General features: G+C 37.9%; 1 pseudogene across 1 annotated transcript; it reads right to left on the bottom strand.

Moving 5' to 3' along the window:
- Positions 1-22,689: 22,689 nt before the first annotated feature.
- On the bottom strand, positions 22,690-142,410 carry LOC149561947 (type I inositol polyphosphate 5-phosphatase 2-like; annotated as a pseudogene). The gene is made up of 12 exons (XR_016363880.1): positions 142,260-142,410; positions 141,475-141,505; positions 141,239-141,344; positions 141,016-141,075; positions 140,331-140,418; positions 140,122-140,226; positions 65,353-66,139; positions 64,946-65,127; positions 23,651-23,759; positions 23,316-23,474; positions 23,006-23,210; positions 22,690-22,866 (listed from the first exon to the last, which is right to left on the bottom strand). The product of XR_016363880.1 is annotated as a type I inositol polyphosphate 5-phosphatase 2-like (transcript).
- Positions 142,411-144,179: the final 1,769 nt, after the last annotated feature.

Here is a 144,179-nt window from a genome sequence, read left to right as displayed (position 1 = left end):
AACTCTTTAAGGAATATTTTTTGGAAGATTTGGATGTGTTGGTTGCTACTATGGACAAACCCCTGAAAATTCCATACCTGCATAGCTACTCCTAAAATGGCAAAGGTATTTAAAAATTGCCAATACTCACAATCTAGAATTATTAATCCTTTCATACTAAGAAGTGTGGACTTTCTATAGAAGTATCATGGTTTGGAAGTGTGGTATGGGAAAGATTGGTGAGATAACTAGAAAAGAGAGTAAATAGAAAGCAAAGAAGATGAAGGTGAATACAGAGGTGAAGGGGATCTTAGAACATTGATTCATGAAGAGGTTGAACAATGCAACAACATCAACGAATCCCAAGCTAAGAGATGGTTTTCAAGCTAATGGTGGTGGTAGTTTGTGGTTTTTTTGCATTCACTATACTACTATTCAGTTATATGGAATAGGCTTGCTAAAACATTAGTGAAAGGCAAAATTTTCCTTATTTCTGTTTGCCAAATTTGATGTCATTTGAAACCAATTTTGAAGCGATGTAATCATCTTTGTAAATCCTCATTTTTTATTAATATAACTACCAAGCTAAGCATTGAAGAATTATTCTTATGTATATTTATTCTTGATGAATTTATCTAATCATTATGATAAGTATGTCTTTTCCATTGAAACTATTAATATTAAGGTTTCATAACTAACATTTTAGGGTTTCATTACTAACATTACAGTTTCAAATACACTACATATTAGTGTCTCGCTACTAACTATAGGGTTTTAAATTCAATGCTAATATTGGGGTTTAAAGTTAACTATTAGAACAATTTGATCACCAAATTCAAATGAGCATGGCTTTGAAGAACAAAAGCTTATAAATCTTAATATTAACATAAGCAAATTTGAAAGTATAATGTTAGTAGAAAACCCTAATATTAATTAAGGAGATACTAATATGAATAGTGATTTTGAAACCCCAGATATTAGCATTAAGTTTTAAACCCTAATATTAGAGGGTATGAAGAGTGAAATTGAAAAACATAAAAAGAAATGGAAGAAGGTATGCAGAGTGAAATTGAACATAAAAAGAAATGGAAGAGCTTGAAATGTATCTTTTAATAAAGATTAAAAGGACCCCTATGAAAAACATTATTTATAGGACCATGAAAATACCAAAAAAGCTTGAATGGAAGATTAGTGCATTTCCCTTTTAGAGAGGTGTGTTTATCAACACAAATTGTAATATTTATAGACACATATTCGCTAAAAACTTGAGAGAAAAAGCACCCACAAAAACAAATTTGACAGAAAAAGCACATACGAAAACAAATTTGACTATAAAGTACAGCACAAGAACCCATAAATGTAGAGCGCATTAGAGTTAAAGATGAAGGGAAAATATTTTTTTATTGTTAAAAAGAATCAGAAATACTTGATAAGATAAGATAATTTATTAATGTCCAACAAGGGGCTACAAACGAGTCTAATGGACTAAGAATACAAACAGGAGCCAGAGGGCAATCAGACCACCAAACAGTGTCAGAGTACAAAAAAAAAATGCAAACAAGCAGACCAATAAGTAAAGAAAGAGGAATAACAAAAAAAGGGGGTTACAAAATTGCAAAACTAGTGGTTCCTAACCATGGAAAAGTAGCTCAAAATAGAAGGATAGCTAGTTGTGTGCAAAGAAAACTGAGCCCAATGCTAGGTAGAGGAGGTATGCTGCTGGTGGTGGTGCAAGTGATCTTTACGTGGTCTCCTTGATCTGGTGAGAGTATCCGTGGATGGGCACTGAGGCCGCTTGGTTCCCCTAGGAGAGGTAACTAGAGTGAAAAAGGAAGTGATAAGCGGATGAAGAGATGGAGACCTAGGGGTGAATAGTTCTCGAAGGGTGAAATCTCGAAGACAAAAAGCCTCTTGTAGGAAAAGAGCAAGGCACCACTGGTCATCATACCTGAAAAATGAGGACAAGGACCTACACTCTTTGACTAAGCAATAGAACCTCCCTCTAATCTCATAGTATATGGGACAATAGAATATAAAGTGTATCTCATTCTCAACTACATCCATGTCACAGCACTAACAAATCCTCTCAACTCTTGTTGGTTTGTTGATCTATCTAAATATGGAGTCGGTGAGAACCTACTCTGAAAGAGCCCACGTAGATATGTAGGACATGTGGCCATCATTGAGAAGAGTAGTAGCGATGAACAATGGTAACATCCTAAATTTCAATAAAGTTCTCCGCATAGAAGGCCATATGAAGACAAAGACCCCCCGGCGAGTCAACCCAAGTCACTTGAATATACCTCCTGTAGATGTCCATCCTGGTAATCTCGTTCAACTCTGACCAAGAGGGAAGGAGATGAGCGGGAGTGTCCAACGAATACTAAAAAGGGGGAAGATGATCAATATCAATACCAACAGTGTTGAGGAGCCTAGAAACTTAAGTATACCAGCAACAAGCACAACCAGTAGGATCCGAGGTAGCAATCAAAGCTAAGAAATAGTAGGCTAGGTAAGAATAACGGTATCTGCCATCAACAGAGTTTACAAAACCCCTGAGTCTGTGAAGTAACCAAACTAGATCAAATATTGTGCAGTCTGAAGGGATGGGCACCGAACTCAACCAAAATAGTACTAGTAGGGGTAGTCAGCTGACAATGGATGAGGTGTCACAGAAGGAGAGTATGAACTCTCTCCACTGAGGCCTAGTCAATGGTCAAGAGGGAGGACCCCCAGACGGTCGAACCATAAAGGATAGTGTAATAAACCCAACCAGTTATAACTTCATGAAACAACAAGTCCTTCTCAAATTCAATTATTTGATAGCTCATCAAAAACTTTGCAAGCAAGCTCTGATACCAATGTAATATCGCTTGCCCAAACTGACTAATTTTAGCTCAAGGAATATTGTCAAACACTTATGTTGGCTTTCTCTATTATGATTTTTTTGTGTTTTAGTTTGTTTGATATAGTTTGAATGATGCTAAGAAATTTAGAATATTCACAAATGATATTACAATACCTCTTACAATGAACTAATATGCAAGTGCAGTTCTTTTTTATATTTTCAATGCATATACATGGAAACTAGATATGGAATGCATACCTATAGCCAACTAACATTTTGACAAACAATTGGTATACAACTATTATGTTGATCATATATGCTATTAGATGGACATTTCATCAAACAAATGGTATGCAACATATATCTCCTTATTTGAATTCATTCTCATGTACAATGTTGCTATGAATTTTCCAAGACAAATGGGCTTACGATAATGACTACAAAAATACCAAATTTGATACTGAGTTATCACTTACAACAGAAAAATTATATACCTAAGATTACAATGCAAACTACTAATAGTTCCAAGAGGAAACTGATAATAGTGATGCCCACGGATGGATATGAAAGTTGCAATCGGAATCAAGAATAATACTGTAGCATGGCACTGTAGTAGCCAGCAATAAATGTATTCTCCAATTTAAACACAAATAGAATTAAAAAATGAAGCTCTCCTGAATGTCAAATTCAGTGGATATTTCACCACCTCAAATGGTTGCAACGTTGAAGAATTGACGCTCTACAATGGCTAACTGAAATCAGAAACCCTTAGTTTCTTCTCCCAAGTTTATATCAAATGAAATTGACAATAATCGGATGCCTAGCAATGAAGCTTTTGCCTCTATTTATTCTTTTCCCTCACCCTTCTAGAAGGAAATAGATTATTATTATATTGCACTCTCTAGAAGCTTCCCCCTTTCTAAGGTAATAATTAATTGCACTTCTAAAAAATGGACTCTCTAGAAGCTTCCTCATTTTCAAAACAATAATTAGTTGTGCTTCTAGAAAATTAAATTAATTAAATATAAAGTCACCTTTTAATTTTAATTTATTTAATGACTTTATAAGAAATTAATTTAATCAATTTCTCCTTATTTCTCCACTTAGCTTTCGAAGAATATAAAGGCTAAGAACTCCATTGAGATGCTAAAAAGATCGGAACATTACAGTCTGCCCCTCTTGAAATTGCTTGTCCCCAAGAAATCACAACTCTAGATGTTGCAAAAAAATTTCACTCTCCCAAGTGGCATCCTCTAGTGGCAGGTCCTTCCACTTCACCAAGTACTCCTGAGAGTATGTCTCCTCAAATTCCTCTCCTTGAGCTCAATGATAGCCTCTGGTACTAAAACCAATTTCCCCTCATCGTCCAAGAGTGAAAGCACTGTAGAAGGAACAATCTAGTGTCCTAATGCCTTTTTGAGGTGTAACACATGAAAAATATTAAGGACTCTGCTCTCTGTCAGCAAATCCAACTTGTAAGACACCTCTCCAACTCTCCTGATCACCCTAAAAGGCCCACAATAGTGTGGCTTAAGTTTTTTGGCACCACTCTTCTTGAGAGTGGACTGACAATAAGGTTGCAGCATCAAATACACCATATCACCTACCTCAAAAGTTTGCTCAGTCCTCTTCTTATTAGTATACTACTTTTTTTGATTTTGTGCCTTAGTGATATTATCCTTAAGATCCTTCACAATGTCTTGCATCTCCTGTAATAAGCCTCTAGCACTGGGCACTCTACTATCTAATAGGAACAAATCCATAAAATTGGGTGCCTCATATCCATATAATGTCATGAATGGTGACATCTAGATAAACATGTGATAAGTGGAATTATAACAATATTTACATAGATATATCCACTTAACCCAAGCCTTATGTTTCCCTGCAATGTAATTCCTGAGGTATCCCTCCACCCATTTATTCACTATCTCTGTTAGACCATCTGTCTGGGGGTGGTAGCTAGTACTTGGAGTGAGCTCTATTTTGCACAATTTGAACAACTCCTGCCTGAAGTGACTCATAAATGTGTCATCCCTATCACTGATAATGCTCTGAGGTAAACCATGCAACATAAATACCTCTCTAAAGAATAAATTGGCCACCTGTGTAGCAGTGTATGCAGTGTTGATTGGGAAGAAGTGGGAAAACTTTGTAAGTCAGCCAACAACATATATGCAGTCTCTACCCTGGGCTCTCAATAGTCTTGTGATGAAGTCCATGGATAAACACTCTCACTTCCTATCAGGAATCTAAAGTGGCTTAAGTAAGCTGGGTGGATAAGAGTGCTCTTGTTTATTCTATTGGCAAGTAGGACACTCTCTAACATATTGCAACACCTCATCTTTGAGCCCTTTCCAAGAAAAGCACTCACGAATCTGGCGGTAGGTTTTGTAAAAACTTGCATGTCTTGCCATAGGTGAGTCATGATAAACTCTCAACACCATCCTCTTCATCTTTGACCCTGGTACCAAATAAATGCACCCTTTGTAAATGATGATCTCATTCACAAGGGTGAAATCACTATTTTGGATCAATCTATCTATGAATCTCGATGCCCATGTATCCTTTGCATACTCTACAAGGATCAAATGTCTCCAATCCTTTGATATATCGGTCATCAAGCTCAAGTGGGGTCTTCGTGACAAGGCATCTGCTACTACATTATGTGTCCCCTTGAAATAGGCAATATCAAAATCCTATGCATGTGATTTACTTACCCATTTCTATTACCTATCATTAAGATCTCACTGCCCCAGGAAATGTTTTAGGCTATTGTGGTCAATTTTTATGTTGAATTTGATACCCACTAAATATTGACTGAATTTGGTCAAAGCATGCATTATGGCCAACATTTCCTTATCATAAATGTTGAAGCTCCTCTCAAGCCCCTTGAGCTTCCTACTCTCATAAGGAATCGAGTGCTTGTCCTACATAAGCACCACTCCAACACCTTCGCTAGATGCATCATAGTGCAACTCAAAAGGTTTTTTTAAACCTGGTAATGCTAGAACTGGACAAGAAGTCATCAACTCCTTGAATATATCAAAACACTCCTGTGCCTCAAGAGTCCATAAGAAAGCCCCCTTTATCATCAAGTCCGTCAAGGGTGTTGCATGCCTGCAATATCCACTGGCAAACCTTCTGTAGAACCCACACAACCCCAAAAATCCTCTCAACTGTGTCAGGTTCACTGCAGTAGGTCACTCAATAATAGCACGAATCTTTTTAGAATCTATGTGTACTATCTGAGCACTAATAATGTGACCCATATATAATAACTCTGATAATCCCAAATCACATTTGGACTCCTTTGCATACAAGGACTCCCTGCTCAGAATGCTCAAGACAGTGTCTAAGTGTCGCACATGCTCATCCCATGTCCTACTATACACCAGGATGTCATCAAAGAAGACTAACACAAATTTCCTCAAATGATGTTGAAAACCCTATTCATTGTGGATTGAAAAGTAGCTGGAGTATTAGTTAGCCCAAATGGCATAACTACAAACTCAAAATGGCCATAATGACATCTAAATTTTGTCTTCTCTATATCCTACACTCTAACTCGAATTTGATGATAGCCTTATCTCAAATCAATTTTGGACCCTATTTTTTATAGTCTTCTTGCCCATGACCCTATAATCTATGCACATACTAGGAGTTCCATCTTTCTTCACCAAAACCATAGAAGAAGCGAAAGGCGACTTACTTGGTCAAATTTACCCCATAGCAAGTAGTTCTTTGATGGTTTTCTTGATCTCATCCTTCAACCTCTTTGGATGCCTGTAGGGTATGATCATGATGGATTTAGCACCCTCCTCTAACTCAATAATATGTTGATCAATACCTCTATCTGGAGGTCTACGTGGTGGTATTTCACTAAAAACCTTGTAGTGCTTTGATTCTCAATTCCAGTAAGTCTAGATGATACTCTGATTTTTACTGCCCTTGTGATGGCATTAAAGTGCAACAAGCTGCCCACTCACCCTGGTCATGTCTCAACAAGCTCTCCATGCGTCTGTAAGACATCATCCAAAACCCATTGTCACGAATGGCCTTAAGTATATGGGTCTTTCCCTCTGACTAAAACTTCATCTCCATATCTCTCTAATTGAAAGTGAAGTCCCCTATGTCATGTAACCAAGTCATACCGAAGACCAAATCTATATCACCCATGTTAACAACATAAAAATCTGCTTTGAAATCAAAATTGTTGATCTTTAGGGGCAGACCTGTAATCTTCTTGTCAAATTTGAAGATGTAGCCATCAGTTATCCTCACTTTCAGACCCTCAAATTGCTCTATCTATATCCCACGCCTCTCAATCAATCTAGAATCAATAAAATTGTGAGTAGCACCTGTATCAAGCAAAGTAATAACTTGTTGCCCAGCGAATACCCCTCTCGTCCTGAATAATCCCTGTTGTTGTACACTAGTGAGATGGGCCTCCTTAAGTCTACCCTTAGTCTTCTCATAACCTATATCATATGTCCCTTCCTTTTCTTCAATTGATTCCTCATTTTCAGATTGTTGGTCTAAATTTTCAAAATCAGAATCCTCATAATAAGCCCAAATAACCCTGTTTTCTTTCCCCTTTGGCCTCAAATGACAGTCATAGTTCGTGTCATAAGGTCTTTTACAATAAAAACAGAGAATTTTCTTCCTTAAATCATTCAATGTCTCTCTATCCAAAGAAGCAAATGATTTATTTTTATTTTCAACTTTTGTTTCATTCCTCTTAGGTTTCTTGAAGAATGGTTTGTCTTTACTAGATGATGCACCCTTTGACTGAAATTTATTTACTGGGGTCGCTTGTCCATACTTCTAGCCTTCTTAATCACTTCTTGCAAATTGAATGGATCAAAGGCTTTTACCTAACCCTTCAGTGGTTCAGATAATACCTCCGTGAACAAAACAACCAATCTCCTATCTGATATATCTAGCACCATAACGGATAGCCTTTGAAAGTCACTAATGAAATACTCCAATCCACCTATCTATTTCAACTATGCCAACTCCCTGAAGTAGACTTCTGCATCCTTCTTATCAAACCTCTCTACCAACCTGTCCATGAAGTCTTGATATGAAGTCACTTGGTTATTGTTGTGGTTTCACAATGCACGCCCCATTTTGCCTACAAATGGGGACCCCCTACTTTATTTTTTAGTTTTTCGGATCCCTAGTCTAGGGTCTGAGTCTTTTTAGGGTTTTTTCCTAGTGTTTTTACCAAGTCGAGGTCTCTACCCAGAAACCCAAATTCTCAAAAACCATTCTTTGAAGGAGAATCTGAAGGAGAAAAGTCATTTTTGCATGTAAAGATGCGTACTAGCACACCTAACTAGGTGAGCTAGTGTGCTAAATCACAAAGGGAAGAGCACACCCCTTGGAAATGCGTAGTTGTGCACCTGCACAGTTGCACATCTCCAAGAGGTGCACTAAGTACCGAGCCTATAAAGCCCTGGACCCTGCCCCCTTTCCTTGTTTTTTTCAAATTTCACTTTGGTCTTCCACATCGCCCCCCACCTCCTAAGGTGCGGTACTCCACTGTGCCCAACCCTACACACACCACACAAAGTGTTAAAATTACCTAAGGAAAAGGTGTGCACCTTGCGCATCTCCTGAGGTGCGCAAGGTGTGCACCTTTATTCCATTAAAGTTAAAATTAAAAGAACGTCAAAGAAACCTAAAATAACACCCCCTTCACCTAGTGAAAGGTACGCAAATGCACACCTTTGATAGGTGCGTAGCTACACACCTTTACTAGGGCTAAGCTTTCCTCTAAGTGAAGAAAGGGTGTGCACATAGTGCACCCACAAGGTGCGCTAAGTGTGCACCCCTTCTAACACTTTGCCTTCCCTTTGCATTTTATAAGGGTGCACTAGATGCGTACCCTTAATAATTTTTTGCATAGGAGATTGTGCACCTAACAAACCTCTGAGGTGCACAACGTGCACAATTTTGTTTTTCAAAGGGTTTTTTATGAGTTTCAGGTGTTTTTTAACAATTTTGTGAAAATTAGGGTTATTGTGTTGTTTTTTTGGTCATTAGGGTTTCTGTTAGTTTTTTCCACCTCCAGACTAATGGATCTTAATTTTCTGTAGATTCAATGGCTTCTTCAATGGCTTTTTTCCACTGCAAAGATGGTCCCAAAACAAATAGTTTTCAAGTTTCAAGGTGTTCTGACAAAATCACGCTTCCAAGATGAGTATTCGGAGATCCAAGACACTGAATTCAGGCATATCGATTGGAATGTGTTCCTAGTTATATGCAACAAACCTACTGAGAGATCCCCAATGATATATGCTCTTATCAAATCAGGGCTAGTCAATGCAACATCACACCCGATATCGATACAGTCTTCGAAATTGATTATGGCACTGGCAGAAAACTGTCTCAGAAGAAAGGGTCGTGAAAAGAATAATTGGAGAGATCATGCTAGATTTGAGACCTAAGAACATAGAGAAGGTATTTCATCTTCCAAGAGCAGATCATTATATCAGATTGACATATCATCAAGCGAAAAGGTGGTACAGAGAACATGGAGAGGAAGCATCTAAAATCATTCAATCCTCATATATTATCGAGAAGACTCCTCCTGGATGAAAAGTAGGCAAAGTGGACATGACAAAGAGCTACATGAAAGATGATATTGAATATTCTATAATACTTTTGAGTAGAGTCATGGCGTTACTGTCATCAGGGCACTTGAACATATAGATGGTACACATCATTGAGACCATTAATACAGCGAAGATGCCAATTGATTGGGCTTTGATTCTCAATGAGAATTTGGATGAGCAACTAGTGGTAGTTAAGAACAACCATAAGTTCTATATGACATTCTATTTGGTGTATCTATTAATTGCAACAGTGACAGACTATCTGGGACTGTTCAAAATGGGCAGCATGCAAGATGCAAATGCATGGCCTTATATAGTATACCCCCAGTTAGTGAAGAAAAGGCTTGCAGAGCATAGTAAAGATTACTGAATAGTGAATGATGCCTTCATTTTCGCAATCATCCAGTTCATTGAAGGGGATTATGCAAAAAGGATGTCAGATGAGACAGCAACAAAGATTACAGAAATCAGCGCCTACTCCATCCAATTTAAGACATTCACTTATTTGAGGGTAGCAGGAATGACTGTCAATCCCAAGAAGCTCCCTAGATATCCAATAGGCTTATATTGCTGGAGATTGCACGACAACTTTTTTCTGCATATGAGAGAGTGAGGAAGCAACACAAGAAAACCTGGGTATGGCCCATTACTATAGGACCATTTAGTGTTGTTTGGAAGCAAGATATTCCAACTTTTGAGTCTGAGTGGGAATACTATCCCTTAGAGAAATATAACTCTCCTCGTCCCTATTTTCATAACATTGGAAGAGTGCAATACTTAGCAAGGAAACAATTCCAACATGAAGATGCAATGGAGGATCATTGGATGAATGTAGTAGACGACTACAAAATCCATATAAGGGATTATTGTAGGATGACTCACTATCTAGTAGGCAGTGCCTTGAAGATAAAGGTTCCTTTAAAAAAAGTACAGCAAGATACCGAAGAGGTCCTGGATCCATTGTACAATAGAGATAAGATTTTTGATCGACCTATTATGAATGTGGAGATTGATAAGGAAGAAAATTCATATATTAATCATAGGGCTAGGCATGTTATCCAATTAACCAAGGATTGGATCAAAAGACCATTCAAACTAGATCCAATTCCTCAAGTGGTAGTTTTCCAAGCTACAGCCTACCCAGCAAAAGGTAGAGGAGCCAAGGTGACAGTGCCTGCTTTCACAGCTCAGTCCCCAGTGAGACCAGAAACAGTACACCAACTCAACAGAGAAGTTGGATACTATAGGGCTCAGAAGGGTAAAGGCAAGGGGAAAAGAACTTCTCCCCAACAAGTTGAGCCCGAAGAATGAACGACTCAAGCACCACCACAACAAGGGGCAAAGAATCTACGAGGAGCAGAGAATGTAGAAGTTACTCAGACTCAAGATAATCCTCAAGTGCCACCAACAGAACAAGGGCAAGGAGGAGCTAAAGCAAAAATACAATAAGTATCTCCACCTGAACAAGAGGTACAAGCCTCCCCATTAGCTCCTAAGAGAAGAAAGATCAAAACTCCAATCAAGAGGAGACAAAAGGTGATTAGAAAGGTTATCCCTTTTCCATCATTTTCGAAGGTCATTCCAGAAGAGGAAGAAGAGGATGATGAAGATGAAGAAGATAACCTCCCTTTGAATCAGAGAACTCATCTTGCTAGGGCCACAAAGTTAGAGCGGAGAAGAAGCTCCACCATTACACCACCATCCATCCCCACACAGCCTATTCAGTCTACGACTTCAGAGGATAAGTTATAATAATTGATTGATGAGCAGGAGGATGAAGGGGTTGATGTATTTCAGATGTCAAATTTTGATTTTATGTCAGTTGGCACCGAGTTGGTGGGAGATAAGGTAAGGGATACTCTAACTAATCAACCTCAACAAGAGGATTGGAGTCAATCACCACCTTAGCCGCAAGGACCCGAAATAGCTCCACCATCACCAAATCTAGAGTCATTTTGTGTGGATAAAGGTTCAACTGCTCTCCCTTCGGGTAATGAAGAATAGGTCCAAGAAGAATAGGAAGAAGAGCCACAACAAATACATGTTGATGAAGTATCAGAGGAAGGGAAAATATATGAGGAGCCTCAAAAAACTTCCCAAGACACAAAGGCAAGGACAATGGACTCGATAGATACAAAGATGCCCAATGTGGATCTATCACAAAAGGAGAAGACTCTGGAGAGGAGTGATAAGGGAAAAAGTATAGCAGTACAAGCTCCATCTTCATCCAAGGATAAATCTCCGATGGAACATACTCCGAGATGGTTGGGGAAAGAAGTGATGATTAGAAACAAAAGACAGCACTACTCTACTAAGGAAGAGGGAATGAGAGAATTAATCGATGCTCTCAAGAAGCATGAGTCACCTATAGAAGATGCACAAACACTGGCCTTTGTAATGAGTGATCAAAATTAGGACTTGTTTGCACATGTTGCTATCCCTCCTCCACATGCAGATATTGAGGACTTGACCCCAAAGGATTATCAAATCAAAGAGGTCATGCTTGGAAAACCCACTGTGGACACTGTCAAATTAATGGTGACAACGGGAATCAAAGAAGTGTTTAGGCACTTAGAGCAGGATGAGACTATACTAATAACTCTTCAAAAGCAGAATCAAATCCTAAAGGGGTATCTGAACAAAGTAGTTTGTCCATTGGATCTTGAAAATCCTGAGGAGAATTTAAATGCAACCCTTGAGAAAAGGGATAAAGAGAATGTGCAGCTTGATCCATTTTTGAAGGCTTGTCAACAATGACGAGAAAATTTTGAAGAGAAAGGTGTGCAGATTATACAAGGAAATCTTAAACTGGTACACCATATGCAAAATAATGCAAATAAGTTGGTTGCTATTTTGAACCAGGATTTTGGGTTAATGGACAAAGTACATACCTAGGGTAAGGACCTACAAGCATTACAGTCCATAAAGGGTCAAAGGTATCGGATGTTAATGGATATATATAAAGCGAATGAGTTAGATAAAATTGATGATTGGATAAAGAAGATTGTGGATGGCAATAAAGTAATGGAAACATTACATGCGGATATTCATAAGCTCAAGGATCAAACCCAAGAGTAGATTTTGGAGGCAAAGAGACATTATAATGATGCATGCTTAGAGATTTTTGAAGATGATTCAAGGGATAAACTAATGACTATAGAAGTAGTTATTGAATAGTTTTGAAAGACTTTTGAAGAAGCTTCCACTAATGATTATATTAGACAAGCATTTAGGATCGAAGAGGCATTACTAGATTTGGATGTGAAGCTGGGAGATTTTTGCAGAGACTGGCATTGAAGTAGGCAACTATAGGCAAAAAGTGAAGGACAAATATGAAGCTTTAGATTTGCCAGATGCAACCCAAGTCACTAAGATTATAGATTAATTCAAGAGAAAATACCCAGACATAGCTCTAGTATAAAGGGGAACAAAACCCAAAAGGTAAAATTTTAGTTTTGACACTTGGTAAAATTTTGCATGTTTTGGACCTACTTCCAAGTTGTGCTAGCTTTTGAGGTGCACAAGTGCACCAGGTGTGCTAGGTGTGTTGCTTCTGAGGTGCGCCAAAAGTTTTTGAAGAAGTCAGAGGTGCGCCGAGAGTTAAATGTCAATTCTAAATTTAGAGCTTTTCATGCACCGAAAATGCATTCTGACGACAGTTTAACTCCTACAAACATGCAGTGAAGGTTGAGCTTCTATTTTTGGCACTTCCAAACACTCCTACATCATCCAATGGCTTTATTCTTCTTATTTTCTCATGCTTTCTTTATTTTAAGACGTGTAAAGGCTCATGCATCCATTTAATAATATAAATAAGGATAGAGTCCTACTCAACACCTGTTAAAAAGTCGGTTTGTACATAAATAGATTTATTTTATTAGTTTATAAGCATATGTTTGCATAAAAAGATTTCTCAGTCTCAACACAAATTGAGGAGATGATCTCTTATAAATTTAGGAATGTAATATGTATTCCAGGCCATTATTTTGATGCAATAATATATGTTATTGGTGCTGGCATTTGGAGTGTAGTGATTCTTGTCTGAGTGTGTTATATTTTATAAATGTATGTTCATGGAATGTAATAGAGCCAATAATTTTATTGTGTTATTTTGATTGAGCGATCTTTTAATTCTAGTGTTTACTACAATTTTACAAATTCCATTGACATAGTTCAAGAAGAGATCATCCCTTTTGTTACTGCATAGCTTTTTGTCTCGCATGAGCGCACTTTTTGTGGCCTTGTGATTTGATGAAAAGTGATACATCTTATGGTTACTGAATTTCCATCGACGATTGCATTAATGGAATTAAGAAAGCACTACTCCTATTTTCATTGATTACCTACCAATCTTTTCAAAGGCTTAACTTGCAAACATATTGTTTCTATAGCTTATGTTCGTTAGGAATATACTTTTCAAGTTATTTGTTTAAACTACTTCTTACGCTACCTTCGTTATTTGCTTTTACAAACACTTGTTTAATTTAGGGATTTATATAGTTGCATTGTTAGATTGCATTCATTAAAAAACCATAAAAATACAAAAATATATTTATTTTTGTGTGGTTATTATTTTGAGATAGCAAGTAGATTCAAAATCTTATTCGAAATCAATCAGAACCAACAAAGGCCTCCTCATGAACAAACACATTTATCTTCTATTGAGCAGATTCTAGTAGGTCGCAAGATCGCCTGGAACCTTGGAGTTGATCCCAGATTAGCTTTTCAAAAGAGCAATTTGAAAGGATTATTGTCGTTAAGCATCGTGCAAAACGACAGCTCAACAGTTATGTTGAAGGGTAACCATCCCATGGTACCACCAATCATGTGCAGCTCCCTCGTAGCGTGGCATATTTTATTTCCTCCACTTCTGTCATAGGTCTCAGTGCTAAGAAGGTATCAAGCTTGTGAATCCAAACTTGGACTTTCATTCTGCTACTCCCATCAAATGTAGTCAAGAAAAGCTTCTTTGTAACCCAATTTAATTCATTATCCTCACCAAGAGGTCTCCTATTCTTTCTGGCTGCACAGTAGTGTTCTCTTCTTTGGTTCACAAACCTCTCAAAAGTCTCTCTCCCATACCTACAGTGCCAATAATTCTCATTCATCATTAGCAACCATAAATATATCTACAAATGTCTCATCCTTAGCTTCCTCTGTTGACTCTTGTATTGGTTCCTCTCTAACAAAGGTAGGACGTGTGGGCATGTATGTTGTTCTAAAAAGAGTTCTATGAGCTCTAGGTGATCCCACTACACTCTTGTTATCCCCTTGTTCCTAATTATGTCTGTCTTGTGGGTTCATGCACTCAACCATGGTGGTGAGTGCCTGCAAATTCTGAGCCATCCACTCTTGTCCTATAATCGTTGCTCTGAAAAATTCTCTTGTTCCCTGATCCTCATTCCTATTATCTCTTAGTGGGCTACGCTCTTGCCTGTCACCCATGGTGTCTGGCTGCCTATCAAAATCTTGTCCCTGTCAAACAAAGCTCACCTACAAGTGTAAAATCTATGAGAGCCAACCCCAGGTGGCTGCATGTGATTGCTAAACCCTCTGGATGGTAAGATTTAGCTCTGATACCAATGTAATAACCCAAACCGATTATAACTTCATGAAACACCAAATCCTCCTCAAATTCAATTGTTTGACATTTTGTCAAACACTTTGTGAGCAAGCGTTGATATCACTGTAATAACCCCAACCAATTATAACTTCGTGAAACACCAAATCCTTCTCAAATTGAATTGTTTGACATTTTGTCAAACACTTTGCAAGCAAACTCTGATACCAATGTGATATCCCTTGCCTAAATTGATTGATTTTAGCTCATAGAATATTGTCAAACACTTATATGTTGCCTTTCTCTTTTTTGATTTTTTTGTGTTTTAGATTGTTTGATATAGTTTGAATAATGTTAAGAAATTTAGAATGTTCGCAAATGATATTACAATACCTCTTACAATGAACTAATATGCAAGTGTAGTCCTTTTTGGCATTTTCAATGCATATATATGGAAACTAGATATGAAATGCATACCTAAAACCAACATTTTGACAAACAATTGGCATAAAACTATTATGTTGATCATATATGCTATTAGATGGACACTTTGTCAAACAAATGGTATGCAACATATATCTCCTTATTTGAATTCATTCTCATGTACAATGTTGCTATGAATTTGCCAAAACAAATGGGCTTACAATAATGACTACAGCAATGTTAAATATGATACTGAGTCATCACTTACAACAGCAAAATTATATGCCTAAGATTACAATACAAACTACTAATAGTTGCAAGAGGAACTTGATAATATTGATGCCCACAGACGGAGATTGAAGTTGCAATTGGAATCAAGCATAAATATTGTAGTGCAGCACTGTAGTAGCCAGCAATAAATGTATTCTCTGGTTTAAGCACAAATATAACTCCAAAATGAAGCTCTCCTGAATGCCAAATTCAGTGAATATTTCACCACCTCAAATGATTGCAATATTGAAGAATTGACGCTCTCCAATGGCTAACTGAAATCAGAAACTCTTAGTTTCTTCTCCCAAGTTTACATCAAATGAAATTGACAATAATCAGATACCTAGCAATGAAGCTTTCACCTCTATTTATTATTTTCCCTCACCCTTCTAGAAGAAAATAAAATATTATTTAATTGCACTCTCTATAGGCTCCCCCCTTTCCAAGGTAATAATTAGTTGTACTTCTAGAAAATGCACTCTCTAGAAACTTCCCCCTTTCCAATACAATAATTAGTTGTGCTTCTAAAAAAATAAATTAATTAAATATTAAGTCACCTTTTAATTTTAATTTATTTAATGACTTTATAAAAAATTAATTTAATCAATTTCTCCTTATTTCTCCACTTAGCCTTCGAAGAATGTGAAGGCTAAGAACTCCACTGAGATGCTAAAAAGATGGGGACATTATAAACAATAGGTCTAACCATGGAGTCTAAAATGGACATCTTAGACATTATACCTTGGAAATTGTGTTTGAAGCATTGTCACTCAAGCAAGGCTAGTGAACCCAGCCCCTTGTTTACCAACAGCGTCATGGTTGGTCTCAAATTGAACCATGGTCCTAAAAACAAAATACCCAAATAGGTGTAGTTGGAGGTCCTCTCAACCTCAATCCCACTAAAAAGTAATCGACGATTAGAGGTTTTCGAGCTATTGAAAACCATAGCTTGGGTCTTACCTAAGTTGACCACCAACTACCAAGAAACACAAAAGGAGGCCAAACCATCCAAAAGACAATGTAACCCATGAAGAGAGGAGGATAGCCACGTCATCCACAAAGAGAAGGGTGGACACTCGAACTTCGTGAAGATAACACCCGTCCTCAAGGATGCGAGGCACCTCTCAGGAAAATCTCAAACTCATCAATGCAAATGTTGAAAAGCGTAGGGGAAAGAAGGCAGCCCTACTTAACACCAATAGAACTCTGACGAGTCCTAAGACGTCCAACAACACTCTCGTAAAGTCTCATGATGGCATTGAGAAGAATCTCAAAAACCCCAATATCTCTAAGTCGTTGAAATAACGTCACTCGGGGACTGAATCAAAAGCTTTGCGTAAGTCCCACAAAACAACAGTAGACTTTCACAGAGTGGTACCGATTCTCCTCAATAATGGACCTAAGGGTGAGAATATGGTCGGTAGTCTGAAAATCTGCTCTAAAACCAGCCTGACCTCTTGCCTTGCAACCCAAACTGTCCAACTATCTCGTGAGAGCGATATGCAACACTGTGGCATAGAGTTTCGCAAAGGTATGCCCTATCATAATAGTCATGCAGTTATTCGGATCAGACGTCAAAGCAGCCTTATGGATCGAGTGGATAATATAGTAAGACCAAGAAGGTAGAAAAATAGTGCAAACCACTCCGTTGAAAATAACATAGAGATGACCCAAGGACCGAGATCCCCATCTTGAAGAGCTCCGCCTAGAATCCTTCCTCATCAGTAGCCTTACTACAACTCATTGTTCCAACAGCCTCGAAAATGGTAGAGATGGTAAAGATGTGACAGTGGAGGGGGGAGTGACGCAGAGGGGGTTAGGGATGTCATAAAGGGTGGTGATGTGGAAAAGGAGGTAGCCAAAGTCAAGGTTCGCGAGAAGAGCAAGGGGGCAAGTAAAGAGTGCGCCAAAAGTGTTTCAGGGAGACCTGAAGGGAGGAGTTGAGAGACCTGCATTGCTCAAGGTAGAAGAGACACTTCTTCTAGCAAAGAAAGCTACAGTAAGAGAGCCTAACCAGGGGAAAGGAGGGATCCATAACAGTGTGCATGGAACGGAACAAGAGGTGGAAAGACTTGCAATCATCATTAAACCATCGATTCTAAGGACATGAACTAGGGTGAGAGAGACAAGCAGCAAGAGTAACAGAGGAGTGAGGGAGAGAGAGGGTGGCCGACTCATGGATCGTTGTGGAGATAAGGTCAAACATGTTAGAGGCACAAGGCATGTCAGCGAGGGAAGTAGTCGGAAGGAGGCATCGAAGGTGTGTGAGGAAGAGGTCAGGATCAACATCGATAAATGAGAAGGTGGTGTGAGTGGGTGAGGGCAGAGTCAAAGGGCAGAGGAGGTGGGGGTATGGGTGTACAATGGGAGAGGAAAGCGGATTGAGCTAAGGGACACGAAGGGTGAGACAAAGGAGGGAGTGGTCTGCCAATGGAAGGTGGGAAACAGAGAATCGACTAATGAGGGGGATGAAGGTACAAACAAGGACGTAGTCAACAACACTAGCCCCACCACAATGAGGCTAGCAGGTGAACTAACCTGAGTCGAAGAAGCAAGAGAGCCAGTTAAGAATCACAAGAGAGGAAGATTCGTAGCACTGGAGGAGGTGTCGGCCATACCATGTCAGTGGGCCCTCAATGTCCTCGGATAATGTTGTAGATTAAGATCATCCCTATCAAACTCGAAAGTGCAAATAGAGTTTGCCTGCCAATCATGAAAAGGGGCCTGAAGATCCCTAGTGCGAGCGTTGAAGTTCCCTAAAATTATTTAAGTTCCCTAGGGCATAAAAACTGTCAATCCAGCCACAGAGATCTCTAACCAACATGCCTCTAATACAGACCCACATGAACCTAGCAAGGTTGTTGGAATGCATAACGGTCATTCCGCTAACAAGGCGATCACAAACATGGCAAACAACCCCACCAGATCCCCTAACACCTCCAAAAACCCTAACCTCATTACAATAAGTAGATAGCCTGTGAAATCCAAGAATCCCAGGAGGGTGAATAGGACTCTCATGAGTCTCAATAACAAGAATAATATCTGCATTACCAACAACATCCATAAAAAGACCAAGAAGAGACCAAAGAGTACCATTATCATTCCAACAATGAACAATCAAGGAGTCCCTGCACTCCTTCCTTTCTTGCCCCTGCCATCGTCATTTACTCTTGGGGGCTAACCCAAAAACCCAACCAAGAGGACTGTTTGTAATAACTCCCTTAAGGTTATGGATAACTGCCCATTTACCCTCCAAGCAAGCTGCTGCAACTAGTGTTTGAGCATGTTTGAGTTCAGTAACCTGTGCTTTAGTGAGATCTTCATCAAGGTAGATTTCTTTAGGCAACAGGAAGAACTTTCTACAGGCTCTTAGGACCTGTAACCTATCTGATGTGTTGTGGAATCTGACGAAGAGTGTGAAATCACACCCTATCCAAGCCCTATCAATGAGAATCTCAGGCAGCTCTAGTTGATTGCGAAAAAAGGTATAGGCTTTATCCATTGGGTTTGCAGTAGAAGGTTGGAGGCCGCAAACCTTAAGTTCTCTAGCCCGCCAAGCCCATTCATCTAAGATCTTGGACTGAACAAGCTCCTCAACTCCCTTTAATGAAGGTTGAAGTTGTTGTTGTTGTAGTCATTCAGTGTTGCTTTTCAACATGTTATGGCAGCTTAGGAGTTCATCTTGCATGTCCATAATGTTTTTTATCTGGGTAGCCTGGATGGGCATCTCCTCAAGGTGTTGCTTCTATTGTAATTCAAAGATAGAGGTATCGTACTGAAGGATTTTAGTTTGGAGCTCTAAGTTCTCTATCTGAAAAGCATTCATTCTTTGTTTGAGGATTTTATTGTCATCTTACACTTTCTCTAAACTGCTGGCCTTAGATTCAAGCGCAAGCACCCGCTCGATTATAATGTGAGAGAGGTGGGAGAGAGAGTTGATAATATCTGTCAGAGCTTTATTTTCAATTTCTACAACTTCTAACTGGTCAACTATCTGTTGGAGACCACCAAAATCAAACAAAGGATTCATTCTATCAAATAGTTAGCATGATACGCCTCAACTCACTGTGAATTTCCCACTATAAATTTCCCCCTGATAACCACTGCAAGCCCTTGGTATAACCGCTCAAATACCACAGGCCATATTCTATCAAACAGTGCACCATCCTAAGCAATGGATCAATTTCTTCGACAGAGGTATTATGTCAAATAGTTGAAGAGTAATAGCAGACCGTTGGTGAAGTCATTGGACTTCCAAGGGACCACTGCCTACTTCAGCATTATGTCAGTCAATTCACATGTCCTGTCAAAGTTTTTGAGTTCTACAAATGCCGAGGTCTTAGCTCATTGGTCAACGATAGGTAATGTTATTAATATGTAATGCTTGTTCTCAGGGGAAATAGGTATGCCAAAAGTCTTGAGGATGATTGCAAGTGAGCACGGAGAGGGCAACAGCAAAAGAAAGAAGGGTGAATGGCCCTACACGGATGACCTTGTTCACAGCTCACTCAAGACTGCCCCAGCCCGCGGTAACTGTTTATAGACAGGGCTCCAACTCTCCTCACAGCACACGGCTCCAAATCCAGCACCTTCTCACGGCTCCAATTCTACAAAAGTTTTCGAGTTCCGAGTCCAGCACCTGCTCACTGCCCACAGCTCAACCAAATGGATATGGACTATCTATATGCTTGCTCACAAGTTGATCAAAATACCATTCTGCAACTGCTCTTGTTCTTGCTTGAAGACTATATATATATATATATATATATATATATATATATATAAAGCCTTCATGATAAATAATCATTGTCTAGGTTGCAATCAATGGGCACCCACACATGCGGACAACATTGTAGTTATAGGTAACTTAAAATGAAGGTATAACAAGAAAATAAATAAAAATGCACAATACAACCATCCCCAAAGCAGAAAATGGAAGGCCTTAGTGAGGATTAATCCCCACCCGGGTCAAAGATTTGGCATCTAAATGCACAATAGTTCTCTATGCCATGACCTTCAAACCCTCCTCCACAATCCTGCAAGATGAAATGTGAGAATCAATGGAGCAATGCCAACAATTTTGAACCAAACCATGCAAACAAAAACTAATGGATGGGGACTCAAATCATATACCTCAAAAGAAAGATGTAAGAATGGCATGAAGAGAGAATCATCGATAAGTGGGACTATTGGCATCGTGAATGCCCATTGAGAGGGCTAAGTGTAGTGTCCATGCTCCAGTTTACCAGCAATTAAGTTCTGGTTTTGCAGCAAACACATTTTGATATCGAAGGTGTTGAAGATTGGAGAAGGCACAAGACAAACGAATGAAAGTAAACTCGAATTGTGAAAAGTCAAGAGCATTGAATGAGTTTGTGCTTGAAATTTGTGAGACTTGAGGTGTAAGTAAGGTGAAGGGACATGCAATTGATGCCACGGCAAGAAAGAATGTTGGGTGGCAACAGATCGAAAATGTGCTCAAGTTTGTTTAAATAGTAGCAATGTGATTGAATGCCATGCAGCTGCCATCGTGATTTCACAAGGTATGCTTGGCAGCTTGATGGGGGTGCACCACTACACATTTTGGTCAATCAACCAAAATGGCCAAAATTGGACACCTTGGATGCCAGCGTGTGGCACACATTGCAAATTTATTGGAAAATGCAGATTTTTAATGTTTTCATAATGTCCACTCAGCGATCTACGTGGACGAGGCAAAAAAATTATTTTTGAATCTTGGTGGTACTCCACATGGACCAACAAAGTTAGGGTGTTCACATATCGACATCCCCTAGTTGGAAAACTTAGATGTGGAAGATACTGTGCCACAACATCAGATGAAGCAGAACAAGCAGAAAAATACAAGTTTTCGCATTGAACCTATAGGCACATTCACCATACCAACCATTTCATTCAATAGTCCATGCAATAGAAAAAAAGTGAAACTAACATTTTTATATAAGAAAGTTGTTCGAGCACAAAATCAAATACAAAATCTGTATCTCACTGCGGATATACCACAGATGCAATTAACTGTGCACCATGCCTATAAAATTATTTTGATTTAATTCACAAACTAATTGGAGAGAAGCAATATCCCAGATCAGTCTAATACTGGCAAATCCCAGCATACTGCAATTAACTGCACTCCATGCCCATAAAAATCTTTAAGAGTAATCCACAAATTAATTAGAGAGAAGCAATGTCGCAAATCAGTCTAATACTGACAGATCCAAGGATGCTGGCAAGATGAAATTCCTAGTTGTAGTTAGCTACTAAAGTGAAATAACTCACCATCTTCTATTTAACTTGTTTCTGTAGATCAGATGAATAGAGATGCACCTGAATTACTGTGGCTGATAAAAAAACATTGTGATGTATAAAATTTGGAGTATAACAAATCCCACGCCCTACATCTCCCACAATAGGTAGCTTCTGGAGTCAAGAACTCGCTTTAGTTTTTCTCAATTGCCGATTACATGCGTGCCTAGCTTCTAAAGTTGACATCCATCATTATTTAACCACCGTTTTGTTAGGCAATGTGCATTTTTTTGCTGAAAGAAGTAAGCGAGTATGTACTTCATAATATCATCTAAAGATCAATTACAGCTTCTAAAAGCAAAGTCATCTGGTATCAGCACCTGTCACGTGAAATTTTGAATTATCTTATTGATACAAAGTGTGTCATTACAAAATTACAGGTATGCATAGACTGGAAAGGGAAGTGTTGTTATTAAGGTAAGGTATTATATAGGTCACTTCAAGCAAGGCACCAAGTTGGAGTATGACATCCCCATTATGAATCACTTGCTTTTTATATAAATAAGGTGTACAGCTTTCAAACCTTTGGATTTGAACCTGTGACCTCCACTTGTCGTACACATGCCCTGCGTCTCTGCTATACCTTCCCACTGTTTTTCTTGCATATACTGGATGTTTCCCCTTGAAAGACATGGCAAATAGTGACTGAAGAATCTCAGAGGTGATTTGCTATTATTTTTTCTTTGCAAGTATTGCTGGTCCTTCGTTAGCAAGAAACATTAACTTTTCAAATACCATTTGCAGATACTGCACTGTGCCATTCAGCTTAAGTTGTGTACAATGCTATTAAATTTTTTAATTTTCCTGAAAAGAGAAATCTGGTAGAGAGTTAACTTTCTGATCTGCGACAAGGAAATAATCACTCTCTTTAGTAGACCACTTTAAATGTAACATAGTCGAAACCTACTTATAAGACATCCAAAGTACTATAAAAACATAAACAAGAACTTGATGTCTCCAAAGTGCACCCTACATTCTTACATTAGTTTTTGTCTCAGGCATGAGATCTTCAGCTTCTAGCTCTGCATCTGTAAAATTCAAAGCCTTCTGGAGCTTTCTGTGGCTAAATATTTCTACCTCTGCCAGGAACACTGAATTCACAGGCCGATGATCTGAGAGCATTAGTTCTACTCGATTATATGAAAGTTGTTTCATGCCCATCCCAAGCCAAATAATTCGGTCGCACCTGTCAATGAAACAAAATAAGAAGAATTTCTCTAGTGTAATAGTTGTACAACTTCAGGGACCTCTTATACATCTGGAATAGAGAAAATATAATGTGGTGATATACCATGCAGGACTCCGTTTTTTGTCCCCGGGCTTTGAATTTTCACCAAAGTATTTGTCTGAATTAAATTCAAATTTGTAAGTTGGGCCAAAGCCTATGGACCCTTCATGACCCTTCATGCCATCCACTGAAAATGCACCCTTTATGCAGCTCTCTCCTTAACTAAAATGCAAAGGATTCAACAACCAGCACGTTATCGGACTATCAATATGATGGTAAACGGATGTAACGGAGTTTAAAAGCACACTGCTTGTTTATAGAAATGACTCTCTGCGGCATAGCATAAAAAATGATAGCATACAAAAACAAAACTTAAATGGTTGAATCTTCCATAATACCTGATCTCTGCAAAGTAGTGCTTCCCATTTTCCTTCTGCAACATGCTTTCGAATCTCATCATCTGCCATATCAAGGCGGTAATTCAAGTCTCCAAACCAAATTACTTGACTGTAGAATCGAGAAACAATAACTTTAGATATTTACATCAGATAATACCATAGAAAAAAATTAAAATTGAGTGGTTGCATCAGATTTCCATCAAACTCAAATGCAAATGCTAAACCTCTGAAATTGAATATCAAGCACAATGGTTTCTTAAGTTCATGAATGAGAGGGATAGAACTTCAGATAATAGCTACATCCTTTCATGAGAAGTTTTTATTTTTGTATTTGGAGTTCTAAGGATGCGATTATTTTTAATGCATTGTCACTTACAGGTTGAAGTTAGTACCAGCAGCTAATATTAAGTCACTTATATTTCTAGAAAAACGAAGTTACCAATCCCTGATTTATAAATGATTCAATTGATGAAGTTTTCAAGAATTTATTGGGTTTCATGCATGTTATATGTTTTTTCCAGTACAACTGTGTATTGCACATAATGTTCTAAATGTTTAAACTAATATATACTTATACATTTTCAGAAGCCACCTTACCTGAGAGACATTAAGCACAGTTCATATGAACCTCATTGCAATAGAATCTGTATCAACACTTGAATGACTCGTTTAAAAAAATACAAAATTCTTCGATCAGACAGACAGACCACTCAAACATAAATGCCTGGATAGTAGGATACGATATCCTCCTGCATTTCCATGACAGAACCTTTGCAAATCTGAAAATTCAAATTGGAGGGAAAAAATCAAGCAATTAACAGGAAATTGCTACTACATGAAAAGGATTCTCTTGAAGTTTACCAGTCATTTGTCCAAGATAAGTCCCGTTTTATTGATTCTTTTCTAAAATATTGCCACCAGGAGTTTGAGTATTGCTTGCAAAAGGATACCAAACCAAAGACTCTGAATTCGAATGGACAATAATTCTTGGAAATGTCTTATCATGAAAACCTGAGAAAACTATAATGTCATTCCTAACAAAAACCTAAGACATTGGCAATCGACAATAATATAAGACTACTGTTTATCTCAATTGGACTGTCAATTTGCATTATTGTCAACATGATAAGAAAAAATTATCATCTTGCAATTTCTACATCTCGATTATGAATTCGTATTGAAATATTATCAAGGATACCAATGTGAGCTTCCTTGTCTAGGAGGGAGATGCGGATGCCACTAGGAGCGGATCCGGAGGTGGATGCCTCGTGGGTGCCATCTGGAAGCACCTCCCAGGCATCTAGCTGCACGGGGATGCCTCCCAGAGTCATCCTCGCGCATCCAAATGCTTGGGAGGCACTTCCGAAATCCTGATGGCATCCATAGGCATCTAGATGCTTCCGAAAGAATCCATGGGCCCAAGACCAAAAAAAAATAATGGCTTTTTGCCACTTACATTTTAATTTTAGCACATGCATATAAGAGTTTTTAATCTCTAGGCTATTCGACCATTCTTCATCTCATTTTGTTTACAGCTAGACATACAACTGGAGTTGGAGATGATGTGGATTTTTTCGCGAATCCATATAATTCTAATTCAGATTCATGAACATAGAATCATGAACTATATTTTGATTTGATAATTGTGATGATTTTTTGATTTGCACTGGAATCATGAACATAGACGTCTATGATATGGTCTAAAATCTTATTGAATATTTGAATTTCAATTTGAATGTGTTGGTGAAGTTACAAGTGTCATACTATCAATTTTTTTAATTTTTTATATTTCTTTCATTTCTTTGCATATACATTATATCTATATAAACGCATCCACATCACCGAAAAAAAAATGTGTACATCCACGCACCCATTTCTCGGATTTGCATCTGACAATTTGTACAAACTTCGTTGCGAAATAGGATTACCAGCTAGTGTGTGAGACAGAGTCTCTCTCTATCTTGAAGGCAAGCCTCCCCCTTCTCACCATTCCTTGGATCAACTCAAGGTAAGAAAGTAGTTTAAAGGTACTTTTAAAGGGTGTCACTAATATTCTTAACTCTTGTTTCAAGAAAGAATCCACTTACTTGCGGAGTGGGTAATGGGCAAGATGAACCTCTTAACTACACTTTTACCTTAAAATTGTAAACAATGATGCTAATAAACTGATCTAACTCGGTATGCTTTCTAACCTGGTATGAAAAATGTTGAATCGATCTCAAAGATTGTCAATGAAAGCCTTGCATTTTGTAATGCAATCATGAAGCATTGAAGGATCTAGAATTACCATCTTTTGTGCAATTCCATTAACCTTGATTGCAGTGGTGTGACACTTGTTGATGATATGATGGTTCTTTGCAATAAACTCCCATAGGTGTTTTGTTGAAAACTTCTAGGTTGAGAATATGTTCATTGCTGTACTCCAAATTCATCTACTTCCAATTCAGCATTGACCCTATTGGTGAATTATGAAGTCGTGTCTTCCTCTGTCACCTAATCATCGTCCTTAGTGAGCACCTTGCACCCCATTTGCTTTAGATCATTCATGATATCAATTTCCATAGAATTGTAGCTTCCAAGGGCTTCTTGTACCTATGTTATCAGCCTTTCAATCACTCGCACCTTATGATCCATGAGCCCTTGGTATGCATAGAACATCTCTGTAGATGGGATGATATCATATGTGACCAAGACATCAAGGTCAATTTCTACAATTTTGTCCCCATATGCTTAGATCTTCGTCCAAGGCTTTTAGTTCTTGGTTGAAGGAAGAATGCATATCATTGAGCCTTTCTTCAGTAGCCTTGAGACATTCAAGAACTTTAAGCGTTTCTTCTATGGACTAAACTCCCTCTATGATGATTTGTTCAAACCAAGCCTTTACTGCTTCAGCTCTTCAATTCACTTGTTCTGAATGTGGTGCGGTGACAATAGATTGTGAAGATTGTTGGTAAATGATTTCATGATAGTGGTTCTTCTCCCAGAGTTCATCGTTTCATTTGGACAAGGTAGAAACTACATCGTGTGCATCCTACTAGCATCCCACCCACGACTATCTTCCAAGTTCAATTTTTCTGAACGAAGCTCTTTAGGTGGCTTGTCCACTAAAGGTTCTGCAATTTCAGCATACTTAAATTTCACAAAATCCACTAAGATTCGCAAGACAATCTTTGCCTTACGTACTAGAAGTTTGGATCTGTTCTTCTTTGGAAAAAGATCATCTAGTGGTAACTCGACTTTCCTCTTCTTCAGAATAATATTGCCCAACCATGCTTGTAAGTTGAAATCTTCTTCAATTGAGACTGGGATGGTGCCTATGGCAAACATTGATCCTGATTGAATCTCTGATGTCATAGTACATGCCTCTGTTTGCACGGCTGAAATTGATTCTGACATAAACATTTCAAAACCTTGCAGTCGAGGTATCAAGTTGGGAAACTTGTCCCTTTGTGAGAGCCGGAAAAGTAGAGAAAGCTTCAAGCACATTCTCCAAACTTTCACATTGTTCCATTGTGAGAATAGGAGCCAGAAGAGATAGGCAATGTTGTAATGTTCACTTCAGAAATAGAAATGGTGGGTGTGAACACTGTAGAGAAAGAATCCACATCAATATCTAGTGCAGCCAAGAATGGTTCACTTGGGATGGATGGTTCTTGGTTGCTTGGCCATTGTGGGGAACAAAGGATCACTACTACTTCTTCCTCGTCTTGTTCCTGCACTTTGACAAAAGCTGGAGAAGAATGTGATGTTGGAATGACGAATTTTCCTTCCTTGAGCATCAGTATGAAACCTTTTTCTAGCTCTGAGGTAAACGAATTGTCTTTCTTTTTACCCTTAACCTAAGATTTCCTGCCCATAGGACTGAAATGGTTGCCATCTATACAGGGTTTCAATTTAATCCTCTTTAGACACCTTCCTTTCAACCATCTATTTGTGTTCATCAAGATGGCTTGAAATCGGTCAAATATTGAAGTTGATTCCTTATGCTGCCTTAGAATGGGAGTAATAAGAAGCTTCTCAATCTGACTATTGTGATATTCTTGGTCTAAGATCATGTGGTTATCCTCAACCTCTTCAGGAATAGAGACTAAGTTTCACCTAGGATGGATGGTTCTTGGTTGCCTGGCAGTTGTGGAGGAGAAAGGATCACTACTTCTTCCTCATCTAGTTCCTGCACTTTGAGAGAAGCTAAAGAAGAATATGATGTTGAAATGATGACTTTTCGTCCCTTGATCTTCAGTTTGAAACCTTTTTCTGGCTTTGAGATGGATGAACTGTCTTTCTTCTTACCCTCAACCTAAGATTTCCTACCCATAGGACCGAAATGATTGCAATCTACATAGTCTTTCAATTTAATCCTCTTTAGACCCCTTCCTCCCAACCATGTATTTTTGTTCATCAAGATGGCTTGAAATCGGTCAAATAATGAAGTCGATTTCTTTTGTTGCCAAAAAATGGGGGTAGGAAGAAGCTTCTCAATCCGACTGTTGTGGTATTCTTGGTCTAAGATCATGCCGTCATCCTCAACCCCTTCAGGAATAGGGACTAAGTTTCACCTAGGATGGATGGCTCTTGGTTGCTTGGTCATTGTGGAGGAGAAAGGATCGCTAATTCTTCCTCGTTTGGTTCTTGCACTTTGAGAGGAACTAGAGAAGAATCTAATGTTGGAATGACAACTTTTCCTCCCTTGAGCTTTAGTTTGAAGCCTTTTTTTGGCTCTGAGTTGGATGAACCATCTTTCTTCTTACCATCAACCTGATATTTCCTTCCCATTGGACCAAAATGGTTGCAATCTACACTGGCTTTCAATTTAATCCTCTTTAGATCCCTTCGTCTCAACCATGTATTTTTTATGCAATACAAATCCGGATGTACCCCAAAATGAGGTGATCCAAAAACCAGCAAACCAACACAGCGGAAAATGAACAAGAGGAGCGAGATTCAAATCCAAAGAGAGAATATTTCTATTATTCAAATGAATAAGTTCAGATTCATATTAGCAACAACAGCGTCATGTAAATCCACATCAATAACATCTCTAAAACCCTCAAGCACATTACCAACAACTAATTCCATCTTCTTATCACGAGCAACATCTAGATCAACATCATTCATAACAAAAGGAACATATAACTCAAGATCAGCAACATCAGCAACAGATAAGTCCTCCATCACATCCATTTCAACATTAGTATCATCTTGAACAATAACATCCAAATCCTTACCAACATAAGTGAAACTCTCTTCTTCAGCAATCTCATTGCGCACAGCAAGATGCCCTGCAATTTCCATGTCAAATCTATCCATCTGCTCATGAAAGCCAAAAGATATTTCCTCCATTTCAGCAAAATCATCATGTACTTCCACGATCTGTCTTCTTCTCTGCATAATCTCTTTAACCGGCCAACAAACCTTTTTTCTAATCCTTAGATGCCAACTCAAATCAGGCTTTTCCAAATCATCAATTCTTTCATGTAAATCATCCCAAAAAGAATCATATTCATCACTCTCAACCTCATGAAGATGTTTTCCACGATTTGGCGCTAACTCAATAGCTTCTACTCTAGCTGCAAGTTTCCTCACCATGTCTAATAACTCTGGATTGACATTTCTCCTTCCTCGAACCATCTCTACAAACAACAATCGAACGGTGAGTCTTCTGCAAGTGCAAGCCAAATCCACAGATCTGCCACCCTACACCAAATTGCCAACTAGCTAGGACTTCCAAAATAAAAACCCTTCTCTGATAAACTTTGCCCAACCAAGGTCCTTGTACAAACTGCCTCACACTCGGTGATCTGTTTGCACACTCGGGAACAACTGAGCTCTGATACCATCTGATGCAGTACGAATCTGAATGTACCCCAAAATGAGGTGATCCAAAAACCAACAAACCAACACACAGCAGAAAATGAACAAGAGGAGCAAGATTCAGATCCAGACAAAGAATATTTCTATTATTCAAATCAATAAGTTTACATCCAACATGCCCGGCTGTACGGCCTTTCGGGTTATGGCCATTACAAAGAAGAATACATCTTTCAAAGAAGAACAGATCTTCAAACTCAAATACGAACTTCTACCTCCAAGCTACTCCACCTAAGACTCCTCTACCCACAAATTATCTCATCTCCCTTCCAAAATCTGCCTAAGACTCTACCCAAGATCCCCTTAAATACTTGCCAAAACGGCCTACAAAAGATTCTAGAACATAGAAAAGCCACAAGTCGGCCTGATTCAAATACCAACTAATAAACCCTTACATTAAATACATAACCAAGCCACAAGTCGGCTCTTAACAAATATTAAATACCCATAACTAAAATAAATGCATGAGAGGTCGGCCCAAACTGGAACCACAGAACTCGGCAAATGAAGGCTCCATGAAATACTGGCACTTAACACCCAAAGGATCACTCGGCATCAATAGGAACTCGGCACCCAAAGGATCACTCGGCATCAACAGGAACTCGGCAACCAAAGGATTACTCGGCATCAATAGGAACTTGGCACCCATTGGATAACTTGACATACGAAGGAACACTCAGTAGTAATTGGAACTCGGTAGTAACTGGAACTCGGTAGCAACTGGCAGAAAAGAGTAGAAATTTAAGGAACCAAGGATGCCCCTGCATTAGACTACCGGGGTAGATAGAAAATAATTCAGATGCTCCTGCATCAATTTTTGTTCATCAAGATGGCTTGAAAATGGTCAAATATTGAAGTTGATCCGTTATGCTACCATAGAATGGGGGTAGGAAGAAGCTTCTCACTTTGAGTACTATGATATTCTTGGTCTTAGATCATCTCGTCGTCCTCAACCCTTTCAAGAATAGGGACTAAGTTGAGATCGACAATTTGTTGTAATGTGAGCCAACAATAGTCCATTTTGGTCACATCTATCACTCTGAAGATCTATCCACACATCCTCCATGCGGTTAACATGGGTGAATGCCCTCTTCATTTTGGAGTTCATGCCCCTATAATCAAAATCCACCCTGAATTTGAACTTCTTTAATGTGATTGGCTGAAGTTCAAATGGCATTGCCTTGGCCTTGTGCACTATGGTCAATGAATACTTGCCTATCTAAAGAGGATTTGTGGATGAGATACCAAATCCTAGCCAATGTTGACTGATTTTACACGCTTGCACCATTATGAGTTGTCTTGCCAATTCTGTGAGGATAATTCTATCAGTAGGATACTTTGGTAAAGTGTAGGGTTCTCTTTCAAAGCAACCAACTCTCAAGTAGGTGAAAGTTGGAGAGTGTAGAAATGGACACCCATATTGACTCATCTTTTCCCATGCTTCCTCAAACACTGTTTTTGTTGCCAAATATTTATCAAAGCGACACTTGAAATGCCCATAGAAGGCATCTTGTACCCTTTTGTAGTAGTACTTACTCAATGTAAGAGTGAGTTGCTCGTAATAGCTCCAAATAGGAACTTGGAGCATCTCCCTTGGTAGAGAGTCCTAAGAATGTTCCCATAGTTGTAGTACTGTAAACCAGATAAGAATTCATATGGAATGAGCAAGAGCTCTTCACACGAACCAATTATTCACATATTATTGTACTTATGGTATCTCCCCAACAAATGTGTTCTCTCCTTTCAAGAATCTGGTAGATCTACTTACACATCCATGGATTAAAGTGATTGGATTCTTTGAGGCTACAAACTCTACTCAAAAGAGTGATCAAGTCATTGACTTCTTGAGAGAAATCAGTCTTGTGCATTACTTTAGGCCATCTAGAGAAATTTTCTCTCTTGTTGATCAACCACTTGTCATTAGCATACCTGAGGTAATCATTCTTGTTCTCATTCCACAGCTGCAAGGAATTTTCTTTTGTTAGATCTATGCACTGGAAAGTTTCAAGACCCTTGAAATCTTTTCAATTACATCCGGATGCAAGATGAAAACTACCTTCCCATCTGCATCTTTAACCGTTCTTAATTCGGCATCAAAAGGTTTTGCACATTCCCATATGAACTCCGGTTGGAGGGCTGCCACACGAAAGTTAGACACCAAATGAATGTGACTTCTATTGATCCGCAGCATCTCTTGGTTGGAAGACGTCTCAATCCTCTACAAAAAATTAGCCATGTCAACATGACCAATCTCTGTGACCGCGATCTCATCAAAGGAAGATGAAACTTGAGATAGAGTTGTCTGTGGTAGTTCCTTGTCGTATTGATATTTTGTTTTTCCTTTCCCTTTTGAAGACATGGATTTCTCGGACATTTCTTGAGCTGCAACATGAAAGTTCCAAAGGGTGACAAACATCATTTGATGGGATTGGATCTGATGGAACCCAAAAATTCAAAATTTTAGGCATCCATTTGAGCATATTTTATGAGTATCAGTGTCCATGATTAAAAGTATGAAGATATATATTCTTGTTCCCTACTGATGTTAAAAACTTAAGAGAGAAGTCAAAATATTGCGAGCCGAGAATGAGCATGTGAATGCAGTCCATTTCAGAAATGCATTTGAAGATCATGATGATTATGTTTACATGTTGATGGAGTTATGAAAAGATGGAGAGCTCCTTGGTCAAATACTTAAGTCAAAAGAATAGTCGCTAAAAGGCATCAGATTAATGTTATAGGATTATATGACCACGTGAGAAACAATAATTGTATCACTGCTGAAGCCATATTGATATCAGACATCATTACATTTATAATAAGGATCAGATCGAGAATGTGTTCATAAAGATAGAACTAACAGTCTAGAATACCTATTCTCTTCATCAAAATATAATGTAAAATGGATGCATAAGAAAGTTGTGTTGATGGATGACTTATTGTGTAGAAGAAGACAAATTGCTGTATAAATTAGTATTTTGGAAATCATCTAACAATATTGGCTAATCTGTCCTGCATGTTTTGATTATTCTAAAGGAGACGTTGGCTTGGAAGTTTTTACCACAATGATATCATCAGCTGTATATGAAGAATGCTAGATACAGCAGCATCAATGATATGATTAAGTCATCCACTTGTAGAAAAATATGATGGATGATTCAGAGGATACATGCAGACATCAGCACCCTCGAAGACATGTCTATGAGGAAAAGGTGAATCCTGGAGGTTGTTTTATTAGCATTGACAAGATGCCCCTGTTCGACTTATATGATCCAATTCGCAACCGGTTATTATGAGAAGTTTATATTTTAAATATTTCATAGGAGTTAGTGATTAGTTATAAGTTTTGAAAGGATGTGTCATTAAAATACGATTTTTCATAAAGACACATGTATTCAGATCGTGGCTCTTCACATATTATAAGTAGATGTAAAATCAAATTCATATTCATATTTTAAAATCTTATACATTATGATGCAATTATGATGTACTATATTCTCCGAATTGGCAAAGAAATGAATTCTTGAACAAAGCCCGTTGATTGAATTATTTGGTGAATTGTGTGCGATCCCAATAAATTTGCAATAGATTGATCATCTGTAAGGAGTGTCTTTATTGTGATTTTATTTATGGGATAATTATTTATTTTAAATTTTGGAATTTTAAATTATTATTAAGTTGTGTCCTTTATTTTTTATTTATTTTCTATAAATATTTTAATGTTCGAATAAGTGGATTGGGTCATTATCGCATTTTAAATTTGATAAACATAGATATTGTGAAATATTTAATTGTTTCTGTATTTATGTCTAGTTTGTCTCCATGTCACAGGAGTTAAAAGCGCATTCTAGACTAGTTTAAAATTGCATTCATATAACTGATCTGTCGCATCTAAATTGTTAAAATTGTTTATAATTTAAATATATTGAATTTTATAAAGTTGTACGTTTCAACTTATAATATTGACTCTGATTGCCCATTTAATTAAGCACTGGTCTTTATATTGCCCTTGATTCATAATTCATATGCTGGCAATTGTTTCATTTCTTTCCTTTGAGGAATTAATATATTCATTTGTTGCATTAATTTATACTTCATACAATCATTTACTGTTATTCTCAATTCACAATCTGTAAGTTTGAAGTTTTCTATAATCCTTGTCGTTTGGGAAACTTTCAATACATTCATGTTCTAATCAATTTGCTATAAGCATCTTGGATTTAAGTGGATCAGGTACACCCCCCTTGGTTTTGCAGAGCCACAAGCGCAAGGGATTTGGATTGCATCGATCACTTCCATCAAGTTGGCCTTAACCGGTTGGATATCCCAACATCAAGCAGACAAGGCTCGTAGGATTCCAATCTGCGGTTTTGGGAACCAATAGGATCCATGAAAGCTTTGGGATTTGAATCTCAGTGATAGATCTATAAAGGATAAGTGTTCAAAATATATTTTAGATCCTTACTGAACGCTTTGGAAGGCCGGAAATAATAGGAACAGCTTGTATTTTGGGCAATAATGGCCAAAATTGGGTTTCACAAGGTGGATTGCATGTAGGTAAAATAAGGCTTCACTTTGAATGGACAAGAATGCAAGTTGGGAGAATATGGATGAGAGTTTTGAGTTAAAAATATGAGATTTTCTCCCAGAATTGGATTTTAGGAATGCAAATACATGTGGTTAACTCGTTATTTTTACCTTGTGTGAATTCGCAGTCGGGTTTTAGAAGTCCATTACATATTTGGGAATGTGAAATTTGGTGAGTTTTGAAGATGGATTGAATATGGAAAATGGAAATATGAAGGAAACTTGCATTCTTTTGATGAAAATTCCAACTTTTCTTCTAAAACAAACTAAAAACAAACAATAACAAGCAACCAAAGTATATTCAAAAACCAAAAACCAAAATGAAGAACATACCTCTTGCTTTGACTCGATTTGATAAGCTTGAACACTTCAATCTTGCAAGCAAATTTGTTTTTGATTTGAAGAACCTTTTGCATTTGCAAGGAATGGGAGTTTTGAACTTATTAAATAAAATGGAACAAAAATCTATGGCTGCATTGAAACAAATGGAAGAGAAAGAAAAACAGAATGCAACAAATAAGCAACATGATCAAGAAATGCAATCAAAACCGAAATCTTACACTTACTTGGAGAGCAAAGAGTAAAACTTGGAGCAAGAAGAAGTTGGAATGCAACTCTCTTCTCCAAAATCGGGTTTTAGAGACATATTTGCATGCGTAGATCAAATGCTTCAAAAAATTCAGACTCCACTTCTAAATCATGGTTTCCAAGTGCAAATGCATGTGTTGAATGATGCAAATGTGCCTGCAAATGCCCTCCTAAGTGCAGATCATACTTCCCCAAGTGATTTGCATGTTTGAAAATGTCTCTTCAAGAGCAAATCGTGGTTTGGAGATGCAGTTACATGTGCTTGAAAATGCAGAAAATGTATTTGTAAATGCCTCTTCTTCAAATGCCCAAGGAAAACGCACTTTGGAAAGTGCTTTACATGCCACGTTTTAGCCTTAAAACACCCAAACTGGGGTTCTTGGAAGCCAAAACATATTTAAAATATGCAAGCAAGAAACATTAAAACTCACGTCCAAGCAAAATTGGTGTTTACAAGACTCATTGCATGTTAAAAATGTGATGTATATTGCAAACACGTGCATTTATAAACTTGGACGCCCAAATGGAGAAGAAAGATTATGTTAAAATGCAAACTTGTGATGAAAATTGGGGTTTGGAAACCCATTTACATATTTAAATAACCTTTTTCTATGCAAATCAGGATTTGGAAAATTCATTGCATCTCCAAGGCAAATTGTACTTTGAATGTTGATTAACATGTTTAAAAAACAAGAGCAAAGACATATCGTGGTTTGAAAATGCATTTACATATTACATATATACCTTCATAAGAAAATTGTGGTTTTGAGAGGCTTTGACATGTTTCAAAAACACATGTATTTGGCAAATCATGGTTCTCAAAACCATTTACATGTTTTATGTTGCATGCAAAGGAGTAAATCGGTGTTTGGAGAATGAAATGCATGTTTTAAAATGCATATGAAACCAACCCAACTAGTTGTTTTGATGAGAAGCAAGTGGTTTCACAAGTCAAAACGTGGTTCATTGCACATCAAAACACGTAACATGCAACATGTAACTGGCCCTCTAAATCACAATTTGCTTCTTTTTGTGAGAAAATACAAGCAAAAAAGGGGGGTTCGTGATTGCAATCACATGTGCATGAAACTTGCATGACTTAAAGTTGCAATTTAGCACATGTTTAATTGATTCACTTAAGTGAATCTCACTTAAACGGTCCATTACATATTTATACTAACAGTTTTACATGTTATGTGTAAATAGGTTGAAAAAAGGTGAAAATTCACTTACGTGATTCAATTAAAACATTAAAGTGGAACTCAACATCAAAATAGACTATAAAGTGCACTTCAATAACTTAAATCACTCAAGTTATAAATTTACAGTCACAAAGTGAGCCATATAACTTAAAATTTAAAAACATAACATAAAATGAGTTCATGTCGCATATTTCATAAAGCGCAAAAAACATCAAATTATAAGGTCCAATATTTAAAATATGCACTGGGGGTTCTAAACTCCCTTACATATGCACTTAAACCTCAATAACTTTTAAATGACAACTCTAATTAAGTCCCTAAGTTACTTCAAAACGAGGACGTGACCGAAAGCAAGAGTTAGAAGGAAACAAAAAGATTAAAACAATCCAAACAAACACTAAAAAAAAGCAGAAAGGAGTTTGAAGGCCTAAAAAATCAGGTATAGGCTAACAAACTGAGAAAACAAAAAGGACTTGATGAGAGCCTTCAGCAAAAAGACACATTATATGAATAGGGAATGATTGATCAATCTTTGCCAATCAAATAGTGAGTTACCTTAGAGAAATATGAAACTTAATTGGAAAAGTTTTGTAGCATTGCCTCCACATTTTGTGATGACAAAATGAAGGACATACCATTAATAAGTTGTCACTTCCTACATATGATGGTAGTGGAAAGACGAGTGTGACATCTTGGATGCCTTCTTGGCTCTCAAGCCTCTGAAGGAATCAGAAGCAATCATGTTTGCTACTATGCACTTAGATGGAGCAGCCTATGAATGGTGGCATCATGGGATAGTGAATCGTGATCGTGGATTGATTAATTCATGCAAGTAATTCAGTAATAAATTGATTGCCCATTTTGATAGAAAGGATATAGAAGTATAGTACAGGGCGTTGGCACGGTTCAAATAGGGTGGGTCCTTGGATTCTTTTATTAATGAGTTTCAGGAAATTTCAGTGATGCTTTCAGATATGCAGAAAAAATGAAGGTCAAAGGATTGAATGATAAGATCAAAGGATTTATGAGGGTTCTTAAACCCAGCTCCCTAGAAGATGTTATTAAGATGGCACTAGACTTAGATACTTCCTCCAATTCATTTCAGCCAGCTGAAGAGAGTCTCGAAAATTCAAAATCAGATCTGAAACCTCATAATCAGACCAAGAACATGCTGTCCAGCATGAGCTTTGAGTAAATAAACTAAGTAGAAAGAAATTATGCTCTACATGTAAAGAGCCCTAGACACCTGAGCATGCGTGCCTTGGAAAGTCGGAATACATTACATAAAGGTCCCTTCAGATAATGAGGAAGAGCAGATTGATGATAGCAGATCTAAGGACAGCAATACTGATCAGAGAGTCGTGAACAGCCCATAGTGGAAAAGAATTAACGACAGGGAAGCTAATAAGCCTAAGGTCGCCATCGTACATTGTAGTGGTACCTTGGTACCATCCCTTCCAATCAAAGAGAGCACTTAAAGGGGCAGCCAGTGGTCTGTTTGGTTGATACTAATGCTACATACAACTTCATTAGTGAGTCGTTAGTTGCAAAACATGGATATAGGTTGAGAAATATTTGTGTTTTAGAGTGATAATAGCTATTGGTGGAAACTCGAGTTACACTACAAGAGTTCACCGGCTTAGTATTCAATTGGAGATCTATACATCAACTGATAACTTCTATGTGATCAAGTTAAACCAACTTGATGTGGTTCTAGGCATGGAGTGGCTACAATCTGTTGGTAGGTACACATTAGATCACCATAAGATGCAGTTGGAGATCATAGAGGATGGGAAGGAGGTAGTGTTTAAGGCAGTGTTACAAGCCTTGGACTCGGTTCGGACTCAATCAGGCTCAAACTTGAACTCGGCATCCAGAATTAGCAAGGACTTGGCAATTAAAAACCTATGAAACTCAAAGATATTTAAGGATTTAAAGTTTTTTTCATTCATCATTTAGCCAATTACCATCAAATACACAATAATTGAAATAAATAGAAGGTACTTTACACACATACACAATTTTGCATATAGAGCACATAAATACAAATGCGAATTTTTGAAGGAAATTATTTAAAAGTTGAACTAAATAACATAATAGAAATATAGTGTCACTATCAAATGTCCAATATCCATGGAATATGCAAACCATGGAATCAAAAGTACAAAACATATATCAAAATAAAGGCTCATAGTAGCCTATGTTCACCTACGAATATGCTTAGGATAGGTCATGGAAGACTCTAGAGCCATCCTCTCTCCCTATGTCTGAGGTTGAACCTCAATGACATGCTAATCAAGATCATCCTCCTCATCGTCATACTCATCCTCGTAATCCTCTAACAGTGGAAATGCAACTCAAGCTTGTAGAAGCCTCCTCCAAAAGGTTCTTTTAACTCCTCTCAATGCTTCAATGCAAGCTACAAAGTGGCACAAACAATCAGCAACCAATATATGAGTCAACCAATTTGCCAATCTATCTCGTAAGACCCCAATACTCTTCTCTCGAGCCTTTTTTCTCTATTGTTTGTGTTTGCAAGTGATAGAATGACCTTTTTAGGTCTTAGACATGCAATATGTGTGCCAAAACAAGAAAGGAAAAATCATTAAAAAATAAATCAAAATCACTTTTTACATGTTGGCTGACGCAGAGTCGAACTAGTAGGACTTCATGAGTCTAGAGAGTCCCAAGACTCGGCGAGTCCATGGAGACTCGCCTAGGACTCAGCTCAGTCCGAAGCATGAGGACCTCAACCTCGGGGAAGCAGCCTTGCCTTCTGACTCGCAAAGTCTTGTAACACTAGTTTAAAGCTTCCTTAGATGAGGGGCCTAGGGTAATGTCAGTGACACCAGATGGAAGTTTAAGTCTACAGGTGTATTTTTATGCCAAGATGCATACATTTCTGCCCAGTTGATTGAAAAATCAGAAAATGAAGTTGCACCTTCATTGGTTGATAAAAAAAGGTGAGTGCACAAGTTCTTGGTGGGTGACTTGGAGGTTGTGATTGATAAGTCATGGGTAGAGTTGAGTCATTTTGATGCTTCCATGAATGATTATATGAATATCAGTCTCTTTGGAAGGCTTGAAACAATGATGAATTTTTTGATGACGCTCATAGTGGAACAGCCACTCATGAGTTATCTTTAGTTAGCACAAAAGGCACCTAGATTACATCTGTAGATTTGCCATCCTTCCTAGTGACATGGCAGCCTTGGTACTTGGTGATAGCAGCAATAAAATATCTTCATGTATGACACTTCATGCCTAGCAATGGGACTTAATGATGGTATACGCCCAGAAAATTCATTAGCAGTAAAAGAATTACATCCTTATTTGATGACTTCAGCGGATACCTCACTTGAACCATCCCTTGATGTAGCTAATATGTTTGTTGACATTGTTGTTCTAAATTCATTTGATTACATGTGTATTCACGTGGAATCATACATGACCATTGCTCTTCGTGGGGAAGGGTTTATACAAGCTGCTAATGACTTTTAGCTAAAGAAGTGATGCATGGGATGATGGTTAATTTTTATGGAGACCCGTCGTTTGGTCCAATTTGGGTTACATAGATCTTTATTCCTTTTTGGGCGGTGATATCTTCTAGACTCAAAGCAAGTAGGCTTTAACATATGGAGTAATGTAATTCACTAGTTATACATTGTTCCAATTTATAACAGTGACGCTCGGTAGCGTATTTTGATTGTGTTGTCCTACATTTTGTGGTGACAATATGTAGGTAACAGTACAAAACTTTTCCAAACTAGTTTCGCATTTCTCTAAGTTGAATTTGATATTCAATTGGTTAATGTTGATCAATCAATCAAATCCAATTCACGTAACAAATTTTTTACTGAAGGTTTTCATCAAGTCTTTTTCGTTTTTCTATTTGTTGAGCCTATGCTTGCTTTTTGACGCCTTCAACATCATTTTGTTTGTTTTTCGAGTGTGTTTGTTAGCTTTTGGTCTTTTGGTTTTGTTCAAAACATTGCTTTCGATTTTCCCTTTGATTTGGTCTATCTTAGACCTTAATAGGAATTGGCAATCAAAAGATATGACCATTTTAGTGCCCAAAAGGTGGACTCCCAAGGTGCAACTACAAGATTTAAAAAATCATGTTATATTTTGAAGTTGCCATTCACTTCTGATAAAATATAACTTAAATACACTATATGTTATGTTTTTAAGTTACCTTATCATTTAATTTTTCACTTAAAGTAACTATAGAGCACTTTATGTTATGTTTTTAAGTTACCTTATCATTTAATTTTTCACTTAAAGTAACTATATAGCACTTTATGTTATGTTTTTAAGTTGAGTTACTTTTTGATTTTTCATTTAAGTTACTGTATAAACTATATAGTTTAATTTAATTTTTGAGTTTTAAATTGAAATAACCTAGTAATATTACTTTTTAAATAATATTTGCATACTATATGATAAAACATATAGTGTAAATATTATTTATGGCCTAATAAGTAATATTTCATCAAAAATTAAATAAACATGTGCTTATTTAAATCACTTAAGTTGTGCAATTTTAACTTTAGACTCATTTGCATATTCTAAATATGCAAATTCATCTAAAGAGTGAGCTTTTGAATTAACAGCATGTAAATGTCTTTTGATTTAAAACATGCAATGACCTTCCAACAATGAGTCAAGCACATTGCATATTTTCAAAACATGCATATGCACTCTAAGAGTGTGTTCAACAAAGGTCAACACATTTACATGTTTTAAGAAGTGCTCTTGCATCCCAAGACCACGTTTTTACCAATATGCATATTTTTAAAACATGCATATGCACCTCAGGAGGGTATTTGAACTTGCTCTAAGAGTGTGTTCAACAAAGGTCAACACATTTACATGTTTTAAGAAGTGCTCTTGCATCCCAAGACCACGTTTTTACCAATATGCATATTTTTAAAACATGCATATGCACATCAAGAGTGCATTTGAACTTGTCAATACATGTTTCTGATATAAAAGTAGCCAAAACTAGGGGGCTGGCCCATTACAATAGTGGAGGTAAAACCAGCAAAAAGCTAGCCAACAACCACACACAACACCCTTAACGATTTACATCAAAAACAAAAGTAGCAGAATAACGATAACTAAAAGTACTACCAATCCAACCCTTAGGACCATCAGAGTTTAACAGTTTAACAAAAAGCATATAGGTGGTCATCGCATCGTACCACCTATAGCCCAGAACCAAGCTTAACCAAAAAAACAAAACCATTAGCAAAGGATGGAGAGTGAAAATCAGCAGAGTACCAAACATGGCAAAAAACAAAAGGCTACTAAGTGGCATCTTTTTTCTTTCCTTTACCAACGAGGAGCACCTTGGCCCAATCTTCAACAAGGAAGCCATAAAGAAGCTTTGAGTCCTCCTTCCCCAAGCTGTCCTCCTCCGACACATCAGCCAGCAGTTGCAAAGTAGTGGTAGCCGCATGAGTCACCTTAAGGGTGAACTTTGAGAACAGGGAAAAACCCTCCTCCACAACATTGCACCTATCTTTGAGCTCCTGGAGATCCTTCCGAATAACCTCCCCTTTCTCCTTCATTACCAACTTAAACACCTTGTTGTTCACTATTAGAGTAAAGCGTTAATTTAATTTCATTTATTAAATTCACTTTATCCCCTTCTTAAGATTTTACTTTATGCACCTTTTGCATCTCTATTTAATAATTAATTAGTAATTATTAAATAGCTTTTCCCTTTTAGGTTACCCTTTTTAACTTTAAGGTTACCCTTTTGGGTTTCGATCTCCTTTTATAAGCATTGATCTTTTGTAATTGCTTTTTATCTCTTTCATTTCTGAGAATACATTTGCATAATTTTCAACGCAAAACCCTTGCCTCCTCTCGTCTTTTTCTTTTGTGACAGGTTTTTTACATGCAAGTGTTCGAAGGCTTTGTGGATTTGTATTGATCAAATCCTTCATGGTATCAAAGCCAAATCTGTTGTAGCTTGTTTGTTATTCGGAGAAAAAGGAGAACAAGGGTTTGACAGAACAAATCTCAAGTTTTTCGAGTATTTTTTGTGAAAAGAGGGGGGCCGCTGATTTTCGGAACTAGTTGAGGCCAAACGAACATCATAGATGGATCGAGAAGGCGTCAAAACACTTGTTTCCATATAAAGTTTGTCCATTTTGGATAACGTTGATCCGAGAGGCAAAAAAATTTGCCCAGAAGGCCATACGGCCTCCTGCATGCGTCTCAAGGTGTTTTTTTACTTATTTAAAAAAAAGAAAATTGGCCTACAAAGCCATTTTCCGGCACGCCAAATCGAATTCCATGCCGCAACCTCGGTTCCTTCATTTGTTGACATCGGTGTTTAGATTGCCAGTGCCGTTAAAAATTTCCAGCGCTTTCTTTTGCGGCCGCCGAAACTCCGACCACCACCAGCCCGCCCTCCGCTCAGATCCACCACCTCTACCAACGGCTCAACCAGAGCTCCACTCCGCCCAGCGGTGGTGTATTTTATTTTTATTTTTATTTTTTAAATAAATTTATTGTTCAAGCATTTATGGGGGCCCTGGCACTTTTTTCGCAATAACTCGAGCATACGGAGAAATTTTTTCAATCCAAAAGAAGCGTCAGAAAGCTGGTTCTGAGACGGAGAAGATGGAGAAGGAATTTTTGGGATTTCTTTTCCAGATTGATACCTATTTTGGCGCTTGAAGTTTGTTGATGACTTCTATGATCCATCTTCCGAGGGCATAACTTCTTCATTATAGCTTTGTTTTCTGTTCCGAAAAAAGCGTGGGAAAGCTCTTCTCGAGCACTTTCTAGATTTTCTATCATTTCATCAGTATTTGGTACTAGGTATTTTTTATTCATATCTGAAACTTTTTTTGCTCCTCTCATTTACGCAATCTATTTGTAAGCTGGGGTTCAGTTTATTGCACTGTGGGGGGCATTTTTATATTATTTTCTATTATTATATCATTATATCACAAAATGTAAAAAACCCTTTCTAAAACAATGGCCGAGACCACTTCTTTTCTAGAACTTCTGACCCCTCACAATTATCACACCTGAAAGACCTTGATGACTCGGCTTCTCCAGTCAAAAGGGTTGTGGTCATGTTTAGATGTCGTGCAGCCTGTTTTTCAGAGGCCTCATGAGATCATCCAGCATTGAAACAAAATGGACGAAGCAATTGGATTGATTGCATTACAGGTACCAGATAGTCTACAGTTTCATTTGGACGGGTGCAATACTCCTCTAGAAATGTGGACCAAGCTTCATGGCTTGTTTGGTACTGTGAATGAGTTCAAGGCACTTCAAATAGAGACAGAGCTTACATCACTTTTGTTGGATTCCTTTCCAACTATTGATGACTTCTTGATGAAGTTTACTCAACAGAGATCCTTGTTGCAGGGTTGTGGAAAGACAAAGATTGATGTTGAGTGCATCTATTTGATTCTCTCTAAGCTTCGAGGGAATTTTCAAATAATTTCTTCCACGTTCTATTCCACCAAAATGCTTTGGGGAATAGATTTGTTATGCCTACTTTTTAGGTCTTTTGTAATCGCTTGACTAGAGAGCAATCAAGGCTTACACAGTTGGATATTATGACTTGTTCTAAGACAAAGACATTGGTAGCTCAAACATCTATAGGAAAGCCGAAGCAGAAACCGAAGCATAAGACAGATTCAGCAGGCAGTGAGAGTTCCTCCAAGCCTCCTCCCAAATCAGATGCTCAAAAGCCCTCTCAAAAGGGTAATACTTCTAAGTCTGGTGAGTCTTCCTCCAAGACTAAGAAGTACATAGGTGAACCTTGCAGTTTTGGTGGCAAGGAAGGACATCCAGTTTCCAAGTGTTGGAAATGTCTTGAGGCATTAGAGGAGGCCATGCAACGTTCCAATATTGCTTCTCCAAAGCCGCCACCTCCACCTACAAGGAAAGGACATGCTCTTTCTGCACGAACATTGTCTTCTACAGCTTCTTGGACTCTTGATTTTGAAGCTTCCCATCATATGACACACTCACCTAATTTGGTTACCTCACTTGCTCAGAGCGCTACTACACAAATTGCAGTTGGTGATTCTTCTCAACATTCAGTCACAGGTTCAGGAACTATCTCTTTAGAAGGTGGCTCACTACAGGATGTTCTCTTGGTTTTGGCCATTTCTACGAACCTCCTGTCTGTCTTTCAGATTTGTCATTCGGGCTCTGGAAAGACAGTTGAGTTCTCACCACATGATGTGGTTATTCGAGACCTCCATGATCTGACTTGGTTATTGCTACAGTGAGTGTTTATCTTCAGTCTCACTTATATCAGTTTGATGGCTTTGAGAGCTCTGATTCTACAGGTATTTCTCTCATTGCTCATGCAGACACAGTGAGCAAGCTTTGGCATGAGCATTTTGGCCATGTCAACTACAGATATCTACAGCAGATGAGTACACAAGAGCTAGTGATTGGGTTACCTCAGATCTCTTATACTGATGGTGTGTGTCAAGATTGTGCACTTGGCAAACATCACTGAGATCCTTTTCCAGCAGGTAGATCCACATGTGCTAAGGCACCATTGGAGTCGATACACAGTGATCTTATATCATTTCCCAATCCATCTTTTTCAGGTGCTCAATATGTCCTCACCTTCATTGATGGCTTCTCTAGACGCACATGGGTGTACTTTTTGAAGAACAAGTCTGATGTCTTTGATTCATTTTGAATCTTTAAGACTTTTGTGGAGAAACAATATGGTCTTTCAGTCAGGCGTATACGCATTGACAATGGGGGGAATATGTGAATCAGTCTTTCAGAGATTTTTGCACTAAGCATGGTTTATAACATCAATTCTATGTTCCCCATACACCTCAGCAGAATGGTGTTGCAAAGAGAAAGAACAAGACATTACGGGAGATGGCCAATTGTATGATACAGTCTCGTGCTATGAGTTCTTCATTTTGGGCTAAGGCTATCAATTGTGCCAACTATATTCAAAATCGGATGCCTCACAAGGCATTGCAACACTCGACTCCTGAGGAGGCTTAGACTCATGTCAAGCCTGATGTTTCTACTTTCCACATTTTTGGTAGTGAGGATTGGGCATTTATTCCAGATGCTCAATGGAAAGCCATCAAGAAGAAGAGTCGACCACTCATTTTTGCTGGCTACTGTGAGGATGTGAAGGCATACAGGTTGTTTGATCCTGATCGCAGAGATGTCTTGTTTCGGCGAGATGTTCAATTTGATGAGCATTATCCTCTGATGGATCCTCCATCTTCAGCTTTTTCTTCACTACCCAGTACTTCCTCTACTCCTCTACAAGATTATGCATCCTCTGAGGAAGATCTTGATATTGATCCCCCTTCACCACCTCCACTAGATGTTCCGCGAGTGCCCAAGTGGGCTCGCGATACTGTTGATGTAGCTGGACCTTTGGCAGGTGATCCTACAGATGCTTGTCGAACTCATTCTCAGACTGCAGTTAGTGGCCTTTTGAGCCATGCCATTTCAGATAATCCTCAGAGTTTTTCACAGGTGACAGGACACTCAAAGTGGGATAGGGCTATGATTGAGTACTCTTCTTTGATGAAGAACCACACATGGGATCTTTGTCCTCTTTCGAAAGAAAGAAAGTTGGTTCGGTGTCATTGGATGTACCGTACCAAGTATGTTGCAGATGGTAATATTGATAGGTACAAGGCAAGTCTTGTTGCAAAGGGTTTTTCACAGGTTGAGTGTATTGATTACACCGAGACCTTTGCCCCTATTGCCAAGATGAATTCTATTCACCTTGTACTCTCTCTAGCAGCTTCACAAGGATGGACAATTTTTCAAATGGCTCGTGAAGAATGTTTTTCTGCATAGAAACCTTCATGAGGAGATCCATATGGAGCAACCTCATGGTTTTGTTCAGGACTCTTCATTGGTATGCTGGCTTCGAAGGTCCTTATATGGTCTCAAACAAGCCCCTTGGGCTTGGTATGAGAAGATGGATTCCTTCTTGCTTGCTTCACAGTTCACTCAGTTTCATTTCAACCCTACAATTTACATTTACCATCATGGGGCTGACTTATTGATACTTAAGCTTTATGTTGATGACCTCATCATCATAGGAAGCTCAGTCTCCATGATATAGGGTGTTCAGCAAGCATTGAGAGAGCAGTTTGAGATGACAGCTCTTGGACTTCTGCACTATTTTTTGAGCCTGTAGGTTGTTCATTCTTCAAATGGGATAGCCATACTCCAGCAGAAGTATGCTCTTGATATGCTTCAGAGATTCAGCATGCTTGATTGCAAGCCTGCCCCCACACCTTTTCAATCAAGTGTTGTTTTATCTACCGCTTGGTCTACTCCTACAGTGGATTCCACTCTATACAAATAGCTTGTGGGTAGTTTGTTGTACTTAACACACACACACACACATCCTGATATTTCCTTTACGGTTGGACTTGTCTCTCGATTCTCCCATGATCCTCATGAGAGTCATTGGCAAGCATCTAAATGTATCTTGAGGTATATTAGAGGTACAACATGTTATGGCATTCACTACACATCAGGAGATCCTCATATTGTTGATCTCATAGATTTAGATTGGGCTGGTGATATTGATGATCGCAAGTCTACTTCCAATTTTGTATTTTGTCTTGGTTCTACTCCTATCACATGGTCTTGCAAGAAGCAGCATGCTCACGCATTATCATCTACAGAGGCAGAATACAAGGCAGCTATATTGGCTAGTCAGAAGGTTTTGCGGCTTCAACAGTTGATGACAAAGTTTGGATCCTCTCCTGATAGTCCCACCTTTCTGTGGTGTGATAGTTAGAGTGCTATACACATTTCACGCAACCCAATTGAGCATCAGTGGACCAAGCACATCGAGCTTCACATGCACTTCATCAGGCATCTCATTCAAGATGGTGCCTTGAGCTTGGAGTACATTCCTACTGCTGAGCAGGTTGCAGACATCTTCACTAAACCTTTTGCATCCCCGCAGTATCTCCAGCTGCGTTCTATGCTTGGGGTGAAGGAAGTTGACCTTGAGGGGTCTCAGTGATGAGTCCTTCCTTCCTTCTTTTTACTGCTATCTCTTTTTGGAGTAGAGTTTTTCCCACTAGGTTTTCTCTATTTCTCCGTTTCATAGAGATTTAGTTGCAATTGGGTACCTCATCAGGCCTTGTTGCCGAGACCCAAGTTTGCTTTCAGCATTGCATTGTAGTTTCCTTACTCTTTCGTCATTGTTTGTAGCTGCATTGTTGCTCGTCTTAAGGGGGAGTGTCAAAGTAAAGCATTAATTTAATTTCATTTATTAAATTCACTTTATTCCCATTCTTAAGATTTTATTTTATGCACCTTTTGCATCTCTATTTAATAATTAATTAGTAATTATTAAATAGCTTTTCCCTTTTAGGTTTCCCTTTGTAACTTGTAGGTTACCCTTTTGGGTTTTGATCTCCTTTTATAAGGATTGATCTTTTGTAATTGTTTTTTATCTCTTTCATTTTTGAGAATACATTTGCATACCCTTGCCTCCTCTCATCTTTTTCTTCTCTGATAGGTTTTTAACATGCAGGTGTTCAAAGGCTTTGTGGATTTGTATTGATCAAATCCTTCATTCACCAGAGTTTTGTTGTTATCCTGCACCACAAGATTGTTAGTGGGGGCCTTTAGGTTGACCATCTTTTTTGACCAGGGAGGATGTGGTGTCAAGGAAGTCGATCATGGTTTTGGGATTCTCCTGATTGTCAGTTGGAGGCTGGTTGATGGTGGCAGAGACATGGGTGGGGTCAAGGGAGGGGTCCTTGATGGGATTGTCTACCTCAAAATCCCAAGTACCATCTAGGATATCATCCCATTTCTCCACCTCTTTCTCTGTTTCATCTTTCCCCTTCTCTTGGCCATCCCCCGAGTTCTTGTTACTCTCCTCGGAGTTAGTGTCATCCTCTTCATCCTCCTAGGAGTGACAAGCCAGTTGCTTAAATATTCCACAAGTCTTAGCAATTCTTCCCTACCTTTTACCCCCACCAACTTCCAAATCCGAATCCCCAATTTCCACCTCCACCCTCTTTTCCATTTTAATTCTCTTATAAGCAATCTGTTCCAAGGCCATCTTGTTCTTCCTACCCTTAACAAGGGTTTGGCTAGGTTAAGGCTGAGGGGTGGGGGCGGGCATAACTGCCGCCCGCAAATTCCAAGCACAGGGGAGCCCGAGAGGGGATGACATTGTCAAATGCAATCACACGAGGCAGACAAAGGGCAAAGGGCAAATTGAAATTGGAAGAGGCGAAACATGAGCCCTTGGTGAAGGATAGTTAAGTTAGCCCCTTTCTTCCTTTTTTCTCTAACATCCATCATAATCTCTTCAAGCGCGTGCATTAAAAAGAAAGGAATGCAAAGAAGCTCCCTGTTACGAAAATGGTTAAGAAGTGGGAAGTGATAAAAGTAATCTACACCGTGTCTTCCTTCCAATGTCGAAGTATTTCATGATCATCAAACAAACATCATCCAAGGGTTTCAACAATTTATCCCTCCTAAAACCACCGTGGTAACGGTCTGGGGCCTCATTTCCTCTGAAGAAACTAGTCATACTTGCCTCCTCCCCCACCTTCATAACCTTCTGCCATTTCCTCCTAGTAATGTCCAATCCAGTTGCCCTGGCAATAGACTCCTCATTCACCTAAAACGTAATGCCATTAACAGCCACAGGCCTATCCTTCCAGCTAGCAACAAATTGTTGCGAACAGTTCTCATTGTAGCCCGTCATAGCCTACATGTAGGGTACAAACCCTCCCTCCTTCAACAGAATCCAAGTGGCCTATCTTTTGGAGAAGTACTCCATTTTAGTGGGCTCCAATCTATTCAAGTCCCCACCCATGTGAACAACTTCCTCAGCGATATCCCCTTCCCCAATCTTAGTAATTCTCATTTGCACCCAGAAAATCGCAAAGGCGAGGCTAGAAATGCAATAACCAGCGGCAAAAAAACTCTCTTTCTTATGCTTCAGGAGACTGCAAATTTCAGAATGTACTAACCAGTTTAAAGTATCATTACAGGGAGTGTAAGAAATCCACACATAATACCTTAAAGATCTAGCATTAGTCATAATGTGATTTCTTTCTATAATCCTAACATAACGTCGAAAAATGATGGCGCAAATTTTGAAGCCAGTATTATTAATTGCATCCCCTTCTTCGTGCCCATTCATTAATTGAGCCACATAATTAAACCTTGCGAAACGTCTTGTCAAACTCAAGACGATCTTAACTATCATAATGATAGAAATTTCGCCAAATTGGCCCCTTCTCCAAAATTGGAAGGTCATCTAACCTGATTTAGAGGAGTCTTTTCCCTATTAATTAGGGAATTTATAGAGTTAGGCAGCGATTCAGCACTTTTCCAGCTGTTTATGTTCTCCAAATCAAACCCCAAACCAGCCAAAGCGTCTACCACCATATTGCCTTCCCTGTAGGTGTGTTGTAAGTCATAGTGATCCAAGGTTGTGTGGTACTGCCATATGTCGCCCAACATGTGACGCAGGGCCCACCCAAGTTGAGTACCCCCTTGAACAAAGTCAATAATGAGTTTAATGTCCCCCTCTATGCTTAGTCTTTCACCTTTAATTCCACAGCAAATTTTAGCCCCCAAAGTAAGGCAATAGCCTCCGCCACATTATTGGTTCCTTGACCCAACTGTCCCAAGTAGGCAACTAGCACATCACCCTTTTCATTCTTCAGTACACCTCCAGCTACCACATGCCCTCCCCACGCAACACCATCAAAATTTAGTTTGACCATGGACCCAGTGGGGGGAAACCAACGGGTATTTTTTCTAGCAACCAATTTAGAATTGTCAAAATTCTAGAAGTCGGGGAGAACATTCCACTTCCCAACAATATCCACCTCCTCCTTGCTCAAGGGTCCCTGTGGCACTTTAAATTTTGCCACCATAACATTCTCCGAGATGAGCTTACTCAATATCTCTTCCACCACTTCCTCACCCCTTTCCTCCTCCCAAAAAACCCTATTGTTTCTCTCCTTCCAAATACCCCAACAAACATGTGGAGGGAGGAGATTCCAAAGGACTCTGAGCCGTGGGTGGATGAAGGGGCAGTCCCAATTCTCCACAAAATGTTCCAAGCCTCTATTGGTGACCCAAGTCATCAAGAATTCATTCCAAATGTAGGACCAAACTTTTAAAGAATAGGGGCACTCCAAAAAGAGGTGAACAATACTTTCCTCTTCCTCCTTGCAGAGGTAGCATTGGTTGGTTATCCGAATACCTCTCCTTCGGAGGTTGTCAGTACTGAGGATCTTACCATGCATGATAGTCCACCAGAAAAAATTGATTTTTGGAAATAACTGTCTATTCCAGACCTTGCTCCAGCTAATTGAGGTCTAAGTATTCTCAAAAATATGCTAGTAAGCAAACCCAACCGAGAACCAACCATTAGTCCTCCTATCCCAAATCACCTCAATCCCATTGGGCATGTATAGGGAGAGTGTGGTGGCACATCATTTCCTCCAATTCTTTAACAAGGGGATCCTCTCTATTAGGGATATCCAAGGTAGATAACCGCTTCCATTTCCTTTGATTATCAATATAATCTTCCACCTTTGTTCCCACATTACTTTTTAAGGGTTCCTGTAGCCCACTGAACTTGTTGTAGATAAGTGGTTTCCCCCCATCCAATTGTCCCCCCAGAATCTTATTCTTTTACCGTTCCCAACCTGCCATTTCACAGCATTCCGTAGGAAGGGCCTGCATTTGAGGATGTTGGTCCAGATCTTCAAGCCATTAGGGAGGTCATTATTAAAGAGGTTATATCTAAAGTGAGTGTTGGCTAGGGATTTAGCCCTCATGATCCTTCCCCAACCAGTCTTATTTTCAACCATTCTCCACCCGACCTTGGTCAATAGAGCCTTATTCATATCAGTAATTCTTCTAATTCCCAGCCCCCAATTATCTTTAGGTTTGCACACAGTCTCCCACTTGAAGAGGCTCCATTTGTTTCTTTCCTTTGTGCTAGCCCAAAGGAAGTTCCTTTGCAATTTTTCAAGTTTATCCACCATATTTTGGTTATCTTGAAAATTGAGAGGATGTATATTGGTATTCCTTGAAGAGCCACCACCAAGAGTTGAAGTTTACTCGCATTACTTAATAGTTTTCCTTTCCACCCAGACAACTTTTTTTGCATTCTCTCTAGAATAGAGTTTCAAAAGGTGGTAGAGACTTCCTTGATAGTCAGAGGAAGGCCAAGGTAAGTATCCAGGAGGTTGTCTGACTAGCATCCGAATATATTTTTAACTTTCACCTACAAAAGCTTCAGTGTGTTAAAAAAAAAATCTTACTTTTAACCAAGTTGATTTGCTGACCTAAGCAATTCTCATAATTGGTGAGGAGGGTCCTCCAAGTGCTGGCTTCCTGGATAGAGGATTCTCCGAAAAGAAAAGTGTCATCCACAAATTGTTGGATAACCTCAGGTGTCAAAGTAGTAGCTCGCTTGATACCTTTCAAGCTACGCGAACTAGCTAACATGGTAACCAACCTTCCTAACACTTCAGCCACCATAATGAAAAGGTAAGGGGAAAGAGGATCACCTTGTCTCAAGCCTCTTCCAGCTTCAAAGTTACCCCAGGGAGTCCCATTAAGCATCACCTCAAATTGGGTGGTTTCCACCATAGTTTTTATGATATTCACAATGTTCTTACTGAACCCCACTTGTTCCAGGACATCAGAGAGGAAAGACCAATTGACTCTATCATAGGCCTAGGAGATGTCGAGTTTGAGGGCCATACCCAGTCTTCCACTTTTGTCCACAGAGTGGATGATTTCATGTGTGGAAATCACAACATCTAGGATTTGGCAACCCGAGACAAACCCCTTCTGAGGACTCCCAATGACCATGTCCAAGAAAGGTTTAATCCTGTTCACTAATACCATAGAGAAGACCTTATAGATGATATTCCAGAGACATTGGCCTAAAATCCCTTATGGTTCTTGGTGTCAGGATTTTAAGCACAAGGACAATAAAGGTTTTATTGATCCTCCTTATAGCATCCTCCCAGTTCTAATCATATCCTTATTGGCCCAAATAAGTTTTTTTTTTTATCAGTTCCCACAAGTGTTGGAAGAAGGCTGGCGGGAAGCCATCCAGGCCCAGAGCCTTATAGGCTTTCATGGAGAACATAGCATTCTTAACCTCCTCTTTCGAGACCTTCTCCTTGAGCTTATCATTTTCTTCACCCCCTAGGACAGTTGGGATATTGTTGAGCATACTTCTCTCGATTAAATTGTTGCTCCAGTCATCTTCCCTTTTATAAGCATTCATGAAGAACTCCACCACATGTCTTCCCATATCTTCTTGTTCCGTCAGGGTCCTCCCTCCTTCCTCCTCCAGAGAGGTAATGGTATTTTTGTTTTTTATAATTCGAAGCAGATCTATGGAAGAAGTATTCCTGTCACCTTCAGTCAACCAGGAAATGCGAGACCTTTGCTTCCAAAAGATCTCCTCCCTGCAAGTAGTGTCCTTCCACTTCTTCCTGCAGTTCTCCTCCTCAAGAGTGGTCGCCTCAATGACATCTCCCGCTGCCATGGTTGATTGCAACCTTTTAAGCTCCTCCTCAAGTTCCTTAATTTTAAACACATCCCCAAAGGATCTTTTGGCATTCCTTCTGACATTATCCAGTTTCTGAGTTAGACGGAACATATCAGTCCCATCCACTGATGTTCCACCATTAATCAAGATGGGAGTGCCACGTGATTTCATATCTAAAGGGTTTAGGCCCACTCACAATCACATCCTCCCAACTGAACAAAATTGGTAAGTGGTCGGAAACAGTTCTTGAGAGGTTGGCCAGGGGTGAGGGGATAATGTGGGACCAGTCTCCAGAAACCAGGAGTGGGTCCAACCTTACTTGGATCAAGTCCTGACCTTTCTTGTTGTTGGACCAAGTAAAGGGGTTGCCCTGTAGGTCCACATCCACAAGTTCACAGGTGTTAATGAAATCCAAAAGATCCTGCATACTCTTAGAGAAGTCATTGATCCCCCCACGCTTTTCCGAAGGGTAAAGTGGGGAGTTGAAGTCCCCCATACACATCAAGCTTTTGTCCTTCAAGTTTTGTACCTTTCTTCCCACTTTTTCCCAAACTTCCCTTCTACCAACCCTAGTATTTGGGACATAAAAGTTTACCAAATTCCACACCATTTTGTAATTGCTGAACTCAGTAATCATGTTGTTCCTTTCTTTATGGATCTCACTACCCTTCATGACATTGGGATTCCACATAGTAGCTAGGCCCCCCAAAGCCCCTTCTGCTTCCGAATGGAAGAAAGCCGCCCTAGGCCATATCTTATCAGCCAACTTAGTAAAGTTTTGATCGGTCATCTTAGTTTCTTGAATAAGGATACAATCAATCCTTTCCCAAAAGGATACATTGTCTAAGAGCCTATTGTTTCTGGGCATTGTTGAACCCCCTAATATTCCATAAGAGGAATTTGATTTCTTACCTTTCTTAATTGTCTCCAGTGTAAGTTGTCTTCCACTAGCCACCTCCCTTGTTGCTTACTTTGTACGAGTTGTTCTGCTATTAAGACGACCCACTGAGGTAGCGACCCCCACATCTGGTTTCTTGCCACCCCTAGTTTTCCTTTTTGGGAATTCCCACTAACCCGTAACACTTGTTTGGGGAGAGGGTGGAGCCGAGAGAGTCATCTTTCCCTCAGCCACCTCAATGCTTCTCGTGCCTTTAGCCTCCGCTACCTCAGGAGACACCAATTTGAGTCTTTTCGGGGTAAAGATCCCCCAGTGGCCCATCATATCAGGATCCCCATTATTAGACCCCCCCCCCCCCCCCACCACCACCTTAAGTGGCAGGGAATTCTTGGCAGGAGTCACCAACATTGTGGTCTGAACTGTAGCCAGGGTATCCAGGGTCCCCACAAGCTCTCTAACCGAGCTCATAAGACCCCCAACAAAAGTACTGCCAGCAGGGATCGCCTCCTTGTGGTCCTCAACCAACACCATAATGTCACCACTAGGGGTTCTGATTTCACCTTCCTCCAAGGCATGATCGATAGTACCCACTCCCACAACGAGGGAATTCAATAACTTGTCAATACATGTTATTGCCTCTTGAAAACCCATTTTTGCTTCTAAGGAAAAAACCAACCCATGCATATGCTCTCTAGATCCACGGTTTTGCATGTAGAAACCAGATCTCTCCATGAAAACTCTTGAAATCTTCTCCTCTAGGCATGTTTTTGCATTTCCATGCATTCTCATGCTTTAGGCATTGTTTTCTCTTGCAAAATAATATTCTTTTAATGCCATTTGAATCCATGTTTTGGACAAAAATGCCCAGATTTTTGTCATTGGAACCCACATTTTTGCCAAAGGGACGATTTGGAGTTTTGATCATTGTTTATGCCATTGAGTATCATGTTTTTGCATTCTAAGGTGAAAAACACTGCATGTAATGCCCTATTGAAACCATGTTTTTATCAAAAATGGGTTCTACACATGTATTTTGCCAAAAACGCTACAAGCATTGGAGGTTGTTGAACACATTTTTGGGATTGGGCATGAAAAACGCCTTTTGCCCAACTCATTAATTATTCCTCATTAAAAGTTGGAAGAAATCAAAGTTTGTTTTGGAATTTTTCAAAGATAAAGCTTCTTCCTCCTCCATTTTTTGGATCATTAACAACAAGTGGACATTTTCAAATTTGTTCATTAATTCATACTTATCTTGCTATTTTCTTGCACATTTTAGCTTGATGAATTATACTTGTTGATAGAGATGCCATGAAAAGTGTATTTTTCCTTTAAATATGATGTACACTCTCATTTTCACATTTTTGGATTTTCCCCAAACTTCAAATTCGAAATTGCATTATAAAACCACTTGTCTCTTGACATGTTTGAGTGTCAAATCGAAGGTATGTGTATGTTTTGTGCTTTTTTTGTTTGCATTTTTGTTTGCTCTCTTATTTCTCTTCATTTTGAAGAAATTGCAAGTTCTTTCCCAAGAGCATCTTGAGAACTGTTTTTGCCTGAAAGTTACTTTTAAAGAGTCAAAAAAATGTCATGTGCATGCATTCCCATGTACTTGGACTTCACTTTTCCTCAGAGATATCTATAAGAGCTCACTTCGCCTCATTTTCTCAATCATCACAAGTCACATTGCAGCCTTTGTATATACCTTTCAATATCATTGCACAAGAGTCCTTTGAGTATTTAATCCATACTCCACACATTTTATCTTCCATTAAAAAACCTTTGTTGCTAATTACGAATCAGCATTTTTTATGGAAGCAATACCTTCTGATGATTTGTACATGTCTTGGGATTTTCATAAGCACAAGCACAAGAAATGCCCTCATCTGCAAAAATGAAAGGAAAGATGAAATATTCATATGATAAAGAGTTGGCTCATGCAACTCCATCTCAGGTCACGTCTATTCTTGATAGTGTGTAAATGTTTGGGAATACTATGATCAAATTACTCTGACTAAGTTATCCTTCTCAGCGGGATATGTGGTCTCAAGGATTCTAATTATTTTGAACCATGGATGTATAAGTTCATTTTCCAAATCATTGATAAAAAGGAACAAATCTTTTGAGGGGGAACTTATCAGCACTGCACTTTGTCAACAGTTGCTCAATGGGAACATCAGTACCATTCTACATGAATCCCTATCTTTATCTATATCATTGCTACTATGGGGTCTTTTTCTGGGATTTCAACCAAAGGAGATCGTCTTCACATTCTAGTTTGGGAATACTATGATCAAATTACTCTAACTAATAGTAAATACCATTACATAAGAGTTCAAGATGCATTCTTTGGGTATTTTTGGTGTTTGTTTGATAGACAATTGTCTATCAAAAGAGTGTCTGATAAGGCTTGGGATAAGGTTAATCAATATGGCTGCATATTCCTTCAATTTCCAACCTTTACCTATTTGAGAGTTGGATATTGTAATAATCCATACTAGATTATTATGTGTCAGCACTGATTATATTCGAAGTAACCCATATTTCAGACCATAGGAATTTGAACAAATAATTGGTGAGCAATCTGATTTATTTATTCTGAGCAATATCTCTCAAACTGAGAGTTCCAAACACTGGACAATATATCAAACAATTGGTGTACTTCTCACAATTTACTGGTAACCTTTTCAGACGGACTAAATACTTGATTTTGGAAACATACCTGTAATAATCTTAACTAGACTTCAGACTCGGCACACATTATCCTTCAATCATGATTCTATAGACTGACATTATGTCAAACAATTGGAATGTAACCTTGGTATTGAGCTCTAATACCACTGTAATAACCTCTACTAGATTTGGCTTAGTATGATCGTACTATGGTTACAGACATTTCATCAAACAGTTGTTGTATGAACTAGTCTTTAAGTAAACTATGATTGCATTCACAAATTACTGTTTCTCTGAAATTTGTACTGACGGTTCAAAACTCCATTAAATACATAATCAATAATCATGGACACCTTGCAATATGTACGTCTCTTATAAAATGTTTTCTAAACTGATGGCCAAATTACATTTCCAGTATTAGAGATATTAATATGCATAGTTAAGAAATTTCGGGTGGAGAGAAGAAATGACAGACCCATGAATGTCTATGTGTGCCAAGGTTGGGGGTTGAAATGGAGTTAGGACCTGATGCCACTACCAAGATTCAGCCCAGTCTGTTGTCTGCTGATGCGTATTGTGTCTGAAGACCACTACACTGAAGTACCACAGCAACGTCCAGACTCTATATCATTTTCAGACGTGATTGCTTGCCTTAGACATGTGAATGTCAACCCGACCTGTCACTGTTGCAAGCTGTAAATACTGATAGAAAATTGACTTGCCTGAACGCCCGATATCCCTGTGTTATACTCCTTGATTATCTCAGCTCTGTCCATTCTGAGATGAAGCCGCTCTATTTCTGCCCTCTTACTCTGCTATTTAAATATTGGTCAATCCTTGACTAAATACTCCTGCCCAGAATACAAAGTACGTACCAGTTTTAGCTCAATCTTCCCTACGAGCTTCCTTATCAAAATATGTAACTTGCTGTTGATTTCCAAACTATATCCTCCTTGTTTTCTTAGAACTTGAATGTGAATACTAAGTTGGCGTCTAGTATCACAACTTTCTTAAGGGATTTCATCCTTAAGAATAATCTAGTCACACTTTAAGCAACCATTAGGACTTGAAGAGTTTTCATATATTCATTCGTTGTATGAATCCCAATGTAGCTCCACACTTTTATAACCTCGATATGAGGGAAAACACAAACAACTAGGCATTGTGGGATTAAAAGCCAATTTCATCTTTTAGTCACTTAAGTGACTTTATAACTTTATAACATTCAATATTTAAATAAATCACTTAAGTCACTCAAACTTTAATATCTCTTGAAATACTTGTCTGATTGCTATGCCGTCTAAAATAGGAATCTCCTCATAATTCCCCATGTGACCAAATACACTTTCTAAAAATAGAAAGGGTCCATCTCTATTAAACTGACTTACCATGCATAGTAAGTATGGCAAATGGAGTCTGAATGGCATCAAACAAAGGCCAAATCCATGAATCGTTGAATGTTGGAGATGAACCAATCCTCAGAAGACCCTCTAACCATCCTCATTAGCCTACAAGGATCCAATATTAGGTTAATCCCTGAAATACTAATGCCGGCAACCAATGGGCACATTACAGATATTTCAAAGGAGAACCTTATACTTTACCTAAGTATGCCACTGACAAAATCATTCTAATGGAGTTGGCCAAACAACTCATGGAGGTACAATGTGATCAAAGCATTCTACATAGGCCAGGTTTTGGTATCACCTCTGCTAAGCATTTGGCAATTGGTCATTATATGATCAATTCAATTTACAAAGCTAAGGTTATGGAAATGGAACTTCAGCTGATCGCATTGAAGATGTTCAAGGCCAGATATGACTTTGATTATCGTAAAATGAATTCAAGAATTAAGAGAGCATTCACTCATGTTCATCGCATAAAAGACGTTTGGATTGATATGTGGACAAAGTTGGATATTATGAAGATTGGATTATTGCAAGCTAACTTTGCAGCAGGTTGTTGATTTGAATATGCTAGAAATTCCATCTAATTTTCAAATTGAAGATGATGGTAATGTTCTTGATCTAAAATATCATCAGGTTGGTTTTGACAAACAATGTCCTTTTCCCATACAATGGCAACAAAAAGAATGCACTTCTATCATTGATCAATTTCAATCCATTTTGGCAAACACCAACAAATGGTTGAAGATCAAATATGCTAGAAATTCCATCTAATTTTCAAATTGAAGATGATGGTAATGTTCTTGATCTAAAATATCATCAGGTTGGTTTTGACAAACAATGTCCTTTTCCCATACAATGGCAACAAAAAGAATGCACTTCTATCATTGATCAATTTCAATCCATTTTGGCAAACACCAACAAATGGTTGAAGATCAAAGGTCTCGAAAGGGTAAATCCTAAGATGGGAGTAGATTGTGGGAGTTTTGGTCCGCTTGGGAGAAAGTCACAATTAGAAGTTGTGGGTAAAGTTGGTGCATCCTCCTCCGATGTGAAGAAATCCCTCAAGTTCAAATTAAAAGAGGGGAAAGTATTTAAAACATCTCAAAAAACTGTGCAAGATCAAAAATCAAAAGAAGAATCCAATGAAGAATCGGATAAAGAGTTTGAAGGAGTCATGATCATATCTCCTCCACAGCTTACTCGTAGTCAGGGACCATCCATCCGGGGGACACCTTTCTTGGGTGTAATTGATGATGATGTGGATTCATTCTCTACGGTCTTCACACCTCCTATTCCATCATCGGAAGTAAATACATTCGCACTTCCTACATCTTTGGCAGCACCCTCCATTCTAACAGCTGAGCAATGTGAAAATATCATAAATGTGTTTGAGGATTTTCCGATCTTCACAAAGGGTCACGTTTCCCAGCTTGACACTTCCAGGGCTGGCTTTGAGTTGTTCATGACAGAATCTTCTTATCATCCACCCATGAATTCAGCTGTGCAAACTGAGTCATGCTCAATTACAACAGAGATACAATCAAGATCAATGCCAATGGTCTCTATTGTACATGCTTCCACAAATGGAAGTTTCAACTTGCCTACATGGTTGAGTAAGATTACAATGAAAAGAAGAAAGGTTGTGGTACCCCCAAATAACCTTCTTGTAAAGAAAGCTAAGTCTAAATCTTTGAAAGATAAGATTGTTTGTAGAATCATAGTTGATTCAAAAAAGATTAAGTTTGTAGAAGTTGTTGAACCATTGGTAGACAAGCCAGTTGAGGAACTTAATCGTTTTGATTAAAAGCTCACCAAAGTAGAAATTGGAAAGCAATCACGACTAGGTTGTTTACAAGATGCTCAAGACGCACTTGCCAATGTGTCAAAAAGTAACCAAGAGTTATGGCAAAAGAAAAATCAATTGAAACAAGTGGTTTTTTGCTTCAATGAAATCATTCGGCAATAGTGTTTGCAACATGCAATTGTTACAACTCAGACCCCAAAAGAAAAAAGGATAGTGGAAGCTGTGAAATCTTGGTTCGAAGAAGTCATTTCCGAAAGGGTACAGGCCATTACAAATATAGTCAAAGTCCCTGAATGTATCAGGGGTATTGAAGAAATGCTACATGACCTGATTACATCTTTAAGTCGAAGCTAACATCCTAAAAGAGATTCTAAATGACTGGGATGAGGTTGCCAAATCTGATTTAGATGCCATGGTCACATGTGATGTTCTTCTATCTTGTGAAATGTTCTGCAGGAGCCAAGGACTTATGGGCTACCAAAGAAGAGACACTGAGAATACTGATAACAAAGTTGCAAGCAATCCTTGAATATTGTCAGACAATAGAAACTGGAAACATGTGTGATTTGGAATAAATGGGATGTCAAGTTCTTGATGAACATGATAATTTGGTTGCAGTTGAAGAAATCACAACGGGATATAAAATCAAGGTCAATGCTGATTTAGATTTTGAGGATTTTAGTTCTCACACAATGAACAAATTTGCCTTGTATAAATCTTTGGCAAAGCACTTGCAAGATTCTCTAGCGGCAAAATTCCAAGGTTGTGAAATCAGCATATGCCGATGCAGTTAGAATGGAAGCCATATCAAAGACAATGAAGATTTCTGATCTTCCTACAATATGTGATGTTATCATCAAATTCAAGGCACTTAAGAACAATCTTTAAAATTGTTATTTTGTTTTTATGTTTGCAGATCAAAGAGGATGTATTGCATGAAATTATGCAATAACGTGTAATACAAGTTGCATGTGTAATGACTTGTAATCCAATAATTTCTCTTTCAGTTAGACTCGGTCAAAGTTGATTGAGTTGCTCCCACTTTTTCCTCTATCTTTTTTTCAACACCTTGGCCTATATAAAGAAGTGCCCTCTCATTGTAAAAATCTATCTTTTATTGTATGCAAGAGAGCTCTGGGGAAATTGTGCAAGCGTAACTTTGATTGTGTAGCGCCATGTTGAAAGAAAAGTGAATACAAAGAATTAATTGAAACTTAACTTTGATTGAGTGAGATTGTTACTTGTGCAAGTTAGAAGCTTTGACTATAATTTGCATTTGTTGTCTTTTATTCACATGTTATTTTGTGTTCTTGATTATTGAGTTTGACAAAGAGTTAGAAAGCAACCAGATCCAAAGCTTTGACTGGGAATGGTTGTAAAGATATATAGACTAGAAGCTTCGTCTATAGCTTGTATCTTTTTCTTGATTCACAAAACAATTAAGATATCTTTTCTTCTGGAAGTCTTTGTGCCCCAATAATGAAGCTTATTCATATAGAATTACAACCAAACTTAGAGCCAAATCGGTACACTTTCAGCTAGCCTTTGAGTTGGTGTTGGTTTATCAATATCACCATTTCCAGCTGTTAGATAAAAGTGTAGTAAGAGATTTCACCTTGCCCATTACTCGTTCCACGAGTAAGTGGATTCTTTCCTAAACGTTAAAGAGGAACAAATATTGGTAACATCCCTTTACAAAATCTCTCAACTTCTTGCTTACCTTGAGTTTTTCCAAGGAACGGTGAGAAGGGGGAACCTTCCCTTTAAGGTAGCAGAGACTCTATCTCACATGTTGTGGCTGGTCATCCTATTCTGTGACTAGATTTTACCCAAAACTGTCGGTTGCAAAATATCCACCCAACAGACTGATTTTACACTCAAGACTGAAAATGACATAAATGGGTGTTCTTATATGGTGTTATGGTATGTGGGTTGGTCTGGTGAATGTCTACACTAGGACCTTGACAGTGTGCTTCATAGTTTTGGTCATTACCATGTTTACATTAGTGTAGAGCAGTGGAGCTTTGAGGTAGATGCACCAAGACCTCTTTGGAATCCTGGCATTTCTATGATTAGTGTATTGGATCATGGTGAGTTGCTTGAAGGTGATGTTAATATCAGAGTAGCACAGTGCATCAGTGAAGCAACATTCCTAAGATTGATATGGGATCAAGGCATTTGGCCTTATTACATATTGCGATTGTTTGGGGGCAGGCAATCTTAGGAAGGGTGTAATGTCCTCTTCTGTCCTGCGATTCTAAGGGAGATTGGTTAGCCTATTTTTCACAACCCAGTAGGTTAATTGGATGTCAAAAGGGATGCAATTTCAGTCACGGCTTTATTTATGAAGTAATGGAGAAAGTTAACTAATATTTAATAGGTTTGACATTGCCGAAGTTACTTTATGTTATAAAATAACATTATAATATAGTGACTTTTATCCCACATTGCTTAGTAGTGGTGTATCAACTGCCTAAAGAGGCTTTATAAATGGTGCTGTACTTTCATTTGGGATATGCTTGGTGATTATTCTATTGTGATATTTCTCCATTGTTTCTGGTAACAATTACTGACTGTTCTGAGGACGAACCCTTGGAACCAAGAGGCTGGACAGAAACCAAACCTCTCATGCGAGGTGAATTGACAGCAGAGTTCACTGCCGAATCTACAGGTATTACTTTTGAATGATATAAGAAAGACTTCAATGCAGATCGAAGTTTAAGAGGAAAGGACTGGTTTCAGAATTCATTAGTTTAGATGCACTCCAACAGTAGTTAAAATTATGACATTGTGGCATTCAAGGTTGGCATGAAGATATCATTCAGTGCCAAGCAGTATGAGGCCATTACACATGAGTGCAGTATCAAATATGTCGAAAGCCTATGAGGAGTTCAAATGCATTATGTATGGGATATGATCTGCCAGCACAAACATACTTATCGCAGCCTATATTATTATTCACTAAGGGATATTTGGAAGCCACACAATCTGCCCCATCACTATACAGATTACGCAGAAGTCTAGTACTTTGTAGCAATTTGGGCATGGTGAAATCCATACAAAAATAAGCCATTTCCAGGTGCAAACAATGCCATTGACTTCTGTAACAGTGATGCAATATTTCTCTATATCTTCCATTAAGCTGGAGATGTCATATTAAGTAAACCAGGAATGAGGTAGCAATCATCATAATTATATTTTCTGATCTGTGTGAATCTATCTTTAGTGTGTGGGCTAAAATTCCTAAATATGAAAGTGAATTGAAATTCAGTGGGTAATGTGTCAAGTGTTAGTCATCATGTGCATGGAGAATCTTCTGTAATACCACAGAACTTCATAAGGCTGAATACAAGTATTCAACTGTGATCTCCCTGCTGATAGAAGTCTCCATGCAAAGTGTTTGATGTTATGTCTCTGCAATACATTTGACGATTTGAGAATGACTAGTTCATACAATCATTTGATAAATTGCTCAGAGGTTTCATTGAATGTCTATTGTTTGACCAAATGTCTGAACACAGTCACTGATGATTTGTGATGAAGTTTTAGTTTTTTTCTGCATATGTCTGATAAATACCTGAGAGGATTCAACATTGAGTTCTGAAAATAATGATCAGTCAAGTGTTTGATTAAATTCATGAACAGTACTATCGTGTTTCTTTCGAAAGTTGGAATCAGAATTAGTGACTTGGTGAGTATCTCTGTATAAGACCACTATCAAGTGTTCATTGGAATGCCAATGCTATTTTGTGAGGTTTATGATGCAAATTTTGGATTAAAACGCATAGGTTTTCTTACATAGAAATATTGGTAGCAAATGAAACAACACACCTAATTGTATTTAGGATCCAAAGGACCTCAGGAAAAACAGTTTTCCTATGTTAACAAAAATAGCATTCTGAAACAACTTGAAATATAAACTGAATCCAGAACAATCAGCTCCAGATAACATTCTATCAATGTCTATATTTTTATATGCATTGAAATTTGAAACAATAACAAGATAGCTTTTGCCCCTCCTAGAGGAAAACTGAAACTCAAATTTGATGGGGTCTCTAGAGTCGATCTTTGGGCTTCAAGTGCAGAATGCATTACAAAGATTGAGGTGGGAACTGTCGTTTGGGTAATATCCAAGAATCTCAAACATGGCATAAATAATGAAGCCAATATGGAAGCTCCCTGCAAAGGTCTCAAAGCATGTAATCAAAAGGGTGTCAAGGTGACAGGCATTGAGGGAGATTTCACGATGGGCATTAATGCTATGAAAAAGAAAACATTAAGAATTGGAAGTTGCAGAAATCAGTTGATTCGTGTTGGAGTAGGCTTTAACTAGGAAAACACCTTGGCACATATTTATAAAGAAGCCAATAGGGCCACAGATTACCTGGCCAATCATGGTATTGATCAGAATGAGTTTTTAAGGTGTCCAATCAAGACAAGGACGATGGATGGATTTGAGCCACATATGGGAGGAAAACAATGTAGAATTGGACAATTGCAATCTCCGGGATTAGATTTCCCTTTAGGAAAGCTGGCAGAATCAGACATTCTATCTCCTACTTCACAATCACAAAACAGACAACTTGGTTGTGTCTATATGTGCTAACTTCTGTTTATTCTAGATATGCCATGGCAGTCTAGACATATGGTACAACGAGTCATTTGAGTGTGAGTACAATTGCACTCTTCAGGATCTGTCATTCCTGATTCCACAAGTTCTTTGATATTGAACAGGTGGAGATTATCAAAGTTGTTCAACAAAAAATGGTATGCATCTGGTCACTAGAAATCACATTCATGAATCCCAGCTGAAAATTCCTTGCTTATGTTTTTTCTCAAACAGGAATTGTGTAAGCAAGTATCCTATGCAATTTGTATTTCAACAAGAAACCATAGGAAGATTCATTGGGTGGAGCTTTTTTTGGTAAACATGGATGTAAAGAGACCACCAAGGCAATTCATCTGTTGTCAAATGGCCTTAATTGGAATAACAAGGAAAATTTCAACTTCTACATTGGTTAGCACACCTCCATTTTTTCCCCCTCCACAGGTGGAGCACACTTCTAATGTGTTTGAGGGCCTTTGTTTTCTGATAAACCTTGGGGTATTGAAAAATAATTTGTAATCTGGATGCTCTTTTTTTGAGCAGATGTTCCATTCTGTTTGTTTAAGGGAGCTGCCCACTTAACAGCACTTACCTATCATAAAACAAATAGCAACATAGCTTTCAACTTTTAAGCCATATGAACAATTAAGAAGTGATTTTCAATACTCTCTCCTGATTTGATACCGTGCTCATCAGCTCCACTTGCAGTGTACAAATATAGTGGCAAGGAATAGATGGTACCATTTTAAAGACCATTAAAAAATTTCCTCAAGCATAACAATAACAAAAGACACCAACATCAATTAGCAACCTTTAGTAAGCATACTAATAAATGCAAACTGGAAGTATCTGCGAAGTTGTGAACCTAACCTTGAATTTTCCATCGGCATTAAAAAGTAATCACCATAACCAAGACCTCAAAAATATATTGGAACCATATTCAAAATTAACAAAACATTGAAACAATGATAGTCACTATAACTTATTAGAATCATCTTGCAAATTAACCAAATCATCTTGCAAATTAGAATCCTCCAACTGTCCTAAAACAGAACCAAATCAAAACCATTTTATTTAGTTTTTAAAGACTCACTCATGCTCCAGAATAGTCTCGGGCAGTTCAACTCCAGCAGAAGGAAAATGAGTTTGACGCAAGATTTCCAGCACATCAGAGTTTCGCCGTAACTTGTCCCCTTCCTTTTCGCCAGATGTCAAGTGGGAACAAACAAGGCATAATTTTGTTTGGTAGATAGACATGCTGACTGAGATTGATCCCTGTAACAGAATGCATACCACTATTTCTGCTTCAATATAAACAATACATGTCTTTAAAGAATGATAAGTAAACTGCATATGAAATCTTATGATCCTTGAGATCTCATATTCAACCTTTCTTACTAAAATGTCTTCAAAGAATCCTTAAAATAAACTAATGAATTTATTGAGCTACTGTGTGTGTGTGCGCGTGTTAGAGAGAGAGAGAGAGAGAGAGAGAGAGACCTTGTTACCCATGTAACCCATCAACCCGACCCCAACAGGTGACACTCTCAGATTGTGAATATGATGCCTAAGATTACGGCGTACCCAAACAGTTACAAATAATCCAACCATCTGCTTGCTTGCTATACGCACATATTTTGCTCTGACCCTTTTGGAAAATGAGGATGCCATTTCAAGGCTAGAGTTCACAAGAGATTGTTTTATGTCTTCTTTACATCTCTCCAAAGAACCAACTGTGGGTGATAAATTAAGTGCTTTTGTATCCAATGATGCCTCTGGCCAAATCAAACCAAGATTTCCAGAAAAACTGTAGGCTCTCTTGAAGTAACCACTAGATGACAAAATTTTTGACCTAGATCCCATTGATTGCTCTTGCCAAGCCAAACTATAGTATGCTGAACTACTATGCTTTCCGATTTTTTCATTTGATGATGACTCAGGTGATACTATCATTCCAGAGCTGCTCTGCACTCTACGCATTTTAAATTTACCACTAGATAACAAGAAACTGTCACGAACTTTTTCCTCGAGCCTTTCTGACAGGAAATTTATATCTTGATTATTTACTGGATCTGCTTCATCAGCTAAGATTTCGTCTGCAACAGTTTGAGAAGCATCGGGTAGTTTATTAGTTGGTGAAGGGGGAGCACTATAGCTTTTGCATATGGGTTTGTCTTTAGATGCTTGGTTCAATGTTTTACGGATAAGAGTTTCCCATCCAGATATAGGACTATTATCTTCTGCACCAAATACATTACCAGCATTCAAAGGCACCACTTCTTGAAACCTGCCAAACACAACACACATGGCCATGAAGGCCTCCTTGCCAAACTTTAAAGCTCACCAGGTTTACAAACTTCAGTTCTAAACAGGAATGTTTAAAGTAGGAATCCATTTGCTTCAACATGGACAAATATGTCAGTCACAGAAAAGCAACAGTCAAAATTCAAATAGACGAGACAAGAAATGAAAAAGAATGGAGAATACAACTCTTTTAGTGGAGGATAACTTTATTAGGTTGTGAAATCAATCACCTTCTAAGATTGTCCTTATTACAAATCAGCCAACAACAAGCAGCTTCTGATATTGTCATGCCCCCTTCCTGAATAGGATCTAATAATAATAAAATGATTATAAAATTATAATATTATATTATAAATAATTATACTAATTATTAAAGTATGAAAATAAATAATAATCAAATATACTTATAAATTAATAATCAATAATAAAATGATAGCCCAATATATTATATAAATAAATAATAATATTACAATAAATAAGTGAATATATCAAACATTATATATTTGAAATATAGTTATTAAATATATCATGTTAAAAAACTGAAATATAATATATATATATACATATATATATATATATATATATATATATATATATATATATATAAACTAATCTATATATATAATCCTAATATGTATTAAATATTATTAAATGTATATACTTGTTGTCCTCAATTTTGTATTCGCAAAATTGGGGTAACCCTGCAGAAAAATTTGTTGGATAAATTTTCTAAGGTGTTTTCTTATTTGTTTTTTCTTGGTCGTGTGTTTGTTTTCGGTTTTTTGGCCTGACTGCATATCCTTTTTCCTTTATTAAAAATCTTTCCAAACTGGGCTTGTTAATGATAACTGTATGAAATAAAATTGTCATGTGAATGTAAAGTGGGTTTAGAACCTCATTTTAAAATTTTGCATCACTCAGGTAAGATTTAATGATTTTCTAATGTAATGGTGGGTTTTTCTAGTCTTTTTGTATATCTCTTCATTAAAACTATAGTTGCATGTAAATTTTAAAAATGAAAGGCTTTTTATGCAATAAACTGGGGTTTCGATCAACAGTGCATGTCATCATATATGCAAGTCATCTTTTAAATCACCACTATCAATATTTTGGACCCAAGTCATAAAGGTGGGGTTTTTATATGCACATACATGTGCTAAAATGAGAATTTTAAATATATGCAAAATGCTCCAAAAAGCATGTCATTATAAACTTGGATATATTAAACACAAGTATAATCAAAAACATATGCAAATGGTTCCAAAAAGTACATCCTAACTTACTGGGACAATTTTTAAATGTATTTGCATATGTAAATGGCTCCAAAGAGCACGTCATTGTAAATTTAAGGCTTGTTTTGCATAAGGAATCCCATGGTGGCAATTTTTAGACCAAAAGCATATGCATTTGGCTTCAAAAAAATCGTCTTAAGTGACTTAAAAGGCTAAGTGGTGATTTTATATACCATTACATCTGTTTTTGATGTGTAATACCTCTTAAAGAGAATGTCATTACTCATATAGAGCTGCATTTGGCTTTTAAAGGCTGGAAGTGACAATTTTTTGAGAGAATGCATGCGTAATGCATCATAAAAAATGCGATATTATTTTCTCTAATGCTGCATTTTGAACTAAGGCAGACAAGTGGCAATTTTGGTTCCATTTACATGCAAATTGCCTAAAACAGCCCGTCCCTTGGCTGTAGCATCACAAATACAGTCGTTTTTCATATGCAAATAAATATGAGTAACTGGTATAGTGCATTATAGAACAAAAATAAGGCCTTGGAAGCATGCAAATGGAGATTTAAAGCCCATTTTTTGGGGCTGAATGAGAAAAACGACCTAATTTATGCATGTCATGGGGTTTCTAAAGCCCAGTTTTGGGCATTTTGTGCAAAAAAGCCTCAAGTATTGCATGTTTTGGGCTGTCTAAAACAGGTCTATCGTATTCTCAAGTAAACATGCCTCTATTAAGGGCTGTATTTTGGGATTCAAAGCCCATTTTGAGCATACATAAGCAAAAGTGGCAAGTAGAGCATTGTTTGCAAGTGTTTCATATGTGATTAAAAGGAAAAATCCCGTCCTTGTGCAAGCATCTACATTTGCAAGTTTGAATAGTTCTTTCTAGTTGTTGTTTCTATGCATTTTTGTTCTCCATCACGGACGGTTGTCAATAACCTCTTATTGACTGAAGAATGCATTTATTTGAGAAGAAGAATTAATCAAACTCTTTGCCTATATAGCTGGAACTTTAAAAAAATTCTTCCAACTTCGAAATCATATAGACTTGGGAAGCTTTGATTTGGTTTGGTTTCTTCATCGTCTTTGGGGCTTCGTGCACTCTACTGAGAGTCGTCGCAAATACTCTTGCCTAGCCTATTGCTCCTCTGAGGTGGTTGTTGGCTCTGATCCCATTGGCAGAGCTCATTGTTGGTTCACTAAGGCCTCTGCTCTTCTTGGTCCGAATGGGATTGTGATGGATTTCCTTTCCCCCTTTCAATTCTCCCTAGATGCCCCCCCACTCACCTCCTTCCCTCCCAGCAAGAGCTGAATGAGCACTCCAGGCTCAAAACCTACAGACAGCATATTGTCACGACATGGAATAATCCTCTAGAGACTTCATCTAAGTATTGCTTTTTACTCCGAGCACTACATAGATATCCAAGACAAGGTCATTGTGTGCCCTTGGTACCTCACTTGTCATTGCATTCATGCCCTCCGCATCTCCTTGGTGTCTTTTAGAGTGGGCCCCTATCGGTTACACATATAAACTGATCAACAGATTGATAGAGGGCAAGATTTGTCGCCTTTACCCCCTTGGGAAGGTAGAATCCAAAACCCATTTTGTTTTTCGTTGTCCCACCTACTATGAGATCGAGGGGAGATTTTACTACTTGTTCAGAGAGTGTCGGTCTCTTTCTTCATTTTTCAGATACATTGATTAGTGGTGTCTTGTGATTTATCTCCAAGAGGCCATGCAGCTTCAAGATCACACTTTGCACCTTCAGTTCCCATTGAGACAGACTACATACCAGCTCATCACCTCCTCCTTCACTTCTGTGACTCCCGCTCAGATGACAAAGTGGTCGTTCGACCCTCCTTGAGGTCACACCAGATCTATGAGGCCTCTCAAGAGACATGCTCGACAATGTTATCCTATCTCCAGCAGCTCTCTTAGACAATCTAGGGCGTTCCCTCATCCCAAACTATATCCTTCGTTTCTGGACTACTCTTCTATGAGAAGAATTTAGTCTTCCTTGTTTTGTTCTTTGCTTTATTTCTGGGAACATCGTTTGGTGCTCCCGCTCCTAGTTGTTTCTTTGTTGTACTTCCAGTCCCTTAGACCCTTATGGTCTCTTGTTGAACATTAATGTTAATGTTTTATGGCTATAGTCAGAAACATAAGGCGTAAACATAAATGTATATGTATATATATATAGTCGCATAATATTTAATATATGTATATATCTATGATCAATTATAATTCAAAGTCTCCTTTTATATTGTCAAATCTTTTCTATTAGACCGATCGGGCATGTTTCCCTTTTGCTTATAATGCTTTGGCGGACCCCATGACTTGACATATTATTTTCTCCTGCATCATTGTAAGAGGACACACAATGGCATCAAGCACAGTAAAGCCACATGTGATGGCATCAGATATTCACAATACGTAGTACTTACTATGTTGATCTGAGGTGGACTGATGAATCTGCATTGATTGAGCAATCTTTATCGACCTTCACATTTAATTGGGCATATTACTGTAACATTTGTTTAGTGTTAATCCACAATGGTATCAATGGTCACATCTTTAACTGTTAGGAGGCACGTCACTGAATGGACGTGCCTCCAATGAAGTCTTTCCCTCGTATAAATATATAGTCGATGAGTTTTGTCAAGACAATTTGAATCCATCAATTTACCTAAGTTGTCAATTTATTATTACGGATCGACAACCTTAAATTCATCATAATCAGATCTTTCTTTAAGTACAGCCTACGAAGTATCGTAGACTCGTGACTTGCAGTCTGTCAAATCAGGATAAGACAATCAAGCCCCATAGTGTAAAGATATATAACTAATTGTATTGATTGTAAGCTCATTAATAATATATTAGAGTTTTTCTGGAATTTGATTGTGTAAAAATTTTTTTAGCATCAATGTTTCGGATCACACACAGTGATCCATCATCATGATGAACAACAAGAGAATGGAAAAAATAAGTTCGCAGACTAGGGGAGAAACAAAGATATAAAAAGAGCAGGGAGTGGGGGCGGGCACGAAGACCAAGAGGGGGGATCAAAAGGTGAAAAAAGAAAGAAGAGGATAGAAGACAATTAGTGTGTGCTTGACTGAAAGAGAAGAAATTTAAAATTAAAAACAATTAAAAATAACTAAGAAAGAAACCTAATCAGAAAGAAAATGTAAAGATAAGAAAGACGAGACAAAGATAAAATATGGAACCTATAAACATACAAAGGTAAAGAGTATAAATAATAATAAAATGGACGTAAAATATAAATGAAAAAGAAAGTGAAAATATAATGAACGAAACACAAATAACATGACTAGATGAGACAAAAAATAAGAAGATTATATAAATATATATATATATATAAGAAGAAAAATCATTAAAATAACAAAAAATAAAAATAATGAAGATAAATCAATAAAGAGCAATAATAACTAACTAATAATGTGAACCCGTAAATGAGCTATTACCAATAATAATACATATGGAAAAATAATAATGAAAATACTAATAATCATAATCAAAATAATAATATTGAATAATAATACTAGTAACAATAGGACACGTTATACTTAAAAATGAGAATGCATAAATATTGACAAAAAAATAAAAACTAGTGGAAACGAGCCCTGTCCACCCCTCCGCGTTGTCCATTAGTTTTTATTTTTTTGTCATTATTTATGCATTCTCATTTTTAAGTATAATGTGTCCTATTGTTACTAGTATTATTATTCAATATTATTATTTTGATTATGATTATTAGTATTTTCATTATTATTTTTCCATATGTATTATTATTGGTAATAGCTCATTTACAGGTTCACATTATTAGTTCATTATTATTGCTCTTTATTTATTTATCTTCATTATTTTTATTTTTTGTTATTTTAATGATTTTTTCTTCTTTTATATATATATATATATAATCTTCTTATTTTTTGTCTCATCTAGTCATGTTATTTGTGTTTCGTTCATTATATTGTCACTTCCTTTTTCATTTATATTTTATGTCCATTTTATTATTATTTATACTCTTTATCTTTGTATGTTTATAGGTTTCGTGTTTTATCTTTGTCTCGTCTTTCTTATCTTTACATTTTCTTTCTAATTAGGTTTCTTTCTTAGTTATTTTTAATTGCTTTTAATTTTAAATTTCTTCTCTTCCAGTCAAGCACACACTCATTGTCTTCTGTCCTCTTCTTTCTTTTTTCACCTTTTGATCCCCCCTCTCAGTCTTCATGCCCCCCCTCCCCACTCCCTCTTCTTTTTACATCTTTGTTTCTCCCCTAGTCTGCTAACTTATTTTTTCTATTCTCTTGCTGTTCATCCTGATGATGGATCACTGTGTGTGATCCGAACCGTTGATGCTAAAAAAAAATTTACACAATCAAATTCCAGAAAAACTCTAATATATTACTAATGGATTGTGGAAATCAAATGACACTAAGCTCATGAACATATAAGGCCCTATTTATATAAAGGGCTTAAGAACTTTGATATACAATTTAGTGAACTAAACTGAACAAATCTGATATCTGAAAATTCAACCATTAATAAATTTATCTTATCTTCAAAGATTTCAAAAATTTAATTGCATTTTCAAGAAGAGCTATGTTTGGTGCAAACTTCAGTTCATTTTGTTTAGTTTTTGTTCTTATTCTATTTATACATTTTTTGTTTTTACAAATTATTTTCAGATTTGTGTGGTCTTTTGCATGACAGTCAAGGATCCAAGTTCTTGTTCTGGATCAAGATGCTTCCACCAAACCTTAGCACATCAATCATAAAGCATCCCTATAGCAGAATAAAGACCAACAAAGGATGATGTAATAGGTGTTGCGTCTTGTTAGACACTTTGAATATTTTCGTCATGTATTTGTAATTTGTATTTGACAAATTATATGTAATGTAAAAACAAGATGTAATTGCATGTGATAGTATCACATCCAAAGTTGTTTCATGTAATCATGATGCAAGTTCTTTAAGCCTTGTAGCAATGAATAAGTCGAAGTCAAATAATTAGAGAATAAGTCAAGGTGGTTAAGGGTTTTCCCCTTTTTTCTCCACCTTTCTCTTCACCCTTCTCCTATATGGAGGAGGGAACTCATTGTAAATAATCATCTTTTGGAAAGGCAAGAAGATTCAGCCAATTGTATATGCACTTTAAGACTTTGAGCTTAGATGTAAATACGAATCACTTTCAATAAAAGAGGCAGGTTGCTTTTCAGACTTTGCCCCAACCCAACCTGCCACGTGACGGCATTCTCTTGAATTGATTGTGAAATTTACTACTTTATTCGAAGGGGATTTCAATTCAATTGTGCAGATTTTGGGCTAGCTATTGTATTCGAAGTCAATTTGAACTTTTTAAAACATTGTGTTGTAGGAAAACAAATTTTTATAGATAGTAGTGGCTGCAATTACTTAGAGCTAAAGACTTTGGGCTTCAATTGTAAGTGTTTTTATTAAATTTGAGAGTATCAAGTGAGAGACTTTGAGCCTTATTGGTCACTCTACTTGAATCCTCATTCGAGACAAGCACAGGAGACTCTAGGTTCCTATATTTGTTTCGCAAAGCATATAAGTAAATTGTTGTCTCTATTGTTCTTACGTCAACCCCAGAGCCACTAGTGTTATTATAGCAATAAATACCTTTCATTCAGTTTAAAGTTGTAATTGTTTGTGAATTATTCCTGGAAAAAAAGAATTGGCTGAGAAAAAATTACCTTTTAATTTCAATTAGGTCTTTGTTGAAGCCACCTATAGTAAGAAGGTAGCCTCCCCTATTGCTAAGAAGAGAGAGAAATCTTACTATACGTTACCTAAAATTACAATTTTGTAAATTCCAATCTTAGTGACTTACAAACATTTTACCCAACAATATTGCTAAGAGAGAAATCTCACTATACATTACCTAAAATTACAATTTTGTAAGTTGTAATTTTAGTGACTTACAAACATTTTACCCAGCAATTTTTGGTGACTCCGTTGGGGATACAATGCACATTTAGGAGCCTCATGCTTCCATTTGAAGTATGTTTGTATTTATTCATTATAATTTTTATTTCTTGTAGTTTTTCAAAGCTTTTACCAAGGACATGTAAATGGCCCAAGGTCCTTAGGGAAATGCTTTTTATCCATTAAATTTGGCTCTACCTCTACATGCTATTCTTGATGGCTCGTGCAAGAATTTTCTCAAGCTCTTCAGCAATGGACACCAATATCCTGACGAACATATTGTTGCTTTTTACATTGCATACGGTGTTCATGGTGTTGAACATGAGGCTGTGTTTGTAAGGCTGGTTGTCAAAACTCTCCAAGGCATGGTTGTTGATTAGTTTTACCATTTACCACCATGTACTATTACAAACTGGGCTATTCTCATGGCCAAATTTGAAGAAAGATTCAAGCCTCCTCAAGATGCTCATGCACTGTTGGCTTCCCTCACTCATTTGAAGAAGGCATCTTGCGTGACTATGCATGAATTAGTTTCTCAGTTCAACAAGTTGACACAAAGAAATCTAGTTATTGCTTAGCCTACAGCTGCAAATTTGAAGTGCTTCTTTATAAATACACAAATTCACGAAGTCAGTTTTTTGTTGAGAAGATCAGCCCCAGTTACTCTTGCAACTGCACAGAAATTAGCAATTGAAATTGAAGATGATCTTATTCTTGTTGGAAAGATAAGGAATGAGGCAGTGGGTTTGAAGGAAGTTATCTTTCTTCTGGTTCATTTTATTCCATCACAAGGATAGATCCTGCAATGCAGAGATTAGCAAAGTTGTGTTCTTCAATCCTCACGAGGATTACAAAGGAAACCTCTTCCAACTATCGCTCGTAATCCTACTGGTGGGAATCAACAAAAGTTAGGTTTAACACCAATAAATCTTGCAATTGAGGCACCATTGATGAAGACAGCTACAAAGCATCATAAATCTGAGGATAGTGATTTTTCAGTACTCTTCCAAGAAAAGGAAGCAAACATAGCTGGTGACTCTTATTTCTAGTTCATGTAGTCTTAGAAAGTCGTTGATGAAAAGCTGAAAGATAAAAATCATTTTTTCTAATGTTCAAGTGAATAAAGAAATTTATGACACTGGACATGAACAAATGGACACACATGTAAGTCATGCAAGTCCTAGTCAAGCTAAAAATGATGCACTTGTATCTCAAGGTCATGAACTTGAATACACTTTGCATAAATTTTCTACCCCAAAACTTAAAAAGAACTTCTCATAATTAATCAAGAATTTCCCAAGTATGAAGTTTATGAGAAACACACTAAGGTATGCAATTTTGTCATGTCATCACTTGAGAGACATAAGAAGGTTTTCCCAATCAACAAGATGCCATGGTTGAAGCACCAGTTATTCAAATTGCAACAGCAGTAAAGGAAAGATCAATCTTTGTTCGATCAATGGGATGTTCACTCAGACATCACACTTGGTTGAGAGCCAATAGAAAGTCAGAAATTCCACTTGAACTTGAGGATACAAATACTTGTGAAGAATAAGCAAAGAAACATGTTTGGTTCAGTAGGAGCAGTTTGAATTCATGGACCTATCTTGGAGTAGTAGTACATATGATTCGTCTCAAAAAGGTGAATTTGTTCATCTCGTCCTGGAGATGTTACATCAAGCATTGATATCATTGCTTTGGATGTTCATGCACCATCTATACAAGATTGTTTGCGAGCATGCACGGCACTACAAGCTGATGAAAAAAGGTAGCTATTTTCTTGAGTCAGTAAATGGTTTCATCTGAAAAGTTGCATTGTCGGCTAGTTTTAATTAGGTAGGTTTTCTTTGTTGTCAATAAGTGTGTTTTCACAAGTTTGTTTTCTTTTAACTAGGTTTGCTTTGCATCAATCACATCATCCTGTTTGTCATTTTGTGTCTTTGTTGCTGGATTTTGTAGCCCAATGTATACTAAGGCACTTGGAGACTCTGGATTTTTCAATTCTCATTGTTTCTAATAAGAACAAATGAGCTATGTTCTCCAATCAAACCCATTTGTTGTCCTCAATTTCGGTTTCAAGAAATTGGGGCAACCCTACAGAAAATTTCATAGGATAAATTCTCTAAAGCATTTTCTTAGTTGCTTTTTCTTCATCTTGTGTTTGGTTTTTGGTTTTCCTTTTGTCTTGGATTGATGACATTTTCAATTTCACTCATTTTGAGCTATCTTAGGCCTGAAAAGAAGTTGTCTAGCATAACTGATTAAGGAATTAAGTGTTTTATAGGTGGGGTTTTCCAGCTTGAATGCATATCCTTATTCTTTAATTAAGAAATCTCTCAATAATTGCATGATATAAAATTGTCATTTACATGTAAAGTGGGTTTAGAACCCCAATTTAAAATTTCACATTATTACGATTAAATTTAAATATAGTTTTTAATGATTTCTAATGTAATGGTGGGCCCTTCTAGTCTTTTTGCATATATCTTCATTAAAACTATAGTTACATGTCATTCTAAAACATGAGAGACTTTTTATACAATAAAATGGAGTTTTTATTCAACATTGCATGGCATCACATATACAAGCATCCTTTAAATCACCACCATACATATGTTGGACCCAAGTCATAAAGGTGAGCTTTTCAAATGCAAATACATGTGTTAAAATGAGAACTTTAAATATATGCAAAATGCTCCAAAAAGCACGTCCTAAATTATTAAGCCAATTTTTTAATGTGTTTGCATATGTAAATGGCTCCAAAAAGCACATCATTATCAATTTAAGACTTGCTTTGCATAAGGAATACCATGGCGGTGATTTTTAGACCAAAAGATGCATTTGGCTTCACAAAGGTCATCTTAAGTGCCTTAAAAGGCTAAGTGGGGATTTTATATGTCATTACATATGTTTTTGATGTGTCATACCTACTAAAAAGCACATCATTACTCATATAAAGCTGTGTTTGGCTTTTAGAGGCTGGAAGTGGCAATTCTTTGAAAGAATGGATGTGTAATGCATCAGAAAAAATGCGATATTATTTTCTCCACTACTATGTTTTGAACAAAGGAAGCCTAGTGGCAATTTTGGTTCCATTTACATGTAATTACATTTCAGTATTTTGCCTAAAATAGCCTGTCTCTTGGCTCTAGCATCACAAACAGTCATTTTTCATATGCAAATAAAAATGTAAAGCTCGTATAGGACTTTATAGAGCGAAAATGCAGCCTTGGATGCATGCAAATGGAGGTTGAAGCCCATTTTCGGGGCTGTATGAGCTGAAACAACCTAATTTATGCATGCCGTGGGGTTCCTAAAGCCTGTTTTTGGCCATTTTGTGCAAAAACGCCTCAAATATTGCATGTTTGGGCTGTCTAAAACACATTTTTGGCATTCTCAAGCAAAATCACCTCTATCAAGGGCTGCATTTCAGATTCCAAAGCCCATTTTGAGCATCCATAAGCATAATTGCAAGGCATTGTTTTCAAATATTCAATATATGATTGCAAAGAAAAACCCCGTCCTTGTGCAAACATCTACATTTGATTTGAATAGTTCTTTCTTGTCGCTATTTCTATGCACTTTTGTTCTCCATCACAGACGTTTGTAAATAATCGCTCAGTGACTCAAGAATGCATTTATTTGAGAAGAATTAGCCAAACTCTTTGCCTATATAGCTGAAACAAAACAAAATATCTTCGAAGTTCAAAATCATATAGGCATGGGAAGATTCTTCTTCAAAGATTGCAAAAACATTCTCAAGAAGAGCTATGCTTTCATTTTTTAATTATTTTTGGTGCAAGCTTGGGTTTGTTTTGTTTTGTTCTTGTTCTTGTTTTATTTATACATTTTTGTTTTATAAAAATCATATTCAGATTTCTGTGGTCTTTTGCATGAGAGCTTTGGTTATCAAAAAAGAAGCAAGTACTTTCCCTTGAAGTGCGGCTATAATACAAGTTTTTCCCAAACTGATGCAAGAAGAGATGCAAGTTTTTCCCACAAAGGAAAAAACTTCAGATACATATTTACCTTGCACATGCAGTTGGGATTAAAAACCTTGTTTTTTACATTGAATCACTCCAAAAAAAGAGTTTTCCCTACCATGCAATGCAAGCTAAAAAGCCCACTTTTTAAGTGATTTGCATACACTTTTACCGCCTTTTCAAAGGGCTGCAAATGGTCTTAAAAATCCCATTTATATACATCAAGAGCTTTATGAATGATAATAGAACAGAAAAAACCCACTTTTGAGTGAATAACCTTACCTCAAATATATATATATATATATATATATATATATATATATATATATATATATATATATATATCCATTTTCATGCTTCATTTTCTCACCTAAAGCTTGCTATCTACTCATGAGAAGTGCCTCCATAAAATCTCGTTTTTGAGGTTTTACATCATTTTAAGAGCCAATTTTGCCTAAAATCGGTCATTCCTTGTTTTCCAAAGGACTTCTACTTATATCCTATATGTGTACTCTTCCAGATATGCAAAGTTCAAGCTTGAAAGACAATGTTATGGCTTTTTCTAGTGACTAAAGAATGACAACATACAAAGAAAGGGATGAAAGAATGAATGATTGTAGGCATGGAATGCTTTCAAGATAGAGATGGTAAGAAACAAATGTGTTTTTCAAGAACCAACCACTATTATACAAAAGAACCATCATGGATGCAAGTTCCAATTCTAGAACAAGACATTTCCACCAAACCTGCGCGCATCAATCATAAAGCATCCCTGTAGTAGCATAAAGAGCAACAAAGGATGATGTAAAAGGTGTTGTGTCTTATCAGAAACTTAAAGAGTATTTTCATCATGTATTTGTAATTTGGATTTCACAGATTACATGTAATGTAAAAACAAAATGTAATTCATGTGAAAGTATCACGTGCAAAGTCGTTTCATGTAATCATTTTGCCAGTGCTTCAAGTCATGTACTATTGAATATGTTACAGTTAGCGAGTAAGTCAAGGTGGATAAGGGTTTTCCCCTTTTTTCTCCACCTTTCTTTCCACTCTTCTCCCATATAAAGGAAGGAGATCATTTTAAATATTCATCTTTTAGTGAGGCAAGAAAATTCTGTCAATTTGTATATGCACTCTAAGACTTTGAGCTTAGATGTAAATCTGAATTGCTTTCAATAAAAGAGGCAGGTTGCTTTTGAGAATTTGTGTCAATCTAACCTTTCATGTGACGACATTTTCTTGAATTGATAGTGAATTTTATTGCTTTAGTCAAAAGGGATTTGAATTCAATTGCGCAGACTTTGAATTGCCTATTGTATTCACAGTCAATTTGAACTTTTGAAGACTTTGTGCTATAGGAGGACAAATTGTTACAGATAGTAATGGATACAATTACTTAGACCTAAAGAATTCAAGCTTCAGTTATAAATGTTTTTATTAAATTTGAGAGTATCCAATAAGACACTTTGTGCCTTACTAGTTATTTTACTTGATTCTTTACTGGAGACGAGCATTGGAGACTTTGGGTTCTAGTAGTTGTTTCACAAAATATATAAGTAAACTATTGCCTTTGGTGTTGTTCTTACGTCAACCTTGGAGCCACTGGCATTATCGTAGCAATAAATACCTTTTATAAAGTTTTAAAATGTAATTATTTGTGAATCATTCCTGAAAAAAAAAAGGAATTGATTGAGAAGGACCTTTGTTTTGTTAATTTCAGTTAGCTCTTTGTTGAAGCCACCCATAGCAAGAAGGGAGCCCCTCCCCTATTGTTGAGAGGAGAGAGAAATCCCACTATACGTTGCCTAAAATTATAATTTTGTAAGTTGTAGTCTTAATGACTTGCAAAAAAATTAGACAGTAATACTAAACTATAATGTCCCCTTAGTGTGATCATTTCCAGATTACAGAAACTATATCAATACTAATAGAATCTCTCTTTCATTCACTCCTCCCAAAAATAGAGATTGTTTCCATATTAAAAGACTACAATTCTTTTTTGGCTTGACTTCGTAATAGTATAGCAAATATGAACATATGTTTGTTCTGTTCCATTCCATACACCCCTCGTCTTCCTTATTCGTCGACTACTCCTTGATCTCAAACGTGTTATTCTGATCCAAAAAGATAATTTATATTGCTTGAGAGGATGTCGGTTAAGTATTAGCTATTGAGCCATCTTTGCGTACTATGGAGTTGGTTGATTATTCTCTTTTCTATTGTCCACATTTTTTGGTATCTGACCAAACCTGTGATTGGGTGTGTCTGTATAGTGGTGCTAATTCCTCTAGATCGCTCCCCATGTAGCTTCTATAATTACAAATTCTAAGTACTAATTGGATGCTCTTCTTTTTTATTGTCTCCCTTATATATTTTAATCATTTACTACTTTAGAACTTGGGAAACATGTCTTTCTTCTCTTAATATATATGCTGAGTTCATGAAGTATCTCTTAATGATGTCTTGGATTTGTTATCTCGTGATTTGGTGCCTTCTTTTCCTTTTCCTTTGTTTAACACATAGATAAATGGATTAATGATTAATGCACACAGACAATGAACAAGAATAGCAAATCTCCTTTTATTATTCGCACATACCAAGAGATTACATTCATAGCATAAGATAAGATGATTTACAATGATCCCAGACGGGGTATAAATACTTCCCGCCGAACCTTCCTGAAGGTGTCCGTCAGCTACATAACAATCCTAATCTACCTGTCGGCTACAAAATCTTTACCGATGCATGAGCCCGTCGGCTACACAATTTCTAGCGATGACATCATCCCCCTCCAAAAGAAAAGTCGTCCCTTGGCGACTTCAAAACAACAAAAACAGGAGACCACAAAATACAATAGAGAAAGTATATACACTATAGAGGAGGCTGGGATTCTGAAGAATGTTGATGCCAGTGCAACTCATAGACTTGCTCCGTCCAGATGCTCAAATCCTTCTAAATCCGTGTGTTAACCTCCACGGCTTCCTTCAGGAGAAGTGTTGCATCCATAGCCTAGGTCTTCGCTAACTGTAATTCCTGCTCAACCGCTTCCTTATACCTTAACAGTGTTGCACGCTCAACTGCCCCCACTACCTGCTGGCTGGCTAGATCTGCATTTACCTTTTCCCTAGCCTCCTTTGCTGCCAGATACCGCTCCACTTCGACCCTGTCTGCTGCCCTGTCCGCCTCCGCACGCCTACAAGCATAGTAGACTTCCTTGTACAATCCTACTATCCTGTGCGCCAGCTTCTCCATGGAAGTGTTGCACGGACCCAACTCCAGCACGGTGGCCCAATCCAGCAACATCTCTGCTGTCTCATCTACTGGCCAACCCCTGTCCTCAAAACATGAACGGAAACGCTGCAGACAAATCCCCCTGATGTAAGCCCAAACCAAATGTCACTCTCTCCGCCGAGTCATAGCCTGCAATGCCACATTGTGTCCCTTCTGCAACGCAACCCGCATAGCCCTAAGGTAATCTTTGCATCTGTCCTCATCCGACCCATAATCCTCCTTCGGCACATCATCCATGGTCCATTCCCATCACTGTTCGTTGCTGCTACCGCCACTGTAACCATGTCCACATCTGGTGCCACCTCCTTCCTGGGCGCACCCTCTGACTGTGGAACTGCCACCTCTTGTGGCTCTGGTACGGCTATTGGTCCTGGAGGGACTTCTCCATGACTGGGGACTGAATGGACGATCCAACCTCAGCAGGAATGAGCCAGAACTGCTGCCTCAAAAATTCGCTCACTCTATCTATCACCTCCATTCTTTCGGGCTACTCTGACTGTGCCTCCATCAACAAGGAAGATGAAATCGCGACCACAGCATCTGAATCAATCACATCCAAACAAACCTAGGGTTCGGACTCTGGCACTGGCAACTCTATCAACTCTGGCTCTGCTAGTGCAACAGCGTCTGGTGTACAGTCCTGGGAAGGCAAGCTCTCAGTCAAAGCTATAGGAGACACAACATCCGTCGTGGCCGTGGAGAAAGCAACATCTGGAGTGGTCGCCGATGCAACATTTGTTGTCGATGGGACACCCTCAACCACTACCCATGGGACATCTGCTAGTGCCGGTGGGGTCATCACGACCGGTGCATGACGCTGACCAAAAGGAGGAATGTGTGAAGTGAGGGCGGACAAGTGCGCCGAAGTTGACAACTACGGAGGGGTGAAAAATGTGGGCTCACTAACTGCTGGTTCGCTGCCAACTTCCGCAGAAGTACTCTCTTCCTCGTACTCAACACCGTTGCTCTCCGAAGTCTCCTCTCATCCACTATCGGTGTCCCCGTGAGCCTGCAATTCCCGAAATATCTTCTTCTGCCCCGCTGCTATCCCACCCGTGTCCAAATGTCTCCAATAAAATATTGGAGGCTCTCCTTGTGCCAACTTTCCCCGTAGTGGAGCCTCAAAATCATCCATTGGTATCTGATTAATTGTTGCCTCTAGAAACAAGTCAATTGCATGGTGCGACATAAAGAATGTGTGGTGCTGGAGTGTCATGAACTCCTCCATCCTGTCGGCAAGAACTGTAGCCCAATCATACACCATGCCATTCATGATGCCATTCATGAATACAATCTATGGCAATGCTATATCTAAAGCTTGAGTTGCCCCTGTCAACATGCTTTTGATGACATCCATGATGCACCTCCATTGGCCTTCCCGAATAAGATCTCGCCAAAGCCCTCTGCATTTAGACCCCTTTATTACTGACTCCATCTCCTCGAGTGTAAGATCGCAGCCCACTAATCGTATCCAATGTTCTTTCCGTTCCTAAGAGAGCTTGTGGTTCTTGATTTCCACCTTCTTACCTCCTGGGCTAGGGATGCTGAAAACCCTAGTAAAATCCTTAGGTTTAAAGGAAACCATCATCCGATGCCTTTAGTACATAAATGTACTGGTTATGTTGTGCAGACTATATGCTTCTATCATGGTTCGCAAAACTGATTCAAATAATTGAAAGGAGAAAACTAGAAGCTGGATGGTCCAATGTACCTGCCCGTATCAAAATCTGCTTAATTAGCTCTGTGTCCGGAGTCTCCTGCCACCATTTTCGGCATTCGCTACCATTGAGTCCTTCAAATTGAACAATAAGATGTGTGAGTTCTGCCCTTACTTTTTGTTTCTTTCTATTAGAAGCGGATGGCCCTACAACTCGAATTCCAGAAGCTAAAACCCTGGCATTCTTCTCCATACTTGCCTTCAGCTGGTTCTTCCACTGCTTCCGTTTTCCTGCCGATTCCATATAATAACGGCTTCTTTCCTCCTTTTTATAATATATAGTTCCTCCTTCCGTTACTTTTGTTCTCCGCAACAAGGTTTTGTGTGGAACCCCGAAAATATCTCTGGCTTAATATTTCTTTTTCTCCCACGCAGGCTTACAAGTGAAACCATGAACATTCACCCATCCGCAGACTGGAAAGAGATCTTTGCTGCCGAGAGGAAACGCAAGGCGCTTAATCTGGGACACTATTTTTTGGAATTTATAAACACCGAAGATGCTTCCGCTGCCAATTTCTTGCCAAAGCAAACAAGAGACTCATCATTTAACACAACATGAATACCACACTACCTAGCAAATGCAACTCTTGCTGCCACTAGCAAATCCCACAAGCCACAGAGGCACGACAACTCCAGAAGGGCGAGCCCGCGAGAACAAGAACCGGCACAAAAGGCATCCGTGGAAGAGAAGAGTTACGTCGTGGGGGAACAACGTGGAGAGAGGAAAAATAAAGCCACGTGAGAGAAAGAATAAGGCTGCGAGAGAGAAGTTGCAACCCGCAAAATAACAAAACCAAAATGCAACCCGCGGAAGAATATCACCACAGAAACTACGGAAAAGAGTGTTGAGCAACGAAGAAACAAGTTTGAAGCCAACTCCAGGAACAAAGAAATCTATAGAGGAAAAAAGTTGACACCACAGAAGATAAAGGATTCGCAGGAGAAGAAGCCACGGTTAGAAGATGTCCACGAAAGTCAGTCTGTGGTAAAGCACAAAGTATCCACAGAAAGGCGAAGAAATGTCCGCGAGAAGAGGAAAGCACATCTGCAAGAGAACAGAACACATCCACGGAAGAAGAAAACTTAACCGCGGGAGAAGGAAAACTCAACCGCGGAAGCAAAGTTATAACCGTGGGAGTCACTCCGCGGGGAACTAGTCTCTCGCGGACCCACCCGCAGGACACTCTGTCCGCGGATAGGTATCCACGGGGATGTCCACAGGCCTTCACCCACTCACTTTTTTTCTTTTTTCTTTTGTTTTTCTTTTTTTTTTTTTAAAAAAAAATCATTTTCATTTTCTTTCCTACAATTTTTAATTTTTATTTTTATTTTTTCACAAAAAAATACAACTCCTCGATCTTCCCTCCACACTTCGCCATTCTGCAATGATGAGGGAGTCGTTCAAATTGTATTCTGTGATGACGAGGGAGTCATTCAGGCTTCGTCATTCTGCGACGACATGGAAGTCTTCCTGGCATAGTACCTTTTCAGCTCCGACCCGTTCAGTGCCTGCGGCACTTCTTGTCCGTCCAAAGTCCACAATTTTAGTGCTCCATTGTCACCTACCTCCCGGATCTAGTATGGCCCTACCCATCTGACCTTAAACTTTCCTGGTTTGATCTCATTTCGTCCGTCATACTTCAACACCAACTCACCGGGCTGAAACCTGCTGAGTTGCAGATGCTTATCATGCCATGCCTTACATCTATTCTGTGTCACCTCCGTGGCCCACTGCGCCAATAATCGCTTCTCTTCGAGCTTGTTCAAATTATGCAACCGTTCCCTCAAGCTTTCCATGTTGCCCAACTTATTTTCTAGCGCAATCCTTAGGCTTGGTATCATTAACTCTTCTGGTACCACTGCTTCCTACTCGAACATTAGCTAGAATGGTGTATGCCCTGTTGTCACCTTGTATGCCGTGCGATATGCCCACGGAGCAGAAGGTAGTTTTTCCTCCCAATCTTCACCTTCAACCACGCATAACTTGTAAATAATTGATACCAGGATCTTGTTTGTAGCTTCGGCCTAGCCGTTTGCTCCCGAATAGTACGGGCTCGATAATGAATGACAAATCTTGAATTCAGTGGTGAGCAGTCTAATAACATGGTTAACAAAATGTCTACCCCTATCACTTGTTAACTGTAATGGAATTTCGTACCTGGTAATGATCTGCTCGTAAATAAATCTTGCTATGCTGACGGCTGAGTTATCCGGTAGTGCGCGTGCCTCCACCCACTTGGTCAAGTACTCTGTTGCGACAACAATGTATTGGCACCGTCTAGTCTTGCTCACCTTTAGAGGTCCGATGAAATCCAATCCCCATCGTTCGAAAAGTTCTTGCACGTGAGGGGTTGAGCGACATAAAGTCTCTCTTCAGTGGCACCCATTCCCACACGTCGTTGTACACCGTCGGCCACCATAGTCCTGCCAGTAGTATCTTCCTTGCCATAGCGTCGGGTCCCATATGTCCACCTGTTGGTCCTTCGTGTGCTTCCTTCAATACTTCCGGTATTTCCTCCTCCAACACACACCGTCTGAGAATGTGATCTGGCCCCATTTTGTATAGCAGTCCATTAATCGTGCAGCTCCTTAATACCAATTTCCGTCTTTCACTCCCTTGCATCTCCCTCGATGACTATCCCGTTGACAAGTACTCCCCAATACTGGTATAACATTTTGGTAGTACTGCAATTTGGAATAGCTATGCATCAGGGAAGTCATCATTCACGTCTCCATCCGCTAGTTCACCTATTTTAATCCGCGACAAATGGTCCGCACTGACATGCTTCTTCCTGGCCCATACAACGATTTTGAAGGTGAATTCTTGTAGCAAAAGGAGCCACCGACTGATTCTTCATTGAATGACCGGTTTATTTACCAGGTGCAATAAAGCTTGATGGTCCACATAGAATACAAACGGTGTCGCCAGCAAGAAGTGTCGAAACTTCTGTACTGCGTAAACCATGCCCAATGCTTCTCGTTTCATTGTGTTGTAGTTCTGTTCCACTCTTGATAATAGTCAGCTGGCAAAGTATATTGGGTGATCCAACCCATGGCTGCCTATCTGTGCCAAGGTTGCTCCGATCGCATAGTTGGATGTGTCAACATGAACATGGAATTTCTTATCCCAATCCCAATATGCCAAGATGGGTGTCGTAGCCAATCGTACTTTCAACGCTTCAAATGCTTCATCATGTTCCTTCTCCCATCTGAATGATTCTCCCTTGCACGTTAACCTGTTCAGCAGGTATGATACCTTGGCAAAAATTTTGATGAACCTTTTGTAGTAACCTGTGTCCTAGGAAAGATTTTACCTCCATTACATTGGTGGACAGCTACATCTCCAATATGACTCTTACTTTGTTCAGATCCGTCTTCAATCCTTCCTTACAGACTATGTGTCTGAGCAACCTTCCCTGCGGAACCATAAACCTGCACTTCTTTAGATTCAAGGCTAGGCGCACCCGTCAACATCTCTCCATACATTCGCCCAATGCTGCCAAATGTTTGTCCTCGACGCTGAATACCGACCAATCATCCAAAAATGCCTTGAAGTTCCCAACGGACATTTTGTCAAAGATGCAATATGATACGCTGGAATGTAGCAAGCACATTGCACAGGCCAAACGACATCCGATTATATGCGTACACTCCATCTTCTATGACAAATGTTGTCTTCAGTTTATCCTCCTCTGCGATTGAAATCTGATTGTATTCAGAAAACCCATCCATCAAGGAATAGATTTCATGTCCTGCAACTTCTTCCAATATACTGTCCGTAAATGGAATCGGGAAGGGATCCTTGATTGTGACTGCATTTAGGCATCTGAAAGCAATGCATATCCAGATCAAGGTGGTGTCCTTCAGTGAGATGACCATGGGTGACACCCATTCACTTGTCTGCACCTTGAAAATAATACCAGCTTCCAGCACCCAATTGATCTCTTCTGTAACCCGTGCCGCGTAGTTCTTGTTCATCCTATAGGGTCGCTTCCGTACAGGGACTGCACCTTCGACCAGCAAGATGCGATGCACACACAACTCCGGTGGTACTCCTTTCAGATCTTTGTATGTCCACACAAATACGTCTTTGTATTCCAAAAATATCTTGAATGCCACCGCTTTCAGTACTGGATCCCAATTATCTCCTACCAGTGTGTTCCTTGGTTCGGCCTCATCTCACAAATTCATGGTTTGTAGTGTGGCTTCATTGTATTTGATGGGCTCCCCTTCACTGAATGTATGGGCAGGTGTTTCATCCAACAGTGCATCTCCCTCTTTCATTTCTCTGAATTCTCTTGGAAATTTATCTCCGTTGTGGCCTTCCTCTATTGTTAGTACGTTGCAGCTCTGGAATGGAACAGCTCATAGTTCTCTATCTGCCAGTGGTAAAGACCGTTGACAAAATCCAAATCGTCATCTGTTGATCCTCCTTCCAACCGCAGGACTCCCTCCTGATCTGGTTCCATACGCTGCCTCCCTTCATCTTCTTCTTCAAAATCTGATGACAAAGCGTCTTCTACCACCATCTGGGTGTGCAGATCAATCACGAATTTCTGCCCTTTGCTTTCAAGTGATAAAGTGTTTTTCTTCCAGTCATGTTTAACTCTGGCTTGAATAAGCCATCCGCGGCCCAGAATGGCATCATATCCTTCTCTCTTCAACGGGATCATGACAAAGTCAAGCAGGAACGACTGCGTGCCAATTGTCATCGATTGTGCCATCAGGAAGTCGAGAGGTTTAATATCGTGCTGGTCCGCTGTCAACAACTGGAATGTAGGTGGCCACAACGTCGACTGTCCCAACCTCTTCCAAGTATCCTCGAGTAAGACATTCACACCGGATCCTCTGTCGACAATTGTGTCCGTCAGCACACTTCCGAGAATCCCCATCTCGACGACCGCTGGATGCCATCCGGATGTAAGGGCTAGCAACATTGGGTCTTCTCCATTGGCAGCAATTTCCTTCCCCCTTCCTTGTTCTCTTGGTAACTTAACAGTTGGTGTGATATTTGTGAGTGCCGATCGGAGCTGAGGCATTGTGATCAACAGATCATTGATTTTGACATGTACCTCCATTTGCAGTATCTGTCGTGCAATGTTCTATTCCACGCAGTTCTTTGGTGAGATGCCTGCGGTGTCCTTCAACTGAGATGTCTCCGCCTGTGTTGCTTTCTCAATTTCCTTCCGTACTTCCTCAGCCTCTTCTTTTCTTCCGCTAGGTCGAGGTATAGTTTGGCTTGTTTCTGCGCAATTGCCAACACCTCCTCTTCGTCTATCCCAATGGTGATCAGATTCACTCCAAACTTCGAGCACTTGACATCTTCATGATTGCCGAGTCCGCACCATCTACATAATAATTTTGGTGTGTTTGCCGTTGTACAATCCCAGGCAAAGTGGCCCCACAAATTACATGCTCAGCATTGAATGATCGGCCGTCCATTCGCATCATACTGAATTCGACTCTGACTGCCATTGTTATGTTATTGTTCGCATTGTTGTTGTTCTGCCCACGTCTATTATTTTTGTATCCTCCGAGCGTGGCACCCTTCGTGCTTGTGTTCCCGCTCCCTCCTTACGCGGAAGACTCCTGTGCCAGAAACACCTATTGAGGTCCTCTGGTTTTCATGTTGAAGGGGCATTCTTTTGTAGAATGTCCCATGATCTGGCAAATGTTGCAGAATTGATTCTTTGGACAGGACCCTTTGGTGTGACCTTATGTCTTACACTTTGTACACCATAGGTCGCTTCCCTTTGTTTCTTTCTGCATGTTCTTAAATTCCTTCATCATACGAATCATGTACTCCTGGAGGGCTCAGACCTTCTTGCTACTGCTTTCATCATCACTACTATCTTCTCCCGAGGACGCATCATCATCTAAGTCGGATGAACTACTCTTCTTTTTCTTCTTTGTTTTGTGCTCAGTTTCCAAGTAAATTGCTTGATTGTATGCTTCAGTGTATGACAACGACGGCACAATCTTCATCTTCTTCCGCAACTTCGGGTGTAGGCCTTCAATGAACCATCTTTTCTTCAGCCCATCAGCTGGCTTATTTTCCATTTTATTTATCAAGTCTTTTAATTTCCTAGCGTAGACTCGAACTGTTTCATTTTTCCCTTGTTTTGTGTTGCATATCTCGGCTACGATCTCATTGTCGTCACGGAGTAGTTGAAATTCAGCAGTAAACTCCTTCTTAAGGTTGTCCCAAGTGGTTAATTTTTGAGGATCTGCTTCGGCGAACCAGTCAATTGCAACACCCCGTAGGGTGGCTGGAAATTGCCGAACCCATTCATTTGTATTGGTTATGCCATTTGCCCTCCAAATCGTTTCACATGTTTTACAATGTCGGATTGGATCGGCCATACCATCGCCATCAAACTTCAACAGCTTTTCCTTTGGTCCCGCCATCACTACTGGATTTTGTGCACGAGCGTTGTTTGGACCTGCAACACTAACGCTATTCACTCCCACACCGACGCTCTCTTCAACAGTTGTCTTATCTCCAACAGCTGTGTTCTCTAGTGAAGAAGGTTCTTCCTATTCCGGAAGTGTATCGCGAACGAAGAGTTCACTCCACACTCGTGCTCCCTCAACACTCCGAGCTGTGCGAGTTAATTCCCTTTCGTCTGGATTCTCTTCCCTCGGCAAATACAGGTTCAAAAATTCCTCCCTAGCTTCTTCCACCAATTCCACCCACTGTCAAATCTCCAACAATTCCTCAGCACTTCAGTGTCCGTCGAAAATCTTCTGAAACCTCCGTCTGCGTTCGACCTATTGAGCCAAAATTAAATTTCCTTGAGCTATGCGGATTTCGTCTTTGTCCTTCAGCATATTTTTATTTTTGTTTCATTGATTCGGCATCAGTCTTCATTCCAGCCTTTGTTCCAAGTGTTTACCACATAGATCAATGGATTAATGATTAATGCACACAGACAATGAACAAGAACAGAAAATCTCCTTTTATTATTCGCACATGCCAAGAGATTACATACATAGTATAAGATAAGATGATTTACAATGATCCCAGACGATGTATAAATACTTCCTGCCGAACCTTCCCAAAGGGGTCTGTCAGCTACATAACGATCCTACTCTACCTTTCGGCTACAAAATCTTTACCGACGCATGAGCCCATCGGCTACACAGTTTCTAGCAACGACATCCTCATTTGTCTGATTTGTTCAATACCCACTCCAGTGGGAGTGATCTTGTACTTATATTTCTAAAACTGAATGGATGCATACCAATGAATCGATTCACACCAATTGTTAACAAATTCTTCATCTGTATCTTCCTTCTCCGATTCTGTTTCCAATTCCTATTCTAATTCTTCCTCTAACTCTTAAATTGGTTCAGAGATTTAAGAAGACTTAGAGCCTTTTACACCCTTCAATTGAATTTGAGGGAAACCTTAGCATCCGAAGATGAGGCACCATCTTTCCCTGTAATCTCTAGCTGTGACTTCCTGACAAGAGGACCAAAGCGTCCACAATCCAATCCCATCCTAGGATTAACTCTTTTAAAGCCTTTATTTTTCAGCTATTTGTTAGTGTTTACCAAGATGGATTGAAATCTATCCATGATAGATGTGCCTTCCTTCTATTGCCACTGAATAGGAAAAGGGCACTTCTTATCAAAGCCGACTTGATGAAACTCCGGATCAAGAATGTTGTCATCATCTTCAACTTGGAAATCTAAAGGGATCTAGAACATGTTGAGATCAATTATCTGCTGCAAGGTTAATCTGCAGTAGTCCATCTCAATGATGCCAAGCTCTGTTCTCGTATCAATTCAAATATCCTTGATGCGATGAACATGCATGAAAGCTCTTTTCATTTGAGAATTCATCTCTCCATAATCAAAGTCAAATATGGCCTTGAACTTCTTCAAGGTGATCAACTGCCACTCTGATTCCATGTTCTTTGCTTTGGGCACAGAATTGATTGAATAGTTGCCAATTGCCAAGGGTTAGCTAAGGTAATACCGAACCCAAAACTTATGCATAGCATGCTGATCACTCTACACGTCCATGAGCTCTCTAGCTAACTCCATCAAAATGATTCGATTTGTAGCATACCTAGGTAAGGTATATCGTTCGCCTTTGAAATACCCAACTCTTAAGTATGTAAAAGTTGGAAATTGAATGAAAATACAGCCGTATTGATTCACCTTCTCCCATGCTGCATCAAATACTCTCTTGACAAATAATTGTTTATCAAATAAGCACCGGAAATGCCCAAAGAAGGCATCTTGGACTCTTCTGTAACGAAATTTACTATTTTCCAAAGTGATTTGGTCATAGCAATCCCAAACAAGAACCTGAAGAAGATCTCTCTTGGTTGAGAGACCAGAGAAAGATCCCATGGCAGCATCAATGTAGACAAGATAAGAGTTCATATAGAAGGGTGTCGAAGTTCCCATGTTGCCTATCTGTTGGGAAAGTGCAGTGTTGATGACCTCTCTCCAAATTTTGTGTTCTTTGTTTTTCATGATTTGAAAGATAAACTTGTACATCCATAGCTCGAAATCAGTAGAATCTTTGGGACCACGAACTTTGCTGAGAAGGATGATGAGATCCTTGTACTCTTGTTTAAAGTTAGACCGCTGAACGGTCTTGGCCATCTTGAGAAATTGCTTCTTTTATTATCTAACCAATATTGGTTGACATACTTCTGATTATCAACTTTCTGCCCATTCCAGCATGCCAAAGATGATTCCTTGGTTAGATCTGCACACTCTATTTTATGTGGCACTTTAAAGATCTGCTCAATGACCTCTAGATCAAAGCTAATGACAACCTTTCCGTCAACATCCTTGATAGTCTTTGATTTTGGAGTAAAACGCCGTGCACAACCAAAGAACAAAATCAGGCTTTATGGCTGCCATAGAAAATGCAGATACCAAGTGAACATTACATCTTTTGATGCGTTTCATCTCGTGGCCAACAGGATTTTCAATTCTTCGCAGAAAATCAGCCATATCCACATGACCAATCATTATGTCCATTACATTATCAAGAACAAATGTAACTGATGATGGAGTTGCATGAGCCAACTCTTTTTCGTATTGATATTTCATCTTTTCTTTGGATTTTGATGATGAGGGCATCTCTTGTGTTTGCGGTACAATATAAAAATCTCAAAACATAAACACATCATCAAAAAGAATCGCCATACAAGATGATTTGCAATCAGCAACAAAGGTTCGCAAACGGACTGGAGACTTTGTAGATCCGATGAAATGCTCTCAAAAAGAAATCATCATGTATATGCAGTGAACGAAGATGAACTGAACTAAATGTAGAATGAAGTGTTATGAAGGTGGAAAAGGGGTGAAGGTGGAATGAAATGAAATGAAAACGTGTGAAGGTGGAACGCATGGGAATGCGTGCAAATGAAGATTGTTGATTTTCAAAGGTGACTTACGGTCTTCAAGATGTTATTGCATGAAAAACAAGTACATGTAAGTGCAACATGTAATGGGAGATGAAAGGTGAGATGAGATGCGAATGCGGATGGTGGATGCACTTTTACATGCAAGTGCGAATGGAGGATAAGGTGCAAAGCATAAAAAGATGCAGAAACATGTATTTGCTCACGAAGGCACAAATGCATATGGAGAGATAAATAGAAAATGGAAGATGAACTATGAGTTTTATAGTCATCTTTGGTGAAAAGGTGAAGTCGAAGTACATGGAAGATGAAAATGATTATTTTTTTACTTTTCAAAAAGTGATTTTTAATCAAATTCGGACCTTTCGGGTGCAATTACACGTAAGGCTTTTCAAGTAATTGTGTGGTGCGAGTGGATGCAGAAAGTGAGATGAGTGAAAATGGAAGCGGAAAATGGGATTACATGCATATGTGGATGGTGAATGAGATGGAAAACATGTAATCGCATTTGTCAAATAAGATGCGAAGTGTTGTGACATGGAAGATGGAAGTGAAACGGGATGATACTTTTGCATGAAGTGAAAAAAGTTCTTGGGAAAGAACTTGTGACTTCTCCAAAGTGGAGAAAACCGGCAAACAAACACAAAGCACAAATACTCAAAAGAAAAACATACGTTTGGAGAGTAACTCAAACATGTCAAGATGCAAAGCACTTCAACACACAAATTGGAATTGGAGAAAAACCAAAAACAAGAAAATAAACAATTTCTTCATTTTTAAAGGAAAAATGCACTTTCCATGGTATTGATTTCAACAAGTGGCAATCATCATGCAATAATGTGCATAAAATCAGCAAGATAAGCACAAATTAAATAGCAAGAAAGAATAAGTCCACTTACATGAAGATTAAGTGCCAAAAATGAAGAAAAAAATGCTCCAATGTTGAAAATGTCTTCAAAAACACTTGACTTTTTCCAACTTTGCAAATTTGAATGGGAGAGGGCAGCAAACAAGTAGTTCTTGTTGACAGATGCCAAAACGTGCCCTATTCATGCTCCATGATCCAACGTTTTTGGATGCTCATGCTTATGGGACATTTTTGGGGAAAAACCAAAAACGTGTTTCACCAAGAAGCATGATCAAAACGTTTTGATCATTAAAGTTCAAAACATGCATCAATATACAATGCAATCACTATAAAACACCAAATTGATTCATCATTATGCAAAAACGTGAGTCAAAAATGGATCTATTTGGAGTTATTTCCAAAAACGTACCCTAGGATAGAGCTTCCAAAAACAATTTTTAGCATGATAAATCCATTCTTGATGTTAGAGTTGCCAAGCAAAAATGACCTTAATGGGAAAGATCTCATGCAAATCCACAAAGTATATCTCTCACAATGAGCAAAATCGGATTCTTGGAGAGCAAATGCATGTGTTCTTCCAAAACAGACCTTTTGGCATGATATGCATGTTTTAAAATATGCTTTTGGTCAAAATCGGACCTTTTGGAGTGATATGCATGTTTTAAAAACTCTCAACAAAGAAAATCAGACCTTTTGGAGAGCATAACACATTTTAAAACATGCATATGTTCAAAATTGGACCTTTTGGAGAGGATTGCATATTTTAAGTAGCATCTCATGTTTTTGATGCAATGACATAAAAACTCCACTTTTGATGTAATGGCACCAAAAAGGTCCACTTTTGATAGTGTTATGCTTATAAGTTGAACTTTATATATAGTGACATGTAAAATGTCCACTTTTGATGGATTTTATATGTAATTGCATATAAAATGTTCACTTTTGATGACTTAAAGCCATTTAACAAACATATATCCATTTAATTTCATTAAAATGTTACTTAATGGGACATAAACAATATTTATGTATCATATTAAAAATATAACAAAAATATCATTTAAAAAGTAACATTTAAATGAGCATTTGATTTAAAAATCAAAAATTAAACTAACACTATATAGTTTATATAGTGACTTTAAGTGAAAAATCAAAAAATAACTCAACTTAAAATTATAACATAAAGTGCACTATAGTTACTTTAAGTGAAAATTTAAATGATAAAGTAACTTAAAAACATAACATAAAGTGATTTTAAGTTATATTTTTCAAAAAGTGAATGTCAAATTGAAAATATAACATGATATTTTTAATTTGTGTAGTTGTATCAAAAATCTCCACTTTTGAGACACCAAAATGGCCATATCTCTTGATTGAAAACTCCGATCAGGCTCAAGGTTAGACCAAAACGAAGGGAAAACCAAAAGCCATGACATAAGAAAAACCAAAGGACTAAAAACCAACAAACGCAAACTCAAAAGCAAAGAAAATGACGATGAAGGCCTCAAAAATCAAGCAAAGGCTTGACAAAAAGCAAAACAAAAAGACTTGATGAAAGATTTTAATAAAACAATTTGATATACGAATTGAAGTTGATTGATTGATCAACATTAAGCAATTGAATATCAAATTAAAACTTAGAGAGATGCAAAACTAGCTTGAAAAAGTTTCGTGTTGTTACCAACATTTTGTGGTGACAAAATGTAGGACAATGAGAACATCTGAATTATATTCTTATTCAGTTATATTTGTTTATTAATAATATATTTTTAATTATTTATTTGAATATTTTATATCTAATTTTAGATTATAATCATTGATAATCTTTCATTTTTAACATTGATAAATATATTTATTATTTATCAACTAATTATTTAGTGTAGATGATATTATAATATAATTAAACATTATATTATTATCTTTATCTTTATATTATTATTATTTTCACATTGTCACTATATCAATCGATATAATAAAATATCATATCAATTTGATATTTTATTAAAATAGTATATTTCTAAAAATACAATTTGTAAGTTGTAGTCTTAGTGACTTACAAAAAAATTAGACAATAATACTAAACATATGTGTGTGTGTGTGTGTAATGTCCCCTTTTTCTGGGACATTATAAATCTATCTGTTGGCTCGCTTCGCCTAGGTTTCAGGGGCAGAAAGATTCTTTACAGGGTTCAGTTCGAAGTTTGGCCAAAGCATTTCCAATTTCAGACCCATCGGAGCAGTTTTGGCAGGTTGCCCAGATACTTACTATTTTTAGTAAGTAAACAGAGCGCAATATTTTTGGTACCTCAGTGTTGGTTTGGAAGCGTCTCACCGAGAGCTTTCCAACAAGCTATTGCATGTGACTATCTGAGTTCTTTTGGTCAGCTATTTTAATGCCTGATGATTATATGGTTTCCTGACTAAGTGACTATTAAAGTCATTTAACTTGTCACTTTATTTTAAAAAGTTACTATGTTCACTTAAGTAACTAAAGGACAAAAAAGGTGTTTTCTCCCACATTGCTTAAAAGAGCGTGCATCACATTGGGAAAAGTAATAAAGGTACAACAGACTCCACATGGGAGGATATATGAAGATTATAATATTCAAACAAATATTAATCTGGGAGCTGGAAACAGTTGCTGGTTATTTCTTTGAGGACACAAACCCTTGAAGAAACTTTGGAGGTTGGACGCAAACCTAGCCTTCCTTCCGGTTTTATCTATATTGTCAATCTGACTGTTATTTCTGTTTGTAAGATTGGATATTCTGAATTGTTTTGCATGTATTGTATTGCTGATGTATAATACAGTAACATTATTAGGCAACCATTGTAGATTAATTACTAGTTTATATTGTACCTCTGAATATTAGAGGAATAAACAATATTTTCTGAGTTCTCTTGTATACAAATTTGCTGGTTACAAATCGATTGAAGTTCTGAAATTTGTATCAAATACTGGTTTACTGTTCGGATTTAAAATTTGTAAGTTTTTATCGAAAGTTTTAGTAAATACCTAGAAAGGGATATTACAGTGGTATCAGAGCTGTGCATCCTACCAGCCTATGAAATATATTTTCGGGAAATACCACCCTGTTGGGTCTTATTGGAGGTTTCAATTGCAGCTCAAATTTTAACCTATTTTGGGAAAAAGTTACTGAAGGTGATAAAACTCAAGTTCTCAGTTCTAGACATTATCTGGCAGTGAGAGTGTGGGACAGCAAGATAATAGAAGAGTTCATCTACAGCAGTAAGGTACAGGTCTTGTGAGCACCTCTTCTCCTTAACTGATATCATAGCTCAGATTATTCGCAGGACAAACTACAGGTAGAGTTGAGTTTACAGTGGCAGTCAGGTTACATGTTTTGACACCCACACGTGACGAGAAACCAAGATGTTGGAGGTATGGGCAAACTAAGTAGTTACCATACAGTATCTTATATTCTGGGCATTCAAATTTCTGGGTTGAAGTACTGTCTATGTCGTGGTCTCATGATTTAATTTGTGGAAGCTTGGAGTACCACTAGGAAAGTGCAGTGTCGATTTCTTAGCGTATTCTAGAACTGCTACGTAGTGATTTACCATCACAATCAGATATTCTGGGCCGGAATAGCACAGTATGAACAAGGCAGATTAACAGTAACCTCTGGCGTCAACATTAAAGGTTAACCGCAGGTTGAAGGACGACGGTTCGTTTGGGGGTCTGAGACGGCATTTACCCACCATAAGCAAGGCGTTATGGCAAACAAGGAGGTTTAGCATAGCATTTTTGCATCAGTTCGAACGTGGTTGGTCTTCTAAACAACCCTTCTTGTGATCACACAGCAGTTTACCAGTTTGACAGATAAACGTCACATGACCAGCATGTAAAGCATTCGCAACTGTAATAAGCCCATGAATCACTCACGGTAATAGGTGAAAGGAGCATGAACGGCGAAGTTTCCAGTCGGGTTGGGAGTGTGCATATCCAGTCGACAACAATAGCAAAGGAACTACCTCCGGCTACTGTGAACAGGGTCACGACCCCCGCACTCCAGGTGCTATTCTCCTTTACTCGATTTTGAACTGTAATTTCCAGCCTGTGATTTAATTTTCGGGTGTATTTGGGACTGTGTATTAGTGTTTGGACATGATATTAAACCTCAAAGGCAGAGTTTGAATGCGACCCAAACTAGGTGTTGAAATAACATGAGACTTCTTTGCACTTGCATACGAACTGTTTGACCAAATGTTCTATAGCCAAAGCTTGACTATTCTACAATAAATAATAGTGAATTTCTGAGAAAACATTGGAGTCGGTTTATAAACAAATACTTTTATTAATTGCGTGCCTCTAGTTGTGGCCTCTTATTACACCTATCAATCCCACAAGTACGTGGGGTCCCCTTCTCATTCTATTTGCAGTTTCAGCAACAAAAGAAGCCTGGGATGATTATAATAGATATATTTCGGACAAGCAAGCAAATGAGAAAAAAGTTTGGGTGGTAAAGAAAGGCATCAAGAAACATATTCAAGCTCAAGAGATTCGCATTGATGATATAGTATGGCTTCGTGAAAATGATGAAGTGCCATGCGATTTGGTTCTTCTAGGAGCTTCTAAATCACAGGGCACATGTTTTGTAGAAACTGCAGCACTGGATGGTGAAACCGAGTTGTAGACAAGATACATACCTCCTCCTTGTTCTGGTCTCACTCCAGATCTGTTGCATAAAATAAAGGGTGTCATTGAGTGTCCAGGTCCAGATAAAGATATAAGAAGATTTGATGCAAATCTAAGACTTTCTCCACCTTTTATTGATAATAATGTATGCCCTTTAACTATTAATAACACACTGCTACAGTCCTGTTATCTAAGGAACACAGAATGGGCATGTGGAGTAGCTGTTTACATTGGTAATGAAACAAAATTGGGCATGAGCAAAGGTCTACCAGAACCTAAGCTTACAACTGTAGACGCAATGATTGACAAGCTGACTGGCGCAATTTTTTGTTCCAGTTAGTTGTTATCATTCTCGGTGTTGCTGGAAATGCTTGGAAGGCTTCTCAAGCATGGAAGAAATGTTATGTGACTGCTAGTGGAGTACTGTCAAACCTATAGACAAACTTCATGAGTGATCATACAAAATTCTTAATGACAGAGCAGAATTGTTGAAACCATTTTGAATAGAGGATTACTACAATATATTACCACAGAAGACAAGTTGGTACTTATTATGAGTTTTGTTGTTTGGATTGGATGTGACAATTGGCCAAGCACTGAAATTACATCAGATAGTGTATCCTTTTCAGCAGTTCCCAAAAAGGAAACTTCAACTGTAATGAAAAAACAATGGCTTGGAGCTGCACGTAATACAAAAGACGATGCACACAATCAAGGGAAAATTATTGAGAATGCATTTGATTCAAGTGAATTCGTTGGATATGAGGAGAGAAAAAGTGTTCCTCCAAGCACCACAGAAGGTAGATCATCAAAATCTATTCAAGAAGATGTTGAAGGCCTTGGAATATTAAAACCAAAAGAGATGAATTGCATGCCTGATCCCATTAAAACTGAAGTAAGGAGATTGTATGATGAGTACAACAAATTCCCTCCACAGATTCAGAAAGAATTACCCTTCATGGAATATGTGAACTTTGAGCTAGAGCTGCAAAACAAGACAGATATGATAAAAAACAAATACTATGATTTGGCTCGAGATCCCCTTGCAGAGGACAGTTACAGAAATTTGCATAGGGCTGATATCAATCAACCTAACAGTAGTACTAATAATGGCACAAATATACTAACAGGTACTTGGGAGACAGAAGTATCTTATGGAGCTATTTACACTAGTCCTTCTAATGAGCCAGTTAATAGCCTATGTAGTAGAGTTGACCAAACCGCCAACGTTGGCAACTCCAACATCTTTTTTGGTGACATGAAAATTAACTTGGATGAATTTTATGATAGTGTCAAGCTAGAAATTATGCCAAGTTTTGAGGAGGAGAAAATGGACCGCAATGTTGACAGGATAGATGATCTAGCACACGTTGAGTTAGAGGACATATCTGAAAATATTGTCTCCCTAGGTGATGAAAAACCAAAAAATTCTATGGAGAGCAGCCCACTTGTGTTTGAAGGAGATGGTCAAAAATCATTATCTCTCTTGGACTTATTAGATATTCTTTTGGTTAAAGAGGACAAACTTGTCCAAGTGTTGACAAGGATGGATGAAGCTTCTAATTTGGTTGAGGATCTCATGCGGAAGATTGTGATAGAAGAGTGACATGGAAATGTATGTGGTATCACAAGTTCTCTCTTACATACTATTTTTGAAACCTTGAAAATGATAAAATATGATTACTTGCAGCTATTAATGGATAGAGACCTAGCAATTAAATTTGGGAATGACAAGGAGAGTGAAATTGATGGGCTACGCCTTCAATTGAGCTTAACACATTATTCCATCCACCAAGCTGAAAATCAAACAAGTGGGGCAGCCACTTATGAAAAAGATGACAATAGTTCAAGGGCACAAGAAATCACGCAAATCATTGAAGGAATTCATAAAATGGGTAGATGTGAAGGCAAGCAATGTGATTCAATCACATATTTCCCGTTTGAGACTCTCTATGGTGAGAAAAAATTTATGGATCAGCAAGTTGACAAGTCTGAAAATTCTGATTTTTATGACAGCAATTGTACATTTTCACAAAAGGACATGGTTAATGATACATCAAGTGAAGATAATTCAGAGTTTTCAGCTAATGGTGAACCATACTTTTATAAAGACTTTCACATAAGCGAGAGTGCTTATGGTGGAGTAGGAAATTTAGATTTATCCTTAGCGTGCTCTAAGGGAATCTTCAGCTTGCCCAGAGCTTTATCACCTAGCTCTTATGAGATGGCCACGGCCTACTTGTTGATTGGTGATTTTTCTTGTTGGTATATTTCCCCTATCAGTGATTTGTCTGTGTATGTTGGTAATATATTCGCTGATTCTATTTGGCCTTTTAGGGTCAACAAGTTATTTGCAAGTGAGTGGAGAGATCACACATTACCCTACATTCCACATGAGGTGTCTACATTTTTTATTCAGCAAGGTATTGAAGGCAGTGTCAACACTCACGATGTTGGTGACTCACCCACCACTCTTTCTTTTACCCAAGATCATGTTGCTTAGGTAGATGGGAATCCAGGTGTTATTAGTATCTTACATCTGACGGATTATGTTGTGTTGCTACACAGTCACATGATTATGATCTGTGTGTTTCAGCTTTCTGACATATCAGAGTTCTAGAGATTAGGATTACTCCTTTTTCACCAAAGTGATATGGTGGTGGAGTCGAATTGGACGGATCTATCATTAACATCGAAACAGATATTACAGGAGTGGTACAGTGATACAGTGGTACAAATTTTTCAGGAACGGGTCAGAGGTATCTCAGACAGCGCATGAGTCCTCGCTTGGGATCCAAGTGGAGTACCCCTAGGTATTGCTTTTCATCGAGGAGCTAGGAGGAGAGTTTGGTTGTTATCATCTTGGAGTAGATATTGGTATATTGTTGAGCTCTCGTCTTCACTTGACAATCAAGACTCGCAGAATCACTCATGAAGTGAGGCCTTCATGCTGACCGAGGGTTTTGGCACACAGAGCAACAGCATATGGCAGTTGGTGTCCCTTAATGGTGGTATTTGGGATCCTGGTATTCAGTTATTTGGCACATCGATTCCTATTGTACTGATTCGCCATTCGGGATTTGGGATGATGCATACCGGGTTACATCGATTGAGTAGAATCTCCTTCTCAAGGCGAATATGGGATCCTAGCATTTGGTTTTTGCAGGTATGAGCGGATTGCTTAGGGGCAAGCAATCTTTGAGAAGGGAGGCTTTCTAATGTCCCCTTTTTTTGGGACATTATAAATCTATTTATTGGCTCGCTTCGCCTAGGTTTCAAGGTCAGAAAGATACTTTACAGGGTTCAGTTCAAGGTTTGGCCAAGGCATTTCCAGTTTCAAACCCATCGGAGCAGTTTTGGCAGGTTGCTCGGATACTTACTATTTTTAGTTAAGTAAACAAAGCGCAGTACTTTCGGTACCTCAATGTTGGTTTGGAAGCGTCTCGCCGAAAGCTTTCCAACAAGCTATTGCATGTGATTATCTGAGTTCATTTGGTCAACTATTTTAATGCCTGATGATTATATGGTTTCCTGACTAAGTGACTATTAAAGTCATTTAACTTGTCACTTTATTTTAAAAAGTTACTATGTTCACTTAAGTGACTAAAGGACAAAAAAGGTGCTTTATCTCACATTGCTTAAAAGAGCATGCATCACATTGGAAAAAGTAATAAAAGTACAACAGACTCCACATGGGAGGATATATGAAGATTATAATATTCAAACAAATATTAATCGGGGAGCTGGAAACAATTGCTGGTTATTTCTTTGAGGACGCAAACCCTTGAAGAAACTTTGGAGGTCGGACACAAACCTAGCCTTCTTTTAGGTTTTATCTATATTGTCAATCTAACTGTTATTTCTGTTTGTAAGATTGGATATTCTGAATTGTTTTGCATGTTATTGTATTGCTGATGTATAATACAGTAACATTATTAGGCAACCATTGTAGATTAATTACTGGTTTATATTGTACTTCTAAATATTGGAGGAATAAACAATCTTCTCTGAGTTCTCTCGTATACAAATTTGCTAGTTACAAATCGATTGAAGTTCTGAAATTTGTATCAAACACTAGTTTACTGTTCGGATTTAAAATTTGTAAGTTTTTATCAAAAGTTTTAGTAAATACCTGGAAAGGGATATTACAATATATATTATTAAATATATGTAAATCTGAAAATCTATATAAAAACATATAATATTATTATTGTTCCCATGATGACTGCACTTCTGCTTTAACTCATCACAAGCCCAAGGCGAAGGAAGCTGAAACAAGGTGAAATTTCAACATGATGGCAGCGGTAGGGTTTTCGTTGGCATCAAGGGGTTGGCTTTGATGAGCTTCCCTTGGGATTTCCTCAACACTCACGTAATAGAGGGATGGAGATCCCCACTTTGGCTTGCACAAACATTTTGTTGCTTCACTAGATGAAGCATGGGGATTTTAAGGGGTTCGAGACTGGCAAGGCTTCCACAACCTCTGATATATTTTCTTGCCCTTTGCCTGCTCCTTGGAGCCCTCCAACGGTTAAGATAGGGATCAGAAACAAGTAACAAAGCATGAGAAGTTTGAAGGGTAGCAATGCTTTGAAGACTAGATCATATGCCACAGTTGGCAAAGGACTTTGATGGGAATGGAGGCATTAATGGTTTAAATTTGATAGAACCCCTTACAGACAAAATCTCAATTAGGATGGAGACAGAGATTCAAGAAAAAAGGAGCAGAGAACGGAAAGGTCTTTTTCCCGAGTTGGGTTTGATAGGGAGGTTTAAGGGTTTCTGGCCCAGCCTAGGAGATCTACATAAATGGATCTAAAATCATTGGAATAAGTTTCTGGAAGCTGATGTTCAAATCTATCCATAAACATTGGAATTCATCATGCTCAGGTTTGATGGCGAGCAGGTAAGGCAGAAAAAGTTGTGTACTCAATGGAGCTGGGAAGATTAATATATGCTGTTGTTGGAACCATGATAACTTGCTTTAAACTCGGGAATTAAAAATGTTCAATAAGATGCCAATATGGGTAAATTTTCCGCTTCTCCTTTGGTTCAATTCTTATGCTGAAGCAATGGGTAATACCTGAGGTAAATTTTGGTAGGTGCTCAAGGGTTCACTTGGATTCTTCACACTACCTTTGTGCATATCCTAGTTGAAATGGATATGACAAAGGGCCCTCCAAGAGAATTATCTTTGAATATTGCAAGTGGAATGTGGGTGCAACCTATAGACTATGAAGGCATTGCATTTAGATGTAGAAGATACTTCCAAACCAAAAATGTTGTTGCCAACTGCTCAAGGAAAAGGATTCATAAATAGGCCTCCTGGGGGAAGGAGACTTCTCCTGCACTATATTCGATAGTAGTAAGAGGGAGTGAAGATTCTGAAATTGAGAATGTTAAGTTGGAGCCTGGAGTTAGAGCTTATAGAAGTAGGTGATGAAAATTGTCATTGATGTCAAGTTGGTAATACTAGGCAGTATTGAACAAGATGGAAATTATGAAAAGTTCAGCTATACACAGAAATCATGATAGAAGTATCATATTGTAACCATGAACAGATCAAAGTATACACAGAAATCATCAGTATGAATTTTGTGGGTACTAAGAAGCTATACAGCAAAAGTCAAGGAACAGAAAAGAAAAATGATATAGATATGTTGCAGTAATGTCATATTACCTACAGCAGCAGCTTACATGGTAGATACATTCATATTCAGTATCATGTTCAGAAAAATATATATATATATATATATATACAAGTATATAATGATACACGATGGTGATATTAGAAGTTTAACCAATGATTAATGTTTCCTCTGATAAAGATTTTCCAAAAAGCTCAAATACGGCTGTGGAAAATGAAACAATCATTAGGGAATATACCAACACACTACTAATGACAGGTTTGAAGTGTTAATCAATGACTACATGAATTGTATGCAAGACAAGGTCAAACCCATGAATAATATCAGCAAAAGTCCATAGGAAATAACATTAATGTTTGATGATGATTGTATAACAATTGATAAAACTTATTGAACAAGGCAACGATGTCAATAAATAATGACAGAGCAAAAGATGCAGCGTTACAAATATTGATATGGAGTTGAAATCAGCGAATGGTCTGAAGACAAATAGATGATCAGCAATGGAGGATACGCACAATGGAGGTTATGGAATAAATCAGCAATGACTGTGCAGGAGCAGTGCCAAGCATTCACTGAAAGGCCCGATAAAAGATATGATACAGTCATAGACCTTGTTCACCAACGTGGAAAGTTGGGGACAGTAGAGATTAAATAAGGAATGATGGAAGAGGTAATAGTTGACCAAGAAGCTGGTGGAATATACAGATTATGTACCGTTGATTCAACCAGACTTTATGAAGCAGCAACGTAATTGGCATCCTGAGAAGCATATGAATTTTCTGGTTCGTACTGCATGTTATGTTTGAAAGGAAAGCGATGACTATGGGCCATCGTTTGAAGACATCGACACACAAGAATTACACGACATTGAAAGATGTATATTCTATTCACTGCAATCTACCAATCACTCAATCTGGATGCACCATTGAATTAGGAGCATGTGGAGATACGATCGTATTTGCCTTTACAAATCAGTCACTAAAGATTGCAATTGATATTGAAAACAAATACAAGTCTTTCAAAATCCAAATGCATATTGTATCGAAGTCCATATTGTATATACCAACGGTGATTAATGTAGTTTTGAAAGGGAACTCACGTTAATCTGGAGTTTATTATTGACTAAAGAATATGTTATTAATGAAAAGGTATGATCAAATGAAGTGACTTTTAATGTTTGAAAAGTCACAACTTCAGATAGGTGGAGATATAAATAATGATTATTTTATTTTCAAAATGTAAGTCGGCGGTTTTGAAGAGAAGCATAAGACAAATAAAAGAAATATATATTCAGATATTTTAATCTGATATATATTTAAATCAGAATAATATAAGAAGTATAAAAAGTGCTAAAAGAAGAAACATCTATTGAAGGAATACTGACTGATTTCAAAGTGAAAGGAATTGCGCAGTTTCCATCATCAGTTGTAAGAGCAACAAAAGCAAAGGTGGAAGATAAGTTTTATCAGCAGTAGGAGTAGGTGCTTCCAGTAGGTTGGTGCCTGCAAGGTGTGGGAGTTAGAGCTTCCAGTAGTTAGTGCTCATAACATTGGGAAAACATAGGGATTGGAGCCTCTAGTAGGTTGAAGCCTACAGAACATTGTAAAAGAACAAATTTATATAAAAAGCATTTATTTGTCGTGGTTTTCTCCCGCGTTGAGTTTCCACGTAAACCTTTGTGTCATTGTGTTCATGTGTGCATTATTATTGATTTCAGCATTTAAAGTTGTTAAATCAATTATTTGGATAAAAAGTTATAACTTGGCAAAGTTGTTATTATACTGATTTCCCCCCCCCCCCTCTCAGCATAATCATGTGCTCTTCAGTAGCGGCTTGTTTGAGACCATACAATGAATATTGAAGCCTACAAGATCCTATGTATGATTCTTCGTCGGAGAAAACCAATAGCAGTATCCCTCTCGAGGACACCTAAAGCATTTGAAAACTTCCAAGGATTAGTAGAAACTACATGACTCAAAAGACCGATACTTGAAGTCTAGTAACAAGAGTGGTGAGTAGTTGTGGATCACCCCCAAGAGAACTAGCCTCCTAAAGAAAAGTAGGAGACCAAAGAGGTCAAGTGGGTGCTAGAGGAGGAGGTGAAGAAAACTCATCAACAAGGTTAGGACGATCAGCAAAAGCATCATCAAGTAAATATCCTCTAAAGACAAATTGGGAAGAAATTAGAAAGAGGCACATGATGGAGAATCCATCGAAATGGATCATCAAAATGAGCTTCATGATAAAAATGAACCTTTTGAGTGACAAGATCAAACAAACAAAGAACATTTCACATCCTCACAATAGCCAACAAAAATCAACCACCAACTCTTCTTCTCTATTGTTTTACCATGTGGAATGAGTGTCCATGTTGTTGATGTTTGGTAGCTTGAGTTGGATAAAACTATGAGACAATACTATTGCAGATATATATATATGTATATATATATATATAAACTAATAGAGTATATGTTAATGAATAGACATGTCACATGAAGGGACATGTCTCTCCATGTCTCATTCTCAATATAAATAAGAGAGAGATTGGTGCATATCATACAAGTAGTCTCAATACATTTGCAATGATCCTCCAAATTCAACATGGTATCAGAGCCAGTTGTTCGAAGTAACTACCACAAGGATTTGTCAATTTGTCTTCTCCCCAAAATCTGGAAAAACAAATCATTGGTTGAAGAAAATTTCCACAGACATTTTTTACTGTTTAAAAATTATAACTTGAAACTCACAGAAGGAGCCATTGAATGAATAATATTTGAAGCCAAGTCAAAAGAATTAATACAAGGGACAAATATATGAATGCAACAATAAGATTTATTGATTCACACAGACGAAATTTGAAGCAAGAAAGAGATAGTAGTGGAAGTAAAATAATGCATCTAGGAAGTGCAGACTAAAGGTTATCCAAATCAGCGATCCAATTGGCACTTACCAAAATAAACAGAGACTCAATTACCCCTCATTCGGCAAAGAAGACTTCATTGGGCCAATTAGAATAAGGACTTCAAAGCATTTCACTACTCCAAGAAAAACATCACCGCACTTAAAATCGAACAAAAGAACCAAACTCCCTAGTCCACCTACCACATAAGGCAAAGGCACCACCACGAGTGACATAGAGAAAGAGGTACAAGGTCAAACAAGACTGCCATCGAAATACAAACAAGGATCAGTTAAAAATTTATCAACTCAAAAACAAATGGAATTCAGTACAAATCATCGTGAGTCCGAAGTTAAAAATAGATAAGGAAGTGACGTGGAGTGGGGTCAGTACATTGACCCAAGGAAAGCCATCTACAAGGGGAGTGTAAAGGAAGAACACCTGCGCCCTGTTTTCTAGGTCAAGAACATGGATAAATAAACCCATAACCATAAAGAGGATGATATAATCAAATAAGTTGCAAAGGACCCAAAATCCTATCATGATCTATTAAGTATGAAGGTGACAAGACTCGTCGTCCAATCAGAATAGTTGGCACACTATAAAGGTACTAAGGGCGCTGCGAGAGCACGTTAGTGAGTAGATATGGTCAACTACATAGAAGCGACCAGTGGAATTAAATATTGGGCTCTCTTGCATCAGCAATGAGGTGGACTCTACAATAAGGTAAGTATGAATATGTTAAACAAGTATTATTGCGAATCTCCAATATTGTTATTAAAGAACATTGAATAGACTGAAATAAGAAATATAATTATGAACATTGAAAAGAATTAGTAATGAATAAGAATGTCATCTTCAATAGAGTAATTATGTTATCCTAAGGAAAGGAACTATATTACACTACTATGATTATTACAAAAAACTAATTATTCCTAATATTATTATTATCCTTGGTTATTATATTAGTCTCTCTCTTTTTTTCAATACGTACTATAAGAGCTATTTGCCTTGATCTTTCCCTTTCTCTCTGAGGATGTTCTTGCAGGAGAAGGAAGACTGATATCAGATTCAAAGTGAGTCTAACTCCATTAAAGGCAACATTGGATGAGGAGCTCACAAGATTGATATTCAAAGGGAGTTCAAAAATTCATGTGTATGACTATGTGATTTTAATGGGCCTGCTCCCTATGTACATCATGAGGAAGTGACAACTTCCAAATGATTATCACTTGTATCTATAGAAGTCATTGATAGGTGACGATCTTTCCATAACTTAATCTTCTATTATGATGGATATCTTATGATGTCTAAGAAAATCAAGATAGATGATAACTTGCATGGTGGATTAAGTTCCTTAAACAGACCATGGCCTTCTATTGTGATGGACATCTTAAGATGTCTAAGCAGATCATGATAGATGATAACTTGCAGGGTGGATAAGTTTCATAAACAAACCATGGCCTTCTATTGTGATGGACATCTTATGATGTCTAAGTAGATCATGATAGATGATAACTTTCATGCTGGATTAAGTTCCTTACACAGACCATGGCCTTCTATTGTGATGGACATCTTATGATGTCTGAGACAGATCATAATAGATTATATCTTACATGGTGGATTAAGTTCCTTAAACATACCATAAATGTTTCTATGGTAAGTATTATTAAGGATACATTATCTATGGACATTTGAGTACTTGGTGAATATCATGTGATTTGATATTTTGACGCCATTACTCTTGATATCATGAGATGGTATCTAAATGGTGGATATCTTCTAATCAAAGATATCCTTAAAACTCGTCATTCCTAATTTTACATTGAGGTAATATGATAACTTATGTTTATCCTCCCTAGCTAAGAGGGAGTGTTGATGTTCGATAGCTTTAATCGAATAAAACTATAAGACAATAATATTGTAGATATATATACATGTATATATATTTATTATATATCACACACACACACACACATATATCATTATATTAACTAATAGAGTATATGTTAATGAATAGATATGTCCAGTGAAGGGACATGTCTCTCCATGTCTCATCCTCAACATAAATAAGCGAGAGATTGCTGCATTTGAAAAACGCATACCGTACAAGCAATGCCAATACATTTGCAGTGATCCTCCAAATTCAACACATGCATCACTACCCAATACTAAGAAGAAGGGTACCTTAGGTATGACATGAGAGAAACCCTCCTGCAAAGTCATATCTTGCACTTCCTTGAAGGCATATAGTTCTAAATGTAGTTGACACAATTGACACCCTCTGCCCAAAATGTTGGAGCCATGGACCTACACTAAAGCATAGAATTGGCCATCTCCCTCAAAGTCATTTTTTTGCTTGGTCGCACCATTCCAACGAAGAATACCTCAATCATTACAGAAGTCCTAAAATGACTAATCCACATATTCCCTTGCATTATCCATGCAATCCTTCTAATAAGAAAGACATGACTGCTTCTCCACAAATGCAAGGAAGGTCATGTAGTCAAAGAGCCTCATCATTGTACTTCAAAAAGGACACCCATGTACACCGGGAGAAGCCATCAATAAAAGTGAGCACATACTCAACCCCTGCAAATAGAGTTGGAAAATGGCATGAGGTCACTTTGCACAAGCTCAAGGGGTGTCAATACATGTTTGGTCATACCCTAGGGAAGGGATCCCTATGATGTTTGCCAAGTACACAAACTTGACAAACTTTCTCTACACAAGAGATCTTAGGAAGACCAACTACCAAGTTTTGGGTGATCCTCTACTAGAGATATTTGTAATCTAGGAGCCCAAACCGTTCCTTCCAAAGCTTTCTCGCAAAGTCTACATGAGCAATAAAGGATGATCTTGATGAACACTCAAATCCATCAAACCTATACAAAAGGGTCACATGATCAACTATTACTATAGCAACAACCTTCTCAAGATCCTATAACTCTTGAATAATCACATCACTAGAAGAGAACTCATTAAGTCTTCCATCACCATGATGGAAAATTTAATAAATGGGAAGTAGGTTTTATGAAAATCAAGAATAAGAACATCATCAATGCATCTTGCATTTGAATTAAGCTAAAACTAGAATCTGTGAAGAGTTCCCAACTACAATGTGAGAAGTGTTACTATCAGAAATGGAGTCGAGAAGATCCATGCCATGAGTCATGTGATGTGAAGCACCTAAATCAAAAATCCAAGTAGCACTGGTAGAGAACAAAAACCTAGTTGAATGAGCTTTCCCTTTTCCCGAGGAAGAAGACATATGCATGGCAATATGTGCTTCCTCATAGCCTCCTCCAATGCAGTTAACCTCACAAAACAATGTGTATAATTATGCCCAAATTTCCACAAAAGGAACAATTTCCCTTCTTCATAGATTTGGAGGATAGCTCCCCGAAGTTAGGTGGAGGTTGAGGACTAGACTTCTTATCATTCTTTGTCGTAGGCTTGCAAGGAAGCTCACCACCTATAAAGAATCCATCGTGAGTTTCTTCTTATTCTTACCCTTGCTCTTGGAAAATTGAGCCATCAAAGCATGACCGTTAGAAAGAGCATCCATCTAAACCAACTTGGTTTGCTCCCTACTTAGTTGATCACAAAACACTATAAAAGAAAGCATCTTATGATCTTCTACCACAGCACTAAAGTAGAAGCAAATATAGAAAAGCACCTCTTAGCTTAGGACAAGATCAGAAAAGATACACTCTTTATCATCTTTGGCATGATCACATCCTTTCGATTGCAACAAAATCAACTTAAAATATACAAGGAAATCTTGAATAGTAGGAAATACATTTGGAGAAAAAAAAAGTGAGATTTGCTTCAAAATGCAAGATCATGAACTAATTAACCTTACCATACAACTCAACAAGTTTGTCCCACACCTCTTTGGGGATCTTACACTCCACAATATGAAACGACAAATATTCAAAAATATGGAAACCTATGAGCCCTTTCACCTTGTCCATTTTGTTTCGATAAACTACTCAAATGCCTTAGTAAACTCAGGTTGGACCCCGAGATTACAACAATTGTGACAACTTGAGCTTCCATGTTGATATATGTGTGCGGTAAACATTCCGACATGATCTACAAGTGTACGCAAAAGTGTCAACATGTTGCCCCTCCCCCAAATGGATAAAACCAAAATTTGCTATTTCCAACACCAAATCCTATTTGTGGGGAGCAATAAAGCCCTTTGGACTAAGAAAGAGGCAATATGCAAAGTGTTGGGAGGCAACGTACACTGCCATACACAACACTAGACCCCTTATAAGCCAGACAAACTCCACAAATCACTTCTATAGAAACCATACACAACTTATAAAGTACTAAAAAGAGCAAATCTAGAACAATGTGGGATTATAAACACAGACTATGCCCACAACCTTGCTGCACACACAGGCCGACTTGCTACATGAGCACAAAACAACAAACCTTAAATCAATATATTTTGAGTAAACATTAGAAATTACTAAAGTTTATAAATTACTGCCGCAGCAAAAAAAAAAAAAAAAAGAGCGATCATGCATGGTCTTCCTACTTGAGAAAAGCAAGACAAGTCTAGGGGAAAAATGCCAATGCAAAACAAACAACAAACATCATAGCCTGCCAAGAGAACGAATCAATTGCTAACAACCAGGACAATAAAAACTCCCGCAATAAACCACAATACCACTAGAAAAGACATAGATCTGCAAATATTTTGGAGTGTCAAAAGATAATGGCATGATAAAATGTCAAATAACAATGTCTCCAACTGCAAATCAAAATCACCTTGATCTCAAACACAAAACTCTAAGCAAGAAGGGTTTGCCAAGTTGATTGTTCTAATCCCATGTTAGAGCACCTAGAAACTCAAGCTATAAACACGGACTTGCAAATTGTCACGGCCTTAAAGAAATCTGATCAGTTTGTGATCCATACAGGTTGCAGATGATGGGTCATCATCAAGATGACAAGTTATTTTCAAGTTGTTGAAATTATTAAGAGTTGATACCATACTAAATAGACCATTCTTGATTATTAGTGAAGCCGAGATCAAGGAAGGCATCCTCTCAAGGAATTTATCATGTGTTTAGGGAGACATGGGTTTGTTTGCAGTATTTGATGTAGTGATATGCTTGATGTTTTCTTCGATTTATTGCATAAAAATATATTAATGGAAGCAAAATAAGACTGTGAACTATTTGCCTAAAATTCTTGTAATAGTTAAGTGATACAAATTTGTGCAATAATGCATCATTATAAGATTGATAAGTATTTTATGTAAAACAATGCCTATTGCTGCACTTAATGAATCAAAAATTGATCTTGTGTACCCATTCAACCTAATATTTGACTCGTCATTACACCTAAGACCCTGCTTACAATAGAAACATTACTATGGACCTATTTCGTAATGGCAACACTAAAAAATACGTAGTCTTGAAGATAATAGAAAAGTCTTATTTTGCATTAAGGTGTTATCTTAAAAAGTGTATATCAGCACTTAAAATTGAGATATAGAGTAAGACATGGAGGAGTTGCAGGCAAGTGCGGAAACTAGGGTTTCCTTGAAGCAAAAGTCAACCGTGGGTACTGTTTTGGCAAGTTTGTGAAGGGATGATGGCATTCGCAATGGGGAAAAAGTACAAGGGTTGAAGGAACTATGCACACTAGGGAGGAGGGGCAGGTTATGGGCATCAGTGATGCTAAGGTTTCTAGCCCATTGAAACAGAATGGGATTGTGAATGGAGATCCCAACCAAAGGGATTGTGAGCATGTGAGAGAGAATGTTGTGTTGAATAGGAGAGATGGGAAAGAGACAGGCATATCATCACGAGGGAAAGCGACAAAATGGCCAAAGATAGCTGAAAAGACTATGAAGGGTCAGGAGAAAGTTAATGGTGGGGATGGTTTCAATTTGGGACAAATGAAATGCTTAGAGAAAAAGTTACTACTTTATATGGATGTGATGCTAATGGAGCCCTTGGGAGAAAAGGGTCTGGTGTAACGACCCTGTCTAGTTTCCAATTGAAATGCTGTTGGAAAATAATAAACAATTTTTTGTATTTTGATGTTTTTCTGATTTTTTTAAGATTTTTGGAATTCTATGTTTTTTTGTATTTTTGAACACTATTTATAAATGCAACAAGGGAAATGCAATACACAAAAAATACTTCTTTCAAGAGCAATTTTAATTGACACAAATCACAAATGAAAAATGTAGCATGAATTGATATATTGTAGAGGAAACCTGATTAAGCATGCAGCCTTTGATAGTAATGACAACACAAGAATCCCTTAGACAATTTTCTCTAACCCCATGTGAGGTTGGGCGGCTCCCTGACTTTTCCTTCACCTTCAAAATGGATATTACAAACCCCAGCCATTGCTAAACGTAATTGCAGCTCTCAATTACTGCTGCCGCTGCCTCTATGATGTGCGAGGCCTCTTAAACTTTACTTGCAGGCCAGAATATGCTTCACGCACGCCAAAAATTATGCACTCATCCCTCTATTTCCTGATCAAAGGTGATAATAATTGACTCCAACAACAACAAATTCCTTGCAATCAATTGTTCCTCTTTCACCAATAACTCTCCTCGGGTACAAGATGGAACAGTAGAGGAAAAGTAAGCAAATTATTATACCTAGGCAATAATTTGCAGAACAATCTTCAGGACAAATTCAGCACTTCTAGAAACCCTCAGCCAGATATCAAAAAGATAATTAACATTCAGGGATGGCTTTTCCTCACAATGAAAGCCATATATATAATTCCCTTGTGTAACCTAACTTCTTCATTACACCTTTCACTTGAAACATTACTTTATAATATAAAGTATTATTACTTTATAATATAAAGTACATTGATAACTATAAGTGCATTTAATAATTATAAAGCCTCATCATAAGCAATCAATAAAGCTCAAAATGGGAAAACAGCTTCTAAGCCCAAAACTGCATGAATGACAATCACCACTGCCAACACTACCTTACCAAAAATAAAAACTGGCCAAGAGAAAGACTTAAAATAGTAAATCCAGACTTTACTAAAATAGTGAATCTGCAACAAAGACCCTCAAATCCAATCGTCAACTCACGAGGGTTGCAATGATGAGTTGACAGACCCCAACTCCAGGAACCTGCAAAAATGGGGACATTACAATCCTCCCTCCACAAGATTGATTGACCCCAAGCAATCACAATCTAGGGTATTGAAGAATATCCTTTGGCTCCCCAATAGCATCCTCATCCGGTAGGCCCTGCCACTTAACCAAAAACTCTCTGATAGTCCTTTGTAACTGCCTCTCCCTAGTGTCAAGAATTGCCTCTAGAATCAATTCAAGTATTCCCTCGTCATCTAAGAGAGGCAACACAAGAGACTATACCACATGTCTGCCCAATGTCTTCTTGAGGCGCAAAACATGAAAAACATTATGGACCCTACTATCCTTGGGCAAATCCAACTCATAAGCCACTTCGCCAACATGTCTCACCACACCAAAGGGACCATAATAACGAGACTTGAGTTTCTCTACTCCACTCTTCTTAATAGAAGACTGTCGATACGGCTGTAACATCAAATAAACCATACCACCCACTTGAAAAGAGTGAGTTGTCCTCTTATTAGCATACTACTTCTACTAATTATGTGCTCTCCATATGTTATCCCTCAAGGATCTCACAATGTCCTGACTATCCTGTAACATATCACCTGCACTCGGCACTCTGCTATCACTGCACAGCAAATCCATAAAACTAGGAGGATCATATCCATATAGAATTCTGAAGGGAGACATTTGAATGGTCATATGATGTGTGGAGTTATAACAGAACTCACAAATAGATCCATTTTTCTCAAGCCCTCTGCTGGGAAGAAACATAGTCACGCAGACAACCCTCAACCCATTTATTTATGATCTCAATCTGGTCATCCGCCTACAGGTGATAACCAGTGCTACGAGTCAACTCTATCCCATATAGCCTGAAAACCACCTGCTAGAAGTGACTAATAAACCTGCTATCACAATCATTCACTATAGTCCAGGGTAAACCATGCAACCTGAACACTTCCCAAATAAACTGAAAAAACAACTCAGCTAGCTACACAACTGAATAGGTAGTGGTAATAGGGAAGAAATGAGCATACTTCGTGAGTCGATCCACTATCACATAAATGCAGTCCCTTCCCTGGGCTTTAGGAAAGCCCACAACAAAGTCCATGCATATACTCTCCCACTTCCTCTTTGGGATAAGGAGTGTCTGCAACAACCCAATAGGGTAGGTGTGCTCCTATTTGTTTTGTTGACAAATAGAACACTCGCACATACTGTAGAACATTTGTCTTCAAACCCCTCCAAGTAAACCTCTCATGCTCCTACCTATATGTTATGAAGAACCCTGGATAACCAGCGATAGGAGAGTCATGGAAAGCTTGGAGGATAATCTTACGAACGCCTGACCCTGGAATCAAATATATCCTTCCCTTGTAGATGATCAACTCATCTGCAAGAGTATAACTACTAGCCTGAATACTACCATCAACAATGCCTAAAGCTCACCAATCCCTGACATACTCAACAATAATCAAGTGGCTCTAGTCGTCAACAATCTCTATAACTAAACATAAGTGGGGCCTCTTAGAAAGGGCATCCACAACAAGATTTTGTGTCCCCTTAGTATAGGAGATGTCAAAATCACACGACTGTAGCTTACTAACCCACTTTTGTTGCCTCTCGTTCAGGTCTCTCTATCCAAGAAAATGTCTTAGGCTATTATGATCAGTCTTAATGCAAACTTTGTTGCTTACCAAATACTGCTTGAATTTGGCCAATGCATGCATGATATAAAAACCCTCAATAGGCTATATCCTTAACTAACATCAATTTGCTTTTGCTAATCAATAGTTTGATATTTTGCCAAACATTTGGCAGGCAAATTATTATCACTCAAATAATTTTTTAAATTCACAGCTAGCTGCTCACAATTTTAATTGATTAAGTCTTTATCAATTTGGACAAATGGACACCACTAAACAATTCAGAAGTAATTCTATAATTGATGACAATGCTACTAATATCCAATTTAAAACTTGACTTCTGGAAATTTACAAGAATGCAATAATGAACTTGGAAATTGACTTCTAACACATGAAATATGGATTGCAGCTCTTAAGAAATAATCCAATTTACTCGCAAGTTCAGAAATAACTGCTCCTTGCTTATAATCCCAGGTGCTCTAAAACCTAATTACTGTCCTCCAATAATTGATTGCAGCCTTCCACAAAGTCTGAAATCGCTGCCAAATATAGGGATGAAAGCCATAGTACATTCCTCTTTAACCATGCTAAACAGTAGAAAATAATAGCATTCCAAATCACAAATTTTCCAGCCACAATGAAATTCCCAGGTACAATACATAACAGTCAGCAAATACTATAATTTAATTAAGACAATTCTCAAAATTAATTCACAATACCTCAATTGTGAATTAGCAGGCACTTCTTAATTCCAAACCCTTGTACTTCAGTAAGGGCAAAGAAATTGGCAAACTCAAAAACTCTTCGCAGGCAACAAAAGAAAATAACGAATCAAATGCCTTACTCATCAAATAAGCTCATATTTATAATCTCCAAATGGCACAAAGTTTCCCAAATGAACTTCACTTAGGAAGCTTCCCACATATAAAATTAAAATATAATAAAGTGCCATTATAAACTAATTTATTAATTGCTTTTGGCTCAAAAAATGACCTTTTCCACCATAACTTAAAATTCTAACACGTAAGGCCATTGTTTCTTGTTCCCATGATTTAAAACTTTTCATCCCGATGCCAACAAGCTATGATACTGAGGTGACCAACCAACAACACTATCAAAAATAGCAACCTCAGCGTATTTATATGAATAACAACAATAATTCACCCATCTTGCGAAAACAACTGAAGAGGCATCAGAATCAAAATCTGACAACACCAATGTGATCCCGATGATGAAAGATGATGAATGAACCTAACGGGGTAACTTACTATAAATAGACACTCCCTTCAAGATTCTTGGAGCTCAAACTGGAAGCCCAAAATAAAAACTGAGAGCATCCTCCAACTCCTCTAACTCAACTGAACTCATCGGAATGAACAGATTGACTTACTATAAATAGTAAGTCCCTCAAACAGAGCCAAAACACACCATAGGTTGCTAGAAAGCCTATAGCCACACAACTGAGACCCTCAAATCTCACTCTCAGCTCACGAGGGTCGCGATGGTGAACTGACTTGGCCAACTGCAAGAACTTGCTAAAAATTGGGACATTACAGTCCTCCCTCCCTAAGATTGCTTGTCCCCAAGCAATCCCAAAGCAAAATGAACATCACAATCCCCCTGGATCCCAAAGGTAGAACTACGTACTATCCCTGCTGTGTACAAGAAACTCCTATAGCATCAGCACCCAAATAACTGATATGAATGACAGAATCATCTAGAAACTGACTACAGACGCTAATGGTGATGACAACCCATCGGAACTCAATCCAACTGAAATACCAACTCTGTTCACGCCTGAGTCCCCATCAAACTGATACTCACACCCAACTGCATTGTGGAGATGGTAACCATAGGTAACTGAAACACTACCACCAACTCCAACCTTTGCCAAATGGTCTCGGGTGTGTAGATGTTGCAAGAGGTCTAACTTGCAGCTGTCAATCCCATCTACAAAAGATGGTGCTAACCCATCCCATAATGGATGGTATGAAACTGGAGCCAACACACACCGACATAAAACTAAGTCCTCTACCTATGGGCTATAGGCGTTGATGGTGATGACAACCCATCGGAACTCAATCCAACTGAAATACCAACTCTGTTCACACCTAAGTCCCCATCAAACTGATACTCACACCCAACTGCATTGTGGAGATGGTAACAACCATAGGTAACTGAAACACTACCACCAACTCCAACCTCTGCCAAACGGTCCCAGGTGTGTAGATACTACAAGGGGTCTAACTTGCAGCTGTCAATCCCATCTGCAAAAGATGGTGCTAACCCATCCCATAATGGATGGTATGAAACTGGAGTCAACACACACCGACGTGAAACCAAGTCCTCTACCTATTGGTCAAAAGAAAAGTGATGAGCACTCCTCACAGTGTAATGCCGATAAAAACTCCCGTGTCAAGGGCTCATCATCATCAAACTAGGAATCAGAAGATGGCTCCAATCTCTGACTCTGAACTACTAGTCGCCCAGGATCCTAGGCAATCCTCTCAACAAACCCAACCTTGAAATCCTTGTGGGGAAGCATAGTAGAGAGAGTCTCTACAATCTTTCCCACTAACCTCCGAATGGCACAAGAGCGTCGAATGAGAGTACCCTCAAACACTCTGTATGAATCCTCCCACACATCCGAACTCTCCAAAATATACTCCATGAAAGATTGTGCAATTGAAATTATATGTGGAAGCATCAACCTGCGACCTATAGCTGATCACTCTGAAAATGTGTCACTGCCAACTGTCCAATGCTATCAGCTGTATGAAATGAAGAAATAGATTTGCTTCCGGCAGAAGGAACCAAATCAACATGACAGCTCGACTCCACTGATACTCTTACTTCATCTGTATCTACTGCACCCATATCCGAAATGGATGTGTCTGCCACATCATCACATCCATCCTCCCCAACCGTGGAAGCAAACTCACCACCAACCACAATATGTAACTGAACAGGCTCTAGGGCTGGTCTCCAAACATGCTCCAACTCCACGGTCACCGCATCCAATCATGACTGACTCTTGAAGAGCCCATAGAGTACACTGGAGAGAGTCCACAGTCACCTCAAGCTCTTGGGTGAGCTCCACCACCTCCTCTTTCTCTAACAATGTCTCATGACAGGTGCTACCCCACTCCAAAAGGTAATCCTCATCAGCAACTAGCTGTGAATAATTATGCTTCAAGATCCTAACAACCTCTCTAAGCGCATGAACCTCTGCTAGAGAAAGAGTACTATCACCGCGCTCATCAAACATAGGAGTGCCCCAGCCAAATGTAGGTAGCATCTGATGGACAGCATCGTGATGCCCAAGAGCTGAAGAAATGTCACTATCACTCACCTTTAGCTGACTGGTCACATGATGTCTCTGTAACCCCTGACTCCTATGCAATCTCTCTATCTCACTAACTGCACTGTGATAGGAAACGGAATCAAAACTGCCCACCACAAGATCACTCATACATGTGTCATCACCCTCGCACAACTCCTCATCCGAAGAAATGGAAGCCCTCACAATATCAATCTCCTCACATGTCTCAACTTCCACCTTAAATGTAAGATTATGTAAACATCAATCCTGGGACTCGTCCAAAACCTCCTCGGAGTCATCACCCAATATCTAATAAGGGATATCATACCCGGTGCAACTCATAGAATCATTAGATGTGTCCATACCATCTGCATCCACATCCCTGACTTCGTTGTAGCACTATATCACCAACATCATAGTTGGGTGACTCCATATGTGCCTCGGTCCCACCTAAGGAAGCAACTACCTCCTGTACTGGAGCAACACTACAGTAGCTGACATATAAGTCGCCAATAACAACTCCCTCCTCCGGTGAGTTTGAAAAGTCAGTGGCAACTACACCAACTGCCTCTGAACTAACCATAGCGACTCCCTTGGGAGCCTCAACCTACTGAAGCTCAATACTATTATCCATCAAGGGTATTGACACATCTACTGATCTTTGTGAAATAAGTCCATCAAAACTGTGGATGGGGCTAGCAGGTGCCGCACTAAGTATAGGTACATCAGCATCACGGACACCTGTCAAGGAAAACTCAAGCTTCCTTCCCTGCAACCTCGATGTCGGCCTTCTAAAAGCGCCAACCTCTGTTGACGAAGTTTCAGTTTCTCCAAACTCTCCTGCAAGGCATTCATTTTTACACTAACTTCCTCATTACTGCACTAACTTCTAGAACTGTCAGTCCTATGTCTATCCATAGCTGGAGAAAATAAAGTGCTGGTCACTCTAGAAATCAAATCTAAAAATCTTCAAAGTCAGCACCGAACAAAATAAAAACTGAGCCCAATTCCTATAGGCTGGCAAGAAACCGCTCTGATACCACTGTAAAAACCCTCAACAAGCTATATCCTTGACAAACATCAATTTGCTTTTGCTAATCAACAATTTGATATTTTGTCAAACATTTGGCAGCAAATTATTATCACTCAATAAATAATTCTTTAAATTCACAGCGAGCTACTCACAATTTGAATTGATTATGTCTTTATCAATTTGGACAAATGAACACCACTAAATAATTCAGAAGTAATTCTATAATTGATGGCAATGCTACTAATATCCAATTTAAAAATTGACTTCTGATAATTTACAAGAATGCAATAATGAACCTGGAAATTGACTTCTAACAGAGGAAATATGGATTGCAACTCTTAAGAAATAATCCAATTTACTCGCAGGTTCAGAAATACATGCTCCTTGCTTATAATCACAGGTGCTCTAAAACCTGATTGCTGCCCTCCAATAATTGATTGCAGCCTTCCACAAAGTCTGAAATCGCTGCCAAATACAGGGATGACAGCCACGGTGCATTCCTCTTTAACCACGCCAAACAGTAGACAATAATGGCGTTCCAAATCACAAATTCTCCAGCCACAATGAAATTCCCAGGAAAGGTACATAACAGTTGGGAAATACTATGATTTAATTAAAGACAATTTTCAAAATTAATTCTCAATACCTCAGCTGTGAATTACCAGGTACTTCTTGATTCCAAACCCTTATACTTCAGTAAGGGCAAAAAAATCACCAAACTCAGAAACTCTTCGCAGGCAACAAAAGAAAATAACCAATCAGATGCTTTACTCATCAAATAAGCTCACATTTATAATCTCCAAATGGCACAAAGCTTCCCAAATGAACTTCACTTAGGAAGCCTCCCACATATAAAATTAAAATATAATAAAGTGTCATTATAAACTAATTTATTAATTGTTTTTGGCTCCGAAAATGACATTTTCCACCATAACTTAAAATTCTGACATGTAAGGCCATTGTTTCTTGTTCCCATGATTTAAAACTTTTCGTCTCAGTTTCAACGAGCTATGATACTGAGGTGACCAACCAACAACACTATCAAAAATAGCAACCTCAGCGTATTTATATGAATAATTATTATTATTCACCCGTCTTGCGAAAACAACTGAAGAGGCATCAAAATCAAAATCTAACAACACCAAAGTGATCACGATGATGAAAGATGATGAATGAACCTGATAGGGTGACTTACTATAAATAGACGCTCCCTCCAAGATTCTTGGAGCTCGAACTGGAAGCCCGAAATAAAAACAAAGAGCAACCTCCTACTCCTCTAACTCAACTGAGTTCATCGAAACCAACAAATTGACTTACTATAAATAGTAAGTCTCTCAAACAGAGCCAAAACACACCATAGGCTGCTGGAAAGCTTATGACCACACAACTGAGACCCTCAACTCCCACTATCAACTCACGAGGGTCGCGATGGTGAACTTACCTAGCCAATTGCAGGAACCTGCTGAAAATGGGGACATAACACATGATGGCCAACATCTCCTTGTTGTAGACACTGAACGATTACTCTGGTCCTCATAGCTTCCTACTCTAGGATGTTGATACTGGGATAAAACAACTCCAATACCCTCCCAAGAAGCATCACATTACAAATCAAAAGGCCTCAAGAAATCCGACATGGCTAACACAGGGCATGAAGTCATGATAGTCTTGAACCTCTCAAAACACTCATGTGCCTTTGCAATCTACTAGAAAGCACTCTTACTAGTCAAATCTGTAAGGGGAGGTGCATGTTTGGAGAAACCTGCCACAAATCTATGGTAGAAAGCACAAATTCCGATGAACCCTCTCAATGCATCACATTCTCTGGTGTAGGCCACTCCAAAATAGCAAGGATCTTATCAGGATCCATGCAAACACCCTCTACACTAATGATATGTCCCAAGTAAAGTAACTATGTCGTGCCAAGAGCACACTTGGACTCCTTAGCATACAAGGAAGCCGTATCCAATATATCCAAAATTGTATCCAAATAAGCAACATAGTCATCTGAAGTCTTGCTTTCGAGTCAAGTACTTATCAAAATTCAAATTCTCCTTCAAGACCTATGGTAAAGCATCCCGCTCGGCAAAATGAGCAACTACATTAACAAAGGGTGCAACCTTCGTCACAATACTAACTGCATCCAACTCCAATCTCAGAAAGGTGGGTCTCTATGGCCTATCATAGGCTCCAATATAACATGTCTCATCCACCTTATCATCAATCTTGACTCAGTCCTCGACACTGTATCTATCACCAACCCTAACCCTAGACCTATCACCAACTTGTGATCTATGGGAACCAACTGAATCATCACGAGCTCTCTCCCTAGTCCGTTCTTGTGGGAGTGTTATCGATTGCAAAGTGTCAGAAAGATGTTGCAGTACACACGTCATTTGTTGTTGTTCATCTACCAAATTCCTGAATGTATGTATAACCTCTCTATCAATCTCTGCAATTAGCATCTTTGAATCCTGTACTGGCTAAACCATGCGGACTACCAACAGAACCAAATTGTTGTTAGAAATAGATAATACTGAGAGGGGGGGTGAATCAGTATTCTACAAAATTTTGCCCGCAACTGGATATTGTTAATTACTTTATAACTTGCATAAGAAAGTAAACCAACAATGTTGAACAGTAAATAAAACCATACACATAGAGAACTCATAACACCATTATTTGTTAACTAAAGAAACCCTGTTCAAGGGAAAACCCCAGTGGGGATGATACCCACAAGATGATCCACTAAACAAAAGAATCCCGTTAAGGATATTGACCCTGTAAGGAGTCTATCAAGTACATATAGTGTCTCGAGTCCTTGTTAGAGGAGTAGGCCTTGTTAAAAGCCTCAACCCTATTAGGAGTTGGTAGATCAAATACAATGTATGCAAGAAGAGCCCATTACCCTAACATGCAATATATAAATAAGTTTCTTCACAAGAATAGATATACATACAACACCGTCTCACTATTGTACTTTGTGAATCCTCTAATCATACACCAGATCTCACATTATAGAAAGCTCGCATATCATATAAACTTCCTTCACAATAGTTCACATCACTTGTTTTTGCTTGACATTAGCTACAAAAGATATGATCTTTACTTATAACTTGCAATCAAACAAAGCTCTTGATCAATCAACCTTACAGCTTCCACACACTTGGCTGATTATAAAATGACTCCAAGATTAACATCTAGGATGTCGGCCCATCATGATTAAGTAATTATTTTGTTACTAAAATAATTCCATAAGTCGTATAATATGATTCACTGGTGTGCTCTGTTCTGCTTTGTTAATTACCTATGTTGGTAGTTCTTCTGTAACTTACATTGTACTATTCGTACAGGTTTACGCACTAACAGACATCATCTTGACACTATCAACTATCGATCCTCAACTGTGCATGTTCTAACTCGAACTCAATCATCCGTACATACCAAAACAATCTTTGTACTATTGCAAACTGTCCAATACTTCGACAATTTTGTATCACTGATTTCATAATGAAATACCAAAATATTTATGTTGCCATAAATGAGAACACTACCACATCCACCTAGCCATATTGCCAACAATTGTATCTCAAGCTCACCTTCCCTAGGTAGAGTAGTACGACCTTTACAGGTATAATGCATACCCGACACAAATCTCCTATCATCACCCATGATACTACGTCGCAAAATTCAAATCAAATGCACTGAACTACTAATAATTGAGCCCAATTCCTACAGGCTAGCAGGAAACCGCATTGATACTATTGTAAAGACCCTATCTCGTCTCCAAGTGAAATGCTGATGGAAAATAATAAATATTTTTTTGTATTTTGATGTTTTCTTATTTAGATTTTTGGAATTATATTTTTTTTTGAATTTTTGAACAATATATATAATGCAACAAGGGAAATGCAATACACAGAAAATAATCTTTCAAGAGCAATTTTAATTGATGCAAATCACAAAGCATGAATTGATATATTGTAGAGGAACCCTGATTAAGCATGTAGCCTTTAATAGGAATGACTGCACATGAATCCCTTAGACAATTTTCTCTAACACCACGTGAAGTTGGGCAGCTCCTCAACTTTTCCTTCGCCTTCAAAATATGTGTTACAAACCCTAGCCGTTGCTAAACATAATTGCAGATCTCAATCACTATTGTCACTGCCTCTATGATGTGTGTGGCCTCTTAAACTTCAATCACAGGCCAGAATATGCTTCACACAGGCCAGTGATTACACAATAGTCCCTCTATTTCCTGATCGCAGGGGATAATAATTGATTCCAACAACAACAAATTCCTTGCAATCAATTGTTTCTCCTTTCACCAATAACTCTCCTCTAGTACACAATGGAACAGTAGACGAAAAGTGAGCAAATTACTATACCTCCACAATAATTTGCAGAACAATCTTCAAGACAATTTCTGCACTTCCAAACACCCTGTTACATCCCAAATTTGACCTAGTTTTAAAATTGCTCATAGTCATTGGATTTAACGGATTTTTCTTTCATGATCATGTGAAGTAGGTAGTTATTTATATCCATTGTATTAACAGTTAATGAAGATGGTCATTAACGATTATTTGTTATATGATGTTTAGCAGTTGCTTGATTTTGGAATTATGGTTAATAATTTAAAATCTTTAAAATGTTTATATGAAAATTATTATGGAAGTGTTAGTATGGTGGAAGTGTTTCACGAGTGATTGCATGAGAAGAAGAAGGGAGGAAGCATTGCTAAATGGGATCAACAGAATGGGATACTTGCTTAGTCCAGTCAACAGGATCGACAAGTATGACCTTAAACTTCTTTAGTAAGAACCTAACAACTTGAACTCAAGATACATCTATAGGACCCGCATGAGCTATTAAATAAATAATTTAAGAAACATAAAATAATCTAATTAAAATATAATACATACCTCAAAAGATTTTAAATAATCTTTCACCATGTTATTATAATATATATATTTGTACATACACATAGATATAAAAATGAAGTGGCACCATTATATTATTTTCTTATAATAAAATGATGTCACTTCACTAATATATTTACATATGTGTATATAAATATAAATTATAATAAAATTTGAATTATAACCTTCCAACTCTTTTTTCATCTTTTATTTTTTTCCTTGTTTGTAACCGATTAAACACTTGGCATTTTTAATTGACAAAATATTCTTATGTTATGGAAGCCAAGGAGTCACGTCATTCCTTTTTTATTGAAGTCATGAGAGAGAGGCGGACATCTTTTTCCAAACACCTGACTGCCATACTCAAGATCGGCTCCTCCATTTCATTCCCGATTTCTCCATTATTCCGCCATTTCCATTGCTCATAGTTCTGACTGCACACACCATTCGAACCTCTGCCAAACTCATATTTCTGCAGATTATAAGTGTTGCTATTCTTGTACAGGTTGTCGTACGTTTCCACCTTGCTGAAGTTGAGTTCGCCTCTATGCACTGAGAAATCATTTGAAAGAAGAACAGATATCCAATGTCTAGTAAAGCTCGGGCGTTTCCAGAAATTATACCAGGTCATGTGGATGATCATTCTCCAAATATTGCTATATTTCCCTTCATAACCATTAATGCATTTCAAATTCCATATCAATAACTTGCAGATTATACTCATTTCATACATGAATAATCTTAGGTAATTGTTACTATAATTCATGGCAAAGTACCCAAGACATGGAACCATAAATTTGTTTAAACATTGGAAGTTAGAATACAATGAATTTATTTCTGCGAGTCTTTAATCACAAAAAGTGAAATGCTAAAAGCAACCATTTGTCACGAATTAACAGAACAGAGCTGATTGCTCTGAGAATCCGAACACCTAGGACTCACCAGCTGTCTAGCCATGAAAAGGTGAAGAGGTGAGAATGATATCTATAAGAACACAAAAGATGAAATCAGATATGATTAAATAAAATTATATAATCATACTTAATAGCTCATGCTCGTCCCTAATAATGTTTCTTGTTGTCAAGTCGAGCGGTGGTGATCGGGTCGTTGAACCCATCAGAATACCTTGGCCAAGGTAGTTTAAAGGCATGTTTGCCATCTAATGATCACTTGATGTCAGTGGTGTCAGTTATGCAGACATGTCCATTCATAACTGTGCGGACATTCTAAACAGCAAGATGCTCAAGTGGTTGGACTAAGAATATCCCAAGCCCGATCCCAGGGTAGGAAGAGTCTTTCTAATTCAATAGATTGTGTGGAGATAAGTATCGTCCAAGATTGGGAGGTTAAGCTTGAGTCAATACTTCTCCTCCTACTGAAAGCCGAGGCTTGCACAACCAGCTAAAGACCAACCGGATGATATTTGTATGTTTCTTTTTTCTTCTTTCTATGATAAGCATTTACTTTCTTGTATGTGGAAAAGATAGCTAATTGTTAATCTAGTGATTTCAGTTGATCATAGATACAATTATTTCCAGTTAATCGTTAATCTAGTTATATCAATTGATCATAGATACATTTATTTTCAGTTAATCGTTAATCTAGTTATATCAGCTCATCATAGATATAGTTATTTTCAGTTAATCATTAATCTAGTTATTTCAGTTGATCATAGATACAGTTACTTTCAATTAATCATTAAACTAGCTGTTTCAGTTGACCATTGATATGGCTATCTCAGTTGAACGAAGTTATTTCAGTTAATTGTTGATAGTTAAAACAGTTAATGTCATATGAAAAGAAATTCAGTTATCTATTCAATAAATTGTCTTTGCTTTTGTTATGAAAAACCGTTTGTTACACACCCTCAACCAGACATCAAAAAGCAAATAATATTCAAGGATGGCTTTTTTCTCAAAATGAGAGCCATAAATATAATTACCTTGTGGACCCAAACTTCTTCATTACACCTTTCACTTAAAACATTACTTTATAATATAAAGTACATTAATAACTATACATACATTTAATAATTACAAAGCCTCATCATAAGCAATTAACTGTGTTACTCAAGGATGCATCCCCGGCCTACAAACCCTTGTCCCTGTACCGGAAACATTTCAAGGACTTGGGGACGGCTAGGGGACGTCCCCACCTTGTCCCCCTTTTCTTTAAATTCCCAGGAAACGTCCTAGAAACTCGAGGACTTCAAGGAATATTTTTGGGGACGCTTTGGAAGTCCCCAGAACCAATGGTCGTCCCTGATTTTAAAGACAACATCAGCACTTATACAATAATTTTCTTTTATGAAACATTTTTTTTTTAATTTTAAAGTGGGCCCCTCCTTCCAAGTTCACCCTAACAAATGTATTATTGTTTGGTAGTTAATTCCTTATTTGGGGCCCTCTGATTAGTGTTTGACAACATTATGTTGAGAATCATGGAATTAATATTGCTGTTATAGTCATGCTACATGCTCAGAATTATATAGCAGGTTGTTCGCAAGGTGTTGGGAAAGTGTGAAAAGTGCATTATAGACCTAGGACATGTATCCTCACGTCAATTTCTGGCAATACATCAGTGCTCAGTTGGTCTTGGGTTGGTCTAGGTCCTTTGTGGAAGATATGGTGAATATTGGAAGTTGCATCAAGATACCGTCTTACTATAACAAACCTATATCACGATCAGAATTGTATGGAGGACCTTTTTGAATTAGCATCAGTCCACTTAAAATGAATTGGAACTATAGTTTCAGAATTAAAAGATAGTTGTGCGTTTCAGTTTGGAAGGTGGGTTATTGTTCTTGTTGCTATTGAAAATAAATTCTAAATTATGTTCTTGGATATATTTCAAATATTTATGCTATTATTTTAAAATAACATGCACATTGATAATAATTCCAAATTATGAATGCATTATAGCATATTGAGCATTGAGTTTGATTATTGAAATGTTGTATGTTAAGGCTCTACGATGTTTAAATGGCATGGTTTATCCATGTATTCATATGAATGTAATGTATATATGCAAAAACTCAGGGGGAACATAGGTAGTTAATATAGCTCCCAATAGGAAAACATCTTCTAGGCCCAAAACTGCATAAATGACAAGCACCACTACCATGCCAAAAATAGAAACTTGCTGAGAAAAAAACTTACCAAAAATAGTGAATCTGCAACAGAGACCGTCAAATCCAATCGTCAACTCATGAGGTTGGCAATGATGAGTTGACAGATCCCGACTCCAGGAACCTACTAAATTAGGGACATTACATTTGGCCCAAATGGGCCTTCTAGTTTCAAAATAAAAGATCATCAACACACAATCATGGGCTTGGTAGGAAATTTTCAAGCCAACATTGACTAAGGCCATCACTGTGAATTTGGTAGATGAGGTAGAGATGGAAGTGGATCAAAATGTAGCTATTTTATCTGACCTTGATCTAATTAGACGATTCCAAAGCTTGTGGCCAAGTTTATGTGAACTTCATAACTGGGTTTCAGAGAACTAGGAGCCAATTTTAAACGGATGTGTTCAAATTTACCTAAGCACTAGAGATTTTTTGGATGCAGTTTTTTAAAATGTTCAAGATAGGATTAAGATTTTATGTGATTGTCTCTAGAGTTGGGAGAATAAGCATTCCCCTAGTGCTGAAACCATGGCATCCGATTTTTTGTCTAGCGAAGGAAACTTTTGTCAAAGTTCCACTCTAGGTAAGACTCGTGAATTTGCCACTACATTTCTGGTTTTATTCATGTTAAGAAGTAATAGGGAATTCTTTAGGCAATTTTTCAATGGTTGATGAAGAGTCTTCAAATCTTCTACATTCAATCTATGATCAAATTCCAATGGAGATGAATATGTGAGATGAATCAATCCCCTTTCATCTGCAACTCTGCACTTGCTAATTTGGAATTTACTATAATGGTTCATTGTCCAGATTCTTTCTACTAAGTTTTGGTTCGTGCAAAATGTCAGTGGGTTTGTTTTTTGCCCAAGTTGTTGTATGCTTATATGTAGTAGATTTAATTCATTGGGGTCTTTTCAAAATGCTTGTAGTACATTGGATAAGTATATGAAGGAACTAAATAATCAATCCATACTCTAAAGTTATTCAAACACCAAGCGACAGTTTTTGTATTAATTCGTTCAGCTCGAGTACATCGCATAAGTATAAAATGCTTCAAGAAAAAACTAACTTGTAAGTGCGTGTCTCCAAGCTTGCAATTAGAACTCCAACAGAGGCATCCAATTCAACCAAACAACCAACACATAAACAAGACTCCGCATACAAAGCTTCCTTCATATCTACTGAGAAAGGCGCTGGGCATTTTTGTATTGTCAATAGTAAAAATAATGAATCAACAACAAGTTATTCCCTCGCAATAGCAACCTATCCATGTAGCTTGCGATTCCCTTCCTTCTTGTTAGAAGACACGGTCACAAGGAGGTAGCTAGAACATCATCCAAGTCATTTGATTGTGGTAGCAATAAGATAGATGTTGCCCAACGTGTCTCCAGCTCTAGTCCTTCATCAACAGTTTGCTTCCAGCAATAGGTGCGTAAGGACCAAGCCCGTCGATATGATTCCTTGTCCTTGGCATGATTTACAAATGCTTCAATACATCTCCCAGAATTATCCAAACAGTGTTGGCTCTATAATACAATAATCAATCACACACAAGTCAAACCCCATGAGTCTCAAGACCATACACAATGGCATCAAGACTACTAGCAGTAGAGGTTGACAGCTCTCCACCCCTAATAAACTTACTCCAAACTTGCCTCTACAAATAGCAAAAACCAATTTCTCTCCTTTCATGTTCAATATTCTTCTTCCTATCATCTTCCTCCCTAACTCTATGTATAATCAATCCAACCCAAAGATCTAGTTTCTTGTGACACCATTTTCACTAATAATCTTTTAATTAACTGTTAATTGCCAAATATTTCATTAATCCTCACAGGAGCGACATAAGATTTGATTTAATATTACCACTTTCCTAAATGAACAACTATTGCTTGAAAAGATATCTATATACGAAACATTAATGGTTTTTTTACAAAGTGCTTCCCACCTATACCCATATTATAATATTAGATTATAGTGAACACTTATTCCTCCTCAATTTTTGAACATTAAAAAGAATAAGGCAAACAAACTTGAAATCCTACATTCTTGAGCCTCTCAAAAATGGCAAGACATAGCGCATCACCTCACACCTCCACAAAAAAAGCATCCCATGATTCCTTTAAGGACCTTAATTAGCCCTCGATATCGAGAAGTATAAGGACTAATGACTAATCTTTTAATGATGGTTCAAGGAGGGGGCATTACAGCCTACCCCTCTCAAAATTGCTTGTCAGCAAGCAATCTCAATCATCGATGTTGCAAGATGGCCTCATTCTCCCATGTTGCATCCTCGCTTGGTAAATCCTTCCACATCACCAAGTATTTTCTGATGGTCATCCTCCAAAGCGAAAGATTTCTAATGTCTAGAATGGCCTCAGAAACCAATACCAATTTTCCCTCATCATCAAGAGAAGGAAACTCTGTTGAAGGTGACACATTGAGTTCCAATAACCTTTTGAGGAATGACACATGAAAGATGTTATTTATCTTGTTTTCCAATGGTAACTCCAGCTCATTAAGCCATCTCTCAAATCCTCCTATTCGTGGCTTCAACTTCTGTGCTCCACTCTTCTTAAGACAGGACTACCTATAGGGTTGTAGCATAAGATAAACTTTGTCTTCTGCCTCAAATGACCACCCAACTCGACATTGATCAGCACGTTGTTTTTTCTAGTTTTGAGCCTTCCGCATCTTTTCCCTCAATGATCCCATTATATACGAGTTCTAGAAAATTGCGATTACCTCATCCTATGTGTACCTCGGGGTTAAGTTCTTTGGACCTCGTTTCAGTTTGAGACCCTCCATCCAGCACAAAGTTAGTAAGGGGTTGGGATCCCTTGCTAAGCTTGAGAGAGAGTGCTTCAAGCATCACTTCCAAGAAACTTCGTCCAATCTGTCCCTCCTGGACTCTTTGGTCAGACCGACATTTCTTTATGGTTCAATAATTTGGGGCCAATCTCTACTTGATTTATATTGGGCTTCCATCAAACGTATTCAAACCCTACTTCTCCAACGTATTATCAAATGTCATTGGTTCACCCTCCACAACATTATTTTGGTCAAGTTTGGGGCTCATCCCTTCAAGTTAGCCACCATATTTTATCTGATTTGGTTTCTCCACCATCTTCGGGGCTTTGTGGATTCCGACGATGGCCGTCACAAATACTCTTACTTGCCTTACTTCTCAGTCAGAGTTGTCAATTTGGATCCGGCTTCCAAAGCCCGTTGTTGGTATGCGCAAGCCACTACCTTGTTGAGCTCGATCGGGATTGATATTCATTGACTCCCTCCCTTCCAATTCTCGCTTGATGCTCCCACTCACCTCCTTCCCTCTTAGTAGGAGCTGAATGGACATGTTAGACTTGACATCTATAGACACTACATCATCACAACTTTGAGCAACCCTATTGGGGGGTTGCGCCCGAAGATGGCCTTTTATGCAAAGCACTTCCTTGAGATTCAGGATGGTATTATTGTGCGCCCTAGCTAATTACCTTGGCGTTGGTGCCATGTCTTGTGCAGCTGTCTCGGGCCCTTCAAATTTGGCTCCCATTGACTCTAGATTCAGACGAATCAGCACATTGATGGAGAGGGTCGGCTATGTCATCTATCTACCTTAGCTGCGGCTAAGATGGAGATCCATTTCATTTTCCATTGCCCTGCCTACTATGATGTCAAGGAGAGATTCTACTGCTTAATCAAAGAGTGCAGGTCCCTCGTGGATTTCTTCAGCTACAAGGATCATAAATGCCTAACACTTTATCTATGTGAGGCTATGCATTCTGCAACCACACTCTACAACTTTTATTCCCCCAAAGAGACCTCGATTCAGCTCATCACTGCTTTCTTCTCTCCATCATCTCCGGCGCAAGGGACAAAGCGGTCGGCTTGCACCTTTGCCTCCAATCACTCCAGATCAATGAGGCCTCATAGCAGCGTTATCCGACAGCAACACCCCTCCAATAGATCTCAACGGCAGCTAAGGGCCCTTACTAACCCTAGACCATATCCTTCAGTGCTTGATTTCTTTTGGTCGAGAAAGGACTCTTAGTCCTTGCCTCATTGTTTGCTCCTCTGCTTCTTTTATTTGTTGTTTGCTCTTTCCCTAATACCATTTGGTGGTCTTGTAGTTTGTTGTCTCTCTATTTGTACGCTCTTAGTCCCATAGAGCCTTGGGTGGTCTTTTGTTGGATAGTAATAGATTTATCTTATCTCATCTAGCAGTAAATCCCTGGCACTAGACACCCTATTGCCACTGAAGAGAAAATATAAGTAACTCGAAGCATTATACCCATTCATGAAACATGTCAGTTACAGGACTCTGCAAGTCCCGAGCCAAATCAGGGCTCCAGAGTTTTTTGGCCTCTAGACTCTAACTCGGCAGTCCTGTAGGACTTAGACAGTCCATGGACTCTCTTGAGTTAGAAGAGTCGTGGCCAAGACTCTTCCATGGCTAGCTAAGCCATAGAGCAATTCATAAACATTTTTTATTTTTTTTAAGGACTTTTTTGGCTCTTATGATCATGTTGCAATATCGAGTTCTGAAAATTTGTATTGGTAATTCCCAATAAGGCAATCAATATTAGTAAAAAGTGTCTTGCATGTAGCAGGTATAAAACATAACAATTTGTATGTATGAGGTAGATTACAAATAGAATTTCACTAATTTTTTTGCCAAAAAAGCAATTTCGTATGAAAATCACAGACTGTAATCACAAAGTCTTGGAACTAGGTTTAAAAAAAAATTAAAATAGCACTATCAGATTTGAGAGCATTGCAACAAATAAAATGCTTTCCTTTTAAAGAATTGGACATCTCCAGAACAATAAAAGAACAGTTTTAAGGTTTCTAAAAGATTGAAAAAACAAATGTTTATTAAACTGGCCATTTGACAAAGTTAAAAGATGATGAGATTTATGCAATTATGTAGTTGATATCATTCCAAGAATTCATAATGATCTTTCTAATCTACTAAGAACAAAGTATTTAAGCAAAGCAATTATGACATAACTTGCATGGTAGAAGAATATAATATGAATTTTTTTGTGAAGACTTAATAATGATATGCGACTTCAAGGGAGAAACCTCGTAGTCCACTTCAAGGGAGATACCACCAACAGTCTTCAACATGAACACCATGCTCAACATGATGATAATAAACAATCTATACTTTCTATAACTTTAGTCTAACTTATTTCCTTTGGAAATTCACATTGATACTTATGTGATCAATGTAAACTTGTGCATGTGTGCAAAGTAGCTTTAATTTTTCTCAATTATTGTGTCTTTGATGTTTTTAGATTCAAGTTAAAACAAGTTTTGAAGGGACCAAAACCTCATATAAAATAAATAATCTATACTTTCTATAACTTTAGTCTAACTTATTTCCTTTGGAAATTCGCGTTGATACTTATGTCATCAATGTAAACTTGTGCATGTGTGCAAAGTAGCTTTTATTTCTCTCAATTATTGTGTCTTTGATGTTTTTGGATTCAAGTTAAAATAGGTTTTGAAGGGACTAAAACCTCATATAAAATCCATCAAAATATAACCGATAAGTCCATAGTATCAAGGAAGCAAAACACCACATGTTTTACAAGGACCTGAAACCTCAATAATTTATACATTAATAAAGCAGATCAAAACCCCATAAGGGTAGACACCTATCTACTGCTGGAAACAACAAGGACTAGCAAACACGACCAAAAACTAGAACTAGAGACCAGAGACCACATAGAAGACGACCACGACCTAAACACCAAAAAGCCAAAAAGAAAAAGAACAACACTAAGCTAGCTCTTTCACAACCTTAGCCAAGTTCTTCCCGAGACTAGCCATTTCTTCAATAGATTCCTTTGCAATCAATTGAGGAGCAGCCTCAATAGCCTTCTTCGTGCTCAACCTGGTACGCTTCCTAGGGCCTGCGCTTCAAGAGATAGCAATAGGGGACATAATTTCCTCTGCACTTCTCTTACCTAAACTAGCAACAACAGCACAAAGACTAGACGTAACCATATTCATATTCTGCTCACTATCTTTGATTCCCTAGCAAAATTTTGCCTCATAATCCAAAAGTTTACCTAGAATGTCGCCAACCATAGCTTTCGGTTCCAACCTTTTGTTTGTTTCTTTCTCCAAGCTAGCCTACAAATCCCTACCCATCCTCTTCAAAGAATTCATCTCATTATACATCCAAGTGTCAACCATGAGGAAGATACCCCTGAATTTTAGCTTTGTGAAGAAATTCCAAATTGCCCTCTCTTTCCTCCTCGAGCATGTCATCAGGTTCATCAATGACATAGGTGCCCTACTCCTTACCATGCTTAGTATTAACTTCTTCAATCCTTGTATCTTCTAGACCCCTAACAAAATCCTTTTCCTCCACAACATCAGAGCCTCCCTCCTGCTCACCAACATTCTGGTCCACATTAGGCAAGTTCACCATGCTATTATCCAGTTCATATTCCTGGTAATCCTATAACCTCTCTTCCTTATTATCTTTCCCATTTCCAGATAGTATCTCGTCCTTCCTTGAAGTCCTCCTTGTGACATTATCCTTCACAGTGTCCTCTTTGTTACCTGTTGTCACTTCCTCCTCGCCTTTGTTGATACTTTCAGTTCTAGGCTTATCATTCTACCTTGGCTTTTAGTCTCCTTTGTGCTTTTCTCCTCATTCACTTTCTTTTTCTTCTTCTCAACTTTAAGAGTCTCAATAGTTTCTTCCTTCTTATAAGAAGCCATCTTCGATCCCTCACTTGTTTTGTTCATAGTTTTTGCAGAGGTATCACCCTAGCTACTAGAGTAACCCTCATTATTGGAATTACAACCTCCACTATCAGTGAGCTTCTCTTGACCCTAGTTGTCCATAGATTCCTTTGTTTCCTCTTCCCCTGCCTCCGAGTCATCCTCAGATTCAGTTTTAGTGCCTATTTCCATGTTTGGAGTGCCATGTTTGAAATATTGCATGCATCCCCAACTAGAGCCACTTCTTCCGTACTACATGGGATTGCAATACTTGAAACCTTATCATAAACATGATTAACACGAGGTAGTATTCGGGGTGGTTTTGACTACTGATGTGCCAAATTGGCACTTGCATTACTAATTGGGCACTGAAAGAACAAGGGAGCAGCGCATGAGTTTGGGAGTGCATTGTGTTCTTACTACACAAGGGTCTAGCTTGTCTTTTTAAGCTCTAGCGCTGTTGAATGCATGGGTCCAATTGTCTTTGGATTGGAGCCTACTTTCTCCAGTGCGCAGGGAGACTATCAAGGCACATGAATATGGGCCGGCCAATGTCCAAAGTGCGTAGGGCTTGCAATTTTTTATTTGAAACATAGACTGTCAAAAGCGAAACATAGACTATCAAAAGCGGCAAGTCTATGTGCGGGCAATTAATCTCAAATATGTTGCCTGAAAATTTAGCAACAGAGATGACGGGTGTTACGTTGTGCAAAATGTTGAAAATTCAATATCCCACATCAATAGGACAGATGTTTTCACATTTATTTATAAATCAAAACGCACATACAGTTGAATGTCTAAAACGAAAGCTTTATGACAATTGCTAGCTACGTGTGTGGGACCCAGTAGCTCAATTGGCAAACAGGTTGGTTAATTTTCACTGACTATGATGATGACTTGGTGGACGAATGAGCTTGTGCCACGTGGCACGCAAACTAGAGCAAATGAATTGGCACAAATGGCACATGACGAGCATGCACATGTTTGCAGGGGAGAAGCAGGCCTCGCCAAGAGCACTGTGAAAATACGAAATGGTGCCAAGCGTCCAAGAGGATCCCGACAGGTTGGTGACATGGCAGTACAATCAGTGGCGAGGTGGCAAGCTGATCCTCAAAGGGTGCAACGTGGCGCAATGCTAGATAGATGAGTTAGCAGGCAATGACAGGTTTCAACATAGCGCAAGTTCCCATTCAAAATCAGGCCCCATCAAAAGTGTTGCAAAAATGTGAAAATGTGACACGTGTTTTGGCGGGTCTAGCAAGGCGACATGGTCAGACTGCTGACGGAGCGACAGGGTGATGGACTTGGCACACAAGCAAATTAATAGACCAATTGCATGATGACGCATGGCGCTAGCAGTCAATCCAAGTGTGACCAAAGGAGAGGGAAAAATCAAATTTTCAAATGTGCTCCAAATGATTAAAAATTATTATCCATAACGTAGCGACGGGGTTTGAGTTTGAAGGATCAATATTATAAAATAATAAAGTTCCTTGTGTGACGTGCACTCATGGAGATAAGGATAAGAAATTAAGGGGGCCACTTAAAGGAGAAATTACAATTAATCTCCTCCACAAGTAAAGTAGTGTGCACTTAAGAGGGAAAATAAATGATTAGTCCGAGATAAGAGGGGTGTGGAGCCCACAATGCAAATGAAGTGGCCAATTAAAAGAGGAAATACGTTTTTAATTGGTTGACATTAACCAATTAGAGGAGACCTATGTTTAAAAGGTGCCAACACATTTTTGAAAGGTTTGTGTAGTTTTATTTTAAATTGAACTAGATAGTTTTATGATGTGAAGACTATAGTATATAGATGAGAATTTTTAGTGAAGGCCCAGGATAAAATAAAAAGAAAGGTGCACAACAGAAATAAAATAAGAGAAGTGAATAAAGGGGGCGTACTCCTGTTTTTTAATAATGATTATTTTCACACAGCAGTGCGTAGTTTTGCAATAGCAGGAGATATTTTCTTAACAAAAGTAAAGTACGCTACAGGAGATATTTTCAACTGATTTTTGGTGGTAATGGATGGCAATTTTTGACAAACTAGTGTTCTGGGTTTGTTCTAAGTTTAGCAAGGCTCCTACCAGCATTATTATTTTGCTTTTGCAAAACTTTGGTAGGGTTTTTGGCAAAGGTTTTAGCAGCAGTTTGGTGGTTTTAATTTGTTGGGTTTCTTCATCATTTTGGGAGATATTTGCAAATTTGTTAAAGCAATTATAGGGATTTGATTTCTATTGAAGAAGGATGAGAGATGAAGTTGTTTTGTAACAAAATGGAGGAAGATTCAAGTGGACAAATGGCACACACAGATCAGTTTCGAGATTTTCCTTTTGCTATTTCTTCTTCTTTCTTCTCATTTCTCTGGTTGGTTCAAGATCTTGGAATTTTTCTCCAATTTTTGTTTCCACCATTTCTAGCAAATCTCTTTTGTATGAGCAACTTTGTCTAGTTTTCATTGACTAGAATAATGGATGGTTGTTAACTCCATGTAGGGTTTCGAGTCTTATGATTTGTATTGTCATTGTTTATCAAAGATAGTAGAGAATTTCATGAATAAAATGTTCTATTTCAGATTTCTCCATTGTAATACTTTGTCAAGTTTTAGATGAATAAATCAAGGGTTTACTTCATTTGGTGTCGTGTTGTGAGATGTATGTCTTCTCTATTTGTGCTTTGGTTCAAGGAATCAACTAAATGTTTGATCGAGAACATAGATAGATTGAGTCATTACATGGATCTAATAAGTAGGTTGAAATTTGAATGCTAGTAAAGATTGTTGTAAGGCAACAAATTCTTAGATCTAATGCTATGTTTGAACTCTGTTATTCAAGTGATTTTATCTATCATGACCCTACTGGCCAATTGTGATTAGTCACTGGTCTCGGCTATTGAAGCTTGCATTTCTTGTTGTCTCATGCCTGGTCCTTGCTGCAACATTTAACTCATATAATCATGTTTCCCTTTCATGTTTGTAGTGTATGGAGGTACATCTCATGCTCCTTGAAGATGTGAGTTCAATAGGTGATCAGCCATCATCTAGCAACTCTCTTCATAGTTGATGCCCTGTTTATGAGATGATCTGTTTGAGGATTCAAGAATATGTTAAAGCACTGGTTGTATTGTGAACCCATAATCCCCCCGTGTAGGTCTTGCAGAGCCCAAAGTGTAAAAGGATTTATCCTTCTTAGTTGGTCCAGCCCTTCCTAGAATTTGAGCATTGGAGTTGGCTTGCTCCTTAGAATTTAGTTTGAAGTGTGTTGGTAATAAACCTACCATTTAAGGAACCAACACTAAACTTACTCTAAATTTGTCTCCACAAATAGCAAAAACTAGTTTCTCCTCTTTCATGTTCGATATTCTTCTTCCTATTGTCTTCCTCCCTAACTCTGCATATATCCAGTCCAAGCCGACGTTCCAATTTCTTGTAACATCATTTCCAGTAATAATCTTTTAATCTTTCGTTAATTGCCAAATTGTTCATTAATCCTCGTGGGAGTGGTATAAGATTGGTCTACCATCTTTCTAGATGAACAGTTATTGCTTGGAAAGATATCTATATAGGAAACATTAATGTTTTTTATACAAAGTGCTCCCCAACTATACTCATATGATAATATTAAATTAAAATGAACGCGTGTGCCTCCTCAGTTTTCGAACATTAAAAAAAGATGAGGCAAACGACCTCGAAATACTGCATTCTTGAGCTTGTTGAAAATGGCATCACATAGTGTATCACCTCATGCCTAAACAACAAAGGCATTCCATAATCCCTTTATGATCCTTAATTAGCCCTATGGATCGAAAAGTATAAGGGCTAATGACTAATCATACGATGATGGTTCAAGAAGGGGACATTACAATATGGTTGATGGACTTCCAGCAGAAATTATGCTCATAACCTCCAAAAGCTTTTGGGCACAGCCCCTAGATTAAGAAGGGGTACCCTTTAGTTGTAGGATGTGTTTTCAGATTGGACATATGGCTGCCCAATGTGCTAAACAGAAATAGGATAAGCTGACCTGTTGGTAGAAGGATGTCGCCCACCTTCATTATATGGTGGAGAAGGGTGAACAACAAAAGAGCATTTCTCAGGTCGTAAGTGAGGTAGTGCCCCATCAGTCATGTGAGGATTGGATTCTAAATACACAACCAATCTTGAACAGTGTTAAGACTGTCCATTCTGATTGTGATAACATGCCTGCAAATAAGAAAGTTATTTCAACATTTTATCTCTGCAAATTTTCATACCAAGGATTTGTTTTGCTGCCCCCGAATCCTTCATAGCAAATGAATGTGCTAATTGTTCCTCTAGCCCCTTAATGTGATCCATGTTAGACCCAGCTACAAGCATATCACCAACATATAAACATAAAATAATGTAGCTGCCATCATCCAACCTCTTAAAATAAACACAATGATCTAAATGACACATACTATAGCTGAATGGGAGGAAGGAAAAAGGACCTGTAGAGGCTCAAGAGGAGGATGATCTTTCCATTGGGAACCCAAATCAGGGAGGTTGAAGGAGTGTGGAATGTGCAAGGAAATTGGAATGCAAATTGATGGAATGGAGAGAAGAGGCAGCCAAGGTGGAAGAGGGTGAGGTAACTGTGAAGGGCAAAATGGTTAAGAAAACAAAAACTTGCTTTGATATGACTCTACGCTCACATATGAAGGAAGGTGTTAAGAGCAAATATTGATTGTCACTAGATTTTATTTGACTAGACTTGTTAATGGGTCTTCTTGATGTTCGTGTTTATTTGAGTTGATGGCTTCTTTATTGTAGCCATCCCTGGCCGGGGCCAGGAATTTTTCCCCAGTTATTGATAATAATCTAAAAACTTAGACCAACCAAAAATAAAGTCTTTCAGCACTAACAACACAATCATATGGGGTAGTATATGATGTAATAAAAATTTTAATGTGTATCAAGATCCCTAGGTTTACTACTAACTTTAATGGTGAGAAGCTTCAATCTTGGCTCCGTCAGCTTAAAGCATATTTCAAAACTTGCATTGGGATCAGTAGCTAGCAATGTCCAATTTTGAAAGTTCATATGGTAAGATTACCCAAGATAAGTTGCAAAATTATCAACAACATGCTTGTCATTGTTGACTTCAAAGATGGCCTCAATCATTACATCACCTAATAACACATCTTCAAGGATGTCACAAAAAAGAGGTAAACATTGTTGATTACCAAAATAATCTATCGACATGATGGGTTAAAATCAACTCTCAAACAACATTTAACCTTTTAAGTCAACAGATGGATTACTATATTGATCTTTTCCACAAGCTTCAATTCATGCTAGAGATTCTTGATCCTGAAGAGTGACTTAGTGCACTAATGAAGAGTTAGCAATTTTTTAATATATCTCCTTGGAGAGCATATAAACTCATTGTTGCATCAATTGTGCTCATATCAGGTACACAGTGAGCCACAACAAATATAAGTACCAAAAGATTGGTTGAATGTTCAGTAGACAAGCAAGAAAATATGTCTGGCATAAGAAATAAAATCTCTTATTATGTTACATCTGAAATATATTGTTTAAAAATATCTGGCCTTTATTATGACATACTAGAACAAGTGTAGTTTTAAAGTTTTATTATTTGCGATTCAAATATCCCTATTTCTCAGCCATTACAGTGGTTATGCTGTACCACTGTAGGCAAATCATGAACAAACTCCATTAGGTCAGCAAAGGTAGCATCCTCCTTAATTCATGAAGCTTCATACAATGTTCAAAGGGCATACTTTTCCAAGTAAACTACTTTGAGAAGTGAGGACCATTTCTTGGAAATTCAGAAAATAATAACACTGATTTATTGAATGTTCAAGTGTTCAGTCCCATCCTGGAGTACCTAATTATGAATTATTAATTGATTAAGCAAACTCAATGCTGTAATATCTACGAAAAGGGTTCAGGACTGTTTCATCTGTGCTTTTGTAAAGGGTGCTTGATCAGCCAAAATGTGCTAATTTTGACTTTGACTGATTTCGTAAATATAATTATATATATTACCAACAGATAAATAAAAACACCAGTTTGAAACAATCTCAAGAATCAAAACATTATTTCTCTCTGTGTAGCAGAAATCTTGGATTTCCATTATTTATATAAGTTATTTGAAATAGATTAGATCAAGATATTAGAATTATAGGGTTAAGTATCCCCATACAAGCAAGGAGATAACATTTCTCATTGCGTCCACAGTCAAAATATATTGTATACACCTATGCAATTTAACATGAACTTGAGTGCCATTATGTGTACAAGTACAAAGCTATAGATATAGATATAGAAATAGATACAGACATGTTTAGACAGTTATTGAAAGAGTGGAATTTGTTCCAGAGAAAATTTGCATACCCTAAAACATATAAATCTGCTGGCTCTTTAATATCTAGCCATTCTCCAATGTCCAGATCAACTGGCGGGAGTCTACCAGCAACATTCCAAGTACCCACTGAAATTCTGTGTAATCCAACAAAGGATATAAATCAACCATAGTTCTCTCCAGACTACAACCTAATCTCAAACATGTGTAGGCATCAGGATAATAAATGGGCGATGCATACTTTATCTCTTTAGTGTCTATGTACTGTGCTCGCAGTGTCTGTGATTTACCCCTCCTAAGCCTGTGTACTATTGGATCTGATGAACTTCCTGCATTTAAAAGTACAAGCATATTAGTCTGAACAAACAATCAATTTATCTGTGCAGTAATCAATTTATCTGTGTAGTAAAGCCTTCGCTCGACTGTCAACCACCTTCGTGTGAAAATATCTCACGTCACCAGAAGCCTAGACTATTTTGGTATCAAAATTCCAGCAAAATGACTAGCAGAAATATGGAAAGAACCTTGCAAGGGCACAAATATGTTAACTTTCTAACTTATAGATTTCTGCAAATATTAATATATTTTATGTTTTTATGTATTCCTCTTGTGGATTTTTTTATGAAACTCAGACTAGAAAAGGATTTAAGCTGTGAAAAAATGCATCAAGGGCAAACTTTTAGCCGTATACAGCTGGAATCACTGTAGTTCGCACAACCCAAAGATAGAAGCAACTGAATGGATCAGATGATCCTAAAATTCGTTCACAACACAGTCATTCTATTACTAATCTTCAAAACTGTTTCCAACAGTTCCAATCAAGAAATGCAATTTTACGATAAAAGGCAATGTGATCCATTAATCAATAACTATTTCATAAAACAACATATAAGAAAAACGCCAGAAATGGAAAACGTAAGCATCACCTGAAGTTTCACGGTTAAAAACAGATTGGCTGCAATCTTCACAGTTGCTAACTTCCTTTCCTATAATGCTTGAATGTGTCAAATCACAAATATCAAACATTTTTTATTGAACAAAGTTTTTAACTTGCAATAAGCACCTGAAATTCCCTTCCAAAAAGTTGAGAAGCAATAGATAGAACCGAATCATTGGTAACTCAAAAATGCCCCTAAGAATCGAGCATACCATCATCATCAAAGTCACTTTCGTTATCTCGTTCATCTGCACTAAACTCATCTCCTTTAGGTTTGATATTTAACCATTTTTTAACCACAAGAGAAGGCCAAAAGCGCTGCAGACAAGGACGATATGTGTCACGGGATTCTTCCTGTAAATCCCGACTATAATCTGGCAGAAATGTAAGTAGAACCCCCAAACACTAGAGACATTGATGCTTAACCAAACTTTCACAGAAAACGTACCTCGCCATTTCTTCTTGCTCTTGTTTTCGTGCTTCTCAAAATGCGACAGACAAAAAAACACAACAATTATTCTCCAATATAAAATCTCATTATATTGAGATAAATCTGTGTATGCAAGAATTCAAATGAGTTCTGGAAAAAGAAATTGTACAATAAACACCAAATACTGCAACTGTCCAAATTAGAAGGTATGAAATTCCATATGGAATTGAAGCAACTTCAAGATACAAGACTGGCAAAGAAGACCCAGATCGCTAAACATGAATTCCTACAAACGATACACTTTGAATATTAATTCTGAGTCTGTAATGTTTTGTTCTGACTGCGTAAAAAACTTTTGCATGGTTTGATGGATAATCACTGCTCGTTCTGATGCAACTGTGCCTTCCAGTACTTAGGTAGCTATATTCTGTGTTTTTAGTTCTGAAATTGGCGTTTTACTTTCCCACCTTTTCTAGTTTGCAACTCGCTTTATTTATTATGTATTATAATTAAATCTTTCTGTATAATTTTTAAAACAAATAACAATAAGAATCGAATAGAAGAATTTTAAGGTCCACCAGATCAAAGATAATCTACAAAACAACAGACATCATCTTGTTTGCTTTCATATTTTTGCAGAACAGCTGCTAAGAAAATTGATATTAAATAAATTTCTTTCTAATTTTCATGTTTGGAGAGCAGCTGCTAGAGAGCTCAATGATAAATAAAAGAGCAAGATTGTTGGAAACAATGCTATTAAGCGTCAATGGCTTCAAAATTAACGAAAGCATGAGCACACTCACCTGTGATGTTTCATAACTCAATCTTGGGACATTTTGTGTGAACTAAACTACATAAAGAGCCTTCACTGTCTCTGATTTTTTCAAGCTCAATAATACTGGCTAGGAACTCAAAGTCTAGAACTCTGAACAGCAAATCGAGAAGATTACTTCAAGCTTCAAAAAGCAAAATCGTTCCACAACTTCAACGATCTGTGAAAGAATCCGAGGGAAGCTTATCAGAGATTTTCGCACTTACAAGTACTGAATGTCGTTTTCTGGCTATGGGCAACAATGTATGTTTCAAGCAGCAGGAGCCATGCTCAAATTGACGTCCAAAATGCCAAGAAAACTCAAATTGGACAGAATGTCTCGACTGTGATGGTCCGACATGTTTGGTGAACAGCAATGAGTTGAAGAGAATCAATATCCGTGAACGTGACCTCCCCTTACGTTTCAAAGATGCTGATGACCTAACACAAACTTTGTGAAAGCGAGTGTAATCATCCTAACAAGATTTATCAATAAGAAGGGTGGTACACTTTAAGCTCCTACCTTTTTCTTCAATAAATCCAACATGCACTTTTCAATGCAATTACTGTACTACCGGTACATCTCGAAACTTCACAAGAGTAAAAACGAAATGAGCAAAATATCGAATACGCCCTAAAATGCGAGTTACACATATTGATAACCCAACACAAACTTGTTAAAGCGAGTGTATTCATCCTAACGAGATTAAGGGTGGTATACTTTCATGGTTCCAACCTTTTTCTTCAATAAATCCAACATGGACTTTTCAATGCAATTACTGTACTACCGGTACATCTCGAAACTTCACAGAAGTAATAAAAAGCAAATAAGCAAAATATCGAATGCACCCTAAAATGCGATTTACACAGATTTTCACAGCTAAAACTAAGAGAATTACTGAGAGATTATGAAAATATCTTCAATTTAATTCTCGAATTTTTAATGCTTAACAAAACATTTCAAGTTTTCCTAAAATTTATCAGTGTAACTGGAATTCTCGTGTTAAAATGCCTGTCAAATAAAGCAGAAGAGTCGCTGTCAGAGGCAGCAAAAGAATGCAGCAGAGCGCAGGATTGTGTGCTCCGCGGCTGGTAGAATGTCCGAGAGAAGTAAGTGAAGAAAATGAGTGTGTATTTTGTATATTTAATGCACGGCGAGGTGGGCCTGCAGCCGTACGCGCACCATAAACCAGAGAAAGGAAGGCCATAAAATCGCCCTCCCGGCTGGACCGCAATAACCATTTTGCCGCTACTTTTTGTCCCAGGCAAATGAAAGCGTTGAATATCATCCGCCGCTGATTTTAGTATCATAGATGGTCTCCTTTACAACATTGCTAGATTTTTTATTTTTTAAAATATATTGTAAGGTTCACATTTGACATAAATTTATTGTTGTTTTTACTTAGAATGTTACTTTTCCATTTTGTGATTGTATTTGGAAATGTTGTTGAAAAATAACAATATAATTGAATCTAAAAGCAACATTCAGAGTATTATATTAATTGTATTCAATTATATTCAAAGTAACATCAATCTATTTGATGTGCAATTTTAATTATAGAATATAATTATCTTGAAGTCTATTTGATGTGACATTTAAACTATAGAATATGATTATCTTGATGATTCATACGTATAAGTGTGGTATTAAAAAGTATTGTTGGAAATGTTGTTGAAAAAGAACAATATAATTGAATCTAAAAGCAATATTCAAAGTATTCATAATTTAGTTCAATTGCATTCTAAGTGGCATCAATCTAATTGATGTGCAATTTTAATTATGGAATGTAATTATCTTGAGGTCTATTTGATGTGCAAGTTTCACCGTAGATTGTGATTATCTTGGTGGTTCATATAGTGTGGTACAAAAAGACATTGTTGAAAATGTTTTTTTTTGCTTTTTTTTTTGGTA

Source organism: Cupressus sempervirens, chromosome 4, assembly GCF_028749045.1.
Source record: "Cupressus sempervirens isolate cs-2001-9-10 chromosome 4, ASM2874904v1, whole genome shotgun sequence".
Lineage (NCBI taxonomy): Eukaryota > Viridiplantae > Streptophyta > Pinopsida > Cupressales > Cupressaceae > Cupressus > Cupressus sempervirens.
This window is presented reverse-complemented; position numbering and strand designations above follow the sequence as displayed.